This window comes from Myxocyprinus asiaticus, chromosome 33 (assembly GCF_019703515.2).
Source record: "Myxocyprinus asiaticus isolate MX2 ecotype Aquarium Trade chromosome 33, UBuf_Myxa_2, whole genome shotgun sequence".
Taxonomy (NCBI): domain Eukaryota; kingdom Metazoa; phylum Chordata; class Actinopteri; order Cypriniformes; family Catostomidae; genus Myxocyprinus; species Myxocyprinus asiaticus.
Genome location: NC_059376.1, coordinates 35,222,890 through 35,367,068, shown reverse-complemented (window position 1 = coordinate 35,367,068; position 144,179 = coordinate 35,222,890). Strand labels below are relative to the sequence as shown.

Below are 144,179 nucleotides of genomic sequence, written 5' to 3'. Positions count from 1 at the left end.
TTCGTGCTAGAAGTAGATGCTTCTGATTCTGGAGAAGGTGCGGTACTCTCCCAGCGACAAGGATCTCCCGCTAAACTCCATCCCTGTGCATTCTACTCATGTAAGTTATCTTCGGCCGAGAGAAACTACGATGTCGGCAATCGAGAACTCTTGGCCATGAAAACGGCTTTCGAGGAGTGGAGACACTGGCTAGAGGGAGCTCACCATCCATTTCTGGTATTACGGATCATCTTAACCTAGAATATATTCAATCAGCCAAGCGCCTAAATCCTCGCCAAGCCCGATGGTCTCTTCTCCAGATTCGATTTCACCATCACCTTTCGACCTGGATCTAAGAACACCAAGGCCGATGCTCTGTCCCGCATTTATGATTCCTCCAGTGACAACAACCCTGTGACTTCCATCATCCCACCTACTCTCATTGTTGCTCCCGTACAGTGGGATATCATGGCTGATATTACCCAAGTTCAGAACCAAGAACCCACTCCCGCTGGATGCCCTCCTGACAAAATCTTTGTCCCCAGTTCCTTATGGTACAGGGTTCTTCAGTGGGTTCATGACTCGGCCTGCTCGGGACATCCAGGTGCTCAAGCTACATGCAGATTAGTGCAAAACCGGTTTTGTTGGGAAAACCTAGCCACTGAAGTAGCTGACTATGTTAAAAACTGCAATGTGTGTGCCACCACTAAATCTCTTCGACAGCTCCCGTCTGGTCTCCTTCAGCCTCTTCCTGCCCCTCGACGTCCTTGGTCACATATCGCAGTGGACTTTGTCACGGATCTACCCAACTCACAGGGTTTCACTACCATCCTAACCATGGTGGATCGATTCTCTAAAGCCTGTAGATTCATCCCTCTGCCCAAACTTCCTTCATCCATGGAATGTGCAGAGAGCCTGTTTCACTACATTTTCTGCCTTTATGGCCTTCCTGAGGACAATATCTCCAACCGTGGTCCCCAGTTCACCTCCCGAGTCTGGTCCGCATTCTTCAAATTACTCAATGTCAACATGAGTCTAACTTCTGGTTATCACCCTCAATCTAATGGTCAAGTCAAATGGCTAAACCAGGACCGGGGTAAATTCCTCCGAGCCTACTGTCAAGTCAACCAACACGACTGGAACCGTTTCCTACCCTGGGCTGAATATGCTCAGAACTCTGTTCAAAGCTGCCACCGGAACCACACCGTTCAAATGCATCTTAGGGTTTCAACCACCACTCTTTCCCTGGTCCGGGGAACCTTCCGATGTTCCCGCTGTCGACGACTGGATGCAATGCAGCGAGGCTATCTGGGACCAAGCTCATGTCCACCTACTACATGCCATTCATCGACAAAGTCTACAAGCCAATCTCCATCGCCGCCCAGGTCCCAACTATGCTCCTGAACAATGGGTCTGGCTATCAACCCAAGATCTTCATCTACGACTCCCATGCAAGAAACTAAGTCCCAGGTATGTTGGCTCTTTCAAAATTCTCTGTAAAATTAACCCTGTATCATTTAAACTTCAGCTCCCTGCTAACTACCGTATTTCCCCTACATTTCATGTTTCCCTGCTCAAACCTGCAGCATCTCTGAGAGAGGAAGTTTCTCAAGACCCTCAGAGACACCTTCCATTCCTCATTGACGGAGAAGAAGCCTTTCGGGTACACAAGCTCCTGGACTCTCGACGCCAGGATCGGACACTTCAATATTTGATGGACTGGGAAGTCTATGGTCCCAAGGAACATTCCTGGACTAATTCTGAGGACATTCTGGACCCTAATCTCATCACTGAGTTTCACCGCAATTTCCCACATCGACCCGCTCCCAGAGGTCAAGGTAGACCCCCACGTAGACAACCTCCTCACGTCAGGAGCTGTTCACAGGGGAGGGATCTGTTACACCCGCAGCACCTGCCATCTCCCCCGAACACCGCCAGAGGTCACCATCTCCTGAGTTTTAACATTTCACGAACTACATTTCCCATAATCCTCCAGTCAGACTGATTAGTCTTCCACCTGTATCACATTTAACCCTGTATATTTAAGTTCACAGTTTCCACGCATTCAGTGCGAAGTCTTGTTCACCTAGTCTACAATTCTGAGCATTAATACTATCATTGATTACCGTGTGTTTGACTCCTGCCTGTTCTCCGAAATCCCCAGCCTTCTTCTGAGTGTTTTGGATTTACTGCCTGTTTATTGGATTACCCCTCTGCCTATCGGACTTACTTTGTTTGCCTTTCTGGACTGCCTATCTGTGTACCGATCCCTTGCCTGCCTTTGTTTTTTGCTCTTTGTTTTGTTACTTTGTTTTTACTATTTATTTGCCTTATTAAATTGCACATGGATCTTAACACTACTGCCCCGGTGTCTTCGCTACACACATCATCCCTCTCATAAGCGTGTAAACTCATTGGTACGGTCACGCATCAGTTGGAGGAGGAGGCAGGAAGCGCGTCATTGTTTACAAAAGAAACTTCCACAGACCAAGCGCCGTTCACAAAACAGTCCAAAACAATTTAAAAACAATATAAATAAAAAATAATTTCCAAATAATAATAAAAAAACATTACTGCAGTAAATAACCATCCTTTATTTCGGAGCAATGCCGTTGCGTTATCTACTTGTGCTTTTTCTTTAGCAGAAATATATAGGCTATATGACTGTCAGGAATTCAAGCCACACAAGTTGTAGTTAGTGAAACCAGGTGTCCTTTGTGTGAGACTTGACAGTGAAGTGGCGTGAAGGTGAGTTATTTATGCAGGCAGTGATGAGCGAGTGAATTGAGTGCAGGTGTGCTGAATTAGAAATTGGGTGATGAGGAGCGGAGCACTGAGGGAGGTCCAGAGCCCGAGGGAGGCATGACAGTGACAAAGTTTTCACACATACCTGAGTTTGCTGGAAAAACAGCACGGGCACAGCCGATGAATTTAGATATCGACACTTTGTTTCTTTCGATGGTCTGAAATCTTCAGGGGTAAAATGTTCAATGCACACCCTCTAATATTTGAGAGAAAGTAGGGGTGTACTGATATCCAGGTTCAGCGCGATAAGCCAGAGTTTCTGTCGCTCATGATCATGTATAGGCAATCGATGAAAAGTTGATATTTTTCCTGGCGTGCATTTTCTTTGGGGTTTCTGAAGGTTGAAGCATCCAGGATACACATATCAAACGACCATTTTGAACAATACACATACAAATCTACAGCAAAGACAATTAAACTTTTGTACAATGCTCCTTCTCTTGTAAACAATGACGCGCTTCCTGCCTCCTCCTCCATGTGACGCGTGATCTTACCAACAAGCTTACGTCATCCCTCTCATAAGCGCGTGTCACAGAAATGTATGGAAGCGGTGGGCGTCTCAAGATGGCGGAATGAACAGTCATATATTTTGGAGCTGAGAAAAGAAAATAGGGTCTACTCATTTCAAGTAAGATTTGTATTATATAGTTGCAAAGTCAATTGATCAAGAATGATAATTATTTATGGAATTTATTAGTAGTTATAGCTGCTAAAAATCAACAGAGGGGTACTTTCTTATTTGCGGGAGCTAGCTAACTTCAGAAAGACATCATAATGCAGAAATCTGTAGACATGGACGTCGAGTCTGCTGCAAAAGAAAAAAGGCAGATACGTGAAGTCCACTCTTATGCTTGCAAAGCGAAAGATGGAGAAATTTGTAACTCTGACACAAACACCCCAACTAAACGTCCACAGAAAAAAGCCAAGAACAATGATGGATGTGAACCGTCTCTAAGTGAATTGCAAGAAAACATAATTCGTATCTTGACTGCGAAAATTTATGAGAGAGCGGATCAAACTGACATGGCATTTAAACAAAATACTCTACAAATTGAAAGTATCAAAAAGTCACTTGACAGCTGCCATCAGGATGTAACTGACATGAAAATGAAAATGCGTGCCTGAAAATCCAGTGCACTGAATTTCAGAAAAAGATTTTAAAAATAAATGATGCCGAACGGTACAACAGATGACGGAACTTGCGTCTGTATGGAGTTCGTGTGAAACCAGAGGAAAATATCAAAGCGATCGTGAAAGACATATGCAGAGAAGTTCTCCCAGAGGTGCAGCACAGTTCTGTAATTGATGCCATAGATGTAGCACACAGGGTTGGTAGGCTTCAGGATTTAAAGAGCAATACCCCAAGACCAGTGATCATCAGGTTCCTTTCCAGGTCTGCAAGGGATATGGTATGGAAGTCCTCAAAGGCAAATTATTTTTTGGCCAACAAACATCTCCACTTTAAAGAAGATCTGACCGCAGCAGACAAAGAGGCACGCCGAAAATTATGGCCACTTGTGGAGAAAGCGCGAAAAGAAGGAAAACAAGCTCATTTTGTTGGTAACAAGGCTTATATCAACAGCAAAGAAGTCTGTGTAACTTAATGCAAGGCTATAACCTATATTCATCCGGAATAAACAAACGCGCCCATGTAGTATAGATCCTTGTCTTATGTTGCTGTTGCAAGCCTGTTAAAGCTACATTTTATTTACCTGTTTCATGGGCAGTGTGAACACTTCAAAGTTAATCGATTCTGTTGCTGTATCTATACATATTGTTAAAATATGAATGCAGAAGGTATTTTTGCAAAGGAAATTATAAATAGAAATGAGTGACCCTATTAGTTTAAAAATTGAACACTAATCAAACAAAAGGAACTGTGTAAAGTTTATGTCTGTTTCAATTTTTTCAATTAATGCCAGGGGTTTACGTAATCTTTTGAAGAGGAAATCTTTATTTTTATTTTGTAAAGGGAAAGGTGCAGATTTTTACTTTGTGCAGGAAACACATGCTTGTAATGAAGATGAAAAGTTTTGGAGAAGTCAATGGGGAAATTACATTTGTTGCCCACAGTAGCAATAGATCAGCATGGGTCGCAATACTCAAAGGAAAATGTAAAGGCCATGTTCTTAGCCATGAGAGAGATAATTCTGGAAGATTGATAATATTGCAAGTAAGCACTGACCAGTCACATTATATTTTAGTGAACACATATGCCATCAACAACAAACAACAAAATAATATATTTTTTGTAAACATCGAATCAAAATTGATACAAATAGAAAACAAATTCCCGTATGCTAAAATAATATGGGGAGGGGATTTTAATTGTGTAAATAATGAGATATTAGATAGATGGCCATCAAAAAGCAATGGTACTTGTGAAATAAAAAATGTATGTTCTCGCATAGGGTTAATAGATATTTGGTGTTACAAAAATCCAAACCAAATATGTATATATGGAATAATAAAGATCACGTATTCGGACACATTAGTAGATTGTGTTCAGTCTGTTTCTATAGAGCCGTCTGTCTTAACTGATCATAAAAGCATAGCAATTAACATAAATAGATATGGCTCAATCAAATTTAAAGCAAGTAGAGGATACTGGAAACTCAATAAGATGCTATTAGAAAATGAAAACTTTCAAATGGAAGCAATAAAAATTATTGATAGGTATTGGACTCAGGCTAAAGTAATGAATATCTTTGGAAGATACTGGGAGCTCACTAAATATGAAATAAGGAATTTAGCCATTTCAATGGGGCAAGTAATTGCTTTTGATAAAAGACAAAAAGAATGTAGAATTACAAAATAAATTATGGAGCTTTCTAGTAAAGGGAATTTAACTCCCTAAGAATTATTAAAACTATCATCATTACAAATAAATTTAGACACTATTTACGAAGAGAAAGCAAGAGGAGCATTTATAAGATCAAGGCATACATGGCTAGAACAAGGAGAAAAGAATACTAAATATTTTTTAATTTAGAAAAAAGAAATGGTGAGATGTCTTCAGTAAACAAACTACTGATAAACAATACATTATCAGAGGATCATAGGGAGATATACCAACATGTTACTCAAAAAGTCTCTATACCTCTAATTTAGTTAATTCTGATATGAATAATGTTTTGGAGAAAGCAGAAACCATTAGTAATGACTTCAAATTATTGTGTGATGAAGAGATATAGCTGGAAGAAATTAAGGAATGTATTGGGTATTTAAAAGATAATCGATCTCCAGGTTACGACGGACTTCTTAGTGAATTTTACAAAGTCTTTAAAGATAAATTAGCTCCGTTTCTGCTTGCCGTATATAAAGAATCTATAGAAAAAGGAGAATTGCCAGATTCATTAAAGCAAGGTGTCATTACATTAATTCCAAAACCAAATAAATATATTTTTCACTTAGAAAAAAATTGGAGGCCTATTAGTCTTTTAAATAATGATGCCAAAGTTTTTGCCCATATATTTGCTAAAAGATTGAAACAAGGATTAGATGACATTATTGTTGAAGAACAGACTGGATTTATTCAAGGACGGCATATTAGTAATAATATTAGACTGATATTAGATATGGTAGATTATAATGAGTACATTTTGGATAATAGTTTTATGTTATTCATTGATTTTCATAAGGCGTTCGATACCATAGAACAGTGTTTCCCAACCCTTTTTCTGCCACGGCACACTTTTTACGACTAAAAAATTATACGGCACACCACTATCCCACATAGGCTAACCATCGTCAATATTTTTCCTTTTCAAGAACTTGTCCATGTTTTCTGTCCGTCTTTAGTAGCGTGTTTACTTTAATGTTTGAAATTCGTCTATGCAATAAATAAATAAATAAATCATATAGGTAGGCTAAACTGTGTGAGGTCACAGGTGGCAAGAGCACTAAATGGGTAATGAAATTATAATAAAATTATAAAATTATTATAATTATAAAAAACAACACATTTGCTTCTTTTCTAATTTGTAGATTTGTTCTTTCAATTAGTGCTCAAATTGAATCAAGTCTTATGGGGGGTCCCCACCAATAGTCTCGCAATATACAATTCATACAAAATGTATACAAAATTATATAATTTTACAAAATATACAATATATTTATTTGATCATAATATGCATAACTATATACTATTTATTAAAAACAGGCTTACATAAAGAACAGGCTTTTGTGTTGATAAAGAATAAAAAAATATATATATTTTTAGTCCAGTGTTATTTAACAAAGAGAGATAAGCTACTATTCTTCTTTTAAATGGCTTACTCCAAATAATACTGGATTCAGAGGGTGACAAAGCAGCAGACCCAAAAGGGCAACTATGGCAAATACACCAGGGGACTACATATAAGGCACTTGAAGACCCGTAAAAGCATGTGACTTCAAAATACATTGAAATGTCTCAAAAACAGTAGAAAATAATCAGATGGCTTCCAGACTCACTGGATGGTATCACTGTCAGATTCAGCAGTGGCACTGGAATAATTATTTCATAATGTCTCAGAAAGCAGTGATAAAGGAGCAGTCACTAACTTCAAAAGGACCTGTTTAAGGACCTTTTTTTTTTTACTTAAACAGTAACAAAATGATGGCAAAATACTATCAGGCTGTAATGATACTATAGAGAAGAGGTTAGGTATGAACCCAGGTGTGGGAGCTGTATTCAAAGAGTGCAGGACAACTGGGCAAACATTATAAATGTCTTTACTGTCACTTTTGATCAATTTAATGCATCCTTGCTGAATAAAAGAATTAATTTCTTTAATGGACTCCTCAAAATTACCCCTCAAAAAAGTCAGTAAGAAGCTTTCTCTTCCCGACTGTGAGTAGGGGTTTATTATTCTCCATTTTTTTAGCTAAAGTTAGCTTTACCGGAGCGGCACCAAGCAAGCAGTCATTTCAACGATGTCATGCGCTTAGCAGTCTTTAGATGTGGGGCGGGGCGTTTACATTTTAAAGAGACATGACAACTAGCTTATAAACAAACTTAATATCAATTATTGTAAATAATGAATTCACGAAATTTACCGTATCCACTGCATGAATTTAATCAGATTTGTCATTATTATTTTTACTAAAATATAAGTATCTTGGGGACCCCCCTAAGTCTATTTTTTACTTCTTATGGGGGGATCCCTAATGCCTTATGGGGGGTCCCGGATTTCCGTAGACCCACCTCAATTTGAGCACTGCTTGCAATGCCACAACAAATTACAGGGATGCAAACTCATGAGGGGTGAAAAAGGTATGGACACTCACTGGTCTATGAAAATTTTTTCTGGGGATATTTTTTTAAAGAATAAGCTAAAAGCACCAATTCCAGCTATTTTAGTGTTTCAAGTTTATTCAAGTTTACAATTGTGCAGAATTTTATTAACTGATTAGTTCAGTGACCCCTTCTGGAAATGTCACTAGGTGGCGACAAATGAGCGTCTTATGTGCTATGAGTGAGTCAGTGAATAATTTTGAGTTGTTCATGACCGAAATCTACCAAGAGACTTTATAGTGTTTAAGCATTAAAAGAACAAAGCAGATCTATAGTCTTCCTTCAGTCTGAGCATTATTTTTCATCCAAAAAGACAACAATAATAGTCTAATAATAGTGAGTTTCAATAAGGTCCTTACCTTCTTTATTAAAACCTGAATGGCTACAAATCTACTGACTTCAGTATAAGAATTATAAACACAAAGCAGATCTACGGTATAATTTTCCTACAGTATCCTATTTAAATTGCTGAGCATGGCTTTTATCAGAAAAGACCACAATAATAAACAAATAATAATAATTTTGAGTTTCAATAATGTTCTTTCGTCATTGTAAAGCGCATTTCACGAGTTGAGTCAAGGCGTCAACGCTCCGTTCAACGCCAGCGTCAAGCGCCACATTGCCCTCCACATGACAAGAGTTGCAGAAAGCGTCACAGAGGGGCGATTTTATGAGTTTGCCACGTAAAAAAGCGGGAGGTGTGCACAATAAACATTGAAAACATGTAATTGGAAGAGAGAGAAAAAGCTTGCAGTTGCTTTGATAGCAGAAAGTAATAAAAGGACTCGTTTATGTTTAGGTCTAAGCGTTTTCTTGGTGAATTTAAATTAGTTCAAGAACTGGGATCTCTTATATTAGTAAACGATAAGGTAATGTTTATTTAAAAGAAATTATGAGACATTCAATGTCTCTTCACAAATTTGGACAGTTTTAAATATTTCTTGTTGCTTAGTACTCTTGAAGACATTATTGGTGAAGCAAATAACGTGTGAAAAACACTTTGGTGTAATGTGGCGTCACTTCATAGACTGCAGCGCTGATGCGAGTCATGTGAAAGCCCCTTAACGTGGATAAATATCACTCACTTTTGCACATTAATCATTGCTCTTCGCAATCACAAAAGTGACCGATTATGGTTTCAAAACGGCGAATTTCTCCGAAGGTGAGGAGTTTGGATCCCTGAAATTATTATTATTATTTTTTTCATGCATTTATTTATTTTGTGGAATTTGGTAATTTTCCACTTCACACCTGACAATCTTTCACGGCGTGCCGCGGCACAGTGGTTGGGGAACACTGCCCTAGACTACACTACTGATTGGAAAGGAAACTGCTTATGTTACAGATACACCACACCACTAGGAAGGACCCTTGCATCAGGCTTTCAAATTTTATCACGTAGCTCGCTGTGCATGCCACAGCGGAGACTCGCAGCCTTGGAGGCTCACGCTGCTCTCCACGATCCACGCACAATTTACCACGTGCCCCATTGAGAGCGTGAACCCCTAATCGCGACCACAAGGAGGTCACCCCATGTGACTCTACCCTCCCTAGCAGCCGGGCCAATTTGGTTGCTTAGGAGACCTGGCTGGAGTCACTCAGCACGCCCTTGATTCAAACTCGCGGCTCCAGGGGTGGTAGTCAGCCTCAATACTTGCTGAGCTACCCAGCCCCCCCATCAGTGGTCTATTATTAACGTTAAAACATTTCAAATAATACACTGGCGGCCAAAAGTTTGGAATAATGTACAGATTTTGCTGTTTCAGATTGAAATAGGTACTTTAATTCACCAAAGTGGCATTCAACTGATCTCAAAATATAGTCAGGACATTACTGATGTAAAATACAGCACCATCACTATTTGAAAAAAATAATTTTTGATCAAATCTAGACAGGGCTCTTTTTCAGCAGCCATCCCTCCAACACCTTATCCTTGAGTAATCATGCAATCCTAATTAGGTACTAGAAAATCACTTGCCATTATATCAACACAGTTGAAAGCTATTTGGTTCATTAAATGAAGCTTAACATTGTCTTTGTGTTTGTTTTTGAGTTGCTACAGTATGCAATAGACTGGCATGTCTTAGTCAATATTAGGTCAAAAATGGCAAAAAACTAAAAACAAAACAAAAAAAACAATGCTTTCTCTAGAAACTATGTCAGTCAATCATTGTTTTGAGGAATGAAGGCTATACAATGCTTGAAATTGCCAAAAAAAACTGAAGATTTCATACAAAGGTGTACACTACAGTCTTCAAAGACAAAGGACAACTGGATCTAACAAGGACAGAAAGAGATGTGGAAGGCCAGATGTACAACTAAACAAGAGGATAAGTACATCAATCTCTAGTTTGAGAAATAGATGCCTCACATGTCCTCAGCTGACAGCTTCATCGAATTCTACCTGCTCAACACCAGTTTCATGTACAACAGTAAAGAGAAGACTCAGGGGTGCAGGCCTTATGGGAAGAATTGCAAAGAAAAAGCCATTTTTGAAACAGAAAAACAAAAAGAAAAGGTTAGAGTGGGCAAAGAAACACAGACATTGGACAACAGATAAGAGTGTTATGGATCTTAACCCCATTGAGCTTTTGTGGGATCAGCTAGACTGTAAGGTGCGTGAGAAGTGCCCGACAAGACAGCCACATCTATGGCAAGTGCAACAGGTAGCGTGGGGTGAAATGTCACCTGAGTATCTGGACAAACTGACAGCTAGAATGCCAAGGATCTGCAAAGCTCTCATTGCTGCACGTGGAGGATTTTTGATGAGAACTCTTTGAGGTAGTTTAAGAAGTTCTGAAATTTTTTTTAAAATTGTAATAGTAATGTTTCAATGCCACTTTTTGGAATTTATTTCCATAAGAGCAAAATCTGTACATTATTCCAAACTTTTGGGTGCCAGTGTATATGGTGATTAATTAAATTATACCGTACAGTCTACAGTAGGCATACAGGAACACTGAATAAATGAAAAGAAACCAGTTTCTAATGCGTCGCTGTCCTCATGAACGTTAAATTCTAAATGGTGTAATGCATCTAAAAATCTATATGTATATTGTCTTTTGTTGTTTGTATATTGTGTACAGTGTGTGTATTATTTAATATGGATATTGTGTATTACATGTACATATTGTTCAGTGAGTGTTGTGTATTCTGTATATATTGTATATTATCTTGTAATTACGTGACCGCAATTTTGATGACTGCAATGTCTGCGGAACTGCACTAATAAAGTGATTTGATTTCCAAAACTATTTTATTCAAGTTAAATTCATTCAAACTTTAAAATCAATTAATCCGCTGGATTTGTAGAAGCCACATTTGAAGCAGTTAAAACATTTCTGTCAACAAAAACATCCTTTTGATTGAATACCCATGTATACAATTGAAGGTCTACTCTGCACCCTGTGAAAACAAGCAACATGCTTGGTTGGGATTTTCATAATGTTTAAATTCTTCAGAATTACTTTAAAAAAGTGCAGCCAGTGGCACTTGTGATGGTTCGAATGCACGCACTAACAATGGGGTAAAAAAAAAATGCAGATTCTCGCACCTTTACACGCAACAACTGAACCAGAGCCCCTTTTTACTGACTGCACTCTATTTCCCGGTCAAAGAGCTGTCACTCAAAAACTCACCAGCCTACCCACCTGTTGGCGTTGCCAGTTGGAGGATGGAGATTTATTACATGCCTTCTGGTCTTGTTCGAGGATTCAGGAGTTTTGGTTGAGAGTCCAGAATTTTGTTTCCGAAGTCCTGGGCACTCAGGTTCTGTTTTGTCCCAGACTTTGTGTGTTGGGCGATGGGGCGGTTATGGATATTGCTGATGGGTATGTAAAAAGGTGGGTCCTCACCGGCGTGATGATCGGGAGACAGATAATTGTGAGGAGATGGAAGTCGACTGGCGCTCCCTCTTTTTATGAATGGTGCACCGAATTGGGCAAGGTAGTCATTTGAAGAGATGTCATATAGACTGCTTGGCAATTCGGCTGCATATGATAAGAAATGGGGCAGGTTTTTGGCCTTCAGGGGAAGGGACATATAATTTTATAGATTGATTCAGTGTGTGTATGCTCGGTTTGTGTTATCCTGTTTGTTTGAATCAATCAAAAAAAAAATTATAATAAAAAAATAAATTAAAACTCACCAGCCAATGAGAACTCCTTTCTGTTAGCCCCGCCCACACAGTTTGTGCCAGAACTGCGAACGAAAACTCAGGGAGCTTAAGTGGATTCTTTGGAAGCGTGACTGAAAACGCGAGCAGCGCATTCGTAAAACCTGATCAGCAAACGCAAGCAGAGAATATCGTTACCAAAGGATGCTGTAAAATGCGAACGAATTCTCTCCCATGCACCCACTCACACATACACCACGAACACACACCTACACTCATTGTAAATGTTTGCTGTGGAAATTGTGTTTGTTTGATTTATTGGATTGTTTAATTGTTTGGTTTTGTCAGTCATTGTTTAGTATAAATGTGTTAATGAGTTGAGTTACAGACATTGATATCCCTTAATGGTCATTATCCTCCTTTGTTTTAAAGAGATTTCTTTTAAGTGACAATTCCCCAGAACTCAACCAATGTCACTTTCATCGCTGTAACTGGTGGCTTGTTTAGAACTATCCTGGGCAAAAGATTTATTTTAACAGGCCAAATTCTGTCTGGTGCCCGGTTTATTTGTTTAATTATTATTATATAAATTATTATTATATAAATTGAATTATTTATTTAAATTTAGTTCGGGGGCAGCCACCGTTACATATTCCTATCATCCTACAGAATTTTTTTTGAAAATCTCAAATAACATTTGCAATAAACAACCTATATAATGATCTGTGAATTCACAAAAGCCTGTCTTTGCCACAAGGCAAAGCCAGCATCTTTAGCTGAGAGATCATTACATATAGTACTGCTGATGGACATATCCTTCCAGGGAACATTTTGATTCTGACTGACCAGAATTCTGAATTGACACGGGAAGAAAAGTGCAATACACTGTAATATATATAGCAGTTGGAAATAATAATTTAATTGAGAAATCTAAAGAGGTAAATAATTATTTGGGATGCATTCTCTCTCATTTTTCAAAATTACATTTATCTCATCTATCTAACATTTACATAGTGTACATGTTTTACAGTACATCTTTGTTCATACATTTATCAGTAAGAAGGCTGAATGCACCTGCTTGTTTTCACTTGCAAATGCTCTAGTTTATTCATCCCCACTTTTTTATTATTTATTTTCCTTGTATGTTTAATAAAAAACAGACATTTGCAGCCCTGCATCCTGGTTGTCATTGCCACCACCTCCTGTTTCCTGGTTATTAAAAAAAGGTAAATTATGAGTTGCCATAAGAGGTACTGGGTAACACTTAGGCCTCTTCTGGCAAACACAACAACCTATTTCAGTAGCATCACATGTCAAACAAATTAAAGCAGTAAGTTGAGACTGTTGATGGTGAAGTAAAGCGCTGAGGAACTGCTTATTTGCAAAGCTAATTATATTGCAGCCTAGTTCAAAACGTGAAAATAAGTTATTTTGTTCCTCCATTAACTTTCTCTTTCAGAGAGAGTTGGTTCTGCCACATTTTAAATGTGGATCTTGTATTTCATTCCACATCCAGAATATTTGGTGTGGCAGAAATATGTGGACTAGAAGCATTTTTCTATAAAAACAAGAGTGATATTTGTCAATCTTCAATATATTCAGACCATCAGTTCCACACCTAAGTGGGATGTGGGTTTATGGTCTGCCTTTTCCAAGCACGTTCTTATATAAGCATCATCAATGGGCATCAGACTAACAGAAAGAGACATATTGTAGATAGTTCTGGCTGTAAAGCTGGATAGAAGAAAGCCTCCACCAGTAAAGTATGGAGGATATCTATCAGAGTGGTGTACCTGCACTGGGACATAGTATTTGCTTGAAGAGTGTCTGAACGGTCTTGTATTCTCCATGAGTTGCCCTACATACAAATGTTTACTTCCATTATTGTCCTTCAGACCTTGAAGATAATGCAACACATTAAACGTGTTGGCAAAAACGTCATCATCACCATTTAAAAGAAACCTGGCATGTGGGCACCATTTATCCATCCACAATAAGAACAGGATCTGCTTCAGTGTGAGGAATCATTGAAGTCCCACTGTTAAATGTCTTTGTTTTTTATGGTTCTCAAATTTCAGTAGTTTATTCAATCTGAGCTTCTCCAAACCAGTTCCAGTAGTTCCACTAATGAAGACCCGACGGATCCACACACCATTGTACTGTTGTTCTGTAGCCCATGTTTCCCGCAGAACCTCTCATCTTTCATAATTTTCAGGAGAGCTCTTGATGACCAGTAGACATCTGCTGAGTTCTGGGGCCTCCACACTTGTTTGGGACATTTAGAAGCATGGGAAACTCCCTACAGTGGCGGTACAGCAAGAAGTCTTGGATATGTTTTGACAGTGTAGAAAATCCATCCACTTTAGATGCAGAAACATTCTTCTCACAACTTGAAAACAGAGTCTGGGGAGTTATTGATATGTACACATCAGTTTGGTAATGGAGTTTTTCACCTGGATCTCTGCTGTAGTGTGTGAGGCTCAAGTCAAGGTAATTTGTGTAGAAGATGACAACCAAGTAAAATATGCCCATTAGAAGTATAGCAAATATCTCCAACCTTTGACTGATCATCTTTGTACCTGTTTAATGATACACCATTCACACAATTGTTAGTCAAGCATAAAGGTACAGTAAACAAGTTCAATTTTACAGATCCTCAGCAGAGAACTCAGAAGAGAGGAATTTAAATTTGTGAAAGTGATGAGTCCGAGATGCTTTTAAATGGCAGCATTACCTATGGCAACTTAAAAGAACTTTGGTGCAAAGCAATAGAACAATTTTAAAAACCCAGATTTTATAATGAACTGTGAAAACCAGAAACGTGAACCATTTTTACTAATACATTGTTCACACCCATATCTTTGTCCAGAAGATGATATGAACTAAGTAAAGGCCCAGCAGTTGGTAAGCTTCACTAGCCTTCTAACATCTCTTCTACTGAATCAAGAACATTAACTCAAAATAATAGTTACTCCTGAAATAAATAAATGCCTCTCTGATTGTCTCTCTGAATAAATATATGAATACTTAAGGAGACAATGAAGTGTATAAAATGTGAAGTTTATAAAATGCATAAAATGAATTAAGGTAATATGTTTACAGAATTATGGGTGCCCCTAGAATGCATATGTGGGTCAAAAAATTGTACTGCTGTCCATACTTTTTGAATATAATTTTTACATAAAGTGGTCTTTTGATCTCCCACTCCAGGTATTCCTCAGTTAAGATGTCTTGGACCATGTGAACTGACTTTATTAACATTTAGTTGAATGTTTTTTCAATTATAAGAGAATTTGGATCACTATCCCAATAACGCATACAGTATGTGGGTCCTAAATGACCCGCATATGATTACAATGGTATTCAATGAATTTAACACTAGTATTACTCTTGTAATAAATTGTTTTCAGTTTCCATTTGTTATGTAACTAAATATATGTTAAATACCATATCTGCGGTCATACTTATGTGTAGTATTCAAGTATAGAAAGTTGTCAGTCAGCCGATGCTTTTATCCAAGTACATGACATTACACCCATTCAGGGACTGTCCCCATGTTTCAACCAGATATTGGCTACCTGGTTCACAACTAGGACACAGTGGAATAGCTCCTGGACCATTTCTTAACGTGTTTGAAACTGTAACTCTTGTAATTCACTGTACATTGGCTTTTCTCAATGTGCTTTATCTCGCTTACAAATTGTTCACAATGTGGCAGCCAGGTTTTTAATGCAGTGTTTGGTCTTGCACCAAAATACCTTTGTGACCTTCTCCACCCTTACTCTCCAACCAGAGCGCTCAGATCTTCCAATCAATTATTTTTGTCTGTCCCCCGTTGTCATTGTAAATCCAAGGGTGATTGGGCCTTTTCTATGGCTGGACCCAAACTTTGGAATAGTCTACCTTATCATGTGAGGTCTGCTTCATTGTTAGCTATTTTCCCTTAAATCATATTTTTATTCTTTAGCTTTTGAAAATGTTTAAATGATGGATGTTTCTTGACTGTGATTTTTATGTATATGCTGTTTTATTGTTTTTATTCTTGATATTTTTCCACTTTATTATCGTGTTTCATTTTCTCTATTGTACAGCACTTTGGAACAAAACTAGCTTTATAAATAAATGTTGATTGATTGTTGATTAATGTAACTTTTATTCATTCAGTATGCCTCACCACTCCTATTAACATATACTGTATATATACATAGAGTAATACAGAAATATAGTGTCATACGGCAATCAAGTACATATGGCTTTCATTTTACAAGTTTATAGCCAAGTTGATGTTTTTTAAACATTTAATGCAAGTCCACTGGTACTTATATGTATGTGTTTGTGTGGGTAGGGTTGAGACATTTCATATTTTACCACCGAACATGGAAATTCCCTATATTTCTGTTCTAAAGCCTTTTTTACACTATCAGCCAAAAGTCCTTCTTCATTTTTAATCTGTGTGAAACTCTTCAGAATGTAATAAAATATATATAATTTAAAATGTTAAATGATTAATAAAATCATAATTACAATTAATTTTCTTTGGAGAAAAAAGAGTTTTATAAAGAACAAGCATCTAGATTTCACCTGGGTCTCAACCCACATGCATTTTAAGGGGGTAATGTTGCATGCATTCTAGTTAAAAGAAATATGTTTTCAAGAAATCAAACAATAGGAATGAGGTTGTCCAATCATTCACAATAATCGCTGTTACTTAACTGAAATATCATTTCTGGCAGCAGTTTTAAAAATCTGTCCTAAGTTAAATGTTGTCTCTGTTTTAGGAAAGAATTTGTGTTACAGCATTTGACACATAGGCAGCACACCACTTTCTCTCAGATAATAATAATAATAATAATAAAAACACCTGCCAATTAGCAATTATTTTTTTAATAATGATGCAGTCAACAAAGGTCTTGAATATGAAATAGGGAAGATCCAAACACTTCTGCTCTTTTACTTTATTGGGAAATGCTACGTATTAAGCATTCTGCCTAATTAAAATACATTTACATACTTATTTACATGACATTTTAGCGCCCTTGATGCACCCTTCTGATTCTATAAAATAGAACTTTTAAGTTGTGGTATATTTACTATTGTACAAACTTCACATTTTTTCAACTTTGTGGTCAGGTTTAAGGGTAGATTAGGTGTACGGTTGCTGAGGGACTCCAAATAAACACAACAAACAGTGTATAAGAATATGTGATATCCAACTGTTACAAGACTTGATCATTTCGCTGGTTATTTGAAGGGGGGCGTAACTTGTAGTGGGCATGTCTTGTAATGGTCTTGCACAATTGGCCTCAGTGGTGTACTACCCAACAGTCCCAGCTGCTGGTCCTCATGGAGTTTTGTGCCAGAGGAAAAATCATGGCGAACGAGGTAATGTAATTTTTTTCCTGATTGTCAGTGATGGATCACTTGCTTAGTTTTGTGTATATAGCACTTTTTAGTCTGATGTTAATACATTACTGTGTGCAACTATAAACTCCTTGTAACATCTGAGCGGTCTCCTGCCCACCAGAGGGAGCCCTCACCTGAATTCTGAACTGTCACTTCCTGTTTCCTGCCACATCAGTTCCTGTATTGTCATTTCCTGTTTGCCTAGTATATAAGCCATGCATGCTCATTCCTATATTGCGAAGTATTGCTAGATCATCTGCCTTACCAAGTGTTTATATCATTGCCTTATTGCCTTATTGCCTTATTGCCTTATTGCCTTATTGCCTTATTGCCTTATTGCCTTATTGCCTTATTGCCTTATTGCCTTATTGCCTAGTGTTTTGACCTGTTTGTTTTGACTACTCTTTTGGATCTCCCCTTTTGCCTGTTTGCCTGGTTGGACTGCTTTACTGTGTTTTTGACCTCACTGCCTGTTTTTCTGACACTGTGTTTGGATTTCGATGGACTGTTTGAATAAACATCCGCATATGGATTCTTCCTCGGCTTCCGCCTCTCCATCATTACAGAATACTTTGCACACTATGAATCCAGCGGAAGTTTCTCAGCTTCAAGCGGCGTTCGCTTATCAGAGCGAGATGCTGAAGAACTACCAAGAGCAGCTCAACAAGCTGCAGTCGGCAAACGATCATTTGACCCACTATATTTGATTGCTTCCTTCAGCTACACCACCAACGGTAAGACTGGCTTTGCCAGACAAGTTTGATGGCTCTGCAGGACAATGTCGTGGTTTTATCAGACAAGCACGCATTTATGTTGAAAGCCAGAGAGATCAGTTTCAAAATGAAGCAAGTAAATGCACTTTTCTGATGTCATTGTTATCTGGTAAAGCGATTGATTGGGCTGCAGCGGTTTGGGAGACAGATTCACAGTTTCGTTCCTCCTCTGCATACTTCTTACAACTACTCAGAGATGTGTTTGAATATCCTGAGGGGGGAAAGGATATTTCCACTCAATTGTTACACGTCTCAAGGCAACCGTACCGCTGCAGACTTCGCTATTGAATTTAGAACCCTTGCCGCTCAAAGTGGATGGAATGATGTATCTCTAAGAGCTGTTTTCAAACAAAGTTAAAACCTTGAGCTTCAGATGGAACTGGCCTGCAAGGGTGAGGATTTAACGTTCTCTGAGTTTGTTACTATGGCTATCAAGATAGATAACCTGTTGAGAAACACTCCTAAGAGGAAATCTGCTCATCTGCCTCACACACACTTCCTCACTACACCAACCGTCAACCAAGAACCCATGCAAATAGGCTATGCACATCTATCTGATGAAGAGAGAATTCGACGCCGCCAACATGATCTGTGTTTTTACTGCGGTGAAGCAGGCCACCGTAACTTAGATTGCCCACACAAAGTCGGGAGAGCCACCACTACTACCAGATGGGAGAGTGTTAATCAATGCTCTCTTCAGATTTCAAAATCGTTGTTGATTCCTGTTCAGCTGACTACTAAAGATGGTCCCATTACCTTGACAGCGTTGATTGACTCTGGTGCTGCTCTGAGTTTGATCAACAAAGATATTGTCAAGAAATACAGTCTACCTACGTTACCCTGTGTTCCCACAATTTGCATCACTAATGTCAACAATAAACCCATTGAGGGAGGTATCACCCGACAAACTGCACCTGCACAGCTACAGATTGGTCTGTTCCATAGTGAAAACATATCACTCTACATCATTGACTCATCCAGGTATGAAATCAATCTTGGACATCCATGGTTATCTGTTCACGATCCTGTACTATCATGGTATCATGGAGAACTGTCTCACTGGTCCAAATTCTGCCTAACCCATTGCATGAACATCAATATGCCAAGACCATGTCTCGCCACGAGTGTTGAGAGTCCGCTCACTGCCCCCAGTCCCAAAATTCCTACTTGCTATCACGACTACTTAGAGGTATTCAGCAAAGTCAAAGCTACACAGCTACCACCACACCACCCCTGGGATTGCACCATCGACCTTCTGCCCAATGCCATGCCACCTAAGAGTAAAGTCTACCCACTATCGCGTCAAGAATCTCAAGCCATGGAAGATTACATCGAAGAGGCTATTAACTCTGGATTCATTCGACCTTCAACCTCACCAGCAGCAGCAGGTTTCTTCTTCGTTGAGAAGAAGGACGGAGGTCTATGACCATGCATTGATTAACGTGATGGTGAAATTCCGCTATCCGCTCCCTCTTGTTCCTGCTGCCCTAGAACAACTTCGTGAAGCAAAGATATACACCAAGTTAGATTTAAGAAGTGCTTATAATCTCATCCGGATTAAGGAAGGTGATGAGTGGAAGACTACATTTCACACCACCAGAGGTCACTATGAGTACTTGGTGATGCCGTTTGGACTAGCCAACGCGCCAGCTGTGTTTCAGTCATTCATTAACGATATCTTCAGAGACATCTTGAACCAGTATGTTATTGCCTACATTGACGATATCCTGATTTACTCCAAGTCGGAAGCTGAACACATTGAACATGTCCGAAACATCCTCTCTCGTCTTCTTAAGCATCAACTCTATGTAAAAGTTGAGAAGTGTGAGTTCCATGTTCAGAAAACAATGTTCTTGGGATATCACAAGTCATCAGGGAGTGGAAATGGACACTACCAAGATCCAGGCAGTCACAGAATGGCCCCAACCATCCACAATCAAGGAACTTCAAAGATTTCTAGGTTTTGCCAACTTCTACCGCCGTTTCATCAGGAATTACAGCATGATCGCCTCTCCTTTGACGTCTCTTATGAGAGGGAAAACATCCAAGTTAAAGTGGACAAATTAAGCCACCATCGCCTTCACAAAACTCAAGTCAAGTTTTACTTCGGCACCTATCCTGAAACACCCTGACCCTAACCTCCCATTTGTAGTGGAGGTGGATGCATCTGACTGCAGAATTGGAGCAGTACTGTCACAGCGTCAGGGTCAACCAGCTAAGTTGTACCCATGTGCATTTTTTTTCAAGAAAACTCACTTCTGCCGAAAGAAACTATGATGTTGGAAATAAGGAGTTACTGTCCATGAAAGCTGCGATAGAGGAGTGGAGACACTGGTTGGAGGGAGCCATTCACCTGTTCCAGGTTATCACCGATCACAAAAATCTTGAGTATGTAAAGAGTGCCAAGAGATTAAACTCACATCAGGCCAGATGGTCACTGTTATTTTCAAGATTCCAATTTACTGTGACATATCGCCCAGGAAGTAAGAATAGCAAGGCAGATGCCCTCTCCAGATGCCATGACCCTCCTCTCCAAGATCATTCTCCTGAACCCATTCTCCCTTCTTCTGTAATTATTGCTCCTGTGAACTGGGACATCATGGAGGAGATCCAAAGAGCCACGCAGCAAAATCCTCCGCCTGCTATGTGCCCCTCGAACAAACAATATGTTCCCCAGGAACTACGACAACGGGTCATGCAATGGGTTCATACCTCCATCACCTCAGGTCATCCAGGTATCTCACGCACAATCAAATTAATCCACAACGCTTTCTGGTGGTCAACGATGAACAGAGATATAACTGATTACATGAAAGCCTGCCAAGTTTGTGCACAATCAAAGACCCCCAAGGAACTGCCATCTGGTCTTCTGCAACCACTACCCATCCCGCAACGTCCATGGTCTCATTTGTCAATAGACTTTGTTACTGATCTCCCTCCATCTGAAAATTTCACAACAATTCTTGTCATCATTGATAGATTCTCCAAGTCTTGCCATCTTATTCCCCTCAAGGGTCTGCCAACCGCCATGGAAATGGCTCAAGCCCTGTTTCACCAGGTTTTCCGCATCTATGGTTTACCTGAAGACATCGTCTCTGATCGGGGGACTCAATTCACATCTCAGGTTTGGAAAGCCTTCTGCCGACAATTAGACATCAATGTGAGTCTGACATCAGGATATCACCCTCAGTCAAACGGTCAAGTCGAGAGACTGAATCAAGAAATCGGTAGATATCTGAGAACATACTGTAGCCGGGAACAGAATCGGTGGGCAGAGTTCTTGCCATGGGCAGAATATGCACAGAATTCATTAACCCATGCCTCTACAGGACTAACCCCATTCCAATGTGTGCTAGGATATCAACCTCCTTTGTTTCCGTGGTCTGGCGACCCTTCCTCCGTTCCTGTGGTCAACGACTGGATACGTCGTAGCGAGAGGGTATGGGATAGCGCTCATGTCCATCTTCAAAGAGCCATACAAAGGCAAGAACTCCAGGCTAACCGAAGACGGCGCCCACATCCTCGCTACCAACCGGGACAGAGGGTCTGGCTCTCTACGAGGGACATCAAGTTACGTCTGCTGAGCAAGAAGCTCAGCCCAAGGTATGTTGGCCCATTCAAAATCGTAAAACAGATAAATGAGGTTACATATCAGCTTGAGCTTCCTGCTAACTACCGCATCTCTCCATCATTTCATGTCTCGCTCCTCAAACCGGTCCACCTGAATGCTGATCCCAACGCTGAGTCTCAAGAACCACCGCCTCCGCTGGACATTGACGGATCGTCAGCTTATAGGGTGAACATGCTGCTGGACTCGAGGCGTAGAGGGGGTCGGCTCCAATACCTGGTGGACTGGGAGGGATACGGGCCTGAGGAGAGATCATGGATACCTGCTTCTGATATTCTGGACCCCTCACTCATAGAGGAATTTCATCAAGCCAGGCCAGACCGCCCAGCGCCACGACCACGGGGACGTCCACGCCGAGCACCAGGAGTCGCTCCTAGAGGGGGGGTTCTGTAACATCTGAGCGGTCTCCTGCCCACCAGAACCCTCACCTGAATTCTGAACTGTCACTTCCTGTTTCCTGCCTCATCAGTTCCTGTATTGTCATTTCCTGTTTGCCTAGTATATAAGCCATGCATGCTCATTCCTATATTGCGAAGTATTGCCAGATCATCTGCCTTACCAAGCGTTTATATCATTGCCTTATTGCCTAATGTTTTGACCTGTTTGTTTTGACTACTCTTTTGGATCTCCCCTTTTGCCTGTTTGCCTGGTTGGACTGCTTTACTATGTTTTTGACCTCACTGCCTGTTTTTCTGACACTGTGTTTGGATTTCGATGGACTGTTTGAATAAACATCCGCATATGGATTCTTCCTCGGCTTCCGCCTCTCCATCATTACACTCCTTTTGTGTTTTTACATTTCGATGTTATCATCCATGCCAAAGTTCAGTTCCAATACTCAAGAACACAAGTGCCATGAATACATAAAATTCCCCAGATGTGTTCTTGATCAGGATGAAAATAGAGGATGCATTGGATGGTGACTTGTGGGAATAAAAACCAGTACTACGGTGCCAGATGAAGGACATTTATAGTTGTGCTTTCCCTAATGAATTTCCCGCTGTAAGCTCGAAAGTCTGAAGGCTCATGAGAGTCGTTATACTGTGTCACCATTTGTTGTTCTGTTGGGCATGATTTAAATAAAGTGTTCAACACAAGGAGGGAATGAGTGTTAACAGACTTTATTCTTTCTACGTGTCACTAGTCCTACAATACCTCACTGGTGTGATAATAATAATGCTGTCACTGGTTTGTGATAATGCCACTAGTTCTCTCACTGGCTAAAAATGTGCTATGACGGTCAGTTGCGCAGCAGGAAGATCTCAGAACATCTCAAAGCTCACAATAGATGTGTTTTATGTCCTCCTGGTAGCTTGGCAAGACTTGTCTTCATAAGAATGCAAGCCTGTTCTCTCCGTTCTTTGCAGTGAGAAAAATCCTGTTTTATTTAGTTTTCCATAGATGGAATTACTCCTGTCAGAGGCGTCATGCCCATTCAGAGTGAGAGGGATTTTAAATGGTTTATCTGAACTTCCAAAATCTTATTTGAATGATACATGGTTGCTCTGTAGCAGCTTTTTCCTTATTTTCAATGTGCAAGATAAAACTATTTTACATTTTCGCGGCTGCTGTGTGTCATTGACCACTCAGACACATGACTTTAATCAGCTGACATTTAGCTTTTAGTCAGTTCCCGAACAGTCTTATTGATCGCTCCATATTCCCTATATAGTACATTGGAAACAAAGACAAGGAGTGTATTATTAATTACATAATTATACTGGCAATTGTTTTTAATACATAAAGCTAAATTTATGAAGACCTGTTTTCAATATTTTTTTTAATAAAGTACATTTGTTTTTTAGTTCATTGAGATGTATTAAGGAGAAGAATGACACTTAATTTTTAATTTATTAGAAAGCCTTGGAATGACCTAACTTTGGTTCCCAAAAAAAATTTTTTTTTCTTACTTTTTGTTTTACCTCCTTTACCATAATGTTGTTGTCTGCTCAGTTTAGTTGATATGTTTATCATAATGTTTTGGTGCCTTGTTTTTTGTATATTTCAAACTTTTACAAAAAATCACTATATGCATTGTGTGATCATATTTAAGACATTTAAGACCATATTCAAGGTTAAAATATGTCATGAAGAAATAACCCACTCTTAGAGATATGCAAACCATTTTATTAAGTTAATTTTCTTAGTTTTATTTACACTGAACACAGAATACAATATTTAAATGCTTTCCTCATTTAGAGATAGGCTACATGTTTTCACTCTCTATTGAACTGAAGCAGTTGTGGGCATCATTGTGTTTGTGCTGGCGCCTTTTGCACCACCTCTCATGTCATGTCTGGAAAGTGTTTGCAAAAAAAGAGGTGGCAAGATCGCAAAAAATGTATCTAAAACTGCCTCAAGATGTTAGACACGCCAACTCATAAAATGTAACCAAATAGACAATGACTGACAAACTGCTGCAAATGTAGTAGTTAATAAAAAAATAAAAAAAGTGATACTGTTTTCCGGGATTTTTAGAAGGTGGGGAGGGAGGGTCCGGTTGGATTAGGGTTGCGGTGCTGACCTTCGTGCCCCCTCAAACAAATTAGGTGCATGACGCCCCTGACTCCTACTCAGTTGAAAAGTAATTAATCTAACACTAGAATTTTGTTATTGTTATTTCAAAAGGATTTTAGAATGATTGTGAGTCTCTAAAATATCAAGACAGGACAAAATACTTTCCTGCACATAGCATATATATTATATTTACTGATACCGTAACGTTCAATCTACCAGAGATATTCAGTATATATACCTGCAGAAGTGTGGATGTGTGTATAAATATAATGTATTTTTTTTCTTTTTTCTTTTTTTCTTTTTTTTTTGTATTAAAAGTTTTTATTGATTCCATATAATATATATATAAAAAAACAAATATATATATATATATATATATATATATAAAAATAACAGAATAATTGGAATCATATTATATTATTTACAACCCTTCCTCCCGAACATTAACCACCCCACCCCACCCCACCACCCAACACAAACAGATACCCCAGTGGTCAAATACAATTGACGAAGACACACAAACTGTCAGCATCCTACCTCCTGTAATTTGTCTCCATGCCTCTAGAGGTCCCCTGTGTTCTCCTCTACCTTAGTTCTTCCTCGTGTGGCCTTGTTAGCGTTATCCAGCTCACCTGTGCCTTGTTTCCCCCAGTGTATTTAAGTTGTGCTTTTTCCCTTGGTTCCTCACTCGGTTTTTGAGTCTCTGCCCTGTGTTTCCTGCCTTGTCTCACTAAAGCCTCTCTAGCTACCCCAAGTAAGATATCCTGAGTTCCTTTCACTGATTGTAATTGTTCACTGGCTTTGTTTTCTCCCCTCGTGGAGTTTTATTTTCTCCTTTGGTTTTGCCCATTGTTTTTTTTTTTTTGTTTATGTGGTTTATACCTCGGTCCGAGAAAAACTTTTGTTGATTCATTTTTGCAAGGACCTTTTTTTTTAATAAATCTACATCTCCTGGAATACTGCCTTAAGTGTTTCATTTGGGTCCAACATTACCACTCCCGTGGCTCAGTGGTAGATCTCTCAACCACCTCACCAGCTACCCAGGTTCGTGACAGAAAAACCGAGTCACAACATGGACCCAGAAACACTCACCTCCAAGGACCTGTTGGCAGTGATTGCCCAACACGAGTCATCTTTCCAGAGCCATGAAGCAGTTCTCAGCCATCAGGAGGACCTAATGACCAAACACTCTCAACTCCTGGCTGATGTGATGGGTTCCATCTGCCAGCTCTTTGAACGGCGTGCTTTGCCTCCCTCTGCTTCACCCCTGAGTGGCAACAGGCCTACTTCAGTTGCAGAGCCTTGATTACCACTTCCCAAGCCCTTTGCTGGGGATCCTAGTTCCTGCCAGGGTTTCCTCACCCAATGCTATCTGACCTTCGAGCTCCAGCCCTCAAGTTTTCCTACAGACCGCTCCAAGATTGCTTACATAATTACCCTTCTCTCAGACAAGGCACTCTCCTGGGCCTCTGCAGTGTGGCAATCCCAGGATGCCTGTTGTGCGTCCTACGCGGCCTTTGAAGAAGAGTTCAAGCAAGTGTTTGACCATCCAGTCAGTGGTCAGGAAGCTTCCAAGCGTCTGCTTACTCTCAATCAAGGCTCCCGCAGCACCGCAGATTTCGCCATCAAGTTTCGGACCATTGCGGCAGGAAGTGGATGGAACAATGAGGCATTGATGGTCTGCTTTCAAGGAGGGCTGTCCGAGCCCCTTCAAGATGAGTTAGCCACCCGAGAACCAGCTGCTGATCTCGAGTCCCTCATTACGATGGCCATCCGCCTGCACAATCGCCTGAGAGAGCGGAGGGTGGCTCGCCGCAAGGCGTCTCAGTCCCAAGTTGCTCTAGGGGGTTTACACACTTTTGCTTCACTGTGATCAAGGACTGAGTCCACCAAAAGATTAAAGTCTCCTCCCAATATTATATCAAAATCAACCTTTGCCCTTGAAATTCAGCTAAAACAATAATGGCTCTTCCTAATTTATCTTTAACCTGTTTGAGACATTTGAATTGTAAATGTTTATTTACCAATATAATGACTCCCTTGTTCTGACTTGAGCCAGCACTAAAAAAAACATGTCCACCCCATATTTTCCCAAATTTTTCAGCTTCCAGCAGGGAGAGATGTGTTTCTTGAAGAAACACTATATCATATTTCTTACGTTTAAGAAAAGTAATAACTTTCCTTCTTTTTATGGGGTGCCCCAACCCATTTACATTTCATGTGGAGAGAGATAGTACACTCATTTTAACATCTGACATTTTGATATAGAAGAAAAAATAAATTGTGTGTCAAAAACAAAATTATACAGACCACATTCCCCATTAGTGAAACAATCAAACCCCAAACTTCCCCCCGAACAAGACAAACAGAAAAAAGAAAAACGTGTGCATTAACCCCGCGCACGAAAGCGCCAACCGGTGACAATCCCTTTAAACTCAAAAGGTCCATGAATGCCCACGAGCCCCCATAACAACTTTGCCATCAGATTGCTCAATTTTGCCTCACAAATTTGTGAGGCAAAATTACATAACAGAAAATACTTTGTAAAATAAACCCCAGCAAATAGGAAGAATAAACCCAAAGGACATGTAAATACATTCACAGAACTGTCTCAAAGGTGTGATCTTCCACAAATCAAATTCCAGCTGATATAAAACCGTTCAGATTCCTCGGACAGACAAACGAATGTTCAGTGAGCCAGCTGTTATGAGTTCAGCGGATGACGTAATCATTCCAATGTCCCGTAAAAATACTCAACAAAACAAACCAAAGCCAGCAGGACAAATAAGCACAAAGAATGAACAGATTAATCCACAGCTGTTCCAAAGGAGTGTTATTCAACAGATCAAGCTCCAGCCTCTAGGCGGAACCAATACAAAAGGAAACAAATCCGGCATCCCGGTTCCCCAGATGGTCGTGTCAATTCACTCGGAGGCCGCATAAACGTATATTCCATGACTTACACAATCCGTCAACTTTATAAAAGACATCCTTTGTGTGAGCATGTAGATATTTTGCGGTCATCCGTAGTGTCCACTCTCAAACTGGCCGGGAACTTCAATGCAAAAGTTTCTTTAAGGAAAAGTGTTATTCACAAAACAAACTCCAGCTGCTCGGCGGAGCCAACGCAGTTAACTCGCTCATTGATTCAATAAAAGACATTGCCTGATTGGGACATGTAAATACTTTGCGACTGACCTTTGTTTCTATTCTCCGTTTGGCCGGAAACATCAGAGCGAACGAGATCTTTCGCCGATGCAAGAGTTTCTTACATTCCTTGAACCGATCACGTTTCTCTCTTGTCAAACTCGCAAAGTCTAGGAACAAGAAAATATTATGGTTCTTCCAAGAAAGCTTCCCTTTGCTCCTCGCCTGGCGCAACACAAGATCTTTATCAGGTGATCTCAGAAATTTGGCCAGAATCGATAGGGGCCTGTCTCCCTCAGCAAATCTGTGAGCTAGGACTCTGTGAGCTTGCTCGATTTGCAGCTTGTGGCCTGTTATGTCGAGCAGACTCGGGAAAAGCTCATCTAGGAATTTCACCATATCTATGATCTCCTCATGCTCAGGGATTCCAACAATTCTAACATTATTCCTGTGGCTTCTATTCTCAAGATCTTCAAGCTTTTCAAGGAGATGTTCCAAATCAACTTTGGTCGTGGGCGGATTAGCATTTAATTCCCTCTCCAAAGATTCCAGAAAATCGATTCTTCTCTCAACATCAGTCACTCTTGTAACTATCTCAGAGAATTTTATTTCCATCGCCGTAATCGATTGACATATTACAGCGAGATCCTCCAAGTCAGCAAGAACCTTTGTCAACATCACCGACATGTTGGACAACTGACGCTGTATCTCCTCTCCCGCCGCGCCTTCCAAAACAAGTCCCCGGTCTGTAGGCCTGTCGGGGCTTTCATCCTGAACACGTAAGGGTCTTTTAATGTCTCCAGAGCCGAGGATTTTGACTTCTTTTCCATGGTTTGCATCAAAGAGCAAATGTGTAACTGGGTGTATCAAATTTCACCAGAATATAACATGAAAATAATTACAAATTTAGCAAAGTGCGCAGAGCTCGTCGCTCACACGTCTGCTTCTTGTATGGCATCACGTGACCTCCCACCATGGTTTTTGCTTTCTATGGCAGTGTGGCTGACAAAGTATATACATTTATTCATATATATATACTTATACATTTGACTGTTTTAACCTTAAAAAAGGCAAGACCATAAAGAAACCTCATAAAATTTATTTATTTTTATTTTCTGACACAATAGGGACAAAATAAAACATTTCCATGTTTTTCTTAAAAATACTGCTTTTATTATCAGTTTTACTGTTTGTATCTCCCAGGATACACTGCCCCTTTAGGGTATAAAAAAAGAGTTCATGCTTGGCTGTGCATCTTACCAGATTTAAACCCATTCATATACATTTTAAAAATATTAGTTTGGTGTCAGAGCGTTTTATAGTGGTTAGAAAAAAGCACCATGGTATTACCTTGATTCTTGGAAATGGTACCATGGTATTTATTTATTTTTATTTATTTTTTTGTGTACATGTTTCCATGGTAATACCAAGTTGTCTGGACATCTACCATGGTAATACCACATATAATACCCTTTGAAATAACTTGAAGTACCTGGTAAATACTATGATATTTGATGAAGATTGTTATTTAATTCCACAGTATTTTCAAAATGCTACAGTATTACCATTTGATACCATTACTATACCATTGTACTGATCAAGATCAAGAGTGGGAACAATGCTCAAAGCCTCAGAATATCAGGAGCATTCAAAGCTTCAGGACTGCTAAAGGAAGGTGAACACCAGGGCCTCTGGCTATTACAGTGCAATCTGACGACTATAGAGACCCAGACCCCTGGCAAGTACAGTGTGAGCTCATCACTAGGGACCCCCAGGACCTTTGGCTTGTACAGTACAAGCTGACCATTAAAAGGGCAGATCTACCGGGGTGGCAAACAAATAAATATTCATTGTGGCTGTTATCAGTGTTGTTTGGTGTCAATAGTTTTTCTGCAGCTCACGCTTTTTTCTTTTTTTTCTTTTTTTTCTTTTATTTTTTTTTATTTTAGACCAACTAGACCAACCAGTCATGTTCTTGATCAGTTTGCTGATCTTTGTGTTCATCTACTGACTAACAAAATCCCAAGACTGATAGTGGCAGATGTAGAGATGTAATTGCCATATTATGCTAAATATCTATTTGAGTTTTTGAATCGGTCATTAAGAATGACTTTATCAAAATAGGTGATATAAAAGAATCTTTTATTGTGCATAAAATTAATATTCATGAGTTTTGCAGCACTGCCACCCAAAGTACAGTTTTACTAGACTTTATTTTTATTTAGAACTAACTTTGTGTTAACATTTCCAATCAAATAACTTATTCCATCTGTTAGAAAGTTGATAGGCCTACAGGATTTTATAAGCAGAATAACATTGGGTATGCATGCACTCTCCATCCAAGGGTACACTTAACAAAATAAAATAATTTGGCCTGCATAATAATAAAACTTTATTTTCTGTAGCACCTTTAAAAGTTGCATCTCAAAGCACTTTACAAGAGAAAAATAAAAATACATTGAAATACAAAAAAGAAAAAGAAAACATGCAATCAGAACAATTTAAAAATAATACAATAATATCACATAATAATTACAGAAAAGCAACCCTAAAATAGTGAGTTTTAAGAGAAGATTTAAAAATACTAAGATTCAGCATGTCTAACCTCAGAGGGAAGAGAGTTCCACAGTTTTGGAGCGAAAGAAGAGAAGGCCCTGTCACCCATAGAACGCAGACGAGTAGGAGGAACAGTTAAAAAAACAGATTTGGAGGAGCGGAGATCACACATTAGAGTGTAGGGTGTTAAATGTTCAGACAAGTATTGAGGGGCCAAACCATGCAAAGCCTTGAAGGTAAGCATGAGAATTTTCAAGTCTACACGAAACTTGACAGGGAGCCAGTGCAAGGACTCCAAGATAGGAGAGATGTGATCACTTGTCCTGGTCCTATTCAAGATTCTAGCAGCAGAGTTTTGCACATACTGCAACTTATTTAAGGTAGATTTAGAGACCCCAACAAGTAAAGCATTGTAATACTACGAGAAAATACAAAAGTATTGATCAGTTTTTCAGCCACCGAGAAAGATAACATGGGGCGCAGTCTTGCAATGTTTCTGAGATGGAAGAATGATGTTTTAACAGTATTCTTGACATGAGGATCAAATGTTAAATTTGCATCAAATATCACCCCCAAAGTCTAGTTTATGTCAAGTTCATGTCAAGTTCATGTTTTTGTTAGATCACGTTTATGGTTAGGGTTTTTGGATTTCACTTATATAATAAACTGCACTTGGGTTCTCTACACTTCATTATCGTCATCGTCTTCATCATTGCCAGCGCAGCCAGCACACGTTACAGAATACTTGACCGACTATGAACCCAGCAGTTCGACTCATACGGCTATGTCAGGGGAATCGTCCCTTGGAGGATAATGTTGAGGAGTTCTGCGATTTGGCCAGCCAGGTGAACTTTAATGAGGTCATCCTCAAAGACATTTTTTGCTTTGGTTTAAGTGAGTCGATCACCTCCTTGATGCCTGGTGGTCGCAGTTCCCTCAACCTGGCTCAATATATCGACCTCGCCCTACAGATCATTGGTTCCACGTTCACTGTGGGGGAGGCGGATGCCGAGCCAGAGTTCCACGACATGGCCGCCACCGAGCCAGAGTTCCACGACATGGCCGCCGCCGAGCCAGAGTTCCACGACATGGCCGCCAAACCAGAGTTCCTAGTTATGGTCGCTGAGCTAGTGCCATCTTTTGCCCCGAATCATCAGCCTGCTCCATGCCACGTCACAGCAATGCCTCAGCCTGCTCCATGCCATGTCACCGCAACGCCTCAGCCTGCTCCATACCATGTCACAGTCACACCTGAGCAGTTGGACCTGGATATGGTTCCCACCCTTAGTTCTCCTGAGCAGGCAAGGGGAACTTTCGGCCCTTTGACCCCGCCTGGACCCTCCAAGCCCTGGATTTCGCCTTGGCCTGTCAGCCCCTCGACATTGCCTCAGCTCGGCGTTCCCTCTGCTCCACTGCAGTCCTTCAGCCTGTCTGGCTCCTCCTTGGTCTTTCAGTCACCTGGCTCCGCTTTGGATCTCCGATTCTCTGGCTGCGCATCGTCCCTCCGATCTGTCAGCTCCACCGGGGACCTCCTTCCCTACGGCTCCACCTTGGTCCTCAGTCCCACCGGCTCCACCTCAGTCTTCCGATCCCCCAGCTCTGCCTTGCTCCTCCGAGCCTCCAGCACCACCTTGGTCCTCCCTGCCATTGGCTCCACCCTGGCCCTTAGAGTCTTCGGCTACTCTCTGGGCACCAAGTTCCATGGCTCTGCCCCTCGAGCCTCTCACGGCTCCGCCTTCCATGGCTCCGCCCCTCGAGCCTCTCATGGTTCCACCCCCCACGGACTCCGCCCTGGTCCCATGCCCTTTCTCGCCACGCCCCACGCATCAAGACACCCCCCCCCCCCCCACCCAGCTCCCTACAGAACTTTAAATTTATGTCATGTTTTGCATGTTTTGTTTGTGTTGGGGCGTCGGGAGCCACCCCTTAGTGGGGGGGATATGTCATGTGTATTTTGTTGATTCATGTCTTTTATTTTGAAATGTGTAGTTCCTGTTTCCCTTGTCATGTGATTTCATGTTTTCCCTCCATGTTCATGTGTCATGTTTTCATTGGTTTATTGTTTAATTATCTTGTTAGAGTTCTGTTTGTTCATTGGTTTATGTTCTCCCATGTCTTGTATTTAAGCCCTCATGTTTTCCATTGTCCCTTATCAAGTATTGAATGTAGATGTGAATGTAACTTTGTTGTCGAGTTCATGTTTTTATTAGATCACGTTTATGGTTAGGGTTTTTGGATTACACTTATATAATAAACTGCACTTGGGTTCTCCACACTTCGTCATCGTCTAAATCATTGCCAGCAGCAGCAACTACATTACAAAAGTGTCAATCGACGGAGATTTTCCTATATCGTGATATGTAAATATTCATGTGTGCAGCGTGACCGTATCTGTCAGTGGGCAGGCTTTACGTGAAACTGAAACCAGGCTTGAACGGGGAATGAATTCGCCGGTTATTTGCGTGCGCTGGTTTAACACCAGATTCACTAATGGAATTATGTAGATCAGGCAATGCCGCAAAGACCCCCACAAACTCGTAGCTGATTCTTTGCTATTCTGATTTGGCGGCTTGGTTCAGAGCGCTCTACAGCGCAGGATGCAGCAGTCCACCGTGATCTGACTGATCCACTCTGCCAGGATAGCGTCACTGTGATCCAGACACCTGGATCATCTCTTTAACATACCAAGGTAGGCTTGACTACACGCACATCTGTACGTCTCCATCGTTTGATACATTTTTGCTGATGTGATCAAAAGAAAAATTAAGAAAATGAAGGGGAGCTTGTTATTAAAACAGGTGCGACATCTGGTTAACAAAAACTGACACAGATTAGAAATATTTAATCTGCAAACTGCCATGCGACGATAATCACTTGTGGTAATATGAACAATCTGTTTTAACACTTTAAAATGAAGCACGCTAAAGAATATTATAAAAGCCAAAAGATGCGCTCTGCATTAATTCCATCTTTTTTTATTTTATTTTTTATTTTTTTAAGTGTTTATAAATATATTTAAAATTTAATTTTCTGCAAAACATGTTATTTTCGTTGTGTATTTTTTTACATAAATTATGTAATATTTTGTTACTTCGCTTTGAAAAGATCTTCAGTTTCTTGAGGAAAGTTTATAGTAATACTGGTCAACAACATAGACTGAAATGTGGCATAATGTGAAATTGAGTATTATGGTAAGGTTGATTTAAAACTGAGGGTTTATTTTATTTTTAACTTTGTCAAGTTCTAAATAAATAGAATATTATATAAGAGGAAGTAGTTTTCATTTTAAAAGTATTTCACTGACTAGATTTTCCAAAAATAGGCATTACAATATAGTTGTTTACAGGGGTGGACTGGGAAGAGAAATCGGCCCAGGATTTTACATAGCAGCTGGCCCAGATATTGTTGAGCGGGGGGAGGGGGGGGTTTGCTGTCCTTTTCTGCATATCACTGCCCCCTTCGGCGTATCGCGGCACCCTTTTGTGGCCCGTTCTGCATAACACGGCGGATCATTTCAGCTTATCGTGGCCAATTCGGCCCATTTTGCGGGCGGCCCACCGGCCAGTCCGGTTCTCCCGATGGCCAGTCCACCCCTGATCGGCCCCAAAGTATGTCGGCCCACCGGGAAAATGCCCGGTATGACAAATTACCAATCCAGCCCTGGTTATTTATTACGTTAACCGATTTTTAATTTTTTTTTTATTGGTTTTATAGAAAAAAAATACTAATTCGTGATATATATAGTTATCGTGATATCAAATTACTCATATCATGATATAAGATTTTGGTCATATTGCCCACCCCTAGTTGTAATGATCAGCATTCCCATGGACAGAGGTGGGTGAGTAGCCAAAAACTGTACTCAAGTAAAAGTACAGTTACTTTAAAAAGTAATTACTCAAGTAGAAGTAAAAGTACTAACATAAATAATTACTTGAGTAAGAAAGTATCCAATTATAAGAGTTCTCAAGTAGTGAGTAACTCGTTGCTTTCACAAATTACATAATGGACGTTATCTACCCTATATTCCATTACATAATACACATTTAACATGTATTACAGAATTATTATTAATGGAAATTCTGTCATCATTCACCATTATGTTGTTCCAAACCCGTATGACCCACAACACAAAGTAGATATTAGACAGAATGTTTGCTAAATAGAGTCACTATTTACTTTTACTTTTTTTTCCCTCCATATTCTGAAAGTGAATGGTGACTGAGACTGTCAGTCCCTAACATTCTGTCTAACATCTTTTGTGTTCCACATAATACAAAGCATCACACTGGTTTGGAACAACATGAGGGTAGGGAAATGATGACAGAATATTCAATTATGGCTGAGCTATCACTTTAAAGAGGTAGTTCACCCAAAAATCTCATCATTTACTCACCCTCATGCCATCCCAGATGTGTATGACTTCCTTTCTTCTGCAGAACACAAATTAAGATTTTTAGAAGAATATTTCAGCTCTGTAGGCCAAAATTTTGATGCTCCAAAAAGCACATAAAGGCAGCATAAAAGTAATCCATATGACTCCAGTAGTTAAATCCATATCTTCTGAAGTGATATGATAGGTGAGTGTGAGAAACAGATCAATATTTGTCATTTTTTGCTAGACAGCAGGGGCGATATGCAGAGAAGAATGTGTAACGAATGAGGCTGGTATGCCTTCAGCCGACCGCCAGAGGGAGCCCTCTCCCGAATACTGATACTGAACCATTTCTTCTATGGTGACTTCCTGTTTGTATCATATAAATAACCATTCCTTGCCATTGTGACCTTGCGAAGTATTGCCAGTTTTACTGCCTTACCAAGTGTTATTCTCATTGTCTGTTTCATTGCCTACTTGTTATGACCATTGTGCCTGCTTTACTGGATTACTGATTTTGGATTACTGTTTTGCTCTGATTGCCTGGTTGGACTGATTACCTGTTTGGATTTGTATGCTGATTGTAAATAAACTTCCTGCATTTGGATTCTACCTTCACCTCCATGTTGAGTCCCTCACAGAATACTTTGCCACCAATGAATCCAGTGGAAGTTTCTCAGCTCCAGGCTGTTTCCAGGAACAGTTGGACCACCTAAGAGCTGCACATGAGAACCTCACCCGCTATATCCGCTCTCTTCCATTTCCACAAGCTACACCGGTAAGTTTCGCTCTTCCTGATAAATTTGATGGCTCGCCAGCGAAATGTAAGGGATTTTTTTCATCAATGTAAAGTCTATTTCTCCAATCAACAAGAGTTTTTCAGTCAGGAGTCCAAGAAATGTGCATTTATGATGACGCTACTCGCCGGTTAAGCGCTAGACTAGGCCTCAGCAGTTTGGGAGAGTGATAATCTGCTTCAAACGTCATTTGATTACTTTGCTTCCCAGATCCATGAAGTGTTTCTTTACCCAGAGGGAGGTAAAGATGTCTCTGTTCAGCTGCTTCATGTATGCCAGGGTTCACGTTCTGCAGCTGACTTTGCCATACACTAAAGGACATTAGCAGCCCAAAGTGGATGGAATGAAATTTCACTCAAGACTGTGTTCAGAGAGGGACTGAACTACAATCTGCAGGCCGAACTTGCATGTAAGGGTGAGGATTCAACTCTCACTGAATTAACTGGATTAGCTCCAAGTCATGGCCATCAGTCCATAGTCAAGTCCAGGCATGCCCCGAAGCTCCTGAACCGATGCAGATCATCTATACCAAAGTTTCTGATGAAGAACGTGATCGTCGTCATTGGGAGCAACTGTGTTATTACTGTGGTGAAGGGAATCATCGAAACTCCACATGCCTTAACAAAGGCAAGAAATGTCAAGACTCAAATTATTGTGAGTACCATGAACATTTCATCTCCCACAAACCACAGTTTCTCTCTTCCCACTGAGCTCTCCTTTTGATGATAAACTGAAATCAGTTTCTGCACTCGTCGACTGGGGGGCTGCTGTGAATTTAATTCACCAAGGTCTAGTATGAGAGCTTCATACTCCTACAGTAACTTTTATACCCACCATTAACATTACTGCTGTAAATAATGCACCTATAGGCACAAGTATCACTCACCAAACTGTTCCAGTGACACTACGGGTTGGATTGTTCCACACAGAGTTCATATCTTTCTGTATCATCAACTCACCCAAGTATCTTCTCATCCTGTGTCACCCATGGCTGGCTATCCATGATCCCATCATCTCCTGGAACCAGGGTGAGTTAAAACAATGGTCAGGTTATTGTCAGTCAAACTGTCTTCATGTCACAGTCACCATGCCATGTTTAACTACTAGCATTGAAAGTCCTGAGAACCAAGCTAAAATCCAGGTCCCCAGGGAATATTCTGAATTCGCCGAGGTATTCAGCAAAATCCAGGCAAATCAACTACCCCCTCATCGTCCATGGGACTGCGCTGTTGAGTTACTTCCCGACATGGAACCCCCTAGGAGCAAAGCCTATCCATTGTCAAGACCTGAAACCATGGCCATGGAGACTTGTGTCGAGGAGGCTTTAGCTTCAGGGTTCATTCATCCTTCCACCTCACCAGCTGCAGCACGCTTCTTCGAGAAAGATGGAGGGCTCCGTCCATGCATTGACTACCGGGGATTGAACACTGTGACAATCAAGTACAGGTACCCACTCCCTCTTGTGCCATCTGCCCTAGAACAACTACGTGAAGCACGCATCTACACAAAACTGGATTTGAGGAGTGCTTGCAACCCAACACTGTTAAGGAGCTACAACGTTTCCTGGGTTTTGCAAACTTCTACAGAAGAATTATCCACAACTACAGTCTCCTCTCTGCCCATTTAATGTCATTGCTCAAAGGAAAACCATCCAAGCTACCATGGAGTGACTATGCTCAAAAAGCCTTTGACACCCTCAAGACAAGTTTCACGACCGCCCCATTCTCAAGCACCCAGATCCTAACCAACCGTTCATTGTGGAAGTGGATGCCTCTGACTGCGGCATGGGGGTGGCTCTCTCTCAATGCCACGGTAATCCTAGAAAACTTTATCCTTGTGCTTTTCCCGTAAATTGAACTCGTCTGAAAGGAACTATGATGTTGGAAATAAAGAGCTACTCTCCATGAAGGCTGCGTTAGAAGAGTGGCGCCACTGGCTTGAAGGTTCTGTCCATCCATTCCAAGTAATCACCAAGCATAAGAACCTCTAATACATCAAGGGAGCAAAACATCGCAGTCCATGACAAGCCCGATGGTCACTCTTCACAAGGTTCCAATTCAGTCACCTACCACCCTGGCAGCAAGAACTGCAAAGCTGATGCTCTTTCCCGTTGTCATGATCCCCTTCACAACATACCGCAAAACTAATCCATATTACCACCTTCTGTTGTCATTTCACCCATAAACTGGGACATCATGGAAGAAATCCAAAGAGCCCAGCAAACAAACCCTGCACCACCTGAATGCCCTCCTACAAAACCGTATGTACCACGCACTCTACGCCAAAGAACAAGCCAATGGATTCATAACTCCCTCAGCAATGGACACCCTGGCATCCAGAGGACTATAAGCCTAGTTCATAACTCATTTTGGTGGCCCTCAATCGTTAATGACGTCACTGCTTATATTAAGGCATGTCAAGTTTGTGCACAGTCTAAAACCCCTAGAGAACTGCCAGCCGGCCTGCTACGGTCACTGCCTATCCCTCAGAGACCCTGATCCCACCTGTCTGTCGACTTCATCACCGATCTGCCAAAATCCAATGGGTATTCCACCATCTTTGTTATCATTGATCATTTCTCTAAGTCATGCAGACTAATCCCCTTAAAGTCTACCCACTGCCATGGAAACCGCTAATGCTCTTTTCCATCAAGTTTTCAGGATCTATGGTCTACCAGATAGTGTCAGACCGGGGACCACAGTTCACTTCCAGAGTCTGGCAGACTTTCTGTAAACAGCTAGACATCAATGTCAGCCTCATGTCTGGTTATCATCCTCAGGCTAACGGACAGGTGGAGAGGTTAAACCAGGAAATCGGCAGGTATCTCAGGTCTTACTGCAGTCGAGGACAACAGAGGTGGAGCGACTTCCTCCCATGGGCTGAATATGCCCAGAACTCCCTCACGCACTCATCTACTGGACTCACTCCCTTCCAATGTGTGCTGGGCTACCAACCTCCCATGTTCCCTTGGTCGGGTGAATCCTCTACGGTGCCAGCGGTGGATGATTGGATCAGGCGGAGCGAGCAGGTGTGGGACAGTGCGCACGTCAGATTGCAGCGTGCCGTCCGGGCCCAACAGATACAAGCTGATCGGGGGTGTCCCCACCCCGACTATCAACCTGGCCAGAGAGTCTGGCTATCTACACGGGACCTCAAGTTGCAGCTACCCTGCAAGAAGCTCAGCCCCAGGTATGTTGGTCCATTCAGAATTGTCAGACAAATCAATCCTGTAACTTACCGACTGGAGCTACCTTCTAACTACCGCATCTCTCCTTCCATTCATGTGTCATTGTTGAAACTTGTCCAACCGACATCTGGCCCCAGAACCACGGATCCTGAGCCTCCTCCATTGGAGCTAGATGGATCACCTGCTTGCATGGTCAGAGAGATCATAGACTCACGTAGTTGAGGGGGCCAGATGCAGTACCTGGTGGACTGGGAGGGTTATGGACCAGAGGAGAGATCATGGGTAGCCGCCAAGGACATACTGGATCCATCCCTGATCCAAGACTTCCAAGTGCACCCGAATCGTGCTGCACCACGACCAAGGGGACGACCAAGAAGAACACCGGGAGTTGTTCGTGGGGTGGGGGGGGGGTTTCTGTAACGAATGAGGCTGGTATCCCTGCAGCCGACCGCCAGAGGGGGCCCTCTCCCGAATACTGGCACTGAACCGTTTCTTCTATGGTGACTTCCTGTTTGTATCATAAAATAGCCATGCCTTGCCATTGTGACCTTGCGAAGTATTGCCAGTTTTACTGCCTTACCAAGCGTTATTCTCATTGTCTGTTTCATTGCCTACTTGTTATGACCATTGTGCCTGCTTTACTGGATTACCGATTTAGGTTTACTGTTATGCTCTGTTTGCCTGGTTGGACTGATTACCTGTTAACAACTACTTTGCCTGCTTCACGACTACATCTCTGCCTTGTGTTTTGGATATGCATGCTGACTGTAAATAAACTTCCTGCATTTGGATTCTACCTTCGCCTCCATATCGAGTCCCTCACAGAATGTGAATCACCAAAAACACAAGAAGAAGAATGTGAAACTGATCTGTTTCTCATCCATACCTATCACATCGCTTCTGAAGATACTGATTTAACCACTGGAGTCTTATGGATTACTTTTATGCTGACTTATGTGATTTTGTTTAGCTTTAAAATGTTGCCAGCCATTCACTAGCATTGTATAGACCTACAGAGCTGAGAAATTATTCTAAAAATCTTTATTTGAATTCAGCAGAAGAAAGTCATACACATCTGGGGTTGTATGAGGGTGAGTAAATGAGAATTTAAATTTTTGGGTTAACTATCCCTTTTAGGACTCTTGTCAGATCTGGATGAATTTGTCAAGAGAGGTTTGGAAACATTTCTAGTAATTATTACGGTGAAAATGTTCCACAGGGACATTATATATAAATGCTGAAATATAAACCAAAGCAAGATCATGCTTTATTAATGCCTTTCGCTATTTCATAGCTTTTAAAGTCCTGCGTGGATTCTTATTTCAGTGTAGTTACAGTTTTCAGTGTTGTAAGTATTTAGATCATTTGTTCTGTACAGCCGCTCTCTAAATGCAGAGTACGCAGCCTAGTGCGTAGGGCACCAACCTCGGTCGTGGAACACTCGCTGTGTCTAAAACCACTCCCCTATCCACCATATAGTGCACTATTTCGAGTGTCCGCCATTTTGTAGGAGTGTCTGAATTCTGAGTGAGCCACTCATTCCTTTTGTTCACTCATTCTTACCCACAATGCACTCTAATTTCGAGTGTACGTTTGATGTACACTCAGCGACGGTTAATAGCCCATAATCCACCACGGGGAAGACTTATGAGCTGGGAGTTTACTGCTTCCTCCACTCCTGCACTCTTTTCTTTCATGCTGAATATATTAATTACTTTTTGACAAATCATTACTTAACATAACATATAAAGAGGCAAAACATACAGATACATTTTAAAAATACTCTTTATTTGATCAAATGTGTGTGTTTATTTTTTTATTTTTTTATTAACACACAGTATATATTAAAAATGACAGACAGAATGAAGATTTGTTGTATTACTTGTTCTTATTAAATAATATATTAAGGCCCAAGTATTTTAAAAGTTCATATGTGATGTTTCTGTGACAGCCCCAGAGATCCGACGCTTTGTGTATACGTCAGCGCCCGAATTCACTCACTCATTTCGTTCACTCACTGCTGAGATAGAGTGCACTTACTGCCATTCACTATATAGGAAAGAGTGAACGACTGCGCACACAGCCACTCTCTTCACCAAACGATTGCTTCGCGCCCGCACATCTCTCACGCATGCGCCCGCGCACCTCGCTGTGCACGTGCAGAAATGCCGTCTGTTCGCACTCAGTTGTCGATCACGCGAATAGCAGAGCCAAGGCATTTATTTACACTTAACTTGGATGTTTACATGGATTTATACAGTTAATTCGCCTGAAGTAGCGAGGGCACGGGGTAAATGCGTAAATACTACTCATGACATGCGGGACAAAGCGCACTGATATATTGCTGCACTGTTTAAAAAATATACACTTAAAAACTGATGTCATAAGAGCCCAGTTACATTATCACCCTGAAAATTACCATCGCATTACATAGAAAAGCCCGCGTTATCATTAGAGCCAAAATTTACCTCAGCGTGCTGCCTTAAATTGGAGCTGTGATTTTAATCTTGAAATATCCGAATTCTTATCTTGGTGTTAAATGATGGCATTGCATGACGAAACTATTCTTTTTTTCACTGTGCGGAGCGAAGAAAGTGTTTCACTTTGAAGAGTTTGATGCTGCGGCACTGACTGGGTGACAGTCTGTGACAGCAGCACGCAGTGTGAATTTCCGCTCTCATAAAATTCCCACTCAATTATCTCTCAGTAAATTACGCTACGCGACCACAAGGACCTAAGAGCGTTGGCTTGCATCTCTAACGTCTTCAGGCGGTTTTAGATCAATTTTTTGCGATCTTGTCTCCTTTTTTTTTTTTTTTGCAAGCACTTTCCAGACATGACATGAGAGGTGGTGCAAAAGGCGCCCGCACAAACGCAACGATGCCCACAACTGCTTCAGCTCAATAGAGAGTGAAAACATGAAGCTTATCTCTGAATGAGGAAATCATTTAAATATTGTATTCCATGTTCAGTGTAAATGATAGCTAATAAAACTAAGAAAATTAACTAAATAAAATGGTTTGCATTTCTCTAAGAGTGTGTTATTTCTCCATGAAATATTTTAACCTCGAATATGCTCTTAAATGTCAGGGGCATCATGCACCTATTTTGTTTGAGGGGGCACCAAGGTCAGCCACTGCAACCCTAATCCAACCTGATCACACCTTCCCCCCTTTTAAAAAACACAGGAAACGGTATCACTTTTTTATATAACTATGACATTTGCAGCTGTTTGTCAATAATTGCCTATTTGGTTAAATTTTAGGAGTTGGCGTGCATCTCTAACATATTCAGGCGGTTTTAGAAAAAAATTTTGCAATCTTGCCAATTTTTTTTTTTTTTTTTTTTTTTTTTTTTTTTGCAAGCAAGCACTTTCCAGACATGATATGAGAGGTGGTGCAAAAGGCGCCAGAACAAACGCAACGATGCCCACAACTGCTTCAGCTCAATAGATAGTGAAAACATGAAGCTTATCTCTGAATGAGGAAATCATTTAAATATTGTATTCCATGTTCAGTGTAAATGATAGCTAATAAAACTAAGAAAATTAACTAAATAAAATGGTTTGCATTTCTCTAAGAATGTGTTATTTCTCTATGACATATTTTAACCTAGAAATGTCAGAGGTGTCATGCACCTATTTTGTTTGAGGGGGCACCAAGATCAGCCACCGCAACCCTAATCCAACCTGATCCCACCTTCCCCCTTTTTAAAAAACACAGGAAACAGTATCACTTTTTTTTTTATAACTATGACATTTGCAGCTGTTTGTCAATAATTGCCTATATGGTTACATTTTATCAGTTGGCATGCGTGTCTAACATCTTCAGGTGGTTTTACATAACATTTTTGCAATCTTGCCACTTTTTTTTTTTTGCAAGCTCTTTCCAGACACGACATGAGAGGTGGTGTAAAAGGCACCAGCACAGAAGCAACGATGCCCACAACTGCTTCAGCTCAATAGAGAGTGAAAACATGAAGCCTATTTCTGAATGAGTAAATAATTTAAATATTGTATTCTGTGTTCAGTGTAAATGATAGCTAATAAAACTAAGCAAATTAACTAAATAAAATGGATTGCCTTGATCGCCAAGGACGATGTGGACTTACAGGCCTTGGACGGGAGTCTCGGGCAATTCCGCCAGGTGGCGGCGTTTTGCGGGCACAGGTGCATCGCAACCGCCTTGTCCACCTGGGGAATAACCTTGTACCCCCTGGCCACCCCACCGTCGGGTAGTGAGAGTGGAGTAGCTCAGAGGTCGGATCCAGGCAGTAAAAGGTGCCTGCCACGAATTTGTGAGCTCCTCGTGCACCTCCGGGAAGAATACAACTGGGGCAGGGCATGGCCGTGAGTGGCAGTCTGAGCCCAGGAACCAATCATCAAGCTGCAAGGGCTCAGGGCAGGGTGGAGGATTCCACTCAAGCCTGACGCTCGCGGCAGCCCGGGCAAGCATGGCTGCCAGCTCCGTGTCGGCCTCAGACTGGGCGACCACACCCAAAGGTGGGAGCCCAGTTGAGTCCTCCGCGTCCAACTGGATCAGCCTGCTCTCCGATGCTGCGATCGAGAGCTCATCCTGCTCTCGAGCCCAAGTGAGACATCAAACTCGCCCTGGGGCGAGCCGCCTGTCTCATCCTAGAACTTGACAGGGGCAAACGAGTGTACTGGGGAATGGGTGGTCCGTGGGGAATTACCCAGTGGAACCACTCCCATTGGGTTCCCCAAATCGCCCCCAGCGATAACCTTCGCAGCCTCGTACCCGTAGGTAGAAGGACCGGGGCAGGGAGCAGCTGGAGTGGCTTTCCCCCTGAAGAAGGAAAGCCACGGCCGCAATGTTGCCATGGTCATGCTCTCTCTTTTTAGCCGTCGAAGCGCCCAGGGGCGTTCTCTGCACTTATCTGTGCACGAGGGGGAGAAACCGCTGAAATGCGGCATATATCCAACAGCATACACAGAGGCGAATGGAATGGCTGTGGAATTCAATGAATGAACACTGCTTGGCTCCGAAGAAAAAATCTGAATGAGTGGTTGCGAGCCAGCTCCTTTTATACCCGTATGTCCGGGGGAGTGGCGTGCAAATTCCACTCGCCAATTCCCATTGGCCTTTTCTCAAAGATCAGGGGTGTTTGGGGCTCCCAAGAGCGACCCCTAGTGTCACTACATCGACACAACGTCGAGTGAGTGACAGATAGGGAACCATATTTATGGTTAATTTTGAGGTTTTATATGTGGCTTATACTAACTAATTTTTAAAGGGTAAACAAAGCAGCCTAATCATTTTCTGTTTAGGCCCATAAATATATATTTAAAAAAATTAAGTAATAATAAAGTTACTCATTTTATCCAAAGAATTCGTAAAAATTCAATTTAATAGAGGTATCAGTATTGGTATTGGTATCGATATCAGCGATATTGGCCTAAAAGTATTTGGTATTGGATCGAAAAGAAAATAAGTGGTATCGCCCATTCTCTACAAGAAAATGACTAGGTACCACTTCAGTGTTTTTTGAAATGTGTAGCACTGCATAATTTGGTGGCTAAATGCCATTGTCTTGCATATGTTCTTGAAGTTGCAAGTAACATGGCTAACACGTTTGAAAAACAAATGTTTTGATTCAAAACGCATTGCCCAGAAGTGAACCAGTGGTCCCAACTTCATGATTGATCTGGGATAGTGCAGCATGAAGTGATGCTTGGGGCATAGGTGGAGATGTGGGTAGAGCTCCAAAAACAAATTATGATGCTCTTGGATTATGTGGGTAAGAAAAATTGTGAATAAGATCACCAATCATTACAGGTAGCAATCTTAACAAGCACCACATTTGAGAAGCAGACTGATGCATACCCCCATCAGGGTTACAGAGCTCACTTTTTCTGATGGGGGTAGGTTGATTGCGCTTATCGCAAAGGCTGTAATCAAAGCTGGTGATCCTGTAGTTCAAGGTATCAAGGGAGAGATGTTTTTCCTCAATTAGAGAATTTAGAACTAGCTTAACCTCAAGTGGCCCTACTCCTTCCAGGATGTCATGCATGGTGTCAGGTGTAAAATTATCAGTGACATGAAAGAAGTGCAAAGAATTTAGTGCACTTTCCTCTCTCACACCTGTACCTGAAGGATTACATTCACTGAGATCAGCTTTGTAATTTTCTGCATCACGAAGTAGTGACTGGACCTCACTTGTCTGTACCTGTAACACATCTCTGTGCACCCTGCACCACCAGCACACATAGTTGCCCGAAAAACTCTGTGTGTAGCCAAGAATGCCATTCAAGCCCAAGTTATCTCCACACACCTGAGCAAATCCAAACTTTACAGCATTCGGAAGCGTGTCTCTAGCTCATTAACCTTCTCCGTCAGCCTGACTAATTCCTTATGTTTATCACATGTAAATCTCTCACTGCTGATGGAAGAAGCTATAGTAAACATGTGGCATGCAATGCAGGAAGAAAATGAGTTATGCCTCTATATATATATATATATATATATATATATATATATATATATATATATGCACCTTCTGTCTCAAGGGACTTTAACTCATCAATGATGGGCTTCAGCATTGCACCAAGACCATAAGTCTTGGCATCATCAATATGTGCATTTTTAATAAAAAAATATAATAAAATATGGTACAAACTTACCTTTAAACATTTGCGTCCAGTGGCTTTGCCCCTTTGTCTGTTAGAAATGACAGTTGGAGAGCACACTTAAATTTCTCGGTGCTCAAGCAATCCTCTCTGTAACAACCCAGCAGTTGGCTAAAACAACCCAATGAAGTGACCCAGCAGATTTAACCCAACACATGTAAAAATGAATCTACCCAAACAGTGTTTAACATGTGCTAAAATAACCCAACAAAATGACCCAGCAGACTCAACCCAGCATTCTGGGTTAAAAAATAACCCAGCAAAATTTAGAGTGTGATTCTGTTGACAGCATCACGATTACCAGCTCCCATCCTGGACACATATCACTGTGCACTCTCAGGTAGGACCTCCTTCAGCATTTCACAGCAACAGTGAACGAGCCACCATTAACTTCTGATATGCTTCACATCCGTTTCTTATGCATGGAATCGCAGATACATTAATATCACGTGAACTGCTCATACTATCTTCCAATGACAGGCCATCTTACATCCTCTTTGAGTGGCACGTGGGAGAGTGGGTGTGTCTTATAACTGAATCGAAAGTTCATTGGTTGCTCTCATGAGTCAACAGTCCAATGGCATTTTTTTTAACTTGATTCTCAATTGGAGAAAAAAAGGAAAAGCAAAATGAAAAAGAAAAGCCATTGGCAAATGGATGAGGAAAAGCAATTGGCAAATGAATTAAGAAAAGCTATTGCCAAATACCTTTTTAAAATGCAATTTAAAAGGTGCTTTTAAAGTGCATTAAAAAAGTGCATTTAAAAGACTCTATTAATGTACTAATTTATTGCTACATTTAATGACATTTTAAACATGAAATAATTGATTTATTAATGCACAATTTTATTGTTAAATATAATTACATTTTTAAACATAAATTAAATAAACACATTTAAATGTATCTTTTTATTTGTCCATTTATAAATTGATTTATTTGTTTTTATTTTCAAATTAATAGATTAATAATTTATTCCTTCATTCTTTTTTAATTGGCACTCCTGGGCTTCAACAGGTATGGATTGACAAGTGGTAAAAGATAAGGAAAAGTCAAACAATAACGTCAAAGCAACTGGCAAATGGATAAAGAAAAGCAACAGACAAATGGATGAAAAAAGCAATTGCCAAATGCTTTTTAAAATGCAATTTAAAAGGTGCATTTAAAAATGACTTATTAATGTGCTGTTTTATTGCTAAATATAAGCACATTTAAAAAATGAATTAAATAAACATTTAAATGTGTCTATTTATTTGTCCATTTATAAGTTGGTTTATTTATTCACATTTTTATTTTCAAATTAATAGATTGATAATTTATTCCTTCATTGTTTTGTAAATGGCACTCCTGGGCTTCCATACTGACACATCTATCATATCGCTTCTTAAGATATGGATTTAACCACTGGAGTCATATAGATTACTTTTATGATGCCTTTATGTGCTGTCAAAATTTTTAATACCCATTCACTTGCATTGTATGGACCTACATAGCTCAGATATATTTCTAAAAATCTTCGTTTATGTTCAGCAGAAGAAAGAAAGTCATACACATCTGGGATGGCATGAGGGTGAGTAAATTATGTGAGAATTTTCATTTTTGGGTGAACTATCCCTTTAAGATACTGGAAGTTCATACACTTTGTTAAATACCATAAACGGTGATAAGTGAGGTTTACTTTGCACCCGTCACATGCAAAATCATAATTTCATTACCTACATTCATTTATCATCGAACTTATCTCATCTTAAAAGGAGGGAGAAATCTTAGATTTAATTAGTTTAATTGCAAAAGCACAGGTGGTCCTTTCTTTTTACCACTAGAGCCATTCGTTTACACGACAACGCTGTTTTGGGGCCTGAAAACGCAAACTTTTGAAAACGGGTTTCAAAGTGCAAGTTTTTGAAAACGATGCCGTTATCGTCTCCGTGTAAACATACAAAAATGTGAATTTGTGAAAACGATGACGTCATGCGCACGCGTATTACGTGTTATATAAAGAATGATGGATTGATAGGCATCAATTTGAGAAATCTTGAAATTAATGTATGGATTCAGATGGGGAAAAATGTATTTGTATATTAAATGTTATTTATTTATTTACTTAATTTTATTTGATGTACCTTTACCCTGCAATTCATTCACCCACCGCTTATGTATATAGCCTGTAGACAGAGATGTGATGCCATGTACAGTATTCAATGATATGCTTAGAATATGAAAACACGAGGCAGTGAAAATGCATGTTAGATCCAGTGTACACAAGACCTCTCTCTCCATCAGAAGATATCCATATATCAGAGTTCTGTCTGATATCCAAAACCAGTCAACATCAACAGCTTATGTTAACTTACTCTCCTACCAGCCCAAGAGTCAGCAGGGCGAATACAGAAGAAGGCAGGAGATGAAGTGATGGTAAAAAATTCTTCAATAAGAGTTTATTGAATAATCTTGAGAGTTCAGTCTATAGGCATGCGCGCGAGTACCTCAAAACAACGCACGAGGCATTCTAAACTACAATGGCGGACTACAGGACTGTGTTTGTGCTGCTCAAGATTTTGAGTTTATTGACGCTTCTCCAGCAAAGTAATTGTAGTAATAAAGCAACCTCATCGTCCGTCCAGACAAAATTGCTCGATGCTTTCGCCATCTTCATTGTTTGTATTCACTGCTCTGTGGAAGAATGCTTATGTGCGCAAGCGCGTAGTGTTTCTTTACAAAGTGACATCACCAGCTACTGGCCTGGCATGCATAATACAGTGTTTTTAGTCGTTTTCACGGATCTGTGTGAACAGGGATCGTTTTGACAACGTTGTCGTCTGTACGCGAAACTTTTCAAAAACGCAAAGGAAAAACTTTTCCGTTTTTAGTACATCGTTGTCGTGTAAATGTACCCTAAGTAAGTTATAAGGTCAAGTGTTTAAACAAAGATTTTGTATGAACTGTAAGATTAATGACTAATGTCTTTGAAGTCCATCCTGGATTAACTGCAGAAGTTCACATAGATGCATTGTCCTTTGTGAGTTGGCTGTTGAAGGCTTTTTTTGGTAATTAATTGAAAATCTATGTATTCCTTTTCAAGAGTGTAGTCCATCAATAGACAAAGGTGACGCAGGCAGAGATCAATGAGGTGCATCGCAGTTCAACCAGCAGGTCATTTCGTTGAGGTTCGGTGGGGTCCATCCTAAGTCCAAGTTTCAGGCAGTGGCATATGAAGTATCCAATGTCTTGCAGTTGGAGTTGGCATCAGTTCATCCTCTGAAGCCCATCGTAAAAGACTTAAGTGATGTCTGGCTAGCACCGGCTGTAGTTTGTCGTCATCACTCAGTGACATGTGGCAGTGGAGTCCGACACCAAGCAGGAACGGAACTGGATCTGGCCGGTTTTGGTAACCTCAGGATATGAATCCTGGGGTTGAGACAGGGAAACAAATAGAATAATATTAGCATAGATGCCATTCAATTTATTGCAGAGTTATAGATTATGAGAAATGTTTCTGAGAAATATTTCTGGTTCCGGCGACCTAACAAAAGCAGTCTAATTGTGAGTTGATGGATAAATTAGGTATATGCCTGGCTAAATAGATGAGTCTTTAGTCTAGACTTAAACTGAGTATGTCTGCATCCCGAACAGTGTTAGGGAGACTATTCCATAGTTTAGGAGTTAAATAGGAAAAGGATCTACCTCCTTTTGTAGATTTTGATATTCTAGAAACAGGCCAGAATTTTGTGATCATAAAGAACGTGATGGAATACAGCATGACAGAAGGTCACTTAAATACTGTGGAGCTAGACCATTCAAATCTTTGTATGTAGTTAACAGAATTTTAAAATTAATACGAAATTTAACAGGTAGTCAATATAACGACGATAGCATGGGGCTAATATGATCATATTTCTTGGTTCTAGTCAGCACTCTGGCAGCTGCATTTTGAACCAATTGAAGTTTATTTATTGAACTTGCAGCACATCCTCCCTGTAATACATTACAATAATCTAGTCTTGAGGTCATGATTGCATGAATTAGTTTTTCGGCATCAGCAACAGAGAGCATGTGTCGTAACTTAGCAATATTTTTGAGGTGGAAGAATGCTGTTCTACAAACATTGGAAATTTGATTTTCCAAGGTTAATGATTTTCAAATATAACACCTAAGTTCATCATTGTAGAAGACGACATAACAGTACATCCATAGAGAGTCAAATAATATTTTTGCGACTTAGAGGTTTTTGGTCCAATAATTAGTACCTCTGTTTTGTTGGAATTGAGTTGAAGGAAATTTCTGGCCATCCAATCTTTGATCTCATTGATACACTCTGCTAATTTGGAGAACTGTGAAATTTCGTCGGGTTTAGAAGAAATATGAAGTTGGGTATTGTCGGCATAACAGTGGAAACTTATTCCACGATTCCTGATAATATCTCCCAGGGGCCTAAATCCTGACTACAATTGTTCATATATACTATTTCTCTGTAGAAATGAACATAGTTGGGATGACACTACATTTTCTAGTATTTTCAACATAAATGGGAGATTTGAAATCGGTCTATATTTAGCCACTTCTCCAGGATCAAGCTGTGGCTTCTTAATAAGTGGTTTGATAACTGCCATTTTGATCTGTAGGGGGCCTGGGTAACTCGGTGGTAAAGATGCTGGCTACCACCCCTGGAGTTCGCTAATTTGCTAGTTTGAATCCCAGGGCATGCTGAGTGACTCCAGCCAGGTCTCCTGGTTGCTAGAGAGGGTAGAGTCACATGGGGTAACCTCCTCGTGATCGCTATAATGTGGTTTGTTCTCAGTGGGACGCATGGTGAGTTGAGCGTGGTTGCCGTGGTGGGTGGCGTGAAGCCTCCACATGTGCTGTGTCTTCGCGGTAACGTGCTCAGCAAGCCACGTGATAAGATGCGCGGGTTGACGGTCTCAGACGCGGAGGCAACTGAGATTTGTCCTCCACCACCCGGACTGAGGTGAATCACTACACGACCACGAGGACTTAAAAGCACATTGGGAATTGGGCATTATGCATTCCAAATTTGGAGAAAAAGATGAAAAAAAATTTAAATAAAAAAAAAGAGGTTCTGAGATTATAGGGAATACCTCTCTTAAGAGCTAAGTTGGTATTGATATAACATACTGTACATGTTGTGGATTTTGATTTTTTTGATAAGTTTTGTTAGCTCTTCATGACCTATGACAGCGAAAGATTGAAGTTGCTTGTGAGGAAATTTATGAGTCACTGTTTTCTGAGGTGCTGTGACAGTTGATTGCACAATTCCAGTTTAATTTCTGATGATTTCTTTTTATCAGTAAAGAAATTCATGTCATTACTATTGTGCTGCAACGGAATATCTGGTTCAGTCAATGCTTTATTCCTAACCAATTTAGCCACAGTACTGAATAAACATCTAGGACTGATGTGGTTATTTTCTATGAGTTTGCTATAATATGCTGACCTAGCAGCTTTTAGTGCCTGTCTGTAGCTACAGACACTATCCTTCCATGCACCACGAAATACCTCTAATTTTGTATTCTTTCACTTGCGCTCCATTTTCTGAGCATGAATGTGATCATTGTACCATGGTGTGGGGCTTTTTTCTTTCATTTTATTTGGGGGGGGGTACAATCAAGAGTGCTAGAGACGACTGTATTTAGATTTTCTGTTATTACATCAAGTTCTTCTAGACTTTTTGGCTTGAGTATTTGAGACAATTCTGGTAGATTATTAGGGAAGCTGTCTTTAGTGGTCGAAAGAACAGTTTTACCTGAACGATAGCATGATGTAGATTGAGTGACATTAGTTGATCACAGCAAAGAGACAAGGTAATGATCTGTCATCGCTCTGCGGCTGAATTTTTATAGTATCAACATCAACTCCATATGACAGAATTAAATCTAGCATATGATTATGGCAATGAGTTGGTCCTGTCACATTTTGTCTGACTCCAAGAGAGTTGAGAATATCAATAAATGCTAATCCCAATGTGTCATTTTCGTTATCTATGTGAATATTTAAGTCACCAACAATTAAAGCTCTATCTACAGTAACTACAAGATCTGATAGAAAATGTGCAAATTTATCGAGGAAATCTGAGTACGGCCTGGGTGATCTATATACTGTAGCAAGGGCAAAAGACGACAGAAATGTTTTATTTATATCTGACGGTGTCACATTAAGCATTATTAGTTCAAAAGACTTAAACTTGTATCCTGTCCTCTGAGTAACACCAAAAACTTTGCTGTAAATTGTAGCAACACCTCCTCCTCGACCCTTCAGATGAGGCTCATATTTATAACAATAACGTGGGGGAGTAGATTCATTTAAACTAATATATTCATCCGGTTTAAGCCAGGTTTCAGTCAAGCAGAGTGCATCCAAACTATTATTTGTAATAATTTTATTTACAATTAGTGCTTTGTTTGAAAGAGATCTAATGTTTAGTAGCCTTACCTTTATATGATGTTTATCTTCAAAAACAATTTCTTCAAGTTTGACCTTAATCAAATTTTTTCTAAATGATTTAGTGAGGGGTTTGTGTTTGGTAGTTTGGGGAACAGACACAGTCTATGTGTTATAGTTTATGTGACCTGTGTGATGTCTCAAGGCAGCTAGCAGATGTTTGGATTAACCAGTTTGTCTGCTTCCTGACCTGGACCCCAGTTAGTCAAATACTATCACTATTAAGACTATGACCCAAATTACTAGAGAGGAAAGCGGTACGTTCCCTGGAGGGATGGAGTCCATCTCTCTTTAGCAGGTCAGGTCTACCCCAAAACTCTTCCAATTATCTATAAATCCTATGCTATTCTCCAGACACAACTCAGACATCCAGCCGTTCAGTGACACTAATCTACTATAAACCTCGTCACCACGATGAGCATATTACAGTGACTGACATTGTTTTTGCAAATTCACACTCCTCTTTAACATTATCTTTAGTGATCTCCGACTGGTGAAGCCAGACATCGTTAGTACCAACATGAATAGCAATTCGTTAGTGCCAACATGAATAACAATTTTAGAAAATTACGTTTAGCAATTGTAAATTTGATCTGATGTCAGATACTCGATCCCCAGAAATGCATTTAACAATGGTGGCTGGAGTCTCTATTTCCATGTTCCTTACAATAGAATCACCTATTACCAAGGCTCTTTCAAAATGATCCTCAGTGGGTGCATCACTGAGTGGGGAGAATCGATTGGAAACCCTAACAGGAATGGGAGAGTGGTGTCGCTTTGCTGAACGAGTATGCTGCTGAAACATCACCCAAACACCCTGCTGCAGGAGCTCTAAAGACAGAACCAAAGCGTGTGTGTTGCTCGCTGTACTACCCGCATCCAAAACAGTATCTACCAGCTTTTCTTTCTCACTGACCTTCACTAGCATTCGTATGCGTGTCTCTAACTCATTAACCTTCTCCGTCAGCCTGACTAATTCCTTATATTTATCACATGTAAATCCCTCACTGTTGACGAAAGAAGCTATAGTAAACATGTGGCATGCAATGCAGGAAGAAAAAACATGAGCGTATGCCATGACTTACCGCAATTGTTTGTTGTTGTTGTTAAGGTTGTTCTTGAGCAGCAAGGATTTGAGATCTATGTTGTTCGAATGGGGTTCCTGATCAGTAGAGGTTTGAGACTGATGCAATAATCCGTGTAAAACACAGAGGAGAAAACAAATCCAGGCAGTCAAGACGCGAGACGACATTTTCATATACATTTTCACAGTGCATTATCCCTTTCAAAAAAACTAAAATGCAATCGCTGATTTGACATTCTGTTTGCACTGCAATCTTGAGGCAAGACATACAATATTTAAGCTGAAGAATGTAACTTTTTCAGTGTTAAAAGACTTTCTTTCCCAGTGTAATAGACAGAGACAAATATAAGTAAACCATTCATAGGTAAATTTTCTCTAAAACTGTATACATTGTGTCTCTGTGGTGCTATAAAAATTCCAGTTTTTGTTTAGAATGACCCGCTTAGACCTGCCCCAACAAAGTTACACAACCAATGGTGTGAGTTGGGGGTAGAGTTCTGCAACCTGGCCTGATGGGACCCGAGAACCCGACGGGATTCGGGCCGGGTTCGGGTCAGTTTTTCATGTAGGACTTCAGGTTCGGGTCGGGGTCGGGTTTGTAATTAATGAAAAAAATAAACAGGCTTATCGAACTTGTTTCGCGCACGCACTCTCACTCACTGACATGTGCGAACGGACGAGTTAGGGGCCGTTTACACCGAATGCGTTTTTGCGTGCATCTGTTCTGTTTTCCCATTGTTTAAACATACTGGACGAATATCTTTGACATTTGCACTGCGTCTCGCTTTTTTCAGTATCTCGCGCAGGACCGGCATATTTTAAACACCATGTAAAGTTAAAAGAACTTCAAATTGTCAAAAACGCATGTTGCGACACCTGCGCTCTGTTTCATTCTTTGCGCTGCATCTAGATTGTTTTTAGCACAGGTGTCACAAAGATTCAACATTCTAAACAAGTTCAGGCTGCATAGAGAGGACTGTTGCATTGTTTCATATTATTCCAGATTGTTCTGCACCAAGTGAAGTTTCAGCAAATAAACAGCAAGTCAATGCTTTTTCCCCCTTCTACTCTAGTGAACAAAGGGGCTGCCATGCCTTGTTAAAACTGTGTGTTTACTGTTTCATTACTGTAACGAATGTTGCCTATATGCTTACTTAAAATATATCCTATTGCAACAGTACTTGCTAGGAGAATTAGATAGTAAGCAATTTTGGGTTCATGTCAGGTTCGGGCTTATAAATCTAACGGTATCGTTCAGGCCAGGTAGGGTCGGGCCACACGGTCTTGGGTACGGGTTGGGTTCAGGTTTAATTTTAAGGCCCATGCAGACCTCTAGTTGGGGGAAGGACTATCTGACTGTTTGAACAACTGTAGGCGAGGGGCGTATTCAGAAAGGGAGGGGTGGGGGTGGGGGGGGAATTAAACACGCTCCTCCTGTGAAAATGGATAGAGGAAAATGGGCCCCATGGAAGTTGTATGCCCCTGGGCTTCAGCCCGTATAAGCCCATGCGTTAATGTGCCCCTGGATGCTAGTGCCGCAGAAATGACATATTAAGCTTTAAAATTAAAAGGCAAATGTGAAAAAAAAGAGCAAATTAACTTTTTCCAAAACATTTTCTTAATGTTAACACAATAAAAATTCAAAGAATTCAACGTAAATGCAATGTTCAGTTTTAATTTAATTTTATTCTTTATTTTATTTTTCGATTTCAATTAAAATTTTTAAAAACCAACGAAGAGAGGTTGCAAGGGATATAGATGTGTAGGCCTATAGGGTTGTTATTGATTAATCAAACATCAATTACTTTATTTTTAATCGATCAATAATAGTAATTAAACAAAAGAAATGTGGAAGATCTACAACAGTGCTACTAAACACGCAGCCCGCGGGCCACTCATACAATCTTTTGCAGCCTGCATTATGATTTCATCATCAGATATACAAATTTATTAGTAACCTATCAATTGTGAGGTGTCCATTTTCAAGAGTATTTACGGTAGTTCTCTATATCGCTGAATTGTAGAACAGTTAGAGGGGAGATAACTCCAACAGGATGTAACGAATGAAATTGACAACAAAACAACATCTGAGCATAGCTGACACGAGAACGGTGATCAGTCTGCGCGTGTGTTCATAGTGTGCACGCACAGTCTGTCAATCAACCATGCGCGCTCTCAATCTAATTTGAGTCACTCCTCACAGAACAAATCTATGTCAAAATTTTTTGAGTTGCTCATCAGAGATATATGTTCATCACGATAACAGTAATAAAAAAAACAAAAACATTTCAATAATTATCCTGCAATAACAAGGCCTTCACGCAAATGCTTATTAATGATCTACATTACTTCACCGCAAAACGCTTAAGAGGGTACAGATCTTTAGGACTTGTCAGTGTCACTTTAGCAGTTTTGGATTTAATATTGGATATTTCTCTCTTGTTTTTTAAAGCATCTCTAGTGTGTTTGATGTTGAAAATTCATGTTTATTAGATTGCACTGTGACATTGACTTGACAGCACTGAGCATATCTGTTTATTATATTGCAATGACTGTGGTAAGAATTTGGAAAAATGAAAAAATTTTATTTAAAATTTAAATGTAATTATTTATTACACTTCTAATTTATAGGCTATATATAACATATATAATGTATTATTTAATAACTATAAAATAAATAAATATTATATAAAAGCGTTATAATGTTATAATTATATTAAAAAATTATTACTATAAAAAGGAATATGTTACAATTATAAATCTATATGTTGTTTCATTTTATTTGTCATTTTGGCAAACGTTTCGCAGACACTTCGTTAATGAGGTCTCAATATTCATTTTTATCACTGCATTAATTTATTTAAAAATGGTAGATTCTAGCTCCACACATATGATGTCAAAGAAGAATTAAATGCAATAATAGAATTTAATGCCATAGAATAATTGTTTTATGTTAATATAACGTCCTCTTTTAATAGCAAACATTGTAATCAGAACAGTTAGTAATTAGAACGAAGTTGTTTCAGTAAAAACCAGTGGCTCAACTCTCTGCATTGTTTCTCTATACATTGTAAGGTACAATCAACTGTATATACCCATTACTGTATACTGGATTGTCAAATACATCTATAACCTTGCAGGTCATTCATTTTCTTTTTTTACCATATCTGACATTTTAGACTTTCTTGGTCTGTTCCATTTATTTCTTTTTTCTTTTTGTCTCCCAGTTGCTAATCTATTTCCATCCAGTGAAGCTGCCATGTAAGTAGCAGTCTAACACACACACACTATCACAGTTAGTCACCATTATGTTCATAAAGACTCTTATTTTGATATGGTTTTTGTCCTCTGTCATTAGTTTGCCCCAAACTACATTTCCCATGTTGCACTGCCCTCATCACAGCCGTATGTTCCCAGCTTCCTCACCTGTTCCTTAATCCCTCATCAAGCACCAGTTTGTATATATACCCTCTAGTTTTGATCACACTTTGGCTGTGTCTCGTTTGGAAGGCCGCGTCCTCCGGAGGTCGCATTCGTCATCGAGGCTGTCTCGTTTCAGAAAAGCGAGTAGGACACTTCGAATGAGACCTTCGAATGCGACTTCTTTCTCGGGAATTCGGAAGATGCATGAGGTGTATCCTTCGTGGGCACTCACAACCCACAATTCTTTGCTTCATCGGAAATGTCTAAAAAAAAAATTTAAAAATAAAATGACGACAATTTGCCCATAAATATGATATTCAAACGCAAATAATGTTAATTCCCAAGTTGAAGTACCTCAGTAGATGGGTGCAGAGTATATATTAGGTATAATTATATTAATACATAATTAAAATAAAGTATTAGACTAAAAGTACACCTGTAAAATCTATTTTCTTTTCTCTTTTCATCATTATAACTCTCCTAAAATGTACCTCATACATTCCCTCCTAAAGGGACTTTGCTCCCTTGTCTCTCAAAGCGCTCTCGCTTGTTAAAGAGTGGCGTGCTGTCATAGCAACCATGTTACCTTCCGTTTCCGTTTGTCCTACGAAGGCCGTCTCGTTTAAACGAGATTTGGTTAAAGGAGGACGCTCGGTATACTGCAGCCTTCAAAGGACGCGTCCTACCTAGCACGCAGCCTTCGAAACAAGCCACAGCCCATGTCAGTTCTTGTGTTACCTAACATGTTTTCTAGTTTGTTCCTGTTATTGTGGTTAATGTGTTAATTATATTGTTTGATTCTTCGTTTAACTCCACGTTGTGTTGTATCACCTTCATTAAAAGCCTGCGTGTAGTCTTCCATCTCATCTCTGCTTCAAACCGTGACACACACACACACACACACACACACACACTTTTTGAGATCCTTTTTATCTGTCTTGCAAACTGGTCAGATTAGTTCTTTGTAACAAGTTTTGTAAAAACATGAAAAAGGCCTGATATGCCAGTCCTGGATTTATTTATTTATTTGTGGGGATGGAGTATTTTTCAGGGCATTCCATATGTTCACTGGGATCTAGCTGCCCGATATATTCTACAAGCCAGTAAAAATTGCAGCTGCTGTTTACAGGTTTAGTCAAAGGAGGCATTTTCTCATCATGAAAATATTTAACTTTGATGAGAATCATTCGTATGGCCTGGTTGACTCAGTTACGTGTCATACCTGTTTCATATGTCCTTTTCTTTTCAGTTATGCATCTAAAGCTCAAATTTCAAATAAGTCAGAAGTGTGAAGTTGTTCTCATCAGTCAAAACCCTTAAGGGGTGTGAGTAAAAGACTCAAGATTCAAATCGAGGTGCAAGCGCTGTTATTTTGTGTTATGTATAGGAACATTCACGTAAAAGATATGAAGGAAATAACTTCACCCATGACTTTCAGTTGCCCCAATTTATGCTTTTTTTCTCAATGAAACTCCAACTAAAAGTTCACTTTATATATTTTCTTAAAGGTAACTGGAGGTTACTAGTGCCATCTCAGTGTCCACCAAAGGTAAAATAAATTTGTGAGTGGGTTTTGCTTGTATTTAAAATATATTTGAATGTTTTGAAGATAATCAAGTTATGGATCAATTGAACTGTTCTGTCTATTTGCAAATTGTGCTATCTGCTTCAGTTACAGAACATTTCAGTCATGTTATTGAAGGTTGTTTGTTAAATTTGCATATCAGCTCATGAACAGTTCATGGGCAGCAATCTACTTTAGGCTTAGACAAGTGCAATATATACATATTGTATGCAGAACCTTTTCTAATTGCATATTGAGGCATTAGGAACTCTTCTTTAAATGTTTTTATAGACTGAGGGCCATGCCATTAGTCATAAATGAAAAGATTAATCAAAGAAAAAAATTAAATAAAACTTAATTGCTGTGGTAACTCACATCCCACAGATGCTGTCCACAGAACTTGAGTTGTAAATAATTCAGAATATTCTTTTAAGTACTTGTTTCTCTACATTGAATGGCAAAACTGTTAAATAAAATTGAAAAGACAACAGAAACCCAGAAACCAGAACATATTTTGTTCACCTCAAACCCAAACTCCCCAAAAATCTCAAACAAAACACCAAATCTCAACCAGTCTCAATACCAGTATTAACTTTAAACATACAAGCAATACATATGTAATTAAATAAAACAAACATGTCCATTTGGAATTTGACATAGTAGGGTCCCGCTTGTGCAAGAGCCCCGGGCATCAACATGCATCCATTTCCGACGCATCCCGTGAGTGCATTGCTTTCAATGAGAAACCTTAAATGTCAGTCGACTGACCAAAGAGCACCAGAATTTTATCATAGGGAAATCATATGCTGCAGTACAATTTTGTCATTGTGATATATGTTGAATTCATTTGAATTGGGCAACATTTATTTAGTGATTAATGTTTAATCAGCAACATTTATCAGTTTGCAGTGCTTAAAGGAATGTTCAGGTTCAATACAAGTTAAGCTCAATTGACAGCATTTGTGGCATAATATTGATTACCACAAAAATGTATTTCGACTCGTCCCTCCTTTAAAATAAGCAAATATCGAGGTCACAGTGAGGCACTTACAATGGAAGTGAATGTGGCAAATTTTTGGAGGGTTAAAAGGCTGAAATGTGAAGCTTATAATTTTATCAGAATCAGAATTAGCTTAATTGCCAAGTATGCTTACACATACAAGGAATTTGTCTTGGTGACAGGAGCTTCCAGTGCACAACAATACAATACAGCAACAAGACACAGACAATAATAAATAGTTAAAAATCGAATAACAAAATAAAAAATAAAAATGGAATAAAAAAATAAAATAAAAATTGAATGGAAAATAAAGTATATATAGAATACACAATAAGACTATATATATATATATATATATACACACACACACACACACACACACAGACTACACACTACTGGTCAAGAGTTTTGAAACACTCATTCTTTATTATAATTTTTTTCCTTCACATTTTAAAATACTAGTAAAGTCATCAAACCTATGGAATAGCATACATGGAACTACGGGAATTATATTGTGAATAAACAAAATCCAAAATAAATCAAAACTGTGTTATATTTTAGCATCTTCAGAGTAGTCACTCTTTGCCTAGAATTATCAGAAATATACTCTTGACATTTTCTCAAACAACTTCTTGAGGTATCACCCTGGGATGCTTTTTTAACAGTATGTAACACTTCTCATTGGAAGGAGGAGGCGAGAAGCAGATTTCCTGGTTCAGGTAAGCGTTTATTTTCTTCACTGCAACAAATACAGTCTTTCAAGGCTTTTATGCTGTTCAATAACTCAGTCTAAAAAATCCACAAGCTGTTTCACAAAATAAACTCTCAACTTCGCAATAATAACTCTTGGCTTCACAATTGGTGCCCAGGCTCTCTCTCGTCTACCTAAGGTGTGGCTATATTTATGCCGCTCTCCCCGTGCTCACTGAAATTAGAGACAGGTGTTAGACATAATTTAACTCGGGTGTAAGCGCCCTTACCGCTTTCTCTCTCTCTGGAGAGATGCTTGACCACGCCCCCACTGCCACACAGTATTGAAGGAGTTCCCATCTATGTTGGGCACTTATTGGCTGCTTTTCTTTATTATTTGGTCCAAGTCATCAATTTCAAAAACTTTTTTTTTTTTTATTACATTTTAGTTTTATAATGAAATAAATTAATATGGTGGCACAATTATATTTTTGTCTACAAAACTAATTTCAAACATTTAAGCATAAGCCTTCAGATCAAAAGATTTTTAAGATCATGAGAAACATTTCAGTCAAGTGTTTCAAAGGTTTTGACCGGTAGTGTATACATATACATACATACAAACACATACGTAGTGCAAATCTAAATACAAATCTGTTATATACAGTGCAAGGGAATGTAATGGCAGAAGAGGTTGGATGTGTTGGATAAATAATTGCACATAATTATTGTTCAATGGGGCAGTTTTAACTGTTCATGAGATGGAAAGCCTGAGGGAAAAGACTGTGCCTGATGGTTCTGGTGCTCAGAGCTCTGAAGCGTCAGCCAGAAGGCAACAGTTCAAAAAGGTAGTGGGCTGGGTGAGTGGGATCCAGAGTGATTTTTCTAGCCTTTTTCCTCACTCTGGAAGTGTATAGTTCTTGAAGGGAGGGCAGGGGGCAACAATAATCCTCTCAGCAGTCCAAACTCTCCTTTGTAGTCTTCTGATATCTGATTTCGTAGCTGAACCAAATCAGACAGTTACTGAAGTTCATAGGACAGCCTCAGTGACTGCTAAGTAGAACTGTATCAGCAGCGCCTGTGGCAGGTTGAACTTCCTCAACTGGCAAAGGAAGTACAACCTCTGCAGGGCCTTTTTCACAATGGAATCAATGTGTGTCTCCCACTTCAGGTCCTGTGAGATGGTAGTGCCCAGGTACCTGAATGAATCTACTGCTGCCACAGTGCTGTTTAGAATGGTGAGGGGGGTCAGTGTTGGGGTGTTCCTCCTAAAGTCTACAATCAACTCCACCGTTTTGAGCGTGTTCAGCTCCAGGTTATTTTGACTGCACCAGACAGCCAGCTGTTTAACCTCCCTTCTGTATGCAGACTCATCGTCATCTCGGATGAGGCCGATGACAGTGGTGTCATCGGCAAACTTCAGGAGCTTGACAGAGGGGTCCTTGGCGATGCAGTCATTGGTGTAGAGGGAGAAGAGTAGTGGGGAGAGCACACATCCCTGGGGGGCACCAGTGCTGATTGTACAGGTGCTGGAAGTGAATTTCCCCTGTCTCACAAGCTGCTGCCTGTCCATCAGAAAGCTGGTAATCCACTGACAGATAGACGTGGGAACAGAGAGCTGGTGCAGTTTAGTCTGGAATATAGCTGGGATGATGGTGTTGAAAGCCGAACTGAAGTCCACAAAAAGGATCCTTGCATATGTCCCTGGTCTGTCCAGATGTTGCAGGATATGATGCAATCCCATGTTGACTGCATCCTCCAAAGACCTGTTTGCTCGATAAGCAAATTGAAGGGAATCTAGAAAGGGTCCAGTGATGTCCTTCAAGTGGGCCAACACCAGTCTCTCAAATGATTTCATAACCACAGACATCAGGGCGACAGGTCTGTAGTCATTAAGTCCTGTGATTTTTGGTTTCTTTGGGACAGGAATGATGATTGAGCGTTTGAAGCAGCATGGGACTTCACACTGCTCCAGTGATCTATTGAAAATCAGTGTGAAGATGGGGGCCAGCTGGTTAGCACAGGATCTAAGTCACATGGGTGAAACGCCATCTGGGCCCTGTGCTTTCCTTATCTTTTGTTTTTGGAAGGAATGGCACAACTCTTCTTCACAGGTCTTAAGTGCAGGTTGAGTAGCAGGAGGGGGAGGAGGGGGTGTTGATGTTTGTGTGAAGTGAAGGTCAGAGTGGGTGTGGGGTGTGAGATTGGGCCTTTCAAATCTACAGTAGAACACATTCAGGTCATCAGCCTGTTATTGGTCCACCACAGGGTTGGGGGCAGGAGTCCTGTAATTTGCAAGTTGTTTCATGCCACTCCACACTGATGCAGGGTCGTTAGCTGAAAACTTGTTTTTTAGCTTCTCAGAGTATCTTTTTTTAGCCACTCTGATTTCCTTATTCAGTGTGTTCCTGGCCTGATTGTACAAGACTTTATCCCCACCTCTGTAAGCATCCTCTTTGGCCTACGAAGCTGCCTGTGTTCTGCTGTAAACCATGGTTTGTCATTGTTGAACGTTAAATAAGTCCTAGTAGGAATGAACATATTCTCACAGAAACTGATATATGATGTCACAGAATCTGTGAGCTTGTCCAGGTTGGTGGCTGCAGCCTCAAAAACACTCTAATCCGTGCAGTCACGCACCCGTGTGGCGGGATATAAACACTCACCAGAATAAACGATGAAAACTCCTGCAGTGAGTAGAAAGGCTTACAGTTAATAACGAGCACTTCCAAATTAGGACAGCACATGTTCCTTCGTTGTTACATCTGTACACCAACATTCATTGATGTAAAAGCACGTTCCACCACCTCTCATTTTCCCCGTTAAATCTGCAATGCGATCCGTTCTGAACAGCTGAAATCCCAGCAGATGTAACACGCTGTCCGCAATGGATTCACTCAGCCAGGATTCTGTGAAGCACAAGGAAGCAGAGGTTGAAAAGTCCTTGTTTGTACAGGTGAGGAGATGTAATTCGTCCGTTTTGTTAGAAAGAGAGCAGAGATTCTCTAGATGAATGCTCGGCAGCGCTGTTTGAAAGCCGCGCCGACAGAGCTTGACGAACGCGCCTACTCGTCTCCTTCGCCTGCGTCTCTTGAACAGCAAAGCTGCGCCTCTGACTAAAATGTCCAGCAAAGCGTCCGAATATTCAAAAACCAGGAAAAGATTGTCTGGTATATGCTGCCGAATGTTCAGCAGTTCGTCCCTAGTAAAACTGATTGGAAAAAGATTACTAAACACAGGACAAACAAACAAAAACAACAAAAGAATAGGAGCGCTCCACATCGAGGCGGCCATCCACAGCGCCATCATGATGTTTATAAAAGCACTTACAATAATTCTTCTGTTAAAACTCATGTATTATTTGAGATGTTATGTTGTTTAAATTGTTATTTTTACATTCATTTTAGAATTTTAGGGGTTTGTTGGCATTACGGGCCATATTTTAAGAGTGCTAGCATTAAGCTATGCCATAAGTCATAAGCGCAAAGTCAGTGGGCATGGCCATGAAGTTTAGGTATTTTCGTAGATATTTCTATGACAGTGACACACTCCTTTTATAGGAGTGTGAAAAATTTAATTCTCATCAGAATTTGGATGTAGGCTCTGTTAAATTACAGAAAATGTAAGTATTACTAATCATTTTCATCTGTTGACACACAATTCATTGCTAGTATTAACAGTGATTGTATCGGCACACACTTCACTTCTACTGGTCGATTTTGGTTTGTAAAAATTAAATTTATTAATTGAAACACAAAAAAATTAAACCAAAAATATATGTAAATTGAAGTTACACTTCAAAAGAAATGAAAATATTACCAATTCCAAACATTTTACTGTCTCCAACTTCTTCCACCGGCCTGTTTTGCAGTAACTTAAAAATCACTCGACGACAAAAAATAAACCATGACCTATAGATAGTTTAACACAAACCACATACAATTTTGTTTTATACTAGATGGCTACATCTCTGATTGTCAGGGATATAATTTGATGTTCCACTATATTTTCAGAGTTTGTACATTAACTTTATTACCACCTGCTTTATAGGCTTAAAAAAAGTTTTAAATATTTATCTATTTCTTACACACACTTAGCATTTCGCTTCAGAAGACATTAATTAACCCACTGGAATCATATGGATTATTTTTATGCTGCCTTTATGTGCTTTTGGAGCTTCAAAATGTTGGCACCCATTCACTTAAATTTTACGGACCTACAGAGCAGAAATATTCTTCTGAAAATCTTAATTTGTGTTCTGCTGAAGAAAGACATCATACACATCTAGGATGGCATGAAGGTGAGTAAATTATGAGAGAATTTTCATTTTTGGGTGAACTATCCCTTTAACTTTGATAATCCGGGTAAGGTAAGGACATTGTTTTAAACACTGATTGTTTATGTATTCAATCTATAATGGCAATTTGCTGATTTTTAACCCAAAAATCGTACGTAGTACAGTTTTAAACAAGCACCGTTTCAGCACAAGGAACAACCTTCTTGATACATAGCACTTGAAAAGGGCCATCCAACTCGCGGTTCCCCGCCATTCTTTTAAATCCAGCATTTTGAACATGACATCGCCTCAGCTCACGAGGGATTATAGGATAGCAAAGTGTCCAGTTGATCCGCAATTTGAATCTAACCAGAAATAGTAGGTCATCCGGGTATTTCCCGCTTACTGTTTTATTAATACTGAGGATTCTGTCATTCTACTCCATTGTCACAATGATTCTGGCATACTATATAGGGAAGTAGATATTCGGATGCAGCGGAAGTGCATTTAATCTGCTAAAATGTCTATTTTTAGACCCATTATTGTAATAGAATAAAAGACCTTCCATCCATTATTAATGCTTATGGGCTCAGATATCCATTTGAAACAATGAAGTGACTGTTCTTTTTCTAAGAAAACCTTTTTGTTGTTCTGGAACTTAAACTGGGAAGAGGAATTCATGACTTGATCATGTAGTTAGTTGCTTGACTTGTTTTTTAAAAATCCTTTTAATTCTTAAAGGGGGCTGTTGAATAAGTTTTGCCAAGTCTTTACTAACCACAAGTGGCAGATTTAGGCATGGGCGACATGGGCAGTTGCCCTGGGCAAAACCCGCTTCAACTTTGGGGGGGTCTGTGTGGATGCATTGTATAAAGCCCAATTAAACTACCTTCTTATGAATGTGCTGTCTTTGTTTATGTTGCTGGTGCTTGACAGGAAATTGACTTTATAGTAGGACACAGACGGTGCAATAATGGAGAAGAACATCAGAACTGAATTGCACTTGACCCTGCATATTAGCGCTTTGTGCACGCAATTTCACCAAACCCATTTGTGCCTAGACTTGCACGAAAATACCAAAACCTCCTGGCCATGCCCATTGACTTTACGCATTTGACTGAAAGAATAGTGCTGCACTCAGTGGTGGGCTGTGCATTAAAAGTCTAGGCCTGCAGTGTGATTCATGCCATCAGTTTCACAATGACTCAGACACACTATGCCTTTGGGCATCATACATTATGTCGCAGCTAACTAATAATACCAATTTTAAAAACACTCTCGAACAGACATTCAAAACTCATAATTTTTCATATGAATCTATCAAGGAGGTCTATAATACCTGGAAAAATCTATCTAATAAAATTTGCGATTTAAATGTTGCTTGCAATAAATTTCGTTTCGTCAGGGTACACGGTTAAGCTGCATTCCATTCAAGTTGGATGAGGGATATTCCTACTTGATATTTTCGACCATAAATGCATTCCATTCTCTGATATTCGGAACTGCAACTCTCCCGTTAGCTTAACAGGGGTTTGACTCTCATTAGAGACGTCTCCTAGCAACCCAACTGATAAACAATGCTGCAGCGCTAGCATTTGTGCTTCAGGTGTACGATTACCAAGAGATTATAATGTTTTATACACGTTTCAGCAGGCGTTTGTTAAACAAGCTTTAATATCATGTAATATGGAAACGAACTCATTTATCGATATTACTTAATAAAGTGAATGTTTATCACTTTGTATATCTCCCTGAGTGTCGACAAGTTTGTGTGACATTATGCCCCTGCATCTCGGTGAAATCGGAGTTGAGAATTTCTGCACGAGCCTACAAGTTGTAATTCAAATCACATTTTTACTGTCACACAACCATATACACAAGTGCAATAGTGTGTGAAATTCTTGGGTGCAGTTCCGAGCAACATAGTAGTCGTGACAGTGATGGGACATATACCAATTTACAATAAACATCAGATTTACAACACAATTTAAAATCTAATATACACATACATGTAATTACACATAACACAATATACAAATAATAACATAATGTACAGTATACAATACACAATATATAGAATACACATTATACAATAAAAAAGTATATATATAGTATATATAAAATGTACAGTAGGTTGTATTGCACTGTACTGACATTCAGGCTGTCAGTTGATAGTAAGTTGCCAGTGTGTTGTTAAGAGAGAATATAATAATAATAATATAATCTATGACAGTAAGATATAAGAGTAAGCGTAATAAAGTGCAGTGCTGATGTATTTTGATCGTGGGAGATCAAGAGTTCAAATGTCTGATTGCTTGGGTGAAGAAGCTATCATGAAGTCGGCCAGTGCGGGTCCTGATGCTGCGGTAACGCCTGCCTGATGGTAGCAGTGAGAACAGCCCATGGCCCGGGTGGCTGGAGTCTCTGATGATCCTCCGTGCTTTTTACACACACCGCCTGGTATATACAGTGAATCCGGAAAGTATTCACAGCGCTTCAGTTTTTCCACATTTTGTTGTTACAGCCTTATTCCAAAATGGATTAAATTCATTATTTTCCTCAAAATTCTACAAACAATACCCCATAATGACAACATGAAAGAAGTTTGTTTGAAATCTTTGCAAATTTATTAAAAATAAAAAACGGGGGGGGGGGGGGGGGGGGAATCTTATGTACTTATGTACATAAGTATTCACAGCCTTTGCTCAATACTTTGTTGAAGCACCTTTGGCACCAATTACAGCCTCAAGTCTTTGAGTATGGTGCTTCAAGCTTGGCACACCAATTTTTGGGCAGTTTCTCCCATTCTTCTTTGCAGGACCTCTCAAGCGCCATCAGGTTGGATGGGGAGCGTCGGTGCACAGCCATTTTCAGATCTCTCCAGAGATGTTCAATCGGGTTCAAGCCTGGGCTCTGGCTGGGCCACTCAAGGACATTCACATTCACATGATATTGGCCAGGTGATGAGCGGTGCCTGGTTTCCTCCAGACATGATGCTTGCCATTCAGGCCAAAGAGTTCAATCTTTGTTTCATCAGACCAGAAAATTTTGTTTCTCATGGTCTGAGAGTCCTTCAGGTGCCTTTTGGCAAACTCCAGGCGGGCTGTCATGTGCCTTTTACTGAGGAGTGGCTTCCGTCTGGCCACTCTACCATACAGGCCTGATTGGAGGAATGCTGCAGAGATGGTTGTTCTTCTGGAAGGTTCTCCTCTCTCCACAGAGAAACGCTGGAGCTCTGTCAGAATGACCTTCGGGTTCTTGGTCACCTCCCTGACTAAGGCCCTTCTCCCCCGATTGCTCAGTTTGGCCGGGCGGCCAGCTCTAGGAAGAGTCCTTGTGGTTCCAAACCTCTTCCATTTACGGATGATGGAGGCCACTGTGCTCATTGGGACCTTCAGTGCTGCAGAAATTTTTCTGTACCCTTCCCCAGATCTGTGCCCTGATACAATCCTGTGTCGGAGGTCTAAAGACAATTCCTTGGACTTCAAGTTGTAGAAACATCTCAAGGATGATCAGTGGAAACAGGATGCACCTGAGCTCAATTTTGAGTGTCATGGCAAAGGCTGTGAATACTTATGTACATGTGATTTTTTTCATTTTTTATTTTTAATAAATTTGCAAAGATTTCAAACAAACTTCTTTCACCTTGTTATTATGGGGTATTGTTTGTAGAATTTTGAGGAAAATAATGAATTTAATTCATTTTGGAATAAGGCTGTAACATAACAAAATGTGGAAAAAGTGAAGCGCTGTGAATACTTTCCGGATGCACTGTATGTCTTGGAGGGAGGGAAGCTCACCTCCGATGATGTGTCTGGCAGTTCGCACCACCCTTTGCGGTGCTTTGCGGTTGTGGGCGGTGCTATTGCCGTACCAGGCAGAGATGCAGCCAATTTTGACTTAAAGATGCATTCCATTGCACTTTTCCTAGTAGGAAGTTGTAAAATCTGACTTTCCGAGTTGAATGGAATGCAGCACTACTTTTCAAAACTTGATCCGACACTGAATGCTCAAGCAGCCTAATTTACACTTAGAAAACTCCTGATGTTGCTATAACAATGCAAAAAGCACTTACCAATTTGCTTGAAGTGAAAATCAGTCCTCCTTTCCTGATTAATAAATTAAGCAATCACACGGTCATGCAGAACATCTCAGGTTTGTAAATCCATAAGGATCTCTTTCTCAATGGCGATAGTGGCAGTAATGACAGTCGACTCGTCAGCAAGATCTCATGCTCGCTTTCAAATTACGTCACTTAAAGCGTGATTGCGTCACTCAAGGCCAGCTAAAAGGCCTCGACCAGGACATATCCTAAAGATCACACCCACCAAGAACAAAAAAATAAATCTGATTGGCTGATGAATCTGACAATCTGACTTTAGTTGCCCATTCATTTGCACTGTTGAGGGATTTTGTGGAAATTCTGAAGGCCTGAGGGGGTGGAGCTCAGACTCACGTGCTGCTTCGGGCATGTGATTTGTGACAGTTGTCACACTTTGCTTGTAAGCATCAAGGAATAAATTCTGACTGGATAAACTTTTCGTTTTTCTCTATTTGTTTGTAGATTAATTAAGAGTGGAAAGCGATTAAAAATACAGAGGCAAAAAGGTGACTGAGAATGAAAGGATGAAAAATATTTATTTATTTGGCATGTTAGGCCAGCAGAGAAGGCTTTGCTGGCCCTGAGAATTCACCACTGCCTGCACTTAGTGGTAGCGCTCTTAAAATTGGGCCCGTTTATGGTTTTTGTCACAAACACCTAACTAAATCTGTCTCTGCTCTTTGATGCAAAGCTGTCCCTTAGGTCAATCTTATTTGTGGCACATTTTGCACAGTTACATTTACAAAAGGCCAGATATAGACATTTGTATCCCTGTATCTTGAGAAGCATTTCTGGCAACCCCTGGTTATTTAAAAACAAATTTTAAGACATGTTAAGGCTCTGCTCCGCATTTTAAATGTGGATTTTGTATTTCATTCCACATCACAAAAATCTGGTGTGGCAGAAACCTATGGACTAAAATAATTTCTCTGTAATAACAAGGGTGATACTCATCAACATTCTCAGAGGGGATATATAGGCCAGCAGTCCGTACACCAAAGTGGGACTCCGGTTTAAGACCAGCCTTTTCCAAACACATTCCCATGTAAACATCATCAATGGGAAACACAGTAATCGAGTGAGACATATTGTAGATAGTTCTGGCTGTAAAACCAGACAGAAGAAAGCCACCACCACCACAGTACGGAGGATATCTATCAGACTCCTGTACCTGAACTGGAACATAGTATTTACTTGCAGGGTGCCTTATAGGTCCAACGTTCTGGATAAGGTGCCCTATAAACAGATGTTTGTTTCCATCATTGCCCTCTTGACCTTGAAGATACTCAACCATGTTAAATGTGTTGGCAAAAATGTCATCATCACCATTTAAAAGAAACCTGGCTTGTGGGCACCATTTATCCATCCACTGTAAGAACAGGATCTGCTTTAGTGTGAGGTTAAAGAATGAATCATTGAAGTCCCACTGTAAAATGTCTTGGTTCTCACGGTTCTCAATCTTCACAAGCTTATTCAACCTGAGCTTTTCAAAGCCAGTTCCAGTGGTTCCAATAAGGAAGATTCGACGGATCCACACACCTTTGTGCTGTCGCTCCTTAGCCCAAGTTTTCCGTAGAACCTCTCGTCGTTCATAATTCTCCGGAGAGCTCTTGATGACAAGTAGAAGGAAGACATCCGCAGAGTTCTGGGGGCCTCCACACTTATTAGGGACATCTAGAAGCTTGGGAAACTCCCTACAGTGGCAGTAAAGCAAGAAGTCTTTGATATGATTTGGCAGTGTAGAAAATCCAGTCACATTAGAAGCAGACACATTCTGCACACAACTTGGGGACAAAGGCTGGAGAGCTGCTGATTTGGGCAAATTAATGTGTTGACGGAGAATTTCATATGTATCTTTGCTGATCGTTGTCACATCTTCTGTCACATCTTCAAGTTCGTTTTTGTTCATGATTATGACCAGGCATAAAACACCTGTCAGAAGTACAGCAAGCATCTCCAGATCTCGCTTTCTCATCTTCGCACCTGTTTAATGAGACACAGTTCACAGGATTGACAGTCAAACACAAAGGTTCACACTACAATAGACAAATAAAAAAAGACCTACACTTAAGACATAGTCAGAAAGCCAATCCTTCATTTTGTGGCTATCCAAACAACTAAACAATTTATTTGTGTAATTTTACTTTTATTTTGGAAATTTAAATTTAAATTCTCTTTCTAGCAAATTGTCACTGAAATGCTTTTTTTTTTTCTCTCTCTACCTGAATATGCACATTTATTAAAGGAATATCTTGTTTTGGCCAAATTCTAAGGTAGCACTTTATGTGTACTTACCCGGGTAGGCAATCCCAGGATGCATTGTAAACAACTCAGTGGAAAAATAAATCCAAAATGGCAGACAATGTGAGAGAAATTTTGATTATAAATATAGGCCTACTTATAAATTATTCAATACTGAAAAATTGTTTAAAATACTATTTTTCCAAAATGTGTGTGCTATGTATTTCTATGCTCATTAGAGTATTGCATCATTCCACACACGTCACCTGTATTTAAATCGGTTGAGAGTTGAGTCTCTTGTGTGCTGTGTGTGAAAAGCACTATTTGAATGATGCACATTGAGTGTTCCAGTGGTTAAGGCTCTGGGTTACTGATCAGACGGTCAGGGGTTCAAGCCCCAGCACCACCAAGATGCCACTGTTGGGCCCTTGAGCAAGGCCCTTGACCCTATCTGCTTTATGGGCACTGTATCATGGTTGACCCTGCACTCTGACCCCAGCTTAGCTATGTGGGAAAAAAAAGAATTTCACTGTATATGTGCAAATGTGTGATAAATAAAATTAATTAATTAGACAGGATACAGTGAGGCAGCTCACAGGTTTTTGGAACAGACCCATAGTCTCTGACTTTAAAACATTTAAACATCATTCTATAGATGTTGTCATGTCATTTTTAGTTGTATAGTGCTTTTCACAACACACATCATTTCAAAGCAGCTTTACAGAAAATCATACTTTAACAGAAAATGAAACTGTAATATCTATGTAATATATATCATTGTGCAGTTTGATTAAATATGACTGTATATTGAGTATAAAAATAAACAGTTAAATAAAAAATGTATTTAGATCGCAAGTGAGCAAGCCGAATGTTGAGCAGTCGTATACACCAGTGGCGGGCCATGCATTAAAAGTCTAGGCTTTCAGTGTGATTCATGCCATTAAGAAAACACAGTTTCACGATGATTAAGACACCCTATGCCTTTGGGCATCATACATTATGTCGCAGCTAACTAATAATACCAACTGACATTTATAAACACATCCACGCACGAAAGCCAGAACTTAAAGGTGCAATATGTAAAATTTTCATGTAATATTTGCCTTTTTTTTGCCAATGTGTGAACGGCTTGTAACGCAACTTAAATAATGAGCCCTCCCCGGACTTCCTAGGTTGCCTATTAAAGTCTGTAGACTGATTTTCGTGCGAAGGGAGCGGATCGCTTTTGCCGGGAAAATCCAAAGGATGTGATGTTTTGCACGCTCCCGCTATTTAACAGTGTCAACAGACAGTCTGCAACACTAGGTAACGTTATCTTAGAGATGGAATCCAGCAAATGGCCACAAACTCCGAGTAAGCCAAAAAATAAATAAATAAACATTTACTGAATCCAGTCTGGCTAAGCGGGAACGTGATCGTGGTCGAGCGAAAACTAGAGTGAACATCGGCAGGACATTTGATTACTAGAGGGACCTTCATTCGGTTTTGGGGATCAGAACTGACATTCTTCTTATTGGACAGGTAAGATTACATAACTGCAAAGCATGTGAAATATAGTGCCATAAGGATTGATCTGTGTCATTTTAGCTAACTTAATCTTGCCTGCTAACGCTGACGAATTGCAAGCTTCCATGCTTCGTAACTTTAAAATAATTTCAACGATCTTCTCTTTATACTAAAAGTCAGGTATGCTGATTCACAGTAACTGACATAATGTTTATCTGTAATTATTCAGCAAGGTAAACTACAATAACACATGAAATGAATGCTAGACAATGTTCAAGATGCAAAAAGACCCATTCATCAGTGTAATGTATCTTGGTTATACAGAAAATATATACAATCTATTATTATAAAACAATAGCACATCGATATATCAAAATGACAGTTGTGATGGAATCACATCAATACTGAATTGTGTCAATATATTTATAATGTACTGTCTATTTTATAAACAACTACTGTCATCATCCACCAGATTTAGCTAACAGCTATTGATAAAGCTGGCTAGCTAGCTAACGCCGACATGCTATCATATAAATTAAGTCAATGTATCATGTAAAGAAAAGTGATTACTTCAAACTACAGTCTCGCATAGTCAGACCTATATCCACACTTTGTTTTAGCCCTGTTCCAGCACTGGAGAGTCAAATATAATATACAGTCTCAAAGTTTGTAGTAAAACAATCATAACTGTGTCATTTTAATTATGCTACCTTATCTGTCATCATGATGCCGGTCAATCACGTTCAGTCTCTTTGTTTTGTCCAATGCTCGTGTCCCTATGGAGTGTGTGTGCGTGATCACGCAACAGGCTGCAGTTCACTTAACGGCCACAGGTGTCCTTAATAACAAGGGTTTCTGAATCTTACATACTGCACCTTTAAAACGACACTTAATGCTAAAGCAAGCCTAATTTTAATTGCAGCATGACTGTTTTGTGAAATGAACGTCTCCCGAACAGACATTCAAAAATCATATTTTTTTCACGTGAATCTACCAAGGAGGTCTATAATACCTGGAAAAATCTATCTAATAATTTTTGCGATTTAAATATTGCTTGCAGTATATTTCGTTTCGTCAGGGTACACGGTTAAGCTGCATTCTATTCAAGTTGGATGAGGGATATTCCTACTTGATATCTCCGACCATAAATGCATTCCATTCTCTGATATTCGGAACTGCAACGCTCCCGTTAGCTTAATGTCTCCTAGCAACCCAACTGATAAACAATGCTGCAGCGCTAGCATTTGTGCTTCAGGTGTACGATTACCAAAAGAAATGATAATGTTTTATACACCTGTTTCTGCAGGCATTTTTTAAAACAAGCTTTAATATCATGTGATGTGGAAACGAACTCATTTATCGATATTACTTAATAAAGTGAATGTTTATCACTTACTTTGTATATCTCCCTGAGTGTCGACATGTTTGTGTGACATCATGCCCCTGCATCTCGGTGAAATCGAAGTTGAGAATTTCTGCAGGAGCCTACAAGTTGTAATTCTGACTTAAAGATGCATTCCATTCACTGATATATATATATATATATATATATATATATATATATATATATATATATATATATATAAACTGGATTGCTCATGACGTCACAACAGTGAAGCTACTGCGCCGCCATCTTTGTATTCTCTAACATTCTGTATTCCTGTGGGTCTCAATGGGTAATCATCTGTTTTGGTGAGTAATTTTTACCCATCCAGTCACTTTTAAAAAAAAAAATTGAAGTCTTCCTATACATGTAATTATTTATTTATAATAAATAATTCCCCCCCCCGCTTATTCTAAGTGTGAGTGTGTTATGTTACTCTTTATTGCAGCAGCATTACCTTCAGCGGCGCACGGGTTCCTCAGTAGAAACAAGTTTAAGAAACTGAGGTAAAATATCAGTAGATATTTTCAAACATATGTTTGGCAGGCTTTAAAGTGTTTATTCTGAATACATAATTATGCTTCATAACTTTTGATTACGTTGAATATTCATTGTGGTTATTTTCTTAGGCTAAATGAATGTTAGCTATGTAGATAACGTTAGCTTAGGAAAATAACCACAATGAATAACAGTATAGCTCACCAACTTTTTTGGTGAAGTTGAATATCTGTTTGCAGAACAACACAACAGGTAATACAACTGATGAATATGATGTGGGCTTGCATTAATTCTCCGTGTGTGATTTGTACTTTTTGCAGTGCAGGCCAGAATAAGGCCCAGCTCACGGGCATAATTTCTAAAGTGGTCGATTGGAATTGACGAGGCATGGATATTGTAGAAGTTAAACAAGGTACGTTTGCAGTTTGGATTTCTTTAATCATCCAACTGAATGTTAGATAAAACCGGAATTGGTTTGCAACAGGAGGAAAAGCTGTATGAGGAGACAGTTGTCAGCCTGGCTTCACTGAAGAGCTATTTTAACAGGTAAGACAACAGACAACAATAACTGATAAAAAAGATTATACTGTCTGTTTTTATTTGCAATGAAGATACTTTTGCAGCATGCAGTATATCAATAGTCTTATACAATTACTCTGTTTCAGATAGTTATAACTTTTAATGTTAATCGAAAAAAAAAATCTAAATTCTGTCATCATTTACTCAACCTCATGTCCTTCCAAATCCATTTGACTTTCTTTTGTAGAACCCAAAAAAAGGTATTCTGTATTCCATATAAGTAAAGTAAATGGTGAGCAAAATAGCTTAGTAAATGGTGAGCAAAATAGCTTGTTTTGGTCACCATCAACTTTCATTATATGGACAAAAACATTCTTTAAAATATCATCTTTTGTGTTCCACAGAAAAAGTCATACAGGTTTGGAAGGACATGAGTTTGAGTAAATAGCTGTGTGAAAGGTCTACGTAAGATTGGATGTAAAGTTAACACTAAGGGCTTAGTAACTACTAGTTAGTTTGTAACTAAATCAGTGCTTAATTTGGTTGCACCACCTGTTCTTAAGGCAAGACTTAACTAGTAGGTCATAAGCTCTTCGCAAAGTAATGCGTAGTCGCGTAATATTACGTTTACCTTAACTGATCCAATAAGCAGCCTTAAAATTTGTACACAGAAGTGTTAAAAAGCTGTGAATTTCAGTTTGATGTTGTTATAGTTGATGTTCAGACCTTGTTTGCTCACGTAACTGTCAGTTGTAATAAATTATATCCCCATTAAAATACGATACATGATAAAAGTAGACCTGATAAATAGCATATTTGCCCTGTGTAAATAACATAATATATAGGAACTGTATCTAAAATAAATAAGGGGTGATAAATAAATACTAATACAACAGGCTGGAAAACCAGACATTTATTAATTTTAATATCCTATATATATTTTGAATGTTGAAACTTGACACCGGGCAACGCACCCTGAAAACTGCACCATTAGATCGGTTTCATGCTGAAGAGCCGCTTAAAAGTAAGTCTGTTTTTTTTCTCTCTCTCGTAAATGTCAACGTCATACTGTATGTCGAAAGGACTGAAGCCTGTCACGCAAAACATGAGCTCATTGATATCATAAATTATCAGTCTGCTTTTTTATTCTATCAGTTACGCCTGGTCGGAGTTTTCCGTAAATATTTAGTTTATACGTAGGGTTATGTTCTACCTAAATGTAATGGTGCAACGCTCAAATATTTAATAGTGCGTAAATTGTGACTTAGTGCCCATTTATGCCACAACTAGGCTAAGTTGTAACTTATGTACAGCTGGTGCAACCAGCCCCTGATCTTACTGATTTGTTATTTATTTTTTATTTTTTTTGCAGTACAAGCTTGCCCAGAGTTTTCCTAAGCCGTTTGGAGTGTGATGCAGCACGTTTCCTTGGCAATGAAGAGGAGCTTGATGTTAGTGCAGCTTTCTGCAATGCACTTTGAGTATGAAGATGTGATTGTTGTATGGTTCTAGGTTGAACATGTGTGCCTCAAGTTCCTTGAATGCAGAACCACCATGGAGTTCCAGAAACTTTGTGGGGACAGAGAAGGGCCTTGTGAGTGTGTGCTGTTGAATACATTTCTCAGCTGTCTTGCAGACTTTCAGGAGACTGTCTGACGGTCTGGTAAGTCCACTTCGGGACTTCATGTCGATCAGTGTGTTCATCTTGGGAAGAGCTCTCGACACTGAGTGCTGATAAACAGGTAGTGCACTGAATCATATTCATAGTTGTTTTAACTACAAAGCCTGCTATGTATCCCACCACAGCCTCTTTGAACATGGACAAGCTGGGAATAGTGATGTTTTTTACTGTGTCTTCTGTTTCAGGCTGAACGTCACTGCCTGAAATGCCAGCATATCAGAAGGTGTTGCTTCCAGTACCACTGTGCTATCCGGTGGAGAACAGTTGCCACTAGCTCTGATGGCATGTCTTGCTACTATTCTTTTGAAAGCTGACTTAAATTGCCTTGCTATGGGATTGTTATTAAATCCGTTAGCAGATTTGTCCCCACATATCTTCAAATTTGTATTGTTCAGTTTAATAGTCCATTTTTGTGTGTACTTGGAAGCTTCTGTTATTGAACAAATATATGTATGATTTCCTTGAGTGTGCCTATGTCAATAAACCTCTTTCTGATTATGATTTAATAGGTCAGGGGATTGTTGAAATAATTAAATGCTCACAAGCCGGTATGTACATATTCCAGAAATGAATGCAAATGCATGGGATAATTCCATTAAGTAAAGGTAAATTAATGTATATACTACATACTGCATATGAACGTGTGTGTGTGTGTGTATATACTATACTACATTTTTACATTTGGTTCTTCTGTATTTATTCTGAAGAGATACTGTCTGGTTACAATATCAACACACAAAGCTTTTCATTAACAATCACTGATCTCAGTGACTCTAACTTTAAAACCTGCTGATGTGCATGCTCCGCCCCCCCAGAACTGATGTCACTTTGCTTAAATTAGTTCACATTTACTATATAGTCAAAAAAGAGTTAATAATGTTGACAAATTACACAAATGTATATAATTTGTCAACATTTTGAACAATTTTGAACAGCACACTATATAGTAAATGTGAATTCATTTAAGCAAAGTAAAGTCAAACACATGGGTGGGGTCAATGAGCATCAACAGGTTAAAACTATGAAGGCAGAGAAACGTTGCATCCTATAACAATCTCCACATGTCGCTATTGGATACTTTTGCTTTAAAGGCGTAATTTATACACTGTTGTATTTTTACTGTTGATTATTAAAGATTATGATTATGCCCACTCTACATGGGGATAATGACTCATTTGTGCTTAATAGGTACATAGTCTGTATAAATTACAACCTGTGGGCACTTTTGCCACATCCTTTAGTGAGCGTTGTTTCGTGGTTAAACGGCGCACATCTGGTCATATTGAGAGTTTCGTCTTTTGACGGTGGATGCTCTGTCGGTAGGGAATAGTAAGATGGCCGCCAGAGCACTTCCGGTGGCTTCACCTACTGCTGGCAGTTTCGAATTCTATGAGCAATCCAGTTATATATATAGATCAGTGATTACATTGCACTTTTCCTAGTAGAAAGTTGTAAAATCCGACTTTCCGAGTTGAATGGAACGCAGCAGTACTTTTCAAAACTTGATCCGACACTGAATGCTCAAGCAGCCTAATTTACACTTAGATAATTCCTGATGTTGCTATAACAATGCAAAAAGCACGTACCAATTTACTTGAAGTGAAAATCAGTCCTCCTTTCCTGATTAATAAATTAAGCAATCACATGGTCATGCAGAACATCTCAGGTTTTTAAATACATAAGGATCTCTTTCTCAATGGCGATTGCGGCAGTAATGACGATCTCCCGCTCTTCGCTTTTAAATTAAGGCCAGCTAGAAGGCCTCCACCGGAACATATCCTAAAAATCACACCCACCAAGAACAAATAAATAAATCTGATTGGCTGATGAATCTGACAATCTGACTTTAGTTGCCCATTCATTTGCACTGTTGAGGGATTCTGTGGAAGTTCTGAAGGTGTGAGGGGGTGGAGCTCAAACTCACGCGCTGCCTCGGTCATGTGATTTGTGACAGTTGTCACACTTTGCTTGTAAACATCAAGGAATAAATTCTGACTGGATAAACTTTTCGTTGTTCTCTATTTGCTTGTAGATTAATTAAGAGTGGAAAGCGATTAAAAATACATAGGCAAAAAGGTGATTGAGAATAAAAGGATGAAAAAATATATATTTATTTGGCATGTTAGGCCAGCAGAGAAGGCTTTGCTGTCCCGAAGAATTCACCACTGGTCCGTGATGACCTTTTATTTGGCCCGACTTGTCATATATGACAATACTTCAAACTGTAATTCCGTCAGGTCCACGAGTAAATTCGCTCTGTCTCCCTCTCTCTCTCCTGCAGCTGTCAGCAGTGTCATAAGTGTAAGCGCGCGCAGCGAGGAAGCGCTTTGTCACGTAGTTACTGAACTTAAGATGTTACAGATGTATAAACATTTTAATTTCGCCTGACATTATTTGTTTCTTGCTGTCAATTGTGCAGATGTTTCCATGTCAGTTGGCGGATGCTCGCGCCATAAACGCGCACAGATGGGCACTCCGCTTCTCTCGTATTGCATCATTTCGGTGCAGTGCTCTCGCGCTAAAATGAACAAATTCTACAATGTAATTAATAATAATAATAACAAAAATAATATCTGGATATGTTAAATATCCTTGATGTTAAAACATGACTAATGATACCATAATAATCTCTGACTACTGTTTATTGTTAAATGTTTATTTTATATTGTTTTATTAAACTGGCATGAAGGAGTTGCTAAGTTTGTTTTTTTTTTCTACGTCACTCATTCCAAATCTGGATAAATGCTGTCATCTACTCTGCCGGTACATTAGTTTTGTAGGCTATGTTAATGTAATAGCCAAAATATTTGGAAATATGTGAATGAGAAATAAAAGTTTTGTTTCAGTAACAATGCATATTATGCAATGCAGAGGTCATGCAATTTTGCAATTATTGAAACATGCCATTTTAAAATGTAATTGTCATCCTTTTATGTAAAATACTTCAATTTAAACAGTCATTTTTGTAAAGGTAAAAAAATCATCCTCAAAAAACCACCTCATGAACCAGGGGAGGAACCCCCATCCCCTTGATCTAGATGAACAGGTGTTTCAGGTCATACATGTTAGCCTACTATACATAGAAAAAAGGGCCATTTTTTGTTTTTAAATCACAGGCAACCACGTTTAAGGCGTTGTTCTGTTTGGAAGAGATTAACTTTCTTCAGTATCTTTTAATCTGATACTTGTTATGTGAGGAGCACCTAAGGCGGTAACTCTCGGCGCGACGCGATGCGACGCCACTAGACAGCATCATTTTTCATAATGGGAGTGAATTGCTTTTGTCGCGCCTCTCGCTTTGTGTTAGACATTCTGCAAAATATATTAATCTGTGTTCCACACAAGAAAAAAAATAAATAATAATAATTACAAGTAGGCCTACATGATGAAAGAATTTTCATTTTTGGGTAAACTCTTCTTTAAACTGTACTGCAAAAAAAAAAAAAAAAAAAAAAAAAAAAAGCATACCTTCAAGATAGCTTGAGAAAATGCGACAAAAATTGCAACGAGAAGTTGTGTTAAACGGAAAACTTAATTTGCAATATTTAAGTGTCGAATGTTTGTCCCATTTTTAATTATTAAGCAACAGTGTTCCAAAAATGTTATCTCTGTAAACGTAATAACAACGTTCTGCCTATTAAATCATGGCAACCGTTGTTTTAATCAAAATTTCTGTGATTTATAAGCACGCATCCAAAATTAAACACAATAAAATAATAATCAAATAAAATCAACGAAGAAAAAAATCGTCTGTAACCAACAGTGTAAACAGAGTGCAGTGCATTCGTCCTCAGACTGATCTTAACGCGTGTCCAAATAGGAAACAGTATAGGTTATCACTTTGCATTTGTCACAAATTCATTCTCTCAGAACATTCGAAAAAGTTACAATACACTTAAGTCCCCGAGATGTCTGTTTTTGATCTGTTGAACTGGAAAGCATCGCAATCTGATCCTAAAATCAGAATTATGAACATTCCAAATCATAACCGTCTCAAAGTCTGCTGAATGTCTAATAGACATCTGAGAGGAAACAGATACAATACATCTAATAGACGTATTGCAGATGAGCAAACAAAGTAAAATAGACATCTTTCACATAATCATACACATCTAATAGACGTCTGGGAGGGTTAATATGACATACTATGAAAATTAAAGTAGGCTAACTAAGTGAGAACTAATATTTCTTTTTAATTTTCTTACATTTATTTAAAGATAGAAAACATTTAGCGATCTCACCCATTCGTAAATGCAGCTTCTTTTGGATTAAATTCGCACAACAATATGTTGAGGTCTTGTTCAAATCGAAATGCAGTAAGCTTCACTAATCATCCCCGCCCTACATTCACAGCTAAAGCAGGAAACTCATCTGAATTTCAGGCTGTCTCACTCACAACTTATTGTGTTTCCAACCTTGAAGCAGGGCCAGCCTGTGGCATAGGCGACACAGGTATTTGCCTAGGGCGCAAAATAACAGTGGCTGCATTCCACTTCACATTTAACATCCACTAACTGCCCCAAGCACTTCCCCTTGAGGGAATCACCACCACCATTTTGGAAGTCCATTCCACTTCGTTAAGTGTGTGAGGGAAGTTTCTACTTACAGAACCTCAACCTCTCCATTTTGATCAAGAGAGCGAGTCTACTCAATAGTGACAGCATATGGGCTTCATAAACCCCACCCCCACACGACTCTAATGTATAATGGATGGGAAGTTGGGTCAATTAAGTAGTTTTGAAAGGTTATATTGAGATTTAACAGCATAATACTTGTTGCTACCTTAAACTATTTATCACACAGTTAGCCTATGCGTTCATTGTTTTGTTATAATTTTTGTAAATCTTGATGAATCCTTTCTAACAATTCATTCTAATGAAAAAAAAAAAAAAAACTAAAGATTTATACATAAGTTTCTGAAATCAATCTCCGAAAACATTGTTTCCCAGTTGCAAAAATCACAAAATAATTCCACAAATTGACATCAGCCTTCAACATGCTCCAAGTGATCAAGGGTTTGGGATGTTCCAGTTAAACCCACTGCACGTATTCCGTCAGTAGCTAACACTCGCGGAACGTAAGCAGGGACGTACATCCGAGTCCATGAGATGGAGGGGTTTGTCAGGGAAGGGGATAAAAACTTGAAAGTGAATGCAGCCATAGAGGCTTTTTTTTTTTTTTTTGGAAATGCGCCCTCTCATGACGACTGTGCGCCCCTCTACTCATGTATTGAGAACTAGCGCTACGCGATTATATAATAATCGGATCCTTATCATACAGTATGTGGACAAAATGAGTGAAAAAAGAACCAAATTATCAGGTGCACAAGCAGGAGGTGGCACAAAGAAGAGGAGCAGAAAAAAAAAAAGAACAATATAAAGGTAAGAATCACAAGTTAACAATCTTAAATCTAAAATCTCTCCTAGGGCGCCAACAGAGCCTGGGCCAGCCCTGCTACAGCATTTTTTGGGCATTCCAAAAATGCTGTCTAGGTTGGCCGTTCACTAGGTTTTGAGATACAATCAAAGTCTTGTTTTTCTTTATCTTGTGCCTCAACACAAGTTAAGCTCAATCATCAGCATTTGTGGCATAATGTTGATTACCACAAAAATTAATTTCGACTTGTCCGTCTTTTTCTTTAAAAAAATGCAAAAATCGAGGATACATTAAGGCACTTACAATGGTAGTGAATGTGGCCAATTTTTTGAGGGTTTAAGGGCAGAAATGTGAAGCATAATTTTATAAAAGCATTTACATTAATTATTTTGTTAAAACGTGTATTATTTGAGCTGTAAATTTGTTTAAAGCATCCTTTTTTACAGTAATTTTAGGATTTTAGAGTTTATTGATATTAAATCATCATGGCAAGAAAGTTGTGCAACTGGCTGTAACGTTATACAGAAAGGGTTAAAAAGGGATTTGATAATACTAAAATCATGTTAATAATACACGTATTGTGTATGTATTGTGGCTATACTTTTAAAACAGTGAATATTTTAATGTTTACAAAGTGGACCCATTCACTTCCATTGTAAGTGCCTCACTGTAATCCAGATTTTTGCTTTTTTTTAAAGGAGGGGCATGTCAAAATGAATTTTTGCGGTAATCAGTATTATGCCACAAATGCTGTCGATTGAGCTTAACTTGTATTGAACCCGGAATATTCCTTTAAGCTTGCAATGCTTTTGGGAAACGCAGCCCTGTTCAGTAATTAAAACAGTTGGTCAAAGCCTGTTTTATTTAGGTTATTGTTGCAGACATTGGTAATAAATCCATGATTTGATTAACATATATACTTTTGGCCAAATAAAATTATAAATTTTATCCAGAGGGACTTTGTGATGAGGAGGGGGGCGTGGCCGGGCCGTGAGGGTGCATGAGATTAGCGGGAGAGTGAGATAAAGGGGATCCGGAGACACCAGGTTGAGAGAGAGAGAGAAGCACGCAGCTGCACTGCATGTGTTTGTGTTTATGCTTGTTTTATGTTGAGTTTTACAACAAACTTCATGTTGACTGTTCAGCCGGTTCCTGCCTCCTCCTTTAACTGTTACAGACTTAAAGTGCATTCAAGCACATTTTGTCAGTTTGCCTGTTCCACAGTGAAAACGTTGTTTAGAGTTTTAGAACAAGGTTTTAGGAAATAACAACACATAGTCTTGAGTTTTTATTGCAGAAAGAAGCTGAACTGCTTGAAGACCAATTCCTTCTATACTGTAGGGAAAGGGCAGTAAATCCTCAATATTCCTCAGTTCAAGAAACCTTTCCTTTAAAACATGCATTTTATGTAGACTTCCAGGAGTAACATAAAATCTTTTTTGTTTAAGGACATCATAAGGCCTGAACTGCAGCTTATGCTTAGCTGAACGTAGATGGGCAAAAACATAAGTTTTTTTTTTTTTTTTTTAAATCAAACCAGATATATGAGGATGTGCAATTAGGACATTCATTGGGGCAATTCCCAACCCATATTTTATTCATCCAAGGCCAACATATCATGATACCATTACCATGTTTTCAGACATTTAAATCATTTGAAAAAACTTAAGACTTATATATATATATATATATATATATATATATATATATATATATACACACACACACTGTATATATTCGAGAGCAGGAGCCAAAATGTTTAGTTGTGTAACTCATAACAGTCAGCTTTATCTTGAAACCATAAAATATCAAATAAACCAGGAAAATGTGATCCAAACCACAACACAATAAATAGCATTTATTTTCTCCTCAAATAATAAATATTACAGAACTGTCTCAATAGTCTAGTCATATCCAGCACCATTCAATTTCAAATTAAAATATGTTTTCCTCCATGCACACATTACCAAAGCAGAACAGGGATTGTCAGCATGTTCACCTTTGAATTCAAAGGTGAAATTACTTTAAAAATAACAACATAACTGAACTGAAACTGAAACTGAAAAAAAAGAAAAAGAAAAAGAAAAAAAGAATGAAACATCTGTGGAATAGTTGATAAACAGATGTCATAATATCTCACAGCACTATTGTGAAACTAGATGGCAGTTTGAAAAACTGACATGAAGTTCCTGTCACAATTTACTAAGTGAATTGTTATATATGGAGATCTGAATGAAGTCTGAGATTGCCAGACAATGCACTCCACTGAGTGTAAATTCAAACAATAAGTCTGTTTTAGTGTTGTTCTGTAATCTATGTCCATTAATTATGCTTATTAGCCATGACAAATTTAAGGTCAATTTTTGGGTCATCAAAAGGGAAGTTTGTGCAGAATCCTGCCTGGCTCACTCTGCTTTGTTGTTTTTGCCTAAACAGGGCAGGAAATGGGGGCAGTACTCTCCATCAACAGTGTAGTTCCTCTTACAGGAAAAGACTTTCCTTGTCAGTGTGTTGAACTAGTTTGTGTGCCGTCCTGAAGAAACAAGCAACACATTTATATTACTTTAAATATACATTTGTTAGCTTGTTTACAAGTTTACAATAAAATGTAAATGTCAATCTAACATGAACAAACATGGTAAGTATATGCAAAACACATGTATGATACTTTCAGAACTTTGTGTAATGAACAACATACTGAATATACACAACATTTGTGAATTAAGTTACTTTAGGTATGAAATGTGCCACAACGGTGGAAATATTTGAGTCCAAAGTTCAAACTGAAAACACACTTTCTCTAAGCATTCACCGACCTAAGGTGATGTGTGTAATTTTTTTGTCTGATAAAATAATTTCTCCAATCCCAGTTTTATATGCAGAGACAACTATAAGTAATTCGTGCGTTAATTTCCCAGAAAAGAGTAAACACTGTTGCCCTTTCAAAACATTGCTCTGTTTACACTTCAGGTTCAAAAGTTAAGCTCAATCTACTGAATTTGTGGCATAATGTAGATATTCTTTTTAAATACTGATCATTTTAAAATATAGCAACAAGACTTAAACAATATCCACGTTAACATGATTCTAGTGTGATAAAATAGCTTACCTTCTGTGAAAAGATAACCAATTTTACAACATCTTTGCCATGGCAATGTAATGACCGTACAAATGACAATTTAAACAGCTTTACAGCTAAATAATGTACAGAGTTTAAACAGAAGAATAAATGTAAGTGCTTTTATACAAATTTTTGCTTCACATTTTTGCCTTTAAACCCTCCAGAAATTGGCCCCATTCACTTCCATTGCAAGTGCCTCACTGAAACCTGTTTTTTTTCCTTTTTTATTTTATTTTATTTTTAAAGAAAAGATGGATGAGCCAAAATAATTGTTGTGGTAATCAACATTATGCTACAAATGTTGTTGATTGAGATAAACTTGTATTGAGCCTGGAGGTATTCTACTTTCATTTGACCTTTTATTGCATTTATTTCTATTTATGTTTTTCTTTCCTTATAATTTTAATAATTTTTTTAATTAACTGTTTTTTCCTTATTCATTTTAATCCATTTAAAAAATAATTTTAGTATGTCTGTTTCTTTATAGGTGTAAGTGAGAGTGTGAATGTGTTTGTCTGTCTATGTTGCTCTGTGATGGAGTGGCAACATGTCCAGGGTGTTTTCCTACCTTTGGCCCAAGACAGCCCAAAACAGCTGGGATAGGCTCCAGCACTACCCGCAACCCTACATATGACAAGTGGCTATAGAAGATGGATGGATATTTTATTTTTTTTATTCTTTTTTCTTTAATTACTGCGTAGCACATTTAAATGTCATTCCAAGAACATGTATTACTTCCGATGCAATGTTTTTTTTAAATTTTTTTCTGTTGCCTCCTGTACAGACTGTGTATGTATGATTACATATTGGTCCGTATTTGTGCCTTGTGGCTCTTACTTTATGTTCATGTACCGCAGATAGTCCAGCTAACAGAAGAGGATCCTGGGACTCTTTAAGTGACACTCCTCCAAGAACAGAGAGAGAGTGAGGACCCCTGAACTCTGACCTCTGCCACCAGAGCACCGCCCCCGCCAACAGTATGCTGAGGATGACTTTACAGAGGAAGTACAAATTAACATATGCAATATGGTTATGTGAACTTAACACAGCACCAAGGGAAAAGAGAGCATGTTTCATCTATCTGATCTATAAAACATAATCAAATATTCAGTTTGAACTAAACTGAGATTAAGTTGTTTGAACTAAGAAATCAAGTTTATTTAAAAAGAAACTATACCAATTGAACAATTTATATACTGTACATTTAAGTCAACTGCATGCTTGGTGTAAACAACTTTCCATCTTAAGCAGACATAAATTAGACTTTAAGGGAGCGTGGACCCTTTTTTTAAAGTAGAAACCAAAAGGAACAATTGTGAGAAGTGAGAGTCTTGTTCTGTTCTTGCTGACCACAAACCGCAGCTGAAGGTTAAAAATACATGATGGTTGCAACGGAAAAGCCACACCTACCAGTCAAAGAGAAGATCCATGCAAATGGTGAATTAGGAAGCAGACCTCTTGTTTCTGACTTTGACAGATCTTTATCTGAAAGTGCAAAATAAAATATTTTGATAAAGTCATTTCTGGAGCGACAAAGGTCTGATCACCATTAACTTGCATTATGAGGACCAACAGAGCTGAAATATTTTTTTTCACATAGTTTCACAGAAGTCAGTCAGTCATACACATCTGAGATGGCATGAGGGTGAGTAAATGAGAGAATTTTCATTTTTGGGTGAACTATCCATTTAAGCTGGCAGCAAGAATTAGGGTTGTCATAATACTAAAGGTTTAGTAGTCGATATCAACACCAATGAAATTTCACAATTCTCAATACCAATTTCAATGCCACAGCAAAACTAATATTCTATTGAACACACACCTTTTTTAAAAAGTTAATTATATATATATATTATATATATATACACACACACGCACACACTGGGGGCCAAAAGTTTGAATTAATGTTCATATTTTGCCCTTATGAAAAGAAATTGGTACTTTTATTCACCAAAGTGGCATTAAACCGATCACAGTGTATAGTCATGACATTAATAACGTGAAAAATTACTATATCATTTTGAAAAACAAAAAAACAAAAAACAAAATCAGAACTTCTTAAACTACTTCAAAGTGTTCTCATCAAAAAATTCTCCACATGCAGTAATGACAGCTTTTCAGATCCTTGGCATACTAGCTGTCAGTTTGTCCAGATACTCAGGTAACATTTCACCCCACGCTTTCTGTAGCACTTCTGATCCCACAAAAGCTCAATGGGGTTAAGATCCATAACACTCTATTCCAATTATCTGTTGTCCAATGTCTGTGTTTCTTTGCCCACTCTAACCTTTACTTTTTGTTTTTCTGTTTAAAAAGTGGCTTTTTCTTTACATGAAAGATGGCGCTGTGAATGGCCACCTCGGTGTGGAGCGCTCCAATTCTTTTGTTGTTTTTGTTTGTCCTGTGTTTAGTAATCTTTTTCCAATCAGTTTTACCAGGGAATCAGTTTTATTCAGGAGACGCAGGCGAGTGAGATGAGCTGGCGCGCTGGTGCGGCTTTCGAACAGCCTTGCCGAGTATTCATCTAGCGAACTCCGCTCTCTTCCTAACAAACAGATGAACTACATCTCCTCACCCACACAAGGACTTTTCAACCTCTGCTGCCTTGTGCTTCATAGAAACCTGGCTGAGTGAAGCCATTCTGGACAGCACACTACATCTGCCGGGCTTTCAGCTGTTCAGAGCGGATTGCATCACGGATTTAACTGGGAAAACGAGAGGAACATGCTTTTACCTCAGTGAAGGTTGGTATACAGATGTAACAACGTTAAAGAAGATGTGCTGTCCTAATTTGGAAGCGCTCTAAGCCTTTCTATTCGCCACGGGAGTTTTCCTTGTTTATTTTGGTGAGTGTTTATATCCCGCCACACGCGTGCGTGGACGCAGCGCTGCAACAGCTGATCAAATCACAGACACGGAACAGCAATACCCGGACTCAGTTATTATTATTCCTGGAGATTTTCACAAAACCAACCTCACCAGTGAACTGCCAAAATACAAACAGCACATTACATGCCCAACCAGAGACAGGAACATATTGGATCACTGCTACACAACAATAAAGGATGCATATCGCTCTGTCCCTAGAGCAGCTTTGGGACTATCTGATCACTGTCTGGTTCATCTTCTTTCAACCTACAGACAGAAACTAAAATCTGCTAAGCCTGTAGTAAAAACTGTAAAGCGATGGACAAATGAAGCAGAGCTGGAACTACAAGCCTGCTTTGACTGCACTGATTGGAGTGTTTTTGAGGCTGCAGACACCAATCTGGATGATCTCACAGATACTGTTACATCATGTATCAGTTTCTGTGAGGATATATGCATTCCTACTAGGACTTATTTAACGTTCAACAACGACAAACCATGGTTTACAGCAGAACTCAGGCAGCTTCATCAGGCCAAAAAGCATGCTTACAGAGGTGGAGATAAAGTCTTGTACAATCAGGCCAGGAACACAATGAATAAGGAAATCAGAGTGGCTAAAAGAAGATACTCTGAGAAGCCTGTATCAGTGTGGATCGGTCTGAAAGACATTACTAACTTCAAGAGACCTTCCCCCAACACTGTAGGGAACCAACAACTGACTGACAACTTGAATGTGTTCTACAGTAGATTTGAAAGGCCCAATCTCACACACTACACCCGCTCTGACCTTCACTTTACACAAACACCAACACCTCCTGCAACCCCCCTCCTCCCCCTCCTGCTACTCAACCTGCACTTAAGATCTGTGAAGAAGAGATGTGCCGTGTCTTCCGAAAACAAAAGACAAGGAAAGCACAGGGCCCAGATGGCATTTCACCCGCTTGTCTTAGATCCTGTGCTGACCAGCTTGCCCCGATATTCACACAAATCTTCAATAGATCACTGGAGCAGTGTGAAGTGCCCATGCTGCTTCAAACGCTCAATCATCATTCCTGTCCAAAAGAAACCAAAAATCACAGGACTTAATGACTATAGACCCGTCGCCCTGACGTCTGTGGTCATGAAATCATTTGAGAGACTGGTGTTGGCCCACCTGAAGGACATCACTGGACCCTTTTTAGATCATCTTCAATTTTCTTATAGAGCAAACAGGTCTGTGGAGGATGCAGTCATGGAATTGCATCATATCCTGCAACATCTGGACAGACCAGGGACATATGCAAGGATCCTTTTCGTGGACTTCAGTTCGGCTTTCAACACCATCATCCCAGCTATTCTCCAGACTAAATAACACCAACTCTCTGTTCCCACGTCTATCTGTCAGTGGATCACCAGCTTTCTGACAGACAGGCAGCAGTTTGGGAAATTCACTTCCAGGACCTGTACAATCAGCACAGATGCCCTCCAGGGATGTGTGCTCTCCCCACTACTCTTCTCCCTGAACACAAATGACTGCATCACCAAGGACCCCTCTGTCAAGCTCCTGAAGTTTGCAGACGACACCACTGTCATCGGCCTCATCCAAGATTACGATGAGTCTGTATACAGAAGGAAGGTTGAACAGCTGGCTATCTGGTGCAGTCAAAACAACCTGGAGCTGAACAAGCTCAAAACGGTGGAGATGATTGTGGATTTTAGGAGGAACACCCCAACACTGAACCCCCTCACCATTCTAAACAGCACTGTGGCAGCAGTGGAGTTACTCAGGTTCCTGGGCAATACAATCTCACAGGATCTGAAGTGGGAGACCCACATTGACTCCCATTATGAAAAAGGCCCAGCAGAGGTTGTACTTCCTTTGCCAGCTGAGGAAGTTCAACCTGCCACAGGCACTGTAGATACAGTTTTACGCAGAAGTCACTGAGTCTGTCCTCTGCACTTCAATAACTGTCTGGTTTGGTTCAGCTCCGAAATCGGATGTCAAAAGACTACAAAAGACAGTTTGGACTGCTGAGAGGATTATTGGTTGCCCCCTGCCATCCCTTCAAGAACTGTATATTTCCAGAGTGAGGAAAAGGGCTGGAAAAAAATCACTCTGGACTGCACTCACCCAGCCCACTACCTTTCTGAACTGTTGCCTTCTGGCCGATGCTTCAGAGCTCTGAGCACCAGAACCGTCAGGCACAGGAACAGTTTTGTCCCTCAGGCTATCCATCTCATGAACAGTTAAAACTGCCCCATTGAACAATAATTATGTGCAATTCACAGTTTAGTCTTTTTATATTTATCCAACATATCCTACCTCTTCTGCCATTACATTCCCTTGCACTGTATATAACAGATTTGTATTTGCACTACATATGTACATGTGTGTGTGTGTATATATATATATATATATATACACACACACACACACACACACACACACACACACACACACACACATATATATATATATATATATATATATATATATATATATATATATATATATATATATATGTGTGTGTAATAATATTATATATATATATATATATATATATATATATATATATATATATATATATAATATTTCAGAATCAGAATCAGCTTTATTGCCAAGTATGCTTACACATACAAGGAAAATGTCAGAGTGGGTGTGGGATGTGAGATTGGGCCTTTCAAATCTGCAGTAGAACACATTCAGGTCATAAGCCATATATATATCTATATATATTATATAACTGTGTGATAAGAGATCTAAATCCTTTAAAGTCCAGATACTAATAATAATGATAATTTTGCAAAAAAAATTTTTTTCTACTGATGACTTATACTGGAATTACTGTTAATTTTGCTGCTACATTATCCAGTATACTAGTTAACAATAAAGTTTTTCTTAATGAGCTATACATTTATATTGAAATAATGTGTAGTTAAGAGGTTTGTGTTTCTTTACATATTAAAGAGCACACCCAATTAGTTCCACACAATAATATAAAGATATTCTAAACTAATTATGCAAAAAACAACAACACTGGTATCGGATCGAGAAAAAGTGGTATCGGTGCATCCCTAGTCATTAAGACACTAACAGCTTACAGACGGTAGGCAAATAAGGTCACAGTTATAAAAACTAAGGACACTAAAGAGACCGTTCTACTGACTCTGAAAAACACCAAAAAGAAAGATGCCCAGGGTCCCTGCTCATCTGCGTGAACATGTCTTAGGCATGCTTCATGGAGGCATGAGGACTGCAGATGTGGCCAGGGCAATAAATTGCAATGTCTGTATTGGGAGATGCCTAAGACAGCGCTACAGGGAGACAGGAAGGACAGCTGATCGTCCTCGCAGTGGCAGATGCCATATCTAATTTCACCAGGGGTGATGGTCAGACTCGCGTTTATTGTCGAAGGAATGAGCGTTACACCGAGGCCTGTACTCTGGAGCGGGTTCGATTTGGAGGTGGGGAGTCTGTCATGGTCTGGGGTGGAGTGTCACAGCATCATCGGACTGAGCTTGTTGTTATTGCAGGCAATCTCAATGCTGCGCATTACAGGGAAGACATCCTTCTCCCTCATGTGGTACCCTTCCTGCAGGCTCATCCTGACATGACCCTCCAGCATGACAGTGTCACCAGCCACACTGCTCGTTCTGTGCGTGATTTCCTGCAAGACAGGAATCTCAGTGTTCTGCCATGGCCAGCGAAGAGCCCGGATCTCAATCCTACTGAGCACGTCTAGGACCAGTTGGATCAGAGGGTGAGGGCTAGGGCCATTCCCCCCAGAAATGTCCGGGAACTTGCAAGTGCCTTGGTGGAAGAGTGGGGTAACATCTCACAGCAAGAGCTGGCAAATCTGATGCAGTCCATGAGGAGGAGATGCACTGAAGTACTTGCAGCTGGTGGCCACACCAGATACTGACTGTTACTTTTGATTTTGTCTTCACTCTCATTGGTAGTTGCTCACAAATGTCGCCCGTCATTTGCATTAAGTTGAAATTTTCTCAACTTGTCTTGTCGCTACCCACGGCGATCTCTGTTGCTAACGGTCACGACAGCTCGTGTCACCGAAAGACGCTGTGCTCTCATTGAAAATGAATGGGATTGTGATGCCATTTGCAGTGTGAACGGAGCTTGGCCTTCGCAGCCTTACTGGCTCCATGTGGTTAGAAATAGGGTGGGGGCGGGGTTAAGGCAGCTGCTGCCTGCCTTGAAAAAACAGAGGCACCTTTGTACAATGGGTGAAACTTCACTAATACTTCCCCCACTTTCTGTGGCTAATTGGCATATATACATTTTATGGAGATACATGCTCGACACAAAACTGCAAATCCTAACACAGAAAGTAATTGTGTGGAGCAGTGCATGTTTCGATTTACTGTTCAGAGAAAGGAGACTTTGCGTGAACCAGCCATACGAGAGATACAACCTGTAAATGCGCAACTACTGTTGTCTGAACCAGTTACAAAAGTGGAACTGCGAAAGAGAGACCCCGTGTGTGCGCGTGACATAGACTGAGCGAGAAGGACCTGACGCGTTATTTTTGTCTCCCACCCGTGTTCCGGAGTCGTGAGAAATCGAGTCCCCCCTGAAAATCGGGTCTCCCTCTGATGTCACAGCAATTCCACTGGCTGAGGGACCTATTAATGGGTGCTATATTCACTGCCTGAGTAGAAATCCTTTAAAATCGTTTTATGATATATGTCGATATAACTTTGTAAATACGACATTTAATGACTTTTAAACCATAAATTACACATAACAGTATATAACGGAAATTACAGATTGTGAAATTAAAGATGTGTCCTTTTTTGTGTTTTTCAGTTAGCCTAGACTTCAATGACATGCTATCATGATAACATGATGGTTTTTGCTCATGGTTATTATTGTTTACAAAATAAAAACTAAAGAAAAACTAGCAAAATCATTAATGAAACTAACTAAAACTAAACTGAAAATTATAGCAAATATGAAAACTATATAAAATAAAAACTGATTTGAAAAAAAAAGAAAAAAAGTTTGCTGCCCAAAACCATGGGGTATCTTTATATACATGTATATATGTATGTATGTATGTATGTATGTATGTATATACACACACATACATACACACAATTGTGCTCAAAAGTTTGCATACCCTGGCATAAATGTTGATATTTTAGCATTGATTTTGAAAATAGGGCTGATCATGCAAAAAACAAAACTGTCTTTTATTTAAGGATAGTGATCATATGAAACCATTTATTATCACATAGTTGTTTGGATCCTTTTTAGATCATAATGATAACATAAATCACCCAAATGGCCCTGATAAAAAGTTTACATACCCTTGAATGTTTGGCCTTGTTACAGACACACAAAGTGACACACACAGGTTTAAATGGCAATTAAAGGTTAATTTCCCACACCTGTGGCTTTTTAAATTGCAATTAGTGTCTGTGTATAAATAGCCAATGAGTTTGTTAGCTCTCACGTGGATGCACTGAACAGGCTAGATACTGAGCCACGGGGAGCAGAAAAGAACTGTCAAAAGACCTGCGTAACAAGGTAATGGAAATTTATAAAGATGGTAAAGGATATAAAAAGATATCCAAAGTACTGAAAATGCCAGTCAATACTGTTCAATCACTTATTAAGTGGAAAATCCGGGGATCTCTTGATACCAAGATAAGGTCAGGTAGACCAAGAAAGATTTCAGCCACAACTGCCAGAAGAATTGTTCAGGATACAAAGAAAAACCCACAGGTAACCTCAGGAGAAACACAGGCTGCTCTGGAAAAAGACGGTGTGGTTGTTTCAAGGAGCACAATACAACGATATTTGAACAAAAATGAGCTGCATGGTCGAGTTGCCAGAAAAAAGCCTTTACTGCGCCAATGCCACAAAAAAGCCCGGTTACAATATGCCCGACAACACCTTGACAGCTTCTGGCACACTATAATTTGGAGTGACGAGACCAAAATAGAGCTTTATGGTCAAACCATAAGCGCTGTGTTTGGAGAGGAATCAACAAGGCCTATAGTGAAAAGAATACCATCCCCACTGTGAAGCACGGTGGTGGCTCACTGATGTTTTGGGAGTGTGTGAGCTCTAAAGACACGGGAAATCTTGTGAAAATTTATGGCAAGATGAATGCAGCGTGTTATCAGAAAATACTGGCAGACAATTTGCATTCTTCTGCACGAAAGCTGCGCATGGGACGCTCTTGGACTTTCCAGCATTACAATGACCCTAAGCAGAAGGCCAAGTTGACCCTCCAGTGGTTACAGCAGAAAAAGGTGAAGGTTCTGGAGTGGCCATCACAGTCTCCTGACCTTAATATCATCGAGCCACTCTGGGGAGATCTCAAACGTGTGGTTCATGCAAGACGACCAAAGACTTTGCATGATCTGGAGGCATTTTGCCAAGATGAATGGGCAGCTATACCACCTGCAAGAATTTGGGGCCTCATAGACAACTATTACAAAAGACGGCACACTGTCATTGATGCTAAAGGGGGCAATACACAGTATTAAGAACTAAGGGTATGCAGACTTTTAAACAGGGCTCATTTCATTTTTTTCTTTGTTGCCATGTTTTGCTTTATGATTGTGCCATTCTGTTATAACCTACAGTTGAATATGAATCCCATAAGAAATAAAAGAAATGTGTTTTGCCTGCTCACTCATGTTTTCTTTAAAAATGGTACATATATTACCAATTCTCCAAGGGCATGCAAACTTTTGAGCACAACTGTATATATATATATATATATATATATATATATATATATATATATATATATATGTCAATTTATTTATATAGCACAGTTTAAACAGTTGACCAAAGTGCTGTACAATCATTACAACAAAAAATAAAATAGATAAAAATAAGCAAAATATGAAAACATACTATATACAAGTACATAATAAAAGATAAAGATAAAAAGATATTCTACAAGTCAAGATGTATATCTAAGATAGATTAAAAGCTATTGAAAATAAATTACTTATCAAAAGTACAAGTAAATTGCATAAATTACGGAACATTTTATTAAACCCATGGCAACTTATCTGATTGGTGGTGCTCATCATTTACTCACCCTTATGCCATCCCAGATATTTCAAGCTACAAAAAGCACATTAAGGGAGCATAAAGTTATCCATACTACCACAGTGGTTAAATCCATGTCCTCTGAAGCATTTCAGTTGGTTTTGGGTGAGAACAAACCAAACTGTAACTAATTTTCACTGTATATCTTGCCATTGCAATCTCTAGGCACGATCATGATTTCCAGCTTGATTTCACTTTCTAGTGCTTGACGCATGCGTAGAGCACTAGATGGCGCTATAGGAAGTGTAATTGAGCTTGAAATCCTGATCGTCAAGGAGACTGCTAATGTCAAGATTTATATAGTCAAAAAAGGAGTTATATTTTGGTCTGTTCTCACCCAAAGCCAATTGGATCCGTTCAGAAGACCACTGGAGTCTTATGGATTACTCTTATGCTGCATGTATATGCTTTTTGGAGCTTTAAAAGGTCTGGCCACCATTCACTTACATTGAATTGACCTACATAACAGCGATATTCTTCTGAAAAGCTTTTTTTGTTTGTGTTCTGCAGAAAAAAATGAAAGTCATACACATCTCGGATCAAATGAGGGTGAGAAAATGATGAGAGTTTTAAATGAACTATCCCTTTAATGGTGCATTCAAGTCACATCAGAATGATCATATTTATGGGATGAGTGTAAATGAACACCACAGTCCATAAAAATTGGAACATTGAAGGAGGAAATTGAGTCATATTAGTGAGTGACCAGAACAGAGACTTGTGGGGGTGGGCTCTATTCATTTTGACCAATAAGCAACCACCCAGAAACCACCCAGGACACCCTGGCAACTGCACAGCAATGTGCTGAAACACAGTTAAAACAACTTAACAATAGCAAAGCAACAACCTGACAACCACCTAGAACACCCTGTCTACAGAGCAATGTGCAAAAAACACAGAAAACAACTTAGCAACAGCATAGTGTCATGGGTTAGTCAACACAAAAAGGTGAAAAAGTATTATCAAAGACTCTTGAGGCTTCAGAAGTAAAATGCAGAAAATAGGTTTACTACAGATCCAATTCATTCCACAATACACATAATTAGTCTCGAGAGCAACTGAACTGAAACTATGGGTGCTTCAATTCTTATAGGTTAATTACTCCTCCATTACATGATATGTTTATCTATACTGTTTCAGGTCCTCCCTCTTTCATTCTTTCAGGCTTTTTCCTTCTATGGTTGTTTTCCAGATCGTATGTTCTGTCTGCATCATTAGAAAAACCATTTGCGTCAACATAATCTTATACTTGCTTTTCCACCATTATGATTTATTATCTAGCACTTTCTTAGTAAAGGGAGATGTTCTCCCACCATTGTTGTTTACCTTTCAAGGACATCTTAAAATAAAAAGTGTCAGTCAGCGGATGGATGTGGGGCACTCCCTCACACTTTCTTATATCATTGTTCATTACTTGTTCTGGGTTACATGAGGTTATGCATAATACATTTGATTATAAGGTCATAATGAATATATATGAATATATGTTTTAAACCAGCTTTTTCTCCCACAATAGTAACAACCTGGCAACCGCATACTGTAGCAATGCGCCAAAACATACAGCAGAGATCACCTTGAAAACTGCATAGCATGCCCTAGCAACCATCCAGAAAACCCTAATTAGCACATACTGTAGCATAAATGTGCTACAATGCAAATATAACACTTTAGCAACCACCAGAAAACTAGTTTTGCTTAGGCAAAGACCATTCACATCTTCATAAAATATAAAAATAAATATTGTTGCACATTTTCATGAGTGCTGGTAATTATACATACACATCATACCTTGTTTAAATGTAAAATGTAAACGCATGTGATCTACTTTTATATGAACAGGTCTCCTGGAAAGGTGGGAGACTGATAGCACATAACTTCATTATTTAAATGCTTTCATAATGTTTAAGCCTAAACTTATCAAATTAATTAGTCAAAAAATTTGTTTTAACTCAAATGAGCAGTTTCTTGTCTCCCCCAGTGGAGACAGATGACAGAATACGTAATCTGGCGCAAGATTCACTTGTGATTTTGATTCAGATTCGCAAAACTAATCATTCAGAACACTTAATTTTTTTGTTCAATTCAAAGAATCAAATTTAATACATTCGACTCAAATTATTCTTTCAACGAATCACACATCACTATCACTGATCTGCATGCTGTACATTTATGCATGCTGTTATTTTTTGCGGTGTTCGGTAGCAAAAGTAACGAAAGGGTCTGGAGAAATTTACCGGAGTAAAAGTATAAATTTTCTCTTCAAAATGTAGTGAAGTGAAAGTAAAAGTCCAAAGAAATATTTATACTCAAGTACAAACATTAAAAAAAACTGTCCTTAAAGCTTCACTATGTAACTTTTTTTTTTTTTTTTTGTTAAAAAAAAGAACAAAATGTTATTAATGAGAGTGTGCAACAAAAAATCCATCTTCCAAACCATGTCTTTACCCAAATACACTTTGATAAACCTATAATATTGATATTATAAATATTTTAGAGCTGTCGGGTCGGATTTCGCGGGAAATTGCATACATACGTCATTCGCCCGTGCGTGTTGACGTCATATCCATACACAGAGAAAATAAGATTTGGCTACTGTAGTGCACATGTGGCTACACATGCTGAAGCTGAAAGCTTGTCACAACGAACGAGAAAAATGTACTATGGATCATTCAAAACGGCAAACCTCCGGGGAATCACCGGTTGTAAAAACAAAGAAACCCCGAACAGAGCAGAGTCTACGAGCGAAAAGGGAAAGTGACAGAGTCCGTAATAAAACCTGAATCAACATCGGCTTGGCTTTTCAGAGGTGGCGACAACTCCGAGATCTGAAAGGATTTAAAAGCGACCCAGAGATAGCTTTTTTCTTACTCAACAGGTAAGATATTTTATTGATATGGTTTATGTATAACTGTGTAATCACGTAGTGAAATACAATAATTATACTGTAATCCGTGCAGAAATTTTCACTTGCTAACACACGTGTGTATATTTTTTATAATGGCAATAATTTATATAAATAAATCCTTTAGTTCTAGGCTTGCCAAGGACATGTGAGTCTTGAAATGATGTTGACCACTGGTTGGTAACAATGATAATCTATAAATTAGTTACTATCGTGGTCTATTTGGCCAGAATATCCTGCAGTTATAAAAACTTTACAACATTTGACCTTATCAAACTATCAATCATAATGTCTAATGTTAACGAACGTTGCCTAACTTTCTAACGTCATTTATTTCAAAATATCAATGTTTCCGATAAGTCAAAACAACAGCATAAGATATGGCACATATCTGCTCAGATGACATGTTTTCAGATAGCCGTCTTTTCCTTTCTTTCGTTATTTATTTGTCCATTCGCTCTGATAAGATGTCCTCTATTCATGTGTACACCGATGCCTCGAACCACATTCATCCGTGCAGAAGAGCAGAGCCGAACCACAACCAAAACAATGTTCTTCTGCAAGATACATGCAGTTTTATTTTACATAGTGTAGCTTTAAGTACAGTAATGAAGTATTTGTACTTCGTTACTATACACCTCTGTGTACATATACTTATTGTGTTTAATTCGCAAAAACTCAATCCGGCAAAAAACAAAACAAAAAGGAACATTTGAACGTACATATTTATTTATTTTAATTAAAATAAATGATGACTAACCAATTTCTTTCAAGTTCTTTGAGACCAGGTATAAAGTAAATATATTTATGATTTTTTTAAATATTTGTTGTAATGTATAATGTATCATAATTTAATCGCGATTAATTACAGAACATTTTGCGATTAGTTTAAAAACTTTAATTGATTCCCAGCCCTACAAAAAAAATAACAGATTTTTTATTTTTACCTCAACAGGATGAGCATCTTGATCAAGGGTTTGCACACATACACACACAGCCACAATGCCACATTGCCATGGCAACAAGTGTACATACATATGTGATTGTTTGCAAGTATCCTCTTGTCAGCAAGTACTGAATTAAGTCAGTTAAGGTATCATTACGTTTTGTTTTTATTTTGGTATAAAACTGGTAAACTAAAGTACTGTTACTTTTGAAATCCCTTGATATTCTTGACTCAGCCCTACCTGCAGGCTGTAACAGAGGGTGAAGGATGGTCAGCCCAGCCAGTGAAACAGAACCGAGTCTCTGAGACACCTGAAATGTTCTGCCATTGTGCTTGTCTGCACTACAAGCAGAGTTGGTCAATTGGTCACTCCAGTACACCCGACTCTGCAAAAGACACACATGACTGACTTAAACTGACTCAAATGGCACTCCAAAAGATCACTCTGAAAGGCAAACTCATGGACCTTGTCTGACATCAGGACAGTCAGACAAAGAGTGAAATGAATTCCCTTAGAAAAATTAAAAATCAATATATCTTTTATTCATATACTTATATCATATTCGTTAAACAATAAATTAGAATATGGATAATAATATCGAACAATATAGACTAATGGATTGATCAAACCACTTAACGTTTGAAATAAAAAGTCCTTTTTAAAGGTACATTTTGTCTTATTAATGTTAGGGTTAAAAACAAGCTGTTGTCTCTGGTAGTGAAATAAATTATCCAGATCAAGAAAAATCACAAAGCAATATACCACCTTGATGCATGATTATATACCTCAAACACAACAAGTCCAAAAGGTCGATCCAGATATCCGTTGGACTCTACAACTGTCTTTCTATGTTGTCCATTAAATGCAACCCTTGATATTGTGCGCAGGCCCGAATCAGCCCAGTACAGCAGACCACGGGGGATATCTGATCAAATAAAAAATAAAAATCTATCAGTCAGTTAATTCATAACTTTTACCCCTTTGCAAATGTGACAGAACTTCACAGGCCTAAATATAGCAGTGGACAACTTGAAAATTTCCATGTATCTTTTCGTGACTTTATTAATTTCAATTAATTTTCCAGGCCATGAAATCACAATTTGAAATTTCCCTGATGTTTCCAGGTAACCCTGTATAATAATTTATAAGTCTAATAATATTTTCATGCATTAGGTTAGGTGTGAGTTTGGTATAATTTTGAAGCCTTTTTAAAACATGTGAAGTGGGGAAGTAAAATAAAAAGGAGGGCTGGATTTCCCATTTGAAGAGCTTGACAGACCTAATGATATTGCAACAGGGTGACGTATAGCTGAAGTTATCAGTGCTATTCTGCTCTCTCCATCCAGACTGGCTCGCTCAATCCTGGGAGAAGCCCCACTATCTGCCCAGAACAGATGCCTAGGAAAAGAAACAAAACAAGTGCATACCATAGGTGTAGCACTCGAACTCATTCAGACATTAAAAAAAACATTATATATCTTTAAACCTTAGACAACAAGAAATCGAAACTGACCCTTTGCTCTAATTTGTGCACAATTCATCAGTGCACACTGTTTTAAAGAATAAAAGTGTTTTAGTGTTGGGGTTAGGTCATAAATCTAAAACTTTCTCCAACTCAACTAAGGCCATGTGGACGTGGGAAAATTAATATTAACCAACAACATACTGTATAAATGGAAAAAAAATCAAGTCCCACCCCATATTGTTTCTGGCAACAAAAACAAAATCTGTTTTACTTTGTCACATTACAGAAATACTATGCATTGCAAATGCCTTTTTATGTTTTCTCTAACTTAAAATTTACGGGACTGATTTATATAGAATAAAAGTCATGGTATTTCACCCTAGCAGAGGATGGACAGCAACTGCGGTTGGTCTGGAGAGCCCCAAAATGAGCTGCCTTTGTTTGGAGCCATTCAAAGAGGCCACATGTAAAGCATGAGTACTGGTGCTGACCCAGTACAGAAGCTCATGGGTCCAGTCAACAGACAATCCAAGAATGCCTGTGGAGGCCTTTAACAAAACAGTAGGTCTTTGGCCACTGGAGTCTAAAGACAGACTGAAATAGAAAGAGAAACTGCATTTAATGCTTTGTTTTGTGTTAGAATAGTATTTACCTAAAAAGCTGCCATTTTCAAGCATATAAAAGGCATGGTTCACCAAAAATAAAAGCTCTGTCATCATTCACTTTCTTTAGATGGAAAACAGTGGCCGAGACTATCAATATCTCTCCTTTTGTGATCCAAGGAAGAAAATAAGTCTTATGGGTCTGGAACAACATGATGGTGAATAAATGATGAAATAATTTTCATTTTTGGATGAACTATTCCTTTAGTGACTGATAAACTTACCAGAGTGCACATTTACAGGTCCCATTTACTTTATATGGCTTCATACCTGTAGATGATGTCATTTTCAGGACTGGCCCAATATAGTGTGTTATTTGCATTAAGCGCTGAAACAGGTCCTGGTGAGCTTGTTTGAGATGTGATGTTCCTTTGCTCTGAACCACCAAGGTCCATCCACTGAAGCCCCTCCTGAGTGCTGACCACCATATAAGCTACATCACCTGTTACATCACCCAAACACACACACAAATGTTTGAGATCAGCAATCTTTAATCTTTTTACGGGGCAATAACTTTAAAATCTTCCGCTTACCCGTAGCCTCGCACTGACCAGTCCTTGGGGTCAGAACATAGCCATCCTGACATTCACATGCAGGAGATCCACTGGAATGGTCACAAGTCTGATCACACAAATCTAAATCAAGACACTGGTCCACATCTAGAAGGAAAAAACATGAGTATTTGGGGGAAAGGTTATACCTATTATCATGCTTTTACAAAATAATAATGTTTTGCATTTTTTTCAGGATGTAATTCTTTGTCAGTTATCTGACATCTAACATGAAGCAACCCCTTTCTTCCATGGAAACCACAAACAGAGATGTTAGGCAAATGTTATCTCTATCTGTGTCCCACAGAAGAAAGAAAGTCATATGGGTTTGGATCAACACGAAGGTAGCAAGTTATTATGATTATTGATCTAATGAATCAATTCTCACCCTCACAGTATGTGTCCTTGACCAACCTCATTCCACTGGGGCATTCACACATGAAGCCTAACGTCAGATCTATACACATGTGAGAACAGCCCCCGTTATTGACCTCACACTCATTCTGATCTACACAAAGAGAGAGAGCAAAATCAGTGAATTACAAAACATTAATACTATCAGTATAGTATAGAATATAATAATAATAATAATAATAATAATAATAATACAGTATAGAATAATAATAAACTTTTTAATAAACAAACATTTCTACAGCATATTTCATTCAAATCAAGGCTCAAATGCTTTACACATAAGATTAAATAAGAATAAGATACATTTAAGATTAAATACATTTTAAATTTATGAAGCATACAAAAAGTGGTTCCATAAAATACCATAGTACATCAGAGCTGTGGCCTAATGGTTATTGCATAGGCTTCAACATGTTTAGAACATGCTCATGTGGGAGATGTGGCTTCAGACCCCAACTTCTTTATGTTTCCATTCCATACCCTTTCTCTAGCACTGAATCCATGTAATTTTTTGCTTTTAACATATCATTTTTTTTTACATATACCATGGTATTCTTTAAAGGTACAAAAATACTGACACCTTGTGGCATCATTCAAACGCAGTAGTTTTCAAGTACCAGTGCCATTCACTATTTGTAGTCAATGCAAGTGAATGGTGGCTAGAACTTAGAAGCTCTAAAAAACACATAAAAGCAGCATAAAGGTAATCCATTCTATAAATTGACACTTTCACTCACACAATCTTCTTTTCTTTTTTTTTGGGGGGGGGGCAACCTACTGGTTGGGGCTGGTCGAAGATGGAGATTTATAGTAAAAAAAAAAAAGAAGAAGAAAAAAAAAAGACTTAAATAATGATCAGTTTCTCACCCACACCTATCATATCGCTTCTGGAGATATGGATTTAACCACTGGAGTCATATGGATTACTTTTCTGCGTGCCTTTATGCGCTTTTTGTAGCTTCAAAGTTCTGGCCACCATTCACTTGCATTGTACGGACCTACAGAGTTGAGATATTCTTATAAACATCTTAATTTGTGTTCTGTAGATGAATGAAAGTCATAGACATCTGGGATGGTATGAGGGTGAGTAAATTAGAGAATTTTCATTTTTGGTGAAATACTTCGTTAAATTCAATTCATGAGTGAAATTCCAATAACAACTGTGATTAAACGAGTTGTATTTGGCTGGCCATGTGATTCTAACATAATGGTCCCCTTATATACTGTAGAATAAAACCGCTTTAATAAGGTTACTGATTTGACTTGAGTCTTCATCTCATGGGAGTGCTCATGATTTTTTACATGTTTCAAGTTTACTATTCATTTCTTTAGAAGTAAAAGGTTCTTAAAAGAGGAAAATATTACTAATCATTGAGTGCCATGGTATACCATTACTGTACCAAGGTACCACCATAGTACTTTTTAATAAGTGAAAGGTACATTGCTTGTAGTTTTCCTTTTTAAAACAGTGGTGCTTTCTTCTTCATTTAGTTAAATTTTCATTTAGCTTTGTTCTGTTTTTCAACACATTTTTGCTCAAGTATGTTCCTGAGCAACTTACCACAGTTCTCTTCATCACTGCCATCTTCACAGTCATTGGAGTGGTCACACCTCCATGAACTGGTCACACAGTGTCCATTAGAGCATCTGAACTCTGACCTAGAGCATGCCTGTGGTTTAGGCAGGGATAAGCATGCGTTTAACTGTTCATCTGCGCCATCTGAGCAGTCAGTCTTGCCATCACAGATGTCGTGGCCAGGAACACAGCGCGCTGTCGCCACGCAGTGGAAGGAGCCAGTAGTGCAGTTCAAACAGGAGACCTCATCGCTGCTGTCACCACAGTCGTCCACACCGTCACAGCGCAGATTCAAAGGCACACACCTGCTGTTATTACACGAGAACTGCTCTCGTCTGCACGTTGGGAAACCTGCGAATGATGAGAGTAAACACTGCTCTTAACTTCTAAGACAGTTCAAGCCCCAACAAACACCAACATCCAACGATTGTTGGGTTGTTATTGGTCTTTGTTTTTGTTGTTTGAACAGAAATCGGCGTTGGAATGTTTTGGCAGTCTGGTATGATTTTTCGACAAACCGTTGCTATGACGATAAGGTCAGCGTCCCTGTCAACTCCATAGAAACTGCCTTGGTGAAACCAGAGATTATTTAGTAAAGACGGGCCACTTCTATATAAATGAATGGGAGAAATTGGAACGCTCAACCAAGGAGCTCTGAGCGCCCAACGGTCAACGGATGTAGAAAGGAAGTCCCGCATCACAGTTAAAAGAGCCAATCACCTTTTAGATACAGACATCACCTGTCAATCAACTGTAGAACGCCATGAGCATTAGCTATACAAGCCGAGAAAATTGCGTTTTTTTTGTTTGTTTTTTTTTTGTTTGTTTTTTAGCGTAATATGAGATAAAGAATCACAATTTATGATATTAGTATTGTCAGATTTTTACTGCTGATTTGAAATATGTTCTTTGATCGTAATCTTGACCAATCGTTTTTGAGATTTTGATCTCTCTCAATTCAATTAGATAGGAGCTGCACTGGCATGACTGGAAATAGCCTCCCGACAGATGGCCGGCAGTGGACTGACTTGCTAGAGAGACTTGTTTTTCCCCCATGATTATATATTTGATTATTTTTCCTAAAGCACTGCTCTATTGTCTCACTCGCACAAAATATACTGCTTCAGTATTTATTAAACTGCATAAAATTGCATATATATATAAGCTGCCGCTGGATTGCTGTTCTAATGACCAAACTGAATAAACAAGTTGTTAAATTGAATGAATGCATTAAACTTTCAATTAATTGCTTCTAAATCTGCTTCTCAAATTATTTTGCAGAGAAAAGAGGTGGAATTCCGTTTGCATGTCAGATACCAATTCTTATATATATTTAAATGATTATTCGGTTAGTGTTTTAAATCAGCACTGTAAAATTTGTTTGTAATTTTAACAGTAATTTTTTTTTTTTTAATGCTACAGTGAAAAAATTGAATTGGTTAACGGGTAGTTACCATAATAAACAATAAAAAAATAATAATATATTGGTAAAATATTGTAAACATGTTGTTGTTTATATGTAAAAAGTATTTAACCATATAATTAACGGTAAAAATGTATATTATGTTAAACAAGAAAATACATGTACTTTGTACAGTAAAATATTATCATCAAATTTCATTATATTTTATGGAAATAGTTATGTTTCTTCTTCTTATTAATATCAGTTACATACAGTACATCGGGGTGTTCTGTGCTGTATTTTATGTAGTTTAGATAATGTTTATTGCATTATTTTAGGGCAACATGTGTTACCCTAATGGTGATTTGAGTTTGTGTGAGTGACTGTGCATTGTCTCTAATTATTGCTCCTGAAAAGGGCCACTCTTGATGATGAAATATAAGTCATCATGTGGCTATATGGTAGACTTTTATAGTTCCAGAAGGTTAGTATATCAAGTTTATATAATTTAATATTATAAACGGTAGTGAACCGTAAAATATACAGGCATTAACATTACATCCGGTAAAGCCTGACACGTGGTCAATTTCTGGCAGCTGTTTTACTGTAAATGTAACCGTTTTTCTGTTTGTTTGTTTTTTATAAAGTGAGGGGTTTTTAAACTGGAGGTCCATGGATGTTTGGAGAGAAAATAAAAAAGATTTTACAATATATATTTTGTAAAATATAGAGCTTTCAAAACGTTAAGGACTGTCTAAGTTGACATGTTGACTATTTAGATATTAATTATTTAGGTTTAATGCAATAAGAATAACACAGTTATAAATTTGAAATCATGACTGCTTTCTGAAAACTGGTTGGAAATCAGTAGGTGTATTATTTTGTTCTACTGACATAGATTTTTAAAGGTAAGGAATAAAAAAAACATAGCATATAATTTTGTGAATTTTTTTGTCTTAGTACAATTACAGTATAAAAGCCAATTTTATTGTTTGGCAATTTTTGTTTTGTTTTGTAATAACATTGTAAAATCATTCTTAGGCTACTATTTTTCCTCACATATTACAGTATATGTGGGATTTCATATATGAAATATATAGCTGCCTTTATATCTTAGGTTAGGGGTCCCTCGCAAGGGAATCGTCATATTTGGGGTCCAGTTTGAAAACCCCTGTTTTATATATCTCCAAAAGACATAATTGTCGGCTTTCTGAGCCGTAAAGCGCCCCCTAGAGGCAGACAAATAATTGTTAAAAAGATCAAGCAAGCATTTATTAGCTTTTTCAAATGATCTCTGTTATTCATCTAAAGAACGAAATCCAGTATCATTTGCAAACTGTGTCGTCGAGTTCTACATGCAACCATAATGCAACTTGTCATTTATGCAAACAAACTGAATTCTAAATGACAGTGAAGAAATGGACAAATCTAACGGAACCTCATTCTTTACGGGTGTCTTCAGAGAAGAAGTGATAAATCGCAGTTCATTTTACAATTTGTTTCTGAAGTAAATCATTATTTTCCCGTCACATTTATTTGAATGATCCCACAAGTACAGGTCTTTTTCTCACGCGTGCACATGGAACCACCTTTGACACAGTGTAAAAGGACACGGATACGCTGTCCTGTTTTTATATGATAAATCACGAAAAGTACTTTATTCTAGTCCATATTTAATGTGCACTGGCTTGCACACGTAAGTGGTTATACGGTATAATGATCTTGCACGTGGAAACTCGCAACATGCCGCGACTTCGAGTTTGACAGTTGCGGCGTCCGATCCAATCAGATGGCACGAGATCGAAGCGTACGACTTGGAAGTCCAATAGGAGTGTGTGAAAGTCACAGATGCATTCAGACGCGGTAAGACAGTATGCATATGTTATGTTCTGACAACAAAGATTTATAAATCACCCCTTACCTTCTGTTAAAGGCAAATGTAACAAACAGGTCAAAACTAATAGAAATGCACCAAAGTGTTCCATGCCTTGCTGAGCGTCCTCTAAAAGGCGTGCTTGTCGCGATGAAATGACGTCACATCCTAGCGACAGAAGAATATGTACAGTACAGAGGGGGCTCTGGTACAGTAGCACTTTTTGAACACTTAATCCACACTTTAAAATGTATAAATGCTATAACATTCAATAATACATTTTAAGCAGAACATGGACATAAATATACTGTTATGTACAAAACATAGATATAATGTTCAAAATTAAGACAAAAAGTATTGTGAAACCTACTGGTTTAAAAACATTAGTGGAGCATGTCCATATAGTTATGTGATGGATTTCATATATGGTAACTATTATAGGGCACCTGTATGAACTTGAGGGTAACTGACTTCATACATCCACAAAAACAAAGCAAAAAAAATTATGGGACCAATGGGTTAAAAGTAATTGCAAATAAAATGGCTAATAAAAGTGAAGTTATTTCTGAGAAAAGCATAATTTATTTGCAGATTCTAAATGTTTTGACGTTTTGTTTCCTATGCTATGAGATACAAACATTTTAAGTGCAGCATAAGTGCCTGTACTCTATAAAGCACTATATATTTCTCTTTTACTACTATTAAAAAGCTTATTATAATATTCAGGACTGAACTAAATTATTCTCTGAAGCCCTAGAAAGAATTAAAAGTGTTTAAATTGTTTAAATAATATGTAAATTATAATTATAATTAAGGCCAAGTAGGGGCTTATGGCATACCCCATGATTTGCACTATTTCTTTAGATCTGTTTTTTTTTTTTTACTCAGATTTTAAACTCAAACCATCCATAGATGATATAACCCACTGTAAATGCTATGAGTGTATTTTTTTCTATGTATAAAAGTGCAACATATTCAAACATACACCAAAGAAGCAAAAGTGGCATATGGTAAAGAAATGAAGAAATGAAGTTTTTAGAAAATTGTAAGCAGAAGAACACAGATCACTTTCCATGCAGCGCATATCTCCCTATGCTAGAACCAAAGGTTAACCCATGCTCACATGCCAATTACCAAAATAATCTATATGTCTATAATCTACTTTATAACACCATGTGGGGGCCCTTTCACCACACTGAGGCCTTTGGCGAATATGGCTTATAAAACGGGCCGGCACAGATGGTTAATCTGGGACATCTGGTTAAGGTAGTACTGCCCCTTCTTATATACAAGTTGTTTCTATCTTGGTCGCTTTTTGAATTGTTTTTAAGCATTAGGTTTCTCTTTTGATATGTAACTATTACAAAACAGAACATTCTGGTCACTCATCATGTGACACCATAAATTGTGTAATAATGTAATACAAAATAGGCCTACAAATTGTCAATAACACAGCAAAATAAAAATATCCCGTAGTGCTTGAGGTGTTATATATGTACTACAAGAATTCCTCTTGCATATATATATATATATATATATACACACAGTATATTGGCCTATATTTTAAGAAAATGCATCACAACAGGATGATTTTTTTTTAAATTTATTTTATTTTAGGCTCTACTTATTTGTTTATGAAATAGCACTATTATGTTAACACATTGCACGGTTTTATATTACCCTGTGTTGAATGATGTTGTACAAAGAAAAAAGCCTTCAGACAATCGCTTGTGCAATATGTAATTACGTATGTGCGTTGTTGACCTAAATGTTACATGACTATGGATGTTGTGCCTAATTCAAACTGCCTGGCTGGAGCCTAGCCCCTTCGCGTGCACGCGCACAGTAACGCTGTGTTTCCTCTAGATGGCAGTAAAAACAGGGAAAATTCGTTCAAAGGCTTCACCCTGTTCAGTTGATTGGGCAAATCACGTTGTTTTACCTGTAGATGGCACCATAGATTCAGAAACCGCCTCGTTCCAAATGTCTTTCCCAAACGTGCGTGTGGCCACGGTTATACTGGTGTTTCTACACAGTTCATGTCATTTAACACGTTGATGGGTCATTTGAGGTCATTTTCTTGCTCTGCTTGAAAGTAAAATCAGTATGAGTAGAATTTTACACTACAGTGTCAGCTGCTCACGAAATAATTACATATTTAAAAAATATTTTCTTTGTCATTATTACATGCTACTAACTCGGACAATGAAATTATATTGAACAAATTCACACATTTGAGTGTTTAACATGCATGATTAAAGCTACGCTATGTAACTTAAAAAAATAAAATAATAATAATAACAAAATGTTATTAATGAGCGAATGCAACAAAAATCCATCTTCCAAACCACGTATATACTTTACCCAAATACACTTTGATAAACCTATAATAAAGATTGTATATTATAAATATTTTAGAGCTGTCGGGACGGATTTTGCAGGAAATTGCATACATACCTCATTCGCCCGTGCGTGTTGACGTCATATAAAAAATTGGCCATGGATGATTCAAAATGGCAAACCACCAGGAAATCACTTTGTAAAAACAAAGAAACTCCAAACAGAGCAGAGTCTACAAGCAAAAAGGGAAAGTGACAGAGTTCGTAATAAAACCCAAATCAACATCGGCTTGGCTTTTCAGAGGTGGCGACAACTGAAAGGATTTAAAAGCGACCCAGAGATAGCTTTTTTCTTACTCAACAGGTAAGGTATTTTGTTGATATGGTTTATGTATAATTGTGTAATCACACACACGTCTGTGTGTAGTGAAATACAATAATTATACTGTAATCAGTGCAGAACGTTTCACTTGCTAACACACGTGTGTATTTTTCTTAATAATGGCAATAATTTATATAAATAAATCCTTTAGTCCTAGGCTTGCCAAGAACATGTGAGTCTTGAAATTATGTTGACCACTGGCTGGTAACAATGACAATCTATAAAAAATGTGTTACTGCTGTGGTCTATTTGGCCAGAATATACTGCAGTTATAAAAACTTCACAATGTTTGACCTTATCAGACTAGCAATCATTGTGTCTAATGTTAACAAATGTTGCCTAAATTTTGTAACGTAATTTAATTCAAAACTTCAATGTTTCCAATAAGTCAAAACAACAGCATAAGACATGGCACTTACCTGCTCAGATGACATGTTTTCGGATATCCGTCTTTTCCTTTCTTTCATTATTTATTTGTCCATTCACTCTGATAAGATGTCCTGTATTCATGTGTACATCCATGCAGAGGAGCAGTGCTGAACCACAACCAAAACAATGTTCTTCCACAAAGACTCATGCAGTTTTATTTTTTAACTGCTAGAGGTCCAAAAGTTACATAGTGTAGCTTACATTTTTTTATTAGTATCTTATTTCATAAATCTGTTAGTTTTAAATGATTCATGCATTAGACACAGGAAATGTGCTGTAATTGCCTATCTTGCAACATTGGTGGAAAATAAACATTGTCATATACCAGAATAATATCTGCTTATTATGTGCGGAATCATTTTCAGCACCTATCTAGATTCTAACTCCTGCATTCTTCTGCCTGGATGCTCAGGCATAAAAACAGGTTCGGTGAATTAGCTAACACAGGCAACACTATAAGTCAAATTAAGCATTTGACTCTTTTGACATAAATAACCTCATTATTCAGGGGAAAATAACTGGGCGTGGTCATTTTAACCTACCTGTTTGGATTCGATCTCCCTCATATTTATATCTTCTACTTTAGTGTGTCAATAGTAAATATACATTTTAACCTCACAAACATTCCTTTTGCAAATAGAATAGAATAGAATACAAGAACAGGGAGCCCTGCAACAGATGACATGGCCCCCACAAAGCCCCCCACTGAACATCGGGTCAGTCTGGGATTACACAATGAGACAGAAGTAATTGAGACAGACTAAATAAATAAAAGAACTGTGGTGAATTCTCCAAGAAGCTTGGAACATCCTATCTGCCAACAACTAAGAAAAACTGTGTCCAGGTGTAAGTAGGAGAATTGGTGCTGTTTTGAAGGCAAAAGTGTTCACACCAAATATTGATTTAGCTCTTTTTCTGTTTACTGGACTTTGTATGATGTTAATTGATTAATGAAAATTATTTATGTCATTGAATGTTTTTTTTTTTATGACATTGAATGTTTTTTTACAGCGTTGCTTGTTTTAATCATCCAGACTTATTTTTATGACTATTTGAGCCACCAGCCATAAGATTGAGGGAGGTAGAATCTAGGCAGGTGGGTAAAAATGACCCCCCATGTATAGTAAGACTGTCTTTGGCCAAAGAGTCAAATGCTCTATAGAACATACAGTGTTGCATTTATTAATCCACCAAACCTATTTTTATTACTTTCTGAGCATCTAGACAGAAGAATCAGTGAGATAGAATCCATGCAGGTAGGAAAATATGACCTCGCCCAGTTTTTACCCCCCTGAATTCTAAGACTTTCTTTGTCAAAAAAGTAAAATGCTTTATGGGACATACCGTATTGCTTGTTTTAATCATTCAAACCTATTTTTTGACTATCTGAGCATCCAATAATAAGAATGAGGGAGGTAGAATCCAGGCAGGTGGGAAAATATGACCTCACCCAGTTTTCACCCCCCTAAATAATAAGAATGTCTATGTCAGTAGAATCAAATGTGTTATGGGACATACAGTGTTGTTTGTGTCAATCCACCAAATCCATTTTGAAGACTGTTTAAGCACACAGACAGAAGATTGAGGGATGTAGAATCCAGGCAGTTAGGTAAAATTACCCCGCCCAGTTATTACCCTCTAAATAATTAGGCTATTTATGTCAAAATAGTCAAATGCTTTATGGGACATTCAGTGTTGCATTTATTAATCCACCAAACCTATTTTTATGACTATTTGAGCATCCAGCCAAAAGAATGAGGGAGGTAGAATCCAGGCAGGTGGGAAAATATGACTCTGCTCAGTTATTATCCCCCTGAATAATAAAGACTGTTTATGTCAAAATAGTCAAATGCTCAATAGGACATATAGTGTTGCATATATTAATCCACCTAACCTAATTTTATGACAATCTGACAGCCAGAAGAATGAGGGAGTTAGAATCCAGACAGGTACAAATTACCCCCACCCAGTTATTTACCCCTGCATAATGAGGCTATTTATGTCAAAAGAGTCAAATGCTTAATTTGACTTATATTGCTGCCTGTGTTAGCTAATTCACCAAACCTGTTTTGTATGCCTGAGCATCCAGGCAGAAGAAGGAGGGAGTTAGAATCTAGATAGGTGCTGAAAATGACTCCGCCCATAATAAACAGATATTATCCTAGAATATGTCCGAGAAGGACAATGTTTTTTTTTTTCTGCCAATGTTGCAAGATAGGCAATTACAGCACATTTCCCGTGTCTGCTGCATGTATCATTTAAAACTAACATGTTTCTGAAATGAGATACTAATAAAAAATAATAATAATAATCATGCATGTTAAACACTCAAATGTGTGAATTTGTTCAATATAATTTCATTGTCCGAGTTAGTAGCATGTAATAATGACAAAGAAAATATTTTTTAAATATGTAATTATTTCGTGAGCAGCTGACACTGTAGTGTAAAATTCTACTCATACTGATTTTACTTTCAAGCAGAGCAAGAAAATGACCTCAAATGACCCATCAACGTGTTAAATGACATGAATTGTGTAGAAAAACCAGTATAACCGTGGCCACACGCACGTTTGGGAAAGACATTTGGAACGAGAAGGTTTGAAGGCCATTGAGTTTAATTTCTGAGTCTATGTTGCCATCTACAGGTTTGCCCACTCAACTGAACAGGGTGAAGCCTTTGAACGAATTTTTCGAGTTTTTACTGCCGTCTAGTGGAAACACAGCGTTACTGTGCGCGTGCACGCGAAAGGGGGTAGGCTCCAGCCAGACAGTCCGAATTAGGCACCGATATTCCTGAATCCTGCGGTCTTAAAACCGTCGAGTAACATTAACCCAGACATTGAGCTCACAAGGGAAGACAGAATTATACTGAACTGTAGAATTATACCTGTCAACACAAAAAGATGTGCAATGGCAGTGTGTCTGACGAAAAGTTTCATAATTAATGCATGATATTATTCGTCCTCCTTAACCCATGGCAATTACACAACAATTAAACAACAGGGTAGGGTTGCACCAGCTTTTCGTAAAGTCTCAGTTAAGTTGGGGCGTAAAGTTCAAACTAAGGGATTAGTAACTACTACTTAGTTTGTAACTAAGTCAGTGCCTAATTTGGTTGCAATGCTCAAATCTTTAGTAGTGCGTAAATTGCGACTTGGTGCCCAATTACGCCACAACTTTGCCGACGTATGGTGCAACCGGAGTGCTATGGCTCATGTAATCAGTTATTTAAGTAGCCCATCAGCCAAGGGAATCTCACTCAATTCCTATCAGTTTGCTATTCTAAGACATGCCACCTAAAAGTACACAATACATGACAAGTGTGTCTGATGGATGGCACACTTGACATCTTTGCTTTTAAAATCTATGCATTCTTTCATGTTAGTCATTTCTCGCTGTCCCGACCGAGCGCATGTTACAAAACTCAGACGGTTTTGTGTTTTGTAATGCGTCTCACCTAGCCAATAGACGCGCTCGCTGATGGTCACGTGATGGAATTTTTTTATATAACTCATGGGCGAAACGACCGTATTTCCCGGAGCGCTAGTCACTACGTTTGCTTGTACTGTGAATTTTGAAAATGCTTTGACATTTTTTATTTATTATTTCTTTCTAAATTAGTGGCTTATCTGCCACTCGTAAGCATGGCACTGCAAAGACTAAACCAAGAATATGCTTTGGAGGAAAGGAGAAGGTTTTTCATAGCAGCTAAAACAGAAGGCGACTGGGACGATGAGGACCGTGTCGATCACCATCAACTTATTTTATTCAAAGCTGAAGCTTTAGCGTCAGAAAACCGTCTGAAAGACGCTGTCGATATGTTTGCCATGGCTCTCCGGAATGGCCCGGTTCGGCCTGACCAACTGAGCACTTTAGTAGGATGCGTTCTGCGCAACTTCAAGACGAAATCGAGGGAAGAGTCGCTTCCAAAGAGTGAGCCCGAATGGACAAATGAATTTGACTGCCCCGGTTGTCATAGTTTTATAGGCGAGCCTGTGACGGTGATCTGTGGACATTCGTATTGTAGAAGATGTTTACAACATAACGCTTTCTCCAAATGTAAACTTTGCAGTGAGGACATCACGATGAGGCCCGGGGAACCCCGACTCAACGTAATTTTATGTGGACTTTTAGAGAAGTGGTTTCCCAAAGACGTTCAAAGGACGAGATGCCTAGGAGAAGCCGAAAGCCTGTTGAGGAGTAAACAGTACGACAAGGCTATTGCACTAACAAGTAAATTATTAGAATCTGGTAAGTTCCCATCCGTTCTCATTTCTACATCAGAAATGTCACTTTGTCAGTCCTATGAACGTCGTGTGTTTTTGCTCGCAAGAAAATACAGACATGCGCAAAGTTAGTACGTAACAACATCGTTGCCATGTCTTATTATTCATAAAGATTACGAGGTGGACAGAGTTTTATTGACCAACATTTGGCTTGTCAACGCATTAGCCCCGCCCACTAGATCATGTAACCAAACGCGACACTGTTACAAAACGCGCGTTAAGTGCGCGTGCGCATTAGGAGCCAGTTGTGTAAGGGAGGTCGTGACACACAAAAAGTGTTTTATAATCTGAGGGTAAGTGAGTTTTACAATAGCAAAGACGACGTAATAATCATAATGTTCAAGAGTTTGTGCAGTATGGGGGATGTGTGGCCCAGTCTTGCAGCCTACGTGTTCAAAACGTATTTTTTTGTTATTTATTTTTTTAGTCAGCATCAACTAATAATATTGGAATTCAAAAGACTGCAGTGTCAGTTTAGGGATAATTGGGAACTTATATATATATATTAAATAATATAAGTAGCTTTTATAACTAACTTAGAATATATTTATAAATAATATATAAATTTGCCTCAGTAACAGCTGATGATACATTTAATAGCCTAAACAGTGGTTCTTAACAAAGGGGGGGCCCCATCAAGGGGCCTCAGTAAACTTCCAAAGGGGCAATGAGATGACTTGATATGATTTAAAATAAGATATATTGTAGTAATAATATTTAATATGCTAAAAGCAAGACGCAGGCCTACAACAATCATTTAACATCTTGGACAATGGTTTATTGTTATTATGTGGCTTTTAGTACATTTCTTTTAGCTTCGAGGCATCCGCAAATGCTAGTGTACTCCTAAAAGTTAACAATGCTAACTTGATATCAGGGTCAGAAATTAACAGGTGCTCGGGGCAAAAATGCCACTAAAAGTGACAAATAGGCCCCTGAATGTTTCTTCATTTTCTATTCTAGGCGTTGGTAAACAGATTGTTGCATAAAACAAAGCATTCAAATTTTCTGATAGAGAATTTATGTTAATAAATTGACTAAATTGAAGTATTTTACACTATTTTTATATGATTAGAAGTTTTAAAAAAAAATGCTCCCCACCCTTGGGGTTCGCTAGTTCGAATACCAGGGCGTGCTTAGTGACTCCAGCCAGGTCTCCTAAGCAACCAAATTGGCCCGGTTGCTAGGGAGGGTAGAGTCACATGGGGTAACCTCCTGGTCATCGCTATAATGTAGTTCGTTCTCGGTGGGGCGCGTGGTGAGTTGAGCGTGGTTGCCGCGGTGGATGGCGTGAAGCCTCCACACTTGCTATGTCTCCGTGGCAACGCGCTCAACAAGCCACGTGATAAGATGCGCGGGTTGACGATCTCAGACGTGGAGGCAACTGGGATTCGTCCTCTGCCACCCAGACTGAGGCGAATCACTATGCGACCACAAGGACTTAAAAGCACATTGGGAATTGGGCATTCCAAATTGGGAGAAAAAGGGGAAAAATCCAAAAAAGAAAAATGCTTCCGAAAATGAAAACCAGGGAGCATATATCACCATTGAAAGAGAGGACTCAAATTTTCTTGATTTTTGGAGTTTGGACATATAAGAGGTCATTGTACTATAAAAGCATACTGTAAGTTTCAGAACTCAAAACTTCCTCCTCACTGCAAAAAGAGCAGCTGTTGAAACCAAGCTGCCAAAAGGACTTGTTCTCTACTTTCTCCACATTGTGATGTCACACTGTGGTAGACATTTGTATCTGACTGCTTCCACAACAACGTCTACTTTACAAATCACTTCCATAGCCCTGCCCAGTAGCGGTGAGCAGTGAGATGGCATGTCAGTCAAGAGCAGAGAGCCAATCATAAAAGTGGGCGTTTACTGTCAAATCTTAAAGGAGAAGCAGCACCAAAACCAAGTGTTTCTGACAGAGGATCAGAATGAGTGTGGAAAAAAAAATTATATATATATTTTTTATATAAATGTATCATATTGTATACATCATTTTTTTTTACATACGTGTATATATATATGTAATATTATATGTGAACCTCAAGGAACATATTAAAATAATAAAAAAGGCAAGACCCCTTTAATGGAAAAATTCAATTCTGACATTTCTTGATAAACAGTATGCATTTAATTATTTCTTTTTGGGGAAAAGGGACCAACAATATTGATGACCAATCAAACGTGCTCTAGAATAAGAATGTCCCTCCCTTTAAATTATAAATACCACCTGCCCCTGACTAGCAATAACAAGTAGCAAGTTATGGTTTACAGCTAGTATTTGCACATGTTTTACCCCAATGTGCTGTTTCAATAGGAAATGTAGTATCATCAAGACATTTCATGGGGTCATTAAAGTTCACTTGCTCCCTAGCTTAGGACAGTGTGTTCTCCAAAAATGGCAGTAAGACATACTGGTAGAATCTAGGTCAAGGTAGTAAAACTGCGTGTCACTCATGGAGCCACTGAAGCTGTGATGTAACAGACAAAATCTTTTACCCCCTTACTGAATAATTCTTTATTATTGCGCAAGCAGATTGAATCTCAAGAAGAATCAATGACGCACATTATTTGTTTCTCATTGTTGATTCATAAAAACACAGCAAAGGGTTTCATATCATATCTTGATTAAGTGAATGACAGGATATTTTGAAATGATGCAGAAATTATATTTGCTTAGGTTACATAACAGCTACATAATGTACCAACCGTAAGGTGGGTCTACACATAAATTGGGCCACTTTGATGGTGTTCTTCTTTAGTAATCCTTGTCACATTGTGTTCAGGACATGCATCTTGATAAAAGGGTTGGTCCAGAGTTTTAACGTAACTGAACATACTGTATCAGAGACACAGCATAAGCAGAGTGCTTCAGTCTGATCTCATTTGGTGTATCCTTATTTGCCCTTGTGAAGAACAAGCAGTGCTGCTGGTTACCTTGAGCCTTAAACACTCTCTCCATTTATTCATGCAGCATTTCAATGCACAAGTGCCCTCTCCTTTAAGAAGGCAACATTCTACTGATATTTGCAGATTTAATGTGTGAGATCAGGAGTATTATGATAAATATTATAATGGCTCATAGACTGACAAAAATGCATGGACGTTTTGCCATTATCTGTACAAATCAGTCATTTGAATAATCCAGTATCAAAGTAATTTAATGATGTTTTGCCTTTTCTCTTTCTCAGACATTAGTAATGTGTGGGTGCGAGCTTGTCATGCTGAGGCTCACAGAGGACTTAAGCAGTACCATCAGGCTTTGGAAGACTGGGAGACTTGTCTTAGTGCTACTCCATCCCCAGAGGTATGTCTGTGCATCTTCCTAACATGGACAGCCACAGATGATCCATGGTGTATCAGCATGCTTGTAATAGTGTTGTAATAGTTGGATTGCTGCTTTAAAAAAACATTGGCAAACTCAGCCGTAACTCCGAGGTTAGATGCTTTCTGTTGCTGCTTGACTTTTTGTAGATTCTTGCCCATAAAGAGATTAAACTTTTTATGCTTATCTGGTTCCATTTTTTGCTATCAGTTCATTTAAAATGAAAATCCAATCTAGAGGTCTGTTTTCCTGCGAAATTCCCATGGGACCCGATAAAATTTCTTGTGGCATGGGATAAAATTTTCGAGTTGAAGGCGTGAGCGGACAGTACGTCCATGAGTTGTGTGTGGGAGCGGGCAGTCAGACAATATCCACATTGAATTTTTCAGGCTATCTTTTTTTTATTTGGTTAATTAATGAATGCAAAAAAATAAAAAAAATTACTTATTCAATTTTTCAACGTATTTATTTTTGATAACAAAATTAATTTCTTAATGCACAGAAATCGTGCATCAAATTATCCAATATTTAAAGCAGGCGATGCAGGTAGTCAACGGTGCTTTAGAAGAATGGCAGACCAAAGCGTGAACTCACTGTGTCATCAAAGGATGTAAAACTCAGACAAATTGTTAATTTAGTGTTAAGAAATCAACCTCAGGCAAGTTAGATGGGCATCATTTCACACATCATCTGATAATAGCAATAACAGAAAAATAAAACGTTCTTTGTGTACACTTGCTGTCTATTTGTATGGCTTTTGGCCTATGTGGAAAACAAATGTGGGTTTGCAGGATCATGAGCGGTCGGGAAGAAAATCACTGCAGGCAAAGAGCGGGTGAACATGGAGTAAAATGGAGCGGGCAGGTGCGGGATGGAAAAATAGTTCCGTGTTGACCTCTAATCGAACCCATATTGGTTGAAACGACTCAGTTTCAGTCATCAGGATTTTAGGTTCAAATGTAAAAAAATTTTTCAGTGTAGGGATGTAAGGAAAATTTAATATCTAAGGTCCTATAAGTGGTCACCATTTCTTTTATGTTTAAAACCATTTTGCCTCCATTTTAAATGGTGCTGCGGTGTGACAATGTGAGGGGGCACCTCCCGAAACCTCAAGAAAATGTCCTGGTCCTATTTTATTCCAAAATCCAAAGAAACAAACAATAAATTATACTTTGCACATAGAAGTGAAGCCTATTTTTAGGACCATTAAGATTTTTTACATTGTGACATTATTTTCATGACAGTTTCACCCATTTTACCCTCAGTTTTAATTACTGCAATGCAGTGCAAAAAAAAAAAAAAAAAGGTAAATTATGATATTTTCATTACAGCAGCGTGAATTTTTACAAATATTATTTAAATTGTAAATTAATAACGTACATAAGAAAATCATTGGACAACAGATTTTTTTTTTTTTTTACTGAAGTACGTTAAAAAATAAACATGTTACGGTAATGAGAATCATTATCAAAAAGATTGAGCATTACAAAAGTAAAATGTCTAGGTGTGTTACGGTAATGAGAATTTGTGGGTAAAATGTGCAAAAGTGTCCAAAAAAATTATATCACAAAGCAATAAATCTCAATGGTCCTAAATTTAGACCTCTTTTTCCTTAAGCAAACAATATATATCTTTTTTTGGTATTAATTTGGGGTTAAAAATGAACAGGACATTTTCTTGACAGGTTTCGTGAGAATCACTCATATGAAGTCATAAAACTGCATGTTTAAGCATTTTAGAAGTATTGGAAAAATTTAGTTGAAAATAGTTTTAGATTAATTTATAGAATTATGTCACACCACAGGACACTGCTGAAACTGCTTGAAATTTCATGTAAACTACCCTGCTGCATTTATGCCATTTACATCGGAAAACCCTGTAAAGGGATGCCATCATGTTAATCACATAATTGGAGTAATTACAGAATGTTTGCAAAGCTGACAAGTGAATTAAGTGGGGATAAGGGGATAAAATGTGGGTCACTCATGTGTGTTTGTCTATTTATATGCTTGTTGTGTGTGTTAGAGAGGATGTCCGAGTGTCTAGTACTGTTATTAGCCTTCAGGCCATTTAACAAGGCTAGACTATCAAGTATTCTGATCAGATTAACCCAAAAACAGCATCTGTGCCACTGGAAACCCTTGGCTCACTCTGTTCTCTCTTACTTGCAGGGATATTTCTGCAAAGCAAAGATTCTCCAAGAGATGGGTCATGTAGATGAATCTCTGCAAGTCTTCCTACAGTGTTTGGCAATAGATGAAAACTTCCACCATGCTAAACAAGAGGTGGAATTGGTGAGATGAATCTCTCTCTGTTGGTCATATAGGGCCTAATGTATAGTTATTAGACGCTGATGTATGGTGAGATCCATTTTGGTTGATGATTCAATTAAAGCCCTGCGTTGTGATTTATAATTTGATATGGATTGAAATTTTGAATAATATCATGATATAGCCAGCACACTCTCTCTTCGAGGGGTGCTAAGTGGAATTGCATTACACTGATGTGTAGTCTTTTGACTACAGAGTTGAAGAGTTTCAGTGCAACAGCCAACTACACAGACAAGGCTTTGCTATATGTAATGATATAATTTTTTGACATTATTTAGACAAAAATTTAGCTTTAGGTAAATAAAAATGTCATGAACAATTTTAGGCCATTTTCACTTTGCAGCTATTTAATATAGAATTTATTTGTGACTTACACACACGTACCAAAAAAGCTATATAATTGACTATATTAACCAGACCAAATGTTTGCATTTGTGTTGGAGCCGTGGCCTTGCAGTTACCTCATGCGCTCTAACACATTGAGCTTTGGTGCTCATATGGTTGATGCATGTTTGAATCCAGTCTTTAACAATTCTCATTCCTGTTCTTCTTCCTTCTCCCCACCATTTTCTGTTTTTTATCTTCCATACTTTAAATAAATAAAGTAAAAAACAAACTTTCAAAGAAGAAAATGGTATTTAATATGATTGGCTTTATAGGGCAGTATACAGCTCTAGTGAAATCAGCTAAATGAGAGGATGCAAGTGCACAGGGTCAGCGGTGGCTCCACATTCTGTTTATTCATCTTTGTGCACTAAATAAAGCCATTTGTGGGCACAGTAGGTACAGTCTCACGATAGCATTGATTCAAAGGCAATACAGTGCTTGGAGGTCAATACACTGGGGACAGGACTGATTAACATTTAAGTCAAAGTGTGACGATACATGTTCTAGTTATTCGTGTCTTAAAAGGTTTACTTTTCAAACAAAATTAAATTGTAATAAGATGTGGCCAAACTGAAGTTTCATATGAATAGGACAGTCCATAATTAAATTATGTACATTATTTATGATGGGCCAAGCCTTGTGACTTTCTGCCTAAGCAAACAGAAAGGCAAGAAAAATGCACTGTGAGCATTGCTTATAATCTGTGTATTTTTCAGTGTACATTTGTGTTCGTGTGTGTTTATAGAAAGGCTTAAAACACTCATTTCGCATATGCTGCTCTTATGCAATTACAGTAGGTGCTTTACTGTGGCATTTATTAGGACTGTGAACAGTCTAAAGCCACGGTCACAGTAGGCATTGATAATGCTAAATTTCTTTGGACTCTGCAATGAAGGATATGATTCACACTCTAAATAAATTATAAAAACACACATAAATAATATTATTTTCAAAATGTTAAAATATACCATCTACTCCACTTTCACGCAGCTATGCAAACCATGTCCAATTGTAATATGTATTCTTTGTGTTGTGCCCAGAGGTCAGAGTGTGACGTTTAGATCTTCTATTGGTCAAACATTCTCTGGCAATTTGAATTTACTGGACTGAGTTTACCAAACTTGAACTTTGGTATGTAGAGGAATACAAAATGTCTTCGTATGAGCTGTGAGCCTGGATTTGCAGTCTTCAGTGTTCAGATGCTTACGAATGGGAGTAAATGGAGCACAAAGTCTATAGTGACTTAAGCTGCCTTATATACTTCCAATATACTTATCTGATTTGTGTTTTAAAAACACAGTCAGTCATTCCCAGCACTTACAGGGCCGTTTAACTTATCTAAACATCAGAGCTCTTGCTCACTCCAGTGTTTGACCAAGTAATGTATAGACCAACATACTCCGCATAGTCTGGCTTCCAGGCAGGCTGACCTAATGTGATTTCTTCACCCTACTTACCCCAGAGCTGTCAATTATCATTTAGACCTTCATGAATGATCTGACTTACTGGCATCAAGGTCAACTTTTATGACAGAGATAGAGTTATGAGGTGTGAAATGAAACATCAGAGTGTTGAAACAGCGGCTCATGTCAGCAACCATACTGTTTGTAGATTCGAAATTGAACTGAAGACCTTGCAATACAGAGCGGTGTAATGGAGATTAGGCTACACTGTAAATGTTTTCTAAACATTCGACATCTAAATTAACTGGTTTTCTACCTGACTACATTAGGTTAAACAATTGTTAAGGGTTAGATCAGGTAAAAAATAAAACAATAAAAGATTTGTGCATTCATTGAATGTTATAAGTGTTATGCCTTATGTAAATAGATTGTTACTCTGTTTAAGCTGTTTGGTTGACTCCAACTGACTTGAAAATTCATTTACACGTTGATGGTGATGCTGTGGTACTTTTGCATGATTATCATACTCTTATATCATGATATTTGCATGGTAATCCAAGGTACTTAAAAGAATACCATGGTATTACCTTGAAAGCAATGGTATTACCATGGTACACGTCCAAATAAAGCATGTTAATACCATGGTATCTTTTGGTACGTTTTTGTAAGCTGTTTGCAAAACTTTATTAAATATTAAACGTATTCACATATGAAAACGTCTCATCTATATTCTTAGCTGCATTGTGTACAAAACCTCAATGTCCCTGTGTTTTAAATCATTCTGTTCCATGTTCTTTGTTCTCCATTTCTCAGATCTTGCATGACCTGTTATCTCCAGCCTGTGAGAATGTCAAGGTGGGTTTGAAAGAGACAGCCCAGACTACCTCCCCTCACCTGCGCTGTAAAACCCTGGCAGCCGAGGGCCAGGACCAAAATCAGTACACAAAAATGCAAGTCCATCGGTCGGCATCCGCCCAACCGCCCCCTGAAAACTCAGAGGTAAGATGCCCATCCTTCAGCATTCTGAATTAGAAACCATTTTACACTGTGTCCTAACCAGCTGCGACCACAACAAGCAACAGGCCATTCTGTAGATCACTTGGTTTCTATTTCTGCAATGTTGTCCTGGATAGCCACCATGAAATCTCATTGGTTCAAAATCCATTCCTTATAACTGTACATTAAACATCAAATAAGTTCTGATTGGCTGTGATTGTGCCACATCACACAGACAAATTGCTTGTTGCTGGAATCTTTTTGCATCACGTCTGGTTAGGACACAGTGTATCACTGTCTATTTTAATAGAACTTTAGAACTACTATGTGATACCAAGTCAGCGATGTTAGCTGCTCTTAATAGTCAATTGTTCTGCCAAATACTTAAACATCTTATTTTTTTCATGTCTACAGAAATCAGATCGATGTGAAAGTTTAGAGCACTCTGGCCTGAGCAGAGCTCACTCCCTTCGTGCTCACGGGATGGTTGGGGCTGTAGAGGAGGGGCTTAAAAGAGTTAGATCCGCCCCCCAGTTGGGTGACCCAGAAAAAGGGGCGCTATTGAAGAGGAAGCTTTCTGTGTCTGAAGCAGGGCCTGGCGTGGCTTACAGCCATGGCAGTAAACATAAAAAGCATTTAGGTAAGTCGTCTTGCCTAACAAATAAGCCTGTGTGATGTCAATACACAGTTATACCACATGACCGCGTTTAGCGTGATCCTTTGACTGTGTATTCAGTTGAGAAGCCATTTAATTCTTTATTGACAACATTTGTATGACTACCAAACCTAAATGGCCTGTGGCTTTCCAATGACCATTTGCAACCTTGTAATCAGTGTTGGTGCTGATCATAGTCTACAATTGTGCAAAAAAAGTATTTAACACTTAGTGTAAGATTGTCATTGCATTCAGTATTAACATATCAAACCAAGTGGTATTTATTTATTTTTTTAACAAAAATAATACAAGCACACTTTTTAAACACAAGTAATCTCACAAAAAGAAGTTTGTGAGGTTTTTAATGATAAAACAATAGGTTTTGCCCTGTATAAAGTCTCCTTTCCATTCTCTCTTTGACCTTTCTTCTTCAGTGACTGCCTGCGCTGCTACTCCTGTGGTGACCAAGAAAACCAAGTCCCATCGAACCCTGCCAAAACACCTGCTGGACCCAAATGATTTTGAATGCTCCCTCTGCATGAGGTGAGAGACAAGCATGTTTTTAGAAGAAGTCATATACTAGAAATAGAACATGTAGAACTGAATTTAGAATAGCTTATGTTACAAATTACTTGAACAGTGCAAATAGGCCATGTACTCATGACAAAGTTTTGGGTTTGGAGCAACATAAGGGGTGTGTAAATGATGACAGAATTCTCATTTTTGGGTGAACTACCCTTTTAAGCTCTCAGAAGTGGAATGATAACCGTATTTAACTGCAGTGTATGTATGTGGCCACAAGGAAGACAAATAAATGGAGCTTGTAAAGTTGCCTTAGACAGCATCCTTCACAAAACAAAAATGCCTGGGCTGTCAGACTGCAAGTTCATTATCTAAATGTCAGTCTAAGCGTGCTTGTTGTCACCCTATCTGTTTTTACACCATACTCAAATTGAAAGTGTCAGTCAGCTTGGATGCTTTTGTTTGGCTCAACATCATCTCTTCTCTTTTCTAGATTGTTCTATCAGCCCGTCACAACACCCTGTGGTCACACCTTCTGTAAAAACTGTCTGGAGCGCTGTCTAGACCACAACCCCCAGTGCCCTCTATGCAAAGAAAGTCTCAAAGAGGTAGTTTGTCTAAAATCTCTTTGCAAAATCTTTTCCAGTTAAACTTGTAGAAAATTAGTTGTGTACCTTGAATATACCTTGTTGCAGAATTTCAATTTGTTTATAAACTATTTGAAGATACGTAATCGCTCTTTTACTCCATCTCTCTGTATTTGCTGTTTCTCTACACAGTATCTTGCCTTTAGAAAGTACACAATCACACGAGTGCTGGACAACATCATTAAGCAGTATCTATCTGAGGAACATTCAGAGAGATTGAAACTGCACACGGATGAAACAAAAGAGCTCTCTGAGTAAGCATACAGACACACCAGTGTTTGTGACTTTATTTTTTTATTTAAATGCCATTTATTACACACACCCAAAAAAACTCTGTTATGAATTATACAAACAAGCAGACAGTACTGATGCTGAAACCACATTTCTTATTATGGTCCATTGAGGGTTTAGTACGTATGGTAACAATTTTCGGTTAATTTTGAGTCCGACGTGAATGAAGTCAAATGTCAATTCAGTAACTGCTCTGACAGATTCAGTAAATTATTAGTAAGAATGATTAAAACCATTGAAATGCTAACTTGGGACATTGTGAGTTTTGTCTGATTTATTAAAAGAATCAGCTCATGAGAGTTATTTGTTTATGAATTGAACTATAATGGTCATGCATTTATGTTTAAGTGTATACTGTATACATGCTGCAAAGTAATTGTAAATGTGTTGTCTTTGTATTTCTTTAATTCAGACCTCAATCTCTTAATGGAAGTAAAATTTAAGTTATGATTTCTTTTGCCGTGGTGCTCTAGTTTTGTTTCTCAAACACTCTTACACACTGTTAGCATAACCAGCACAACTCCAATCTAATCTACAAATCACACTGAATGGAATGTGATAAACAAGCTTTCTCTATGTTTTCTGTCTCTCCCTAGTTTAACAAAGAATGTTCCCATCTTTGTCTGTACCATGGCCTACCCCACTGTGCCTTGCCCCCTCCATGTGTTTGAGCCACGGTACCGTCTTATGATCCGACGCTGCATGGAAACTGGCACACGTCAGTTCGGCATGTGCATCAACGACCCCCAGAAAGGGTAAGTTTGCTTATACTTGTTCTCATGGAACTGTGGATATGGATTATCTAGGAAATTATTTTAAAGATATTTATAAATAAGAAGCTATCTGAAAGATGAAATTCAAATAAATAAAGTAGATGATATTCATTCCCTTTTTGAGGTATATAATAAGTCAATAAAACTAAAAGAAAATGTAATAAGACAATTTTATAAATTATTCCAAAAAATGTATGTTGACAAATTATATAATATTAAAGAAAAATGGGAAATAGAATTAGATATAAAAATAACGGATTGTGAATGGAGCAGATTTTTAAAGAAGTACATATCTCCATACAATCGCACAATCTCCATTTTGGCAAGAATATACTTGGAAAATAAATATGAGATACTTTATAACACCAGAAATATTATCTAAGTATAATCAATCTATTCCAAAGTATTGGAGAGAGTGTGGTGAGATTAATGCATATACATATCTTTTATACTTGTAAAAAGTTTTATAAACATTCTGGACAGGAGTCATCCAGACAATAGGCCAAATCTTCAATATATCAAATATAATAAAAGCACAGACCATACCTTTGGGTATATATCCTTTAGTCCTTTATAGAGATGAGTTGTATTTGTTTAGGATCTTAAGAATTGCAGCCCTTAAACAAATAACACGAAATTGGAGAAGACAAGAAGCCCGTTTTATTAGATTGGCTAAACTTAGTACTCAAAGTTTATTCTATGGAGATGGTAACATTTGAAATTAATAGAAAATATGTATATATATATTTTTTAAACAAAGATGGGCTCCATTTAATCTAATATATGAAATTAAAGAATAAGTGGGAAGACAGAAAAGTAGTCGAATGGAATTGCTTTACCAAGTCCTTTATTTATTTTTTTACTATTATTGTTATGTCTTTTTAATAATAAAAAAAAAATGTTTTCTCTCTCTCTCTGGGTTTAAGCTCTTATGCATGTATGCACTATCGAACTGGAATCAAATTGTGAGATATACAGTATGAATGTTTATATGTGTATATACATTATATGCATACAAAATGCTAACATACATATGCACTTGTACTTCTATTAATTTTTTTATTTTTTATTTATTATTAGTATTAATTTATTTGTTGAATAATATATTGGTGGGGGGAGAAAATTAATATCACACATAAAAAAGAGAAAAGAAAAAAGTATTAAATAATTTTGTCTATTAGAAAGAATGTAAATGATATGAACAGTTGAAGTCAGAAGTTTACATATATTTAGGTTGAAGTCATTAAAACTCATTTTTTAACCACAGATTTAATATTAGAAAATTATAGTTTTGGCAGATCATTTAGGACATCTACTTTGTGCATGACAAAAGTCATTTTTCCAACAATTGTTTAAAAACAGATTGTTTCACATTTAATTGACTATATCACAATTCCAGTGGGTCAGAAATTAACTGTGCCTTCTGAGCAGCTTGGAAAAATCCAGAAAATGATGTCAAGCCTTTAGACAATTAGCCAATTAGTTTCTGATTGGAGGTGTGCTGAATTGGAGGTGTACCTGTATTTTAAGGCCTACCTTCAAACTCTGTGCCTCTTTGCTTGACATGAGAAAATCAAAAGAAATCAGCCAAGACCTCAGAAAAACTTTGTGGACCTACACAAATCTGGTTTATCCTTGGTAGCAATTTCCAAATGCCTGAAGGTACCATGTTCATCTGTAAAAACAATAGTACGCAACTATAAAAACCAAGAGACCGCGTAGCCATCATACCGCTCAGGAAGGAGACGCATTCTGTCTCCTAGAGATGAATATAGTTTGGAGCGAAAAGTGCAAATCAATCCCAGAACAACAGCAAAGGACCTTGTGAAGATGTTGGATAAAACAGGTAGACAAGTATCTATATCCACAGTAAAACGAGTCCTATATCAACATAACCTGAAAGGCTGCTCAACAAGGAAGAAGCCACTGCTCCAAAACCACCATAAAAAAGCCAAAACTACAGGTTGTAAGTGCACATGGGGACAAAGATCTTACTCTAGAAATGTCCTCTGGTCTAATTAAACAAAAATGTAACTGTTTGGCCATAATGTCCATCAAAATGTTTGGAGGAAAAAGGGTAAGGTTTGTAAGCCGAAGAACACCATCCCATCCGTGAAGCATGGGGGTGGCAGCATCATGTTGTGGGGGTGCTTTGCTGTAGGAGGGACTGGTGCACTTCACAAAATAGATGGCATCATGAGGAAGGAAAATTATGTGGATATATTGAAGCAACATCTCAAGACATCAGCCAGGAAGTTAAAGCTCGGTCGCAAATGGGTCTTCCAAATGGACAACGACCCCAAGCATACCTCCAAAGTTGTGGCAAAATGGCTTAAGGACAACAAAGTCAAGGTATTGGAGTGGCCAATACCAGTGACCGCAATCCGATAGAAAATTTGTGGGCAGAACTGAAAAAGCTTGTGCAAGCAAGGAGGCCTAAAAACCTGACTCAGTTACACCAGTTCTGTCTGGAGGAATGGGTCAAAATTCCAACAACTTCTTGTGAGAAGCTTGTGGAAGGCTAACCAAAACATTTGACCCAAGTTAAACAATTTAAAGGCAATGCTACCAAATATTAACAAAGTGTATGTAAACATCTGACCCACTGGGAATGTGATAAAAGAAATAAAAGCTGAAATAAATCATTCTCTCTACTATTATTCTGACATTTCACATTCTTAAAATAAAGTAGTGATCCTAACTGACCTAAGACAGGGAATTTTTTCTACGATTAAATGTCAGGAATTGTGAAAAACTGAGTTTAAATGTATTTGGCTAAGGTGTATTTAAGCTTCTGACTTCAGCTGTACAATAAATGTAAATGACATGAACAATGTAACGAGAAATGTAATGACATTTGAACAGATTAAAAAAGAAAAAGAAAAGAAAAGGAACTGTGAGTTTGTCTTTTTGATTATGTACAAAGTTGATGTATATTTTGATGAATTATTTTTGAAGGTTTGTGGACTACGGCTGCATGCTCCAGATTCGCAGTGTACATTTCCTCCCAGACGGACGCTCTATCGTGGATACAGTTGGTGGGAAGAGATTTCGCGTTCTCTCGCGTGGAATGAAAGACGGATATTGTATCGCCAACATTGAATATCTTAAGGATATGAAGGTATACACCACTGCTGGAATGTTAGATTACATAATTAAAATCTGGAGAGTTACATATTAAGGGAAAAAATGCAGAAAAATCTGCAGGGAAAGAAGTGTAGGACTTTCACAAATCTGTTTTGAAAACATTTAAGAGACCATATGTCCTCCAGTTTAGTTTGACAAAAAGATAAATTAAGTTTTAATTTAATGTTTTTTTTTTTTTATATGCTACTCATTTAAGTCACTTTGGATAAAAGCATCGGCTAAATGACTAAATGTAAATAAAGATTAGAGACAGATTATATTTTTACTGATTTTCACACTTTTCTACTTAATCGGTAAGTGGTTCCTCAATATTGGATCTACCGATAAATGGAAAATGATATGATAATAATATAATTTACTTTATATAATTGTCAATAGTAATATTGTTATTATCATTAAAATATTCATAATTTATATTATATTATTATTGTTGTAGTTTATATTTTAATTATTAATATAACAATTAACAATTATTTTGTCATTGTGTCAAAAATATGATTGAATAAAAATCAGTTCTGCAAATCGGTTATTGGACAATAATCAGTATTGCATAGGTCACAAAAAGCAATATTGGTCAATATGTAATAAATAAACTGTGTTGGAATTTTTTTTTGTGTTGTAGGTAAATGACGAGGAAGAACTGGAGAAACTACAAGTTTTGCATGATCAGGTGTATGACCAGGCCCGCAAATGGTTCCAGAACCTGGAGAACCGTTTCCGGAACCAGATCCTCCAGCATTTTGGCCCAATGCCTGAGAGAGAGGCTGACATCCAGGTAATTCCCACTCGATTAATCCCCCACTACACATAGAAGCCCTGTCCACTTTTCTTCTATAGCAGGCTGGGCAGGAAGAAGTGGGTCAAACTGCAATCAGGGTTTCGCTTACATAAGACACAAGAACAGTTACACCATGTATGTGTCAGAAAGAACGGAAGTGAACTTGACAGCTTTCACAATCGGGCACAAATATGCACACACACAAACACATACACACAAAGTCTGGTAAACATATTAGCGGGTTGTCCTGAAGAGGGATGGCATACTTTGAATGATAACAGAGGTCATGGTTGTGTAAGAGAAGAACAGCCTGTCCTTATGAGGAGACTAAGATTTTATGGGCCAAAACGTCCCATGATTTCTAAGTAAGGGCAAAGGTTTGTATGGTTGATTTTAGAGACATGCTCAAGGTAGTTTCGTTTTGCTGATCGTTTCTCTTTTACGAAACCAAGCAATGTTAAAGGGGTCATATCATGAGGAATAAAAATGTCCTTGATCTTTTGATCAGAAAAACTTGATGTTAAAATATACTTTAATTTTCAGAACTCGAAACTTTCTCTCCAGTCCAAAAAGAGGAGGGGGGGCCTGGGTAGCTCAATGTTAAAATACGCTGGCTACCTCCCCTGGAGTTTGCTAGTTTGAATCCCAGGGTGTGCTGAGTGACTCCAGCCAGGTCTCCTAAGCAACCAAATTGGCCCGGCTGCTAGGGAAGGTAGAGTTACATGGGGTAACCTCCTTGTGGTCTCTATAATGTGGTTCGTTCTCGGTGGGGCGCGTGGTGAGTTGAGCGTGGATGCAGCGGTGGATGGCGTGAAGCCTCCACATGCCCTGTGTCTCCGTGGCAACGCGCTCAACAAGCCAAGTGATGAGATGCGCGGGTTGACGGTCTCGGACGCAGAGGCAGCTGGGATTTGTCCTCCGCCACCCGGATTGAGGCGAATCACTACGTGACCACGAGGGCTTAAAAGCGCACTGGGAATTGGGCATTCCAAATTTGGTGAAAAAGGGGAAAAATCAGTTTATTTTCTAACTATATACCTGATCATTTCAGTCTAACTTCATCTGTTTATGCATCACATTTCAGAGCAGATTGTTTTGTGGAACTGTTTCAATGTCATGCAGGCTTTGCAAAGAGGCTGTTATTGAAAAATTGGGCTGTTCAAACTTTATTGGACTCGAAAAACAGACCTCAATTTCTAAGGGTCATGTAGAGGGTGGAAAATGTTTATGGAAAACTAAAGTACTGGCAATTAATTTTATTGCAAAAACTGCACACATAAGGAGGGGAATTTAAATAAATATAATAAATAATAGAAAAATGCATGATATGACCTCCTTAATGTATTTGTATTACCAGCCTGCTATGAAATTTCAAGACTACCCTAAGACACTGAACACACTGTTGCTCTGTTTTGTAGGTCACACCCAATGGTCCAGCATGCTGTTGGTGGCTGCTAGCTGTTCTTCCTGTCGATCCTCGTTACCAGCTGTCTGTCCTGTCCATGACAACTCTAAAAGAACGACTAGTCAAGATCCAACACATCCTTACCTACCTGCAGAACCTCCCCAGTGACTAGAGCTTCCTTACATACACACACACACGTTGGATTCAAGAACTGATGAGATTCCAAGGAGACTCGACTGAAACCCTGCATAGGCTTCCATCTGGGGTCAGATGTTACTCATGCCAAGAGTTTTAAGAATAAAGTGTTTTTCATGGTGTCATACTGATCTGTTCATCACCACCACCTCAAAGAGCATTGTTATAAAGGAATTTTCCACCAAAAATTACAGTTCTCTCATATCCTCATTTGCCCAAGTCCCCATGTACTTTTATTGTATGGAAAATAGCGACCAGGACATTAACACAACTACTTTTGTGTCACACTGAAGAAAAGTCAAACAGGTTTGGATTGACATGAGGGTAAATGATGACAGAATTTTAATTTCATGGTGACATTCCTTTAAGAGTATTTATATGTTTGTTGAACACTGATTTGAGATGAGTGTTAGACAACATCCCCTCCTATTGTATTTATTATGCCAGTCAAACAACCTGTCAGATCTCCTTTCGGTTAAACGGTCAACTTAAATATTATATAGCTTGTTTTCTTTTGATGCTCAAAGCCTCCATACAGTGCTTTGAAGGCAGAAATGTTGCTGGAGAGCATTCCAACATTTAAGACATGATCATGTCATGTTTTGTGTGTTGGAATAGACTGGAAGCATCTTCAGAGACAAAATCTTTTATGATGATTTTTGGGCAACAAGGTAGAGGGCAAGACATTTTTGGCATCTTACTAAATCTTCATTTCTTAAAACTCTGGATAAACGAAAGGCAGATATCTCACTTCAGAGCGTCCAGCCAAGCTTTCTGTCACTATAATTGTGGGTTTGCTTTGGTTCTTGGCTGATCAAAAAAACAAAAGATCAATATTGTAAGTGTCTCTGTCAAATCCACTACAACTTGTCAATTTTAAGGCAAAGTTGTGTTATCAATATGTTTAACTGTGTTTGTACGAAATAAATTGTAAAGGGAAACTTGCAATATTTTGACTGATGGATCAGAACAGTCTATTGTTGCCTGCAACCAGCATCATACTGCTAGGAGATCCAGCAAGCATTCTGAAAATTGACTGTTGAATGCGAATTGTCTTTAGCTCATACATGTGTCATGCTTGTGTGCAGAATAACTTTTGCCTTAAAATACCTAGTTGCATTCTGCTCTCATAGTATAATGCATCGGCTTGGGTTTTTGCATTCCGGAGAAATAAATCTGTTTTGATTTACTTAATTTGCCTCTTGGCCAAATCCTTTTCAGTGTGTAAAATATGTCAAATAATGGCTTTATGTAAATCATTTTGTTTTGAGGAAGAACTTTTTTTTTTTTTTTTTTTTTAATTCTCTTTGCTCAAATATTTAATTTGTCAACTTTCAAATAAAATGCACTTTTGTTTTCATTGTATCTCTGCTTTGTTGTAACATTATAAATGTGATATATTTAATGCATACAGTTGCCTACATATAAACCTCCAAAAGGTGGCAGCACAATGTCATTTATTGTGCAACAGCAGACGTTTCATAAGATTTGCTCTCTGTTCTGATTAGAATCAGAATGAGCTTTATTGCCAAGTATGCTTACACATACAAGGAATTTGTCTTGGTAACAGAAGCTTCCAGTGCACAAAACAATACAACAAGACAGAGATAATAAAAATTAAAAAAAATAGAATAAAAATATAAGTATATATAGAAATACACAATAAGACAAATATATATATATATATATATATATATATATACATACATACACGTATGTACAAATACAAATCTGTTATATACAGATGCAAGGGAATGTATGGCAGAAGAGGTAGGATATGTTGGATAAATATAAATAGACTAAGCTGTGTTTTGCACGTAATTATTGCTCAGTGGGGCAGTTTTAACTGTTCATGAGATGGATAGCCTAAGGGAAAAAACGTACTGTGCCTGACGGTTCTGGTGCTCAGTGCTCTGTAGCGCCGTCCAGAAGGCAACAGTTCAACAAGGCAGTGGGCTGGGTGAGTGGGGTCCAGAGTGATTTTTCCAGCACTTTTCCTCACTCTGGAAGTGTACAGTTCTTGAAGGGAAGGCAGGGGGCAACCAATAATCCGCTCAGCAGTCCGAACTGTTCTTTGTAGTCTTCTGATGTCCGATTTCGTAGCTGAACCAAAATAGACAGTTATTGAAGTGCAGAGGACAGACTCAATGACTGCTGAGTAGAACTGTATCAGCAGCGCCTGTGGCAGGTTGAACTTCCTCAGCTGGCGAAGGAAGTACAACCTCTGCAGGGCCTTTTTCACAATGGAGTCAATGTGGGTCTCCCACTTCAGGTCCTGTGAGATGGTAGAGCCCAGGAACCTGAATGACTCCACTGCTGCCACAGTGCTGTTCAGAATGGTGAGCGGGATCGATGCTGGGGTTTTCCTCCTAAAGTCCACAATCATCTCCACTATTTTGAGTGTTTCCAGCTCCAGGTTGTTTTGACTGCACCAGTGAGCCAGCCGTTCAACCTCCCTTCTGTATACAGACTCATCGTCATCTTGGATGAGGCCAATGACAGTAGTGTTATCTGCAAACTTCAGGAGCTTGACAGAGGGGTCCTTGGTGGTGCAGTCATTGGTATAAAGGGAGAAGAGTAGTGGGGAGAGCACACATCCCTGGGGGGCACCAGTGCTGATCGTACAGGTGCTGGAAGTGAATTCCCCCAGTCTCACTAGCTGCTGCCTGTCCATCAGAAAGCTGGTGATCCACTGACAGATAGACGAGGGAACAGAATTTTGATGTAATTTAGTCTGGAGAATAGCTGGGATGATGGTGTTGAAAGTCAAACTGAAGTCCACAGAAAGGACCTTGCATATGTCCCTGGTATGTCAAGATAATTACAGGATATGATGCAATCCAATTTTGACTGCATCACCACAGACCTGTTTGCTCGATTATCAAATTGAAGGGAATCTAGAAAGGGTCCAATGATGTCCTTCAGGTGGGCCAACACTAGTCTCAACACCAGACGTCAGAGCGATGGGTCTCTAGTCATTAAGTCCTTTGATCTTGGGTTTCTTTGGGATGGGGATGATTGTGGATCATTTGAAGCAGCAGGGAACTTCACACTGCTCCAGTGATCTGTTGAAGATCTGTGTGAAGATGGGGGCCAGTTGTTCAGCACAGGATTTTAGACAAGAGGGTTAAACACCATCTGGCCCTGTGCTTTCCCTTTTTTTTTTGTTTCCAGAAGACACGGCACACCTCCTCTTCACAGATCTTAAGTGCAAGTTGAGTAGCAGGAGGGGGAGGAGGGGGGTTGCAGGAGGTGTTGATGTTTGTGTGAAGTGAAGGTCAGAGCAGGTATGGGGTGTGAGACTAGGCCTTTTAAATCTACAGTAAAACACATTCAAGTCATTAGCCAGTTGTTAGCTCCCTACAGTGTTGGGGGATGGTGTTTTGTAGTTGGTAATAATGTCTTTCAGGCCTCTCCACACTGATGCAGGGTCGTTAGCTGAAAACTTGTTTTTCAGCTTATCAGAATAGCTTCTTTTAGCCACTATAATTTACTTATTCAGTGTGTTCCAGTTTGCTGTAAACCATGGTTTGTCATTGTTGAACATTAAATAAGTCCTAGTAGGAATGCACATATCCTCACAGAAACTGATATATGATTTCACAGTATCTGTGAGCTCGTCCAGATTGGTGTCTACAGACTCAAATACACTCCAATCAGTGCTGTCAAAGCAGGCTTTAGTTCCAGCTCTGCTTCAATGGTCCATCTTTTTACAGTCCTTACTACAGGTTTAGCTGATTTTAGTTTCTGCCTGTAGGTTGGAAGAAGATGAAATAGACAGTGATCAGAGAGTCCCAAGAGAGTTGCAGCGTGAAGCATATACATATTTCCATTGATCATGGTAGAAATATTATACATGGAATATATTTTGGGGGGGTTGTACTTGATCCCCCCTGGGGGATCAACAGGGTTGGAGAGTAACGGAATACATGTAATGTAATTACGTATTTAAAATATAAAATATAAGTAACTGTATTTCACTGCAGTTACAATTTAAATCATTGGTAATTAGAATACAGTTACATTCAAAAAGTATTTTGATTACTGAAGAGATTACTTAGCATTTTATTGTCATTTGTTTCATTTAGTATTTAGTCCTTTCAGATGGAAAACATTTATACATTTAAATGATGCGATCCAAAGTGCATTTGAACAGCGGTGAAAAACTTTCTTATGATGTGTTACATTCATATGAGCAGACAGAGAAGTAAGTTTGAAGTAAGTTTGGAGCAGAAGAAATAGAAATAAACCTTGTGTAAATTGTCAGCTTTACGCTAAGCTAAAATACTATTTCTAGCCATTTTACATGCACATGTTACCAGGCACGATCATATTTTTTTATCAAGAAAATTCACGTTAGATCATAATAAATATTTTTTTTCTAGTAAGACCTTTGATATTAGGGCAAAAACCATATTCTTGATAATAATTTTTGTATTGTTTTCCTGTAAAAATATCTAAAAATCCTTAAAATAAGATCAATTTGATTTATCTTGTTTTAGAAACAACACTGCATAAGATACAGTACTGGGCAAAAGTTTTAGGCACTTGGGAAAAATGTTGCATAGTGAGGATGTCTTCAAAAATAATGCCATAAATTGTTTTAATTTATCAATTAACATCATACAAAGTCCAGTAAACATAGAAAAAGCTAAATCATTCAGTAATCTGTAGTTGAATACATTTCAAAAGTAACCCTCCCAACCCTGGGGATCAAATACAAGGGTGTTGATCTCCCCTGGAATCTTCGCCCTTGGAAACAGCACTGTTAATTATTAAAGCAACAACTTACAAGAGTCCATGTGTTGAAGTGATTTGAACATGGTAACTGAATTAATTTGATGCATTTATCTGTGCGGACACATGTGTTTATAGTCATTTTACAATGGCTGCGAACAAATTCTTCTAATGTTTTATATTTGTCTGTTTACAGTAAGTACTTTGTCATAATCTCTGTACTTTTATAAAAATAAGGTAACGGTTTCCTCCTTGGCATACGATAACATTTACTACAATAAAACCGAGGTAACTAGCCACCACTGTCATTAAAAAAGACAACCATTTTAAAATCGTCGAACACTGTTTGACAGAAATTCCATAATAATGTATATTGATTATAGTAAATTTCCCTGCTGAAAATAATGATAAATAAACATCTTAAAACATCTTCGTTGGTCTTAGTTGGTTGAAACTGCTCTCCAAGCCTCAGCTGCTGAAAAGTGCCCCAAACCCCTTTAAACTAGCCAAATGACTAGGCTGGGAGACCAGCTAAGACCAGCAAATAATCCTAGGCCAGTTTAAGAGGTTTTTTATTTATTTATTTATTTATTTTTTACTAATGTTGATTACTACAGAAACAATTTTGTCTCTTCCCTCCTTTTCTTAAAAAAAAAAAAAAAAAGCAAAATTGAGGTTTCAGTGAGTCACTTAAAATGGAAGTGAATTTTTGCAGCCAATTTTTAGAGGGTTTAAAGTCAGAAATGTGAAGCTTATAATTTCATAAAAGCACTTAGATAAATTCTTCTTCAAACTCATATACTATTCATGCTGTAAACGTTGTTTAAATAGTCCGAAGATTTTTAGAGGAATATCTGACCTCTGTTGGTCCATTCAATGCAAGTGAATGGTGGTCAGAACTTTGAAGTTCCAAAATGCACATAAAGGCAGCATAAAAGTAATCCATAAGACTCTTCAGAAGTGATATGATAGGTGTGGGTGAGAAACAGATCAGAATTTAAGTCCTTTTTTACTATAAGTTCTCCTCCCTGCCCAGTAGGTGGTAAACTGGCGATATGCACAAATAATGCAAACCACCAAAAATATAAGAGGAATGTGAAAGTGAACCTGAAAGTGGAGATTGATATCACTTTTGAAGATATGGATTTAACCTCTGGAGTCATATGGATTACTTTTATGCTTCCTTTATGTGTTTTTGGGGCTTCAAATTTTTGGTACCAATTCTTGCATTGTGAGGACCTTCAAAATTTTGGTACCAATTCTCTTGCATTGTGAGGACCTACAGAGCTGAGACATTCTTCTAAAAATCTTTGTTTGTGTTCAGCAAAGGAAAGAAAGTCATACACATCTGGGATGTTATGAGGGTGAGTAAATGATGAGAGAATTTTCATTTTTGGTTGAACTCTTCCTTTAAATTGTATTGAAACCAGATTATTCCTTTAAGAGGACATTTAAATGTGGGCAAATATGAAGGAGAAATATGGTTTAAATTTAGTCAGTCCACCTTCAGAACAAGACTGATTTCAACACAGCATTGGTCTCAGTGTGTTCGAAGGGGGAAAAACCCCAGATATAACCCTAATCAAAAATTATTATTATTATTATTATTATTATTTAAAGAGCAAGCTGGTCCAAGAGCCCCATTCACCTCAGTCTAAACCTGTTAAAACTACTGCTGGACACTAGAGGGCGACCTGTAGTCTTGTTTTTGTTGTTTTACACATGCTACGTTAGTTTTCGCTTTTCATACGCTGTAAGTGTCTCTTATTTGCCTGTTCGCTGCTCAGTTTTGACTTGTATAAAATTCTCACGTTAGAATATAACAAGTACATCTTATGTGTGTAAAGTCTGCTGTGAAATGTATTCTCAAGCGTTTCCAAACTCTAGTCCTAATAGACATCATTTAGCTTATTTTCTCACCTGCAACATCCAAATTCAGTTCTCAGAGTAGTAACCTCACTGTTATATCCCTGAATAGACAAATTTCCATACTGGACGAGGTTAGTTTATGCCGTTTAGTACAGATTTGTTGCAACTGTTTACAAGCAAACTTAGTTGGGAAAACTGGCTGACAGCCATGGTCTTTCTGGTAAAGATGGTTGACTGATGAGGAAGTCTTGCTGGGGTTTGCTCAGAAAATAAAAACGTTGTCATCATTTACTAACCCTCGTGTTGTTTCAAACCCAGATGACTTTATTTGTCTGTGAAACACAAAATGAGATGTTTGGCAGAATGTTAGTCTCAGTTGCCATTCACTATATAAACTGTATAAGATGCAGTGAAAGTAAATGGTGACTCAGGCTAACATTGTGCCTAACATCTCATTTTGTGTTTCACAGAAGAAAGTCATATGGGTTTGGAACAACATGAGGGCAAGTAAACGATGACAGAATTTTCATTTTAAAAGAACTGTTCATCCAAAAATGAAAATTCTCTCATCACTTACTCACCCACATGCCATCCCAGATGTGTATGACTTACTTTCTTCTGCAGAACACAAACAGTGATTATCTATAGTTTCTATAGATTATAGTTTTAGAAGAATATCTCAGCTCTGTAGGTCCATACAATGCTTTATATCAAAATTTTGCTCACCATTCATTTGCAATTTAGGGACCTACAGAGCTGATATATTCTTCTAAAAATCTTCGTTTGTGTTCTGCAGAAGAAAGAAAGTCATATACATCTGGGATGCATGAGAGTGAGTAAATGATGAGAGAATTTTCATTTTTGGATTAACTATTCATTCAAGGTCAACCATTCCTTTAAGCTTCTTAAGAAGCCTGGAGGTGACCAGTTATGCAGTTTATTTTTCTGCAGGGTGGTGCCCTTACCGTCAAAGTCAATGTTCCCATCTCCACTGAGGTCGATGTTCATCAGAATCTCTTCCAGTTCTCCCTTCTTCAGTTTGTCCCTGAGCAGTGTCTTTGTGGACTTCTTCAACTCCTCAAAGGTGATCCGTCCATCACTATCACAGTCAAACTAAGGAGGAGGCAAGGAGAGGTTTCTTTTTAAAAAGAGCAAATATTAGTAATGAGTTGGGTATAGGTGCAATGTAAGGATGTTTTAATGTGTGGGCTTTTTTGTTCACTATTTAATATACACTTTAATGTGAGCTCCCTTTGAAGGGAACTTTAGAGTGCATACTCATCTGTTTAAAAGCGCAGTGCAGCTCCCTAAGACCGACCATATGTGCTGTCTCAGCCAGCTTCCTGGGCCATATTAATTCACAGAAAACATCAAAGTCCACATGACCTCCCCCTACAAATACACCACATGGACACATTTACCTTTACATTCAGCTGACATCTTTGTAAAGAGGCCAAAAGGTTTTGATGTAAACAGAAGCACGCACACACTCACGCATGCCATTATCTGAAATTGAAATCTGAAATTGAAATCTGTTTTGAAGCCCCCCCACCCCCCCCACCACACACACACACACACACACACACACACACACACTTACATTTCATTTTGATCTGCTGAATGATCTCAATCAGTTCCATCTCTGTTGGCATGTATCCCATAGTTCTCATACAATCTGCAACATCTTTATAGTGCATATACCCGTCCTGATCATAGTCAAACTACTTAAATGCTATAAGCAGCTCTGAAAGGAGGAGAAAGGTCAAAAACTTTTCTTCCCTTTATTCTTCTGTTATCTGCAATGGACCAGATTTTAGAAAACATGACTGCTTTCTTATGTAACTCTTGTAATTATTCTAAAATGTTCTAAAGAAAGACTTAAAAGTTTTTTTTTTTTTTCCACAAAAAGTTGGGATAAGCACTAAAAAATGAAAAAGCTGTCATCATTTACTCCTCCCTATGTAGTTCCAAACGTGTATGACTTACTTTCTTTAGTAGAACACAAAAGGAGATGTGACAGACTGAGACACCATTCACATTCACTCATTGCATCTTTTTCCATACAGTGAAAGTGAATGGTGACTGAGGCTACCTGTCCTTGACATTCTGCCAAACAGCTAATTTTGTCCATGGAAGAAAGTCATATGGGTATGGAACAACATGAATGTGAGTAAATGAATACAGAATTGTCATTTTTTGGTGAACTATTCATTAAATGATTATTATTTTTTTTTTTTACATTACAGAGATTTGAACTTTTACAGGAAGGGGCAATAATTGCCCTATGGATTAGATTTTTTTTTACCTTTATGATTTTACCTTTTTTTCTAACCATGTAAAACAGAGAAATTCACTATGAGGGATTTTCTTTCTTTTTTTTTTTTTTTTTTTTTTACGCACTTTTTGAATTTTGGGGGTGTTATTGTCATTTTTGGTGGCATTTTTGCTTCGAGCACCCATACATTTCTGACCTTGGTTAACAATGTGTAAAATTATCTTTAGCTTCACAGCAGCAACAACAACAACAAACATAATAGTATGAAGAAAAAAATGCAATTCTGTAAACTTACTATATAATAAAAATAACTAGAGTATAAAATATATAAAATATTAAGAATAAAAATACAATAAAGTATAACCCTAACAGGTTAACTACTGTATCTATTCAATATTCTGATTGTATTTGGTACATGACAGCTGATATACAGTACTTGGTGGCCCACAGCATTGGTTCAGATCTTATTGATTAACCATTGAATAATTGTATAAATAAAAGAGCTCTTGCAATTTAGTATGTTTAATAAATATGTAGGTGTTACAGTAGGATATGTCTTATATTGTGCCAGTTATATAATCCATATGACTGTGCATCTTAAGCGGGTAAAGGACCATCAACACCGACTGACTCACTGGTCTGGTATTACAGACTTATCTTGTAGGACACACTTCCCCATTCTTGAAAATACCAGCTCTTAAAATCACATTTATTTGGGTCACGTTACTGGTTATATTTTATGTTAAACAAGATGTATAGTGTTTGTTTTGTGTCTATGCACTCTGCACTGGCTCGGATATTATATATGCATGTTCCCTGTTGAATATATCTACAGTACATACCATCTAGTTACTCTGACAGTAAATCTCTGTCCTGGGGAAAAAAGAAAAGAGAGGGAGAGATAGAAGGGCTGGGAGATGAGAGAGTGCAAATGACAATGAGAAAAAAAAATTGTGACACAAAAAACAGCTAAATATGGAAATTATTACAGCATGAGAGCCAATCGTCCTTGGAGACATCGCCCATTTTTAATCACTATTAACTGAGGGTTATGGTAGCACGCTTATCAAAGCTGCTCAGTAGCACAATGACGCATGGAGTGGGGTGGAGAGAGATTGTCTAATTGGATTACATCATAACATGCCCTACCATGCTTCACGTTAATGCTAATACAAAAACAAACACAGCTGCAGAAAGGTGCAGGGGAAATATTTATCATTTTGTAAATATAAACTGTGAACATGGTTAGGGGGCAGTGTATGTTACATGAAAATGAGAGCAACTACAAAGGTCAGAGAAACACGGTTTAAAAAAATCAATTTTATTGCTGAATTTCATCTGCACATGCCTATGCACAAAATGGATGAGAATGCAGTCTGGCATACACAAACACACAAACTAACATGCACACAGGTTTATTACCTATTATTACGTTATATGTCATTCTTTCTATTTTCATATTATCTATTATTAAGTTACATGCCATTCTTTCTATTTTTATTTTGTGGTATGATTTTTTTATAACGCAATAATTTTTTTTGTGGCTTTCCACTCACAAGAAGCAAACCTGGCTTGTCTTACAAAGTAAGTTTTTCAAAGTAGGCTTTGAAGTCACAAATAATCTACATAATATCATCTAATGATGCTGTTCCTGTGCTTACCTAACTAGATAACACCATTTTAAAACCACTGGGCTGAAATAACAGAATTCAGGATTTCTTATCGGTCCCCCTCTGTCTTACAAAACATTACATTTAAATGTATGCATTTGGCAAATGCTTTTATCCAAAGCAACTTAAATTGCATTTAAGGTATACATTGTATTAGTCCATGCTGTCCCTGTGAACTGGACCCATGCAATACTATAAATCTAATGTGTTAAAAACTGAGTATTTAAATGAAAACTTTACAGGGGTAGTTTACCCAAAAATCATTTACACAGCCTCATGTTCTTCCAAACTCATATGACTTTCTTTCGTGGCACATAGAAGAGATCAGGCAGAGTGACAGCCTCAGTCACCATAAACTTTCATTGTATGGAAAAAAAAAGATGCAATGAAAGTGAATGGTGACTAAGACTAATATACTGCCTACCGTCTCTTTTTGTGTTAAACAGAATACAGAAAGTCAGTACGAGTTTGGAACACATGAGGTTGAGTAAATAATAACAGCATGTTAATTCTTGGGTGAACTATCCCTTTAATTAACTGATTTGTAAGGCTGACTTAGCTGAAGAACACTTAAAGTTTTGGTGCCTAAATGGCACTGGCATCTTTCAACTGTTTTTTTCTTGACTTTTGACCTCCAAATATATATATTCATTATTAAAAATAATGGATTACTCATAGACCTCTCTGGCAGATGTAGCAGTTATGCAACTTGAGTTGCTTCAGGCTATTTCCCCTCGATATATGCAAATAAACTCCCTTGTCTATCTGTTTTCTTTTCATTCATCCCTCAATCCTGTGAAGCAGAAACAGTCAAAGTTAGCTTTAGGCTATGTATACATTAGTTTATTCTCCATGTTGTGCCAAAGTACTGTTGTCTTGTTTTTCTCCCAGACTCTCTCCATTAAATCTCTCTCATTGTTTTACTGTCTCTCTCTATCGCTATTACTCTATCTCTATATCTTCTTTTTTTGGCTCTTCTTTGCTTGCTGGATCTAACTGTTCTCCCAGACATTCTCGTTTGAAATATAATATGGTGTCTCTGAGTTTAAATAAGTATGATTCAATAAATAAAGATAGATTCATAGCATCAATTTTAACAGCAGAATCAATCTGCTAGTTTGGGTTCAGGCCTCAGTGTACCAAAATAATTTGACTCAACATTTCTTATTGACCTGATTGAGAAGGAAGGTACTGTGCTGACAGGTGGCAATATTTTCTCAGCAGACATGTCAGAGATTATGAAGCTGACCTAAAACTAAATAAGGACGCATTGATGTGTCACCTGACATGTATCAGTTTGAATAATACAACTTAGGGAAACAAAAAACTGGCAAACATAATTATTGTTAGCTTATTTAGCATGAATGTCCATGCTGGTCTAGGCTGGTTTATGCTGGTTTGGTTCTGGTTTAGCTGGGAGACTGGAATAGCCATGATTTTCACCAGCAAGACATACTCAACCAGAATGTTTTTTTCTGGTAGAGCTGCTTGACCAAGGTTCTCTGGCTGGTTTAGCTAGTTAAGAAGTTTGATGGGGACACCAGTATCCAAAAACACAAAATATGCTGGTCTTTTCAACAGGGTTCAGATATTGTACAAACCCTAGTTCAACAAGATACTCCTTACAGAAAAGTACTGGCGCTGCCATTTCACAGTGATAGTATCAGATGGTAATACCATGGTAGTGGCTGGTAACCATATTCATGGTAATCATATTTAAATAAATAAAAAAATCATGGCATTACCACGGTACTCTTTGGTTCTTTTTTGTTGTTGACTAAATATTAACATTTTTATGCACTTAACTGTACTGTCCTTACCTAACAAAGGGGCCGTTCATACAAAAAAAGAAGTCTTTTAAAAACGCTCGGATGTTCTGCACAATAAAACACTGTGTGAACGGCACCAAATAGTGTTAAAGTACTGTGATAATTTGAACATAGATTACCTGTCTAAACTGGCCAAGATGTTATGTATTGTATGTAAAGATATACTAGTTGTAACGAGTAGTTGCTGAGATGAGACAGGAGACTCAAAAAGTTGGATCTAAGTGCAGGCTTTTAATGAAGATGATGATAGTAATACAAATAAACGTGAACTCAGGAAACAACAAACAAGAACTGACAAAGAGGGAACAAAACTAGAGGGTATTTATACAAGCAGGAGTAAATGAGGGATTGGAGAACAGGTGAGGATGATGGGGAACAGATGGCTGTGATGAGGGCAGTACACCGTGGGAAATGTAGTTAATGGAAAACAGAGGGCAGAAGACAAAAACTATATCAAAATAAGAGTCCTTGGAAACATAACGGTGACACACTGTGACACTAGTCTAACTCACTTGTCCAAAGAGAACATTAAGATACTGTGTATATGCTGCAGCAATGGCTGAATTCTGGCTGAAAGTTCTACTGCCGTGGCATCCTTGGTGACCTGACGAGCCCTTGTGACCTGCTGAGTGTTTTGACTCATTCGAGGAGCTTCGAAGAACGGAGCGTGGAGGAGGGCCTTCTGACGAGGATGAAAGACCAGAGGAGGTGCTACATGGGAGAGCAGATTGTTAGTGACCACACAACACATCACCTCAACAAATGCAAGTATTGATTACATCCTCTTCTTGTCATGATTGTGAAATCCAATGCCTACCTTTCTTTTAAAGATGCTTTACGCCTCTGAGACATCCTAAAAGATAAAGAGAAGGAGAGAGGGGAAAGATATTACAGTATTATTTTTGGAGATATCAGAAGTTTATTCATGTAACATCCATAATTCAGTTCCTGAATTTGAATTGAGGTTGTTATTAGGATGCGGAATTGTCATTTAAATTTAAGGAAGTATAATTAAAAATGGAATGAAACTACTGCTGTAGTTTTTAAAGAATACATTTCAATTTCAGCATGGATTACCCATAAACATGTTATCATGCAACTAATGGGGTATATCAAAAACATTACTTGATATTAATAATAAATATTTGTAATGCCACTTATAGAAAATGTTATTTTATTCATATATATATATATATATATATATATATATATATATATATATATATATATATATATATATATATATATACAGTATAATAAATGCCAATTTATTTAACTTTTATTTTATGCATATTTAGATTACGCAACGCGATACCCGGAAGCAGTTCCTCTTCGCAACATCTCAGCACGTAGTGTTGCGGAGGCACTCTTCAGGATAATCTCCTGACTGGGGATTCCGAAAAAAATCCTCACTGATCAGGGCACTACTTTCATGTCACTTACACTACGTGAGCTGTACGAATTATTAGGTATTAAATCAATTCGGACAAGTGTGTACATCCATAAATGGACGGCTTGGTCGAACGATTTTATAAAACCTTAAAAAAATATGATTCGTAAGTTTGTGCATGAAGGTGCTTGGAATTGAGATAAGTGGCTCGAACCCCTGTTATTTACAGTGCGAGGAGGTCCCGCAAGCCTCCACGGGGTTTTC

The 144,179-nt window shown here is 38.5% G+C and overlaps 3 protein-coding genes, 1 long non-coding RNA gene and 2 pseudogenes across 5 annotated transcripts; 2 read left to right on the top strand and 4 right to left on the bottom strand.

Annotated features, from left to right (window-relative positions):
• Positions 1-13,631: 13,631 nt before the first annotated feature.
• Positions 13,632-14,747, bottom strand: LOC127424077 (N-acetyllactosaminide beta-1,3-N-acetylglucosaminyltransferase 3-like; annotated as a pseudogene).
• Positions 14,748-68,314: 53,567 nt separating this feature from the next.
• LOC127423798 (N-acetyllactosaminide beta-1,3-N-acetylglucosaminyltransferase 3-like) lies at positions 68,315-80,240 on the bottom strand. Of its 2 annotated transcripts, none has more exons than XM_051668387.1 (2): positions 80,023-80,240; positions 68,315-69,780 (listed from the first exon to the last, which is right to left on the bottom strand). In XM_051668387.1, exon 2 carries the CDS (start codon positions 69,770-69,772, stop codon positions 68,630-68,632), a length of 1,143 nt encoding a protein of 380 aa, XP_051524347.1. In that variant the 5' UTR covers positions 69,773-69,780; positions 80,023-80,240; the 3' UTR covers positions 68,315-68,629. The 2 variants fall into 2 exon arrangements, with proteins under 2 accessions (XP_051524347.1, XP_051524346.1); XM_051668386.1 differs by lacking the exon at positions 80,023-80,240 and adding an exon at positions 79,868-80,016.
• LOC127423805 (uncharacterized) lies at positions 73,144-79,059 on the top strand. Its single transcript, XR_007894379.1, has 6 exons — positions 73,144-73,236; positions 73,377-73,434; positions 73,747-73,838; positions 73,911-73,972; positions 75,318-75,687; positions 75,812-79,059. It is a non-coding gene; the product is annotated as an uncharacterized LOC127423805 (long non-coding RNA).
• A 2,605-nt stretch (positions 80,241-82,845) lies between the features above and the next one.
• On the bottom strand, positions 82,846-106,009 carry LOC127423796 (low-density lipoprotein receptor-related protein 8-like). The gene is made up of 12 exons (XM_051668383.1): positions 105,904-106,009; positions 102,566-102,931; positions 100,979-101,098; positions 100,573-100,698; positions 100,310-100,481; positions 99,756-99,971; positions 99,192-99,310; positions 98,698-98,837; positions 98,153-98,297; positions 85,534-85,608; positions 84,961-85,115; positions 82,846-83,535 (listed from the first exon to the last, which is right to left on the bottom strand). Exons 1-12 carry the CDS (start codon positions 105,965-105,967, stop codon positions 83,506-83,508), a joined length of 1,728 nt encoding a protein of 575 aa, XP_051524343.1. The 5' UTR covers positions 105,968-106,009; the 3' UTR covers positions 82,846-83,505.
• Positions 106,010-112,528: 6,519 nt separating this feature from the next.
• Positions 112,529-131,505, top strand: LOC127423794 (LON peptidase N-terminal domain and RING finger protein 1-like). Its single transcript, XM_051668380.1, has 12 exons — positions 112,529-113,256; positions 116,483-116,598; positions 118,788-118,910; positions 121,550-121,735; positions 122,147-122,372; positions 122,822-122,930; positions 123,403-123,517; positions 123,689-123,810; positions 124,444-124,602; positions 127,579-127,741; positions 128,390-128,542; positions 129,964-131,505. The coding sequence occupies exons 1-12, from the start codon at positions 112,650-112,652 to the stop codon at positions 130,120-130,122; spliced, it is 2,238 nt and encodes a 745-aa protein (XP_051524340.1). The 5' UTR covers positions 112,529-112,649; the 3' UTR covers positions 130,123-131,505.
• Positions 131,506-137,621: 6,116 nt separating this feature from the next.
• On the bottom strand, positions 137,622-143,377 carry LOC127424075 (calcium-binding protein 2-like; annotated as a pseudogene).
• Between the last annotated feature and the right edge of the window lie 802 nt (positions 143,378-144,179).

What these genes read in the sequence shown, in the direction of transcription:
- LOC127423796 (XM_051668383.1), bottom strand. Translation starts at nt 105,967, where the DNA reads ATGGAACACTTTGGTGCATTTCTATTAGTTTTGACCTGTTTGTTACAT. An exon ending in TGGTCAGTGCGAGGCTACGG is followed by an intron (nt 100,482 to 100,572) that starts GTAAGCGGAAGA and finishes GTGATGTAACAG; the next exon opens with GTGATGTAGCTTATATGGTG. An exon ending in ATGGATCTTCTCTTTGACTG is followed by an intron (nt 85,116 to 85,533) that starts GTAGGTGTGGCT and finishes TCCTCTGTAAAG; the next exon opens with TCATCCTCAGCATACTGTTG.
- LOC127423794 (XM_051668380.1), top strand. Translation starts at nt 112,650, where the DNA reads ATGGCACTGCAAAGACTAAACCAAGAATATGCTTTGGAGGAAAGGAGA. An exon ending in TAAACATAAAAAGCATTTAG is followed by an intron (nt 122,373 to 122,821) that starts GTAAGTCGTCTT and finishes TTTCTTCTTCAG; the next exon opens with TGACTGCCTGCGCTGCTACT. An exon ending in GCAAAGAAAGTCTCAAAGAG is followed by an intron (nt 123,518 to 123,688) that starts GTAGTTTGTCTA and finishes TTCTCTACACAG; the next exon opens with TATCTTGCCTTTAGAAAGTA.